Source organism: Mesoplodon bidens, assembly GCF_964165515.1.
Source record: "Mesoplodon bidens genome assembly, chromosome: 3".
In the NCBI taxonomy this organism is placed as follows: domain Eukaryota; kingdom Metazoa; phylum Chordata; class Mammalia; order Artiodactyla; family Ziphiidae; genus Mesoplodon; species Mesoplodon bidens.
This window is the reverse complement of record NC_138178.1, coordinates 36,215,004-36,359,182: the sequence shown is the minus strand read 5'-3', so window position 1 is coordinate 36,359,182 and position 144,179 is coordinate 36,215,004. Positions and strand designations below refer to the sequence as shown.

At 43.8% G+C, this 144,179-nt stretch overlaps 1 protein-coding gene across 2 annotated transcripts; it reads left to right on the top strand.

Annotated features, from left to right (window-relative positions):
* Positions 1 to 27,944: 27,944 nt before the first annotated feature.
* PDE8A (phosphodiesterase 8A) lies at positions 27,945 to 130,609 on the top strand. Of its 2 annotated transcripts, none has more exons than XM_081228466.1 (22): positions 27,945 to 28,243; positions 54,925 to 54,981; positions 56,794 to 56,984; positions 65,771 to 65,827; positions 66,526 to 66,580; positions 74,750 to 74,838; positions 79,052 to 79,130; positions 80,776 to 80,913; positions 86,387 to 86,475; positions 88,110 to 88,161; positions 88,262 to 88,304; positions 93,405 to 93,482; positions 97,960 to 98,030; positions 98,308 to 98,472; positions 99,871 to 99,919; positions 100,163 to 100,298; positions 101,882 to 102,080; positions 104,927 to 105,144; positions 106,647 to 106,779; positions 109,356 to 109,523; positions 128,170 to 128,299; positions 129,358 to 130,609. In XM_081228466.1, exons 1-22 carry the CDS (start codon positions 28,031 to 28,033, stop codon positions 129,462 to 129,464), a joined length of 2,517 nt encoding a protein of 838 aa, XP_081084592.1. In that variant the 5' UTR covers positions 27,945 to 28,030; the 3' UTR covers positions 129,465 to 130,609. The 2 variants fall into 2 exon arrangements, with proteins under 2 accessions (XP_081084592.1, XP_081084591.1); XM_081228465.1 differs by having other exon boundaries at positions 97,960 to 98,045.
* Positions 130,610 to 144,179: the final 13,570 nt, after the last annotated feature.

The following is a 144,179-nucleotide window of genomic DNA, read 5'->3' as shown; positions in this document are numbered from 1 at the left end:
TGGCCTGGGCTAAGAAGACTGGGAGGTCTTCCAGAAGACTGGAAGACTGGGAGAATGTACCATTCTAATCATTTTTAAGTGTTCGGTTCAGTGGCATTAAGCACATTCACTTCATTCTGCAACCGCCACCACCATCCATCTCCAGAACCTTTTCATCTTCCAAAGCTAAAACTTCACACCCATTAAACTCCTTAATCCCTCTTCCCCCAGCCCCTGGCAACCACCATTCCCTTTTGACTACTCTAGGTACTTCATATAAGTGGAATCATGTAGTACTTGTACTTTTGTCATTGCCTGATTTCACTTAATGTAATGTCTTCAACTTTCATCCATGTTGTAACATATATCAGAGTTTCATTCCTTTTTAAGGCTGAATAATATTCCATTGTATGCGTATACTACATTTTGTTTATCCATTCATCCATTGATGGACACTTTGATGGCTTCTGCCTCTTGGTTATTGTGAACAATACTGCATATGAACATAGGTGTGCATATCTTTGAATTCCTGCTTTCAATTCTTTTGGGGATATATACACCCAGGAGTGGACTTGATGGATCATATGGTAATTCTATTTTTAATTTTTTGAGGAACCAACATAAATACATACTGTTTTGCAATGGACTTTTTACAGCCAATAATCTGCACATTTCCATTTCCGATAATTTTTTTCATTTTCTTTTTTTTGCGGTAAGCGGGCCTCTCACTGTTGTGACCTCTCCCGTTGCGGAGCACAGGCTCCAGACGTGCAGGCTTAGCGGCCATGGCTCACGGGCCCAGCCGCTCCGCGGCATGTGGGATCTTCCCAGACCTGGGCACGAACCCGCGTCCCCTGCATCGGCAGGCGGACTCTCAACCACTGCGCCACCAGGGAAGCCCAGATAATTTTTATTTTTTCTTCCTTTATTTTAAGCTTAAGTCCTTATCCATCCAGGTATATAATACAGTATTCATTCATTTGTTTTTGAATTTTTCATTTTGATTATTTAATTCCAACATTTAGTTTTTAAAATTTGACATTTATTTTGGTTATATAATGTGAGATAACTCTCCAAAATAGCTAGTTATTATTCCAGCATCTTTTATGTGAATAATTATTTTTATTCCCAATTGATTTATACTTTCACCTTTATCATATCTTTGCACTGTCTTTTTTTATTTGGCTGTGCTACATGGCATGCGGGATATTTAGTTGCCCAACCAGGGATTGAACCCATGCCCTCTGCAGTGGAGGCACAGAGTCTTAACCACCAGACCGCCAGGGAAGTCCCTGCATTGTCTGTTTTTGGTTATCTATTCTTGCTTGTACTGTTACTGCACTGATTTCATTTTTTATAGCTTTATATGTTTTAATAGTGTCTGATAAGGTTAATCCTTCTCATTATGCTCCATTAAAAAAATTTCCTTAACCCATTCTTGTCTATTCTTCCATGTTAATTTTGTTCTACCCTCAAATTTTGGGGAGATTTTCCTTGTATTGGAGTTAAATCCACTGTAATTTGGGGAGAATTGATAGCTTTATAGGATTCTTCTGTCTGTACGGATGAATTTATTGTTTATCTTATTTTATGTATTTTCATATGGGTCTCATTTCTTTTTAGGATAATTCTGTTGTAGCCAGAATCTTTTCTGCATTAAATCTTTTAACCAATTATTTCAATTAGATAAAATATATTGATGTTGCTGAATTTAATAAGTATCATTATAGTTTCTCAGTTGATTGTCTTTTTTTATTATTGTGAAATAGATAAATTTTAAGTGTAGAGTGTCTTGGATTTGAGATAAATGTTTCCATTATTAGCTGACTGATGGTTTTGGGGTTTTCTTTCCAAAAGTATCAGTAATACTTCTTAATCTTTGTTTTCTTATTGGATTGCTTTGGAGTTTCAAAACATTGTTAAATAATAATGGTGTTAGTGTGCATCTTTGTTTCATCCTGATTTTAATGGTAATGTGTCCAGTTCTTCACTGTTGATTGTCTTTTTTTATTATTGTGAAATAGATAAATTTTAAGTGTAGAGTGTCTTGGATTTGAGATAAATGTTTCCATTATTAGCTGACTGATGGTTTTGGGGTTTTCTTTCCAAAAGTATCAGTAATACTTCTTAATCTTTGTTTTCTTATTGGATTGCTTTGGAGTTTCAAAACATTGTTAAATAATAATGGTGTTAGTGTGCATCTTTGTTTCATCCTGATTTTAATGGTAATGTGTCCAGTTCTTCACCCTTAGGTGTGATATTGGCCTTTGGTTTTAAGACAATATGCATGCATAAGAAATTTTAAATTAAAAAAATTGTTTTTGCCATAATGTATTTTTTAAAATTGAAGTATAGTTGGTTTATAATGTTTCAGGTGTACAGCAGAGTGATTCAGTTATATATATATTCTTTTCCAGATTCTTTTTTTTTTTTTTTTTTGCGGTACGCAGGCCTCTCACTGTTGTGCCCTCTCCCATTGCGGAGCACAGGCTCTGGACGCACAGGCTCAGCGACCATGGCTCATGGGCCCAGCCGCTCCGCGGCATGTGGGATCTTCCCGGACCGGGGCATGAACCCGTGTCCCCTCCATCGGCGGGCGGACTCTCAACCACTGCGCCACCAGAGAAGCCCCAGATTCTTTTTCATTATAGGTTATTACAAGATATTGAATATAGTTCCCTGTGCTATACAATGGGTCCTTATTGTTTATAATTTTATATATAGTAGTGTGTATCTGTTAAATCAAAATTTTTTTTTTTTTTTTTTTCTGTTTTTTTTTTTTTTTTCTTTCCCGGTACGCGGGCCTCTCACTGTTGTGGCCTCTCCCATTGCAGAGCACAGGCTCCGGACGCACAGGCTCAGTGGCCATGGCTCACAGGCCCAGCAGCTCCGCGGCATGTGGGATCTTCCCAGACCGGGGCACGAACCCGTGACCCCTGCATCGGCAGGCGGACTCTCAACCACTGCGCCACCAGGGAAGCCCTGTTAAATCAAAATTTTAAATGGATACTTTGTATAGTATTATATCCTGACTTTTAAATTTAATAATAAATTGCAGCTATAGTCGATCCTTGGTATCTGCAGGAGATTGGTTCCAGGACCCCCAGTGGATGCCAAAATCTGTGGATGCTCCAGTCCCTTATATAAAATGGTATAGTACAGTGGGCCCTCTGTATCTGAGGGTTCTGCATCTGCAGATACAGAGCGCCAACTGTATTTTCCCATGTCATTAAAATTTCTTCAAAACAATTTATATGGCAGTACTAATGTTGCCATGTACATCTTCTTACTTAAGTCTTTATGCATATCTGTGATCATTTTCTTAGGATTTATTTTTAGAAGGAGAATCTATTATTTTTAAGTCTTGATTGAAAAACAGTTCTGTTACAGCAAGTTTTAAAGCATTTTGGGCAGTCTATAATGAAAAAGCAGTATGTTTTATTTAAAATTTTATTTATGAACTTGGCCAGATAAGTTACATATTGAAATCTTCCATTTTGTTAGAATTTTATTACTTAATGAGACTTTTAACTTTACCATACCCAAGTTCCTCATTTTATGGAGGAGGAAAGGGCAAAGTATTCTCCTGTCTAGCGGTTTTATTGTATCAGAAGCAATAAAGGAACTGAACACTTGAAATTTCTGGTATCATTTGGGTATCAGAATTTGGATATCATTAGTGAAGTTGCTTGATTATTGCAAAATGGTTCCTTTTTCATTTTAAAGTCATATACAGATACCTATTTTCTTCTAGGTTTGTAACCCATACATTTGGAGTTGGAGTTATGCAGTATTTATGTAGTCATTCACTACATATTTGACTGGCTTCCTTTAATGCCCTAACGTTTTTATTTTTTATTTTTAAAAAATAAATAAATAAATGAATATTTATTTATTTATTTATTTATTTATTTATTTATTTATTTATTGCTGGTGTTGGGTCTTCGTTGCTGCCCGCGGGCTTTCTCTAGTTGCGACGAGCGGGGACTACTCTTCTTTGCGGTGTGCGAGCTCCTCACTGCGGTGGCTTCTCTCGTAGCGGAGCACGGGCTGTAGGCACTTGGGCTTCCGTAGTTGTGGCACACAGGCTCAGTAGTTGTGGGGCACGGGCTTAGTTGCTCCGTGGCATGTGGGATCTTCTCGGACCAGGGCTCGAGTCCGTGTCCCCTGCATTGGCAGGCGGATTCTTAACCACTGCGCCACCAGGGAAGCCCCCCTAACATTTTTAGATAAAAGCAGGAAGTCTTGTTCCTTTTGCCTCCCAAAGCATTTATGCCATATTTTTTTTGTTATTCTAGTGTTAAGGGTCCTAACACTAGGGTCCTGAGAAGCCAAAGATTCCAAGTGAGGTGAGGCTTTATTGCAATAAAGCCTTGCCTGGGATGAAGGCAGGCATGAGGTCGGCCTGGCACTGCAGTCCAGCAGTATTATCAAAAGCTCAGAACACCATTATGGGGGTAACTGATAGTCAACGGTATGAGCCAACATATACTTGTTTTTAATACTGACAAAAATCAGTCAGTACTTCTATTAGACACTCATCCCTACAGTGAGATTAGTTTTCAGAGACTGAGTTAGAAAGTGTTTTAGAGGCCTTCTAGTCTCACTTCTCCCCCATTATAGGAATTCACGCATCAACTTTGCACCTACACAGAGAACTCTGGTTTGGTAAGTTTGCGTGATAGTCACCGATTCTTTATTAGACAACAAAGTATTGGATCACAACAAAATCTTCCTTCATTCATTCAAGCCACATTTATTTAGAGCTTACTGTGCACTAGGAACTGCACTAGGCATTTGCAGGTAATGTGAGATGAGTGATGTAGCCTCCCATTTTAGATGATACACTTGTTAGGGAATAGGCTTGCCTCTATTTGTATGTGTCTCCCTGACCCCTGATTCTCCAGTGCTTGTTCAGAAATCTGAATATACCATTGCTGTGATCCAAAGAGGGCAGGAGATGGGCTTACCTGGTGGTGCAGTGGTTGAGAGTCCGCCTGCTGATGCAGGGGACACAGGTTCGTGCCCCGGTCCGGGTAGATCCCACATGCCGCGGAGCGGCTGGGCCTGTGAGCCATGGCTGCTGGGCCTGCGCGTCCGGAGCCTGTGCTCCGCAACAGGAGAGGCCACAACAGTGAGACGCCCGCGTACCGCAAAAAAAAAAAAAAAAAAAAGGAGGGCAGGAGAATTAGCATCAGACTTGGATTTGAATTCTGGCTTTGGTACTTACTCACCTGTGAGCTGGGGCAAGTCATGGAACTCGTCTGTGAGCCACAGTTCCTTGTATATAAAATGAGCATATGGGGACTTCCCTGGTGGTGCAGTGGTTAAGAATCTGCCTGCCAATGCAGGGGACATGGGTTCGAGCCCTAGACCGGGAAGATCCCACATGCCGCGGAGCAACTAAGCCTGCAAGCCACAACTACTGAAGCCTGCATGCCTAGAGCCTGTACTCCACAACAAGAGAAGCCACCACAGTGAGAAGCCCGCACACCACAACAAAGAGCAGACCCCACTTGCTGCAACTGGAGAAAGACTGCGCACAGCAACAAAGACCCAACGCAGCCAAAAAAAAAAATAAGCGTGTGAGAGAAGGTGTGAGAAGATACCTGTCATGCACCATAAACATGACAGATTTTTCTGGTTTCTCTTTGCTTATTGATCAGAATTGTGTTTTCTCACTAGTAGGTCAGGAGAGAAGGAAGCTCTGTTAAATCCTTTCAGTGCTGCTGAATATACTGATAATGGAAAAATAAACAGGGGTGCAGTGGTTTTCTGGCCTGTAAACCAAAAAACAGTTTTCAGTGCCAAAAGCTATGTTTGTCTTGAGGCCAAGAATATTTCTGCAACGTAGGACAGCTTCAGATCCCACATGAATCTCTCTGGTAATCGCACAATTTTGGTTTGGGTTCGCTTGTTTACAAGGCTAGCTTTGCTACAATGTAAAGTTTGCTTACTGTGCTCAGTTTTCTGCTGGAGTAAAATAACGTAGGCTGGCTGGAGAAGGTCTCTGGTTAGGGCTAGTAGGAATTGAACTTGTTCTTCCAGTGGGCAGTCTCTGGCCAATCGGAGCAGCGTGCCTGTCCCATTGCCAGGCTCTAGAAAGCCCTGTGAGCATGACACTTTCTCTGGGCCCTGGCTCTTCCTCACCAGGTTGCTTTGGAGTCAGTGGTTTCTAATCGGTGGCATGAGGGCTTTGCCCCGCTCCCAGTATTCTCAGCCTTCTCTACTACTCTGGAGCCAGGTTGCTAAAATGATCTACCTTCTTCTTCTCTGTCATGAGGAAAATTTCTGGAATTTCTACCCTACCTAAGCTATTCTTCTGAAAAACATGTCTTCAGACCTTATTTCTCTGGTTCCCAGATAAGCTGATCCCACATGCAGACGTCTGGGACATCTGCTACCCTGCAAGCAGAGGTTCAGAGAAGGTGCAGGGTGATCAGGTGCAGACCTGATTATGCCATTCCCTGCTTCAAACCCTCTGTGGCTTCCCACTGCCACATTCAGACTCCTTTCCATGACCTCAAAGCCCAGCCTGATGTACCTTCTGCCCCCTTCTCTAGCTTTATCCCATGCCTTTACAGACTGAATGCTTCAAATGCTTACTTATTCTTCTAGGCACTTAAAGACCTCTGGGCTTTTGACTGTGCAGTTTCCACGAAAGTGCTCTGCTGAGACTTTCTCCCCAACTTAATCAGCAGAAATAGCAGAAGAACTTTGGCGAAGGTAGAGCTCTGTGAAGGAAGTAGGTGATTGCTGTAGGAAGTATCTTGTGTCTGGAAAAAATGCCCTCAAATTTTTGTGTTTGTGAAATTCCATTACTTAAAAAAAAAAAGAAAAAAGACAAGCCTAAGATGGGATGAAGGGTTCAAACTGTCAAGGTCATGCATGCTCAGAAGATGGAGAGGTCCCTATAGGCTGCGCTGGGACAGCATTTACCCTCCTGCCTGTTTCACTGTGGCCCTGAGGGCCCAGGGAGTTGAAGGAGGTCGGAGAGAATGGATGTCCTAGGAGCGTGCTGGCGGCTGATACAGCGTATCCTTGCTCACCTCCTGGAGGGGTCTGAGACTGCTGAACTGGCCTTTCCTTGGTGGGCCCCTGAAGAAGTTGTCCCTTCATTACAAATGAAAGAGCATCTGGATTGGATGGTGCACTGCTGAGGGTCAGGTTGTGTGGGACAAACATGCTTTTTTCTCTGGTCAGCACCTATTTTCACCTGGCTGGTTCCACCTTGGCTTACTGAAAATACGGGACACTAACCTGAAAATCAACTAAGATTGATCAAATGTAACAATAAAACCATCATGTATTGAATGTTTACTACATACCAGGTACTGTTCTAAGTACTTTATGTGTATTAACTAATTTAATCTTTAAGAAAACCCAGTGGGCTTGGTGTCACCCTAAAGGTTCACCTTTAAGAGTAAGAAAACTGAAGCAAGTGGGAGGTTTAACAATTTCCCCAAGGTTTCCTGGCTAGAAACTGGCAACACTTGGATTCAATCCCAGTACACTGATTTCTGAGTCCATACTCGACATTGATACTCCTGTACTTTTCATTTTACTTTTGGAGATCTGTGAGATATTATGAACTTTTTTGTTTATCTGTTTTTTGAGGCAATTTTCCTGATTCTATTGGTCAGGATTCTTTTGATTGCAAGTTACATCAACCTGATCTAAACAAGCTGAGGCCCAAAATGAAATTTGTGGGCCACCATAGCCTGGCTTACATAACCAAACCATGGGAAGGACAGGGGTGTGCCAGCCTCTGGGCCCCATGAAACCAGGACTCTTCTCCATCTTTCCCTTTCATGTGGTCTCATCTTCATTTTCTTGGACTGCTTCTTTCTGCTCAGCAAGAAACGGTGCCCACCAATAGCTCCTGGCCTCATGTTTCACAGCTTCATTAATGGGGAGGGACTGAGCCTCTTCCTTTGATTCCAATTTGAGAGTCTCCGGGAAGAACTAGGACAGCCTGGCTTGGAACACCTGCCTGTGCAGCGGCCACTGGTGGCTTCTGTGATGGGCAACAGCTTTCACAGAAGTAGGTAGTTGGATGGGGAGCAGCTCTCAGAGGAAGGGAGGGTGCTGGTCAGACAGATGGTAGCTGCCCCTGCACTGGGGTTCAGCTCAAGCCCACAAATGCTTTTCAGCTTGAGAATGAATACTGCTTTTTATGTGTAATGACAGTTTATTATTCCTAATTCTGACTCTGAGGTAGTTTGCATTCTCAGTTATCAGAGAAACTTTCCAGTAATTCTGTTTGCTAAGAGGAGAATGGCTAACTTGTAGGAGATAACTTGTGGGAAAATTTCCCCAAGTTTTGACATAGAAAGGGCTTTCCAGTTGACCCACTTCCTTACTTGTGCATTCTGCCTAAAAGATACTTAGTGATGCTGTATTGCTCATTACTTCTCTTTTTATCCTGTGGTTTCATAACTATTACTTACTTTCTATTCTGTTTTTGCATTCCAGTGGCAAGATCACTGCATTCTGTGTTTTTGTGTTTGTTTCGTCCGTTAACTGCATCTTGGGCAAGTCATCCAACCTTGTGGACCTTAATTCCTTCACCTGTTAGGGTAGGCTGATTGTTGTAACAAACCCCCAAATATACAAAAGTCTCAACTTGAAAGAAGTTGCTCAGTCACGTCAAGTTTAAAATAGGTGTTCCTGATCAGTGGAGGACTCTTCTCTACGTGGCGATTCAGGGACCAAGGCTTCTTCTATCTTGTGGCTCTGCCATCTTCAACACGTGGCTCCCCAAGATCATTGTGCACATCTGCACGGACAGCTTGCAGAAGGGGAAAGAGCATGAAGGACTGTGGGTGAGAGGTTTTTAGGGACCAGATCTGGAAATAGTCCATGTCTGTTCCATTGGCCACTTGGCCACACCTGACTGCCCTGGAGGCTGGGAACTGTGATCCATCTATATCTGTTTGTGCCCAGGAAGGAGAGGAGCTGGCTTTGAACAGCCAGCCAGTCTCTACCACACCTCACTTTTGTAATTCTTCTCCTTTTCCCCTCTCCCATGCTTAGCAGTTGTGCAGTTTGGGTGGGATGGAGCCCACCCCCAGTGCCAGAGCGGTCCCTAATGTCCTTACTGCCACAGTTACTTGTTCAGTAGTAGATGCATAACCCAGGCCTAAGTCAGACAGGACATGAAGTCCTCTGGTCCCAGTCACTAGTTCAGAGGCAGGCATGTGATATAAACTGTCTCAATTGGACTGGAGTGGTTGAGGGATAGATGTCCCCACCCCACCCCACCCCCCAGTGAGGACAACGCCAGCTCCTGGGCAAGAACAAGCTCGGAGAACTGCAGAGTCCCAGAGCCAGAGTCCCTACCGCACCTCTCCTGAGGCTCGAAGGATCTCACTCTGCACTTCGTGTTTGCATGAGTCGATAAATCCACTTTATCACACAATAATTTGAGGTTAATTTTCCTTACTTGCAGCCAGAAGTATCCTGACTGATAGAACTTAAGAAAGGGAAGGGGAGCAGGGAGAGAGAAAGGATAGAGTCTGGATGTCTAAGTTCTGCTTTGGCTCGTTGCTACCATGTCTGTGATGTTTCTCCAAATACTTGAACACCCAAGCAGGGTCCGAATGGATGTTATCCTAATTTGACTTCTGAGTTCCCTGGAATTACAGCTGAGATAACTATTTTTTAACATTCTTCTTTTTTCTACCTTTAAACAATAATTTCTCTCTGGATTGAATGACAGTTTCATTGAAGGATAAATTTGGACATTTTATTTGTCTTCTACCAAAGTGAACAGGGCATAGTTCATATGCTTTCTTTTCCCATGTTTTATTTCAGCAACTTCTCTAAAGTTTGCCTTTTCATCAAGAAAATATATAGAATAAATGTACACATTGCAGAAGACATTTGGTTTATATAGCTGGGTATTATCTCTGTATTATATAGGCCTTCTTTATTTCTTGAGTTGAAATGTTCCAAGCCCTTTTGAAATTTGAACAGTTTATCAAATTTGTTGATTTTATAGCACATCCATCTTGAAAAAGAATGCCACATGATGTTCCTGAAAGAACATTTTGAGAAAATTATATAATATTCAATAAGGCAGTTGAAAATAACCTGTTAAGTATTTAGGAATTGTTGTTCAAGAAACTAATTTGCACAGCCAGAAGCCGTTAGCTCAGTGCACAGACACCTCATACTGCTGTGGTGACAAATGTGAACCTGAAGGTCCAACCTGACTCATTCAGAGTATGGAGAACAGCAGAGGGCTGACGACCTCCTCATTAGAACTGCCCTCCTTTGCTTATTCAGAAAAGATTGAGGTAAAGAATACTTACTGTAGGATTAAAAAGCAAACAGATAAAGAGAATTGGGGCCAAGGGAACACAGGGGTAGACTACTCAGTTGAGTCAGGTATCAGGTCGTATGTGGCAATGCATGCCACAGAGACTTGCATGGTTGCCAGGGGGTTGGGTCACACATTTGGCTCTGAGCTTCTACAGCCTCAACAGATAGGAAAGCAGTCCCAGAGTTCCTGAGATTTAACAGAAGCTAGTGACTCAGGAGAAGTGTAGTTTCTGAGCCTAGGCCTGAAGAAATCACTGTCCCTTTTTAAGGGTCAAGGCTCTCAACAATGTTCCCATACTAAATATGGTGGTGAGTGTCCCTCAGTGCAAGCTGAGGGCGTGATACTTGTGGACTCCAGATCAGGCCAGAGCAATTGGACCCAGGCACCCTGCTAATTGGATTCAGGAATTAAAATTTAGTCTGTCTGGGAGAATGTGACATTATCAATTTTTAATCTTGGCCAATTTTATTTACATTTATTTGATTAGAAGTGAAGATCAGTCTTTTTCCAAATGTTTATCAACGATTTGTAATTTCTCTTTTGTGTATTGTCTGTTACTTTGGCGATTTCCTATTGGAGAACTAGAGGTTTTTTTTTTCAATCTGTATGTAATTTTTTTAAAAGTTAAGACTGTTATTAGTCCATTTGCCACTTACGGTTAATAACTTTTTTTTTTTTCCTAGTTTGCCTTTTAAATTTGCTTATGGCAAATGTTTCTAGGATTGCTTACTGAAATGGGATAAGCAGTTGTGCTGGGAGTGGGAGGATAGGGTTAGGGAAGCTGGCCTGAGAAGGGGGAACATTTGGAATAGCCTCTCTAAGGAGGGGAGAAGGTGTGGTCGGGGGCGTGGAGAAAGCACCCTGGGCAGCACGTGGCACCCAGCTGCCTTTGGACGTCACGCATTTACATTCCATTCTGCAAGGTTGTGTTACTATTCAGCAGGGCTCTGCCACTCTTGTGTATGTGGGCATGAGCTGGCCGGTGGGGCTGATCTGGAATGGGAGTTTTGCATTTCTCAGAATGTCCACTAGCTATTGACAGGGCACACAAGAGAGCAAGAGTAAGGGCTGTGAGTTTGGGTTTGACAGAAGTAGCTGACCCAAGAAAAGGTCTGGGAGTTTAGGATAACAGGTGAGCTAAGGCCTGATAGTCTCAGTGAAAGGCACACAAGCCTCGTGCTCAGCACAGCGCCTGATGTATAGAACTGCCCAGTACCACTAAGTCTCCCAGCAGCGTGCGCTGGAGGTGAGCAGTGAGGACAACAGAAGAGGCCAGCCACAGAGGCCCAAAGACGGGTAAACAAATCCTGCTGTTGGAGGGCACAGGGTGGCACTGGAAGGGGGGCCCGAGGAGCTTCCAGTATGCTGGTAGTGTTGCTTCTCCATCTGGGTGCTGGTTATACAGGGGTGTTCAGTTTGTGAAAATTCATCTGTTTGTACACTTATGATATATGTACTTTTCTCTGTGTTCAATAAAATGTAAAGAAATGAAAGAGCGAGTGCACACTTCGGTGCCAGACCACCCGTTTTCAAATCCCAGCTCTTTATAGCCACTTTATAGCTGTGGGACCTTGGGAAAATTACTGAATCTCTCTGTGCCTCAGATTTCAAATCATGTAAAATGAGGATAATAATAGCACTTATACCCTAGGCGTGCTGTGAGGATTCAATGACTCAATACATGTCAAGCGCTCTGAATAGTGCCTAGCAAATAGTAAACACTCCCTATTATTAGTTATTTTGGTTAATAATGGGTATTGCTATGATAAAGCGAAGAGGTATGAGAGAGAACTGATAAACTGGGAAGTTGTGGTCAGAGAAAACTAGTGGGCATTCTGTCAGATGATGTCCTGAGTGTGGCCATGCAGTGGTGCCTGAGTGGGGTTGGGTGGACCAGACCGGGGGTCGGTCAGAATTAAACGGAAGGAACTGTCGTGTGGTGGCGTCGCCACGTGAACCTTGACCTTGCCTAGGACTTGAGGTGGAGAAGACTGATGTCGAGTCCCAAGGCCCTTAGTGAGTGTGAGTAGCCTGTGGCCTCGCGGGGTGATGTGAGTCTCAGAGGGTCAGAGCTGGGGTGGCTGTCTGGGAGTGACAGTGGGGGCATCAGGAGCAGCCTCCCTCTGACAGTGGTCTGGAGGAGGGCAGCTGTGGGCTTTGCGGGGTTTTATTCCAGGGCTTTCCCAGCAGTCTCTCTGTTGCGTAGTTAGTGGCACAGAGAGGTGTCAGAAGCCAGGTGACATTTGCTGTGTTGTGACAGTGAAATATAGGTTAATTACATCTGCTCCAGTGTATTTTCCGAATTCCGTTCTCAGTCGGCTGATACCTGTGATGGTCTGCCTGGCTCCCTGTCACTGCCTTTCTCCTTGGACCTTGGCTAGATTTGTTTTGCCCCACCAGACAGACCGCTCCTCCTCACCGTGTAACTCCCCCCCACCCCCAAATTTAGTTGCAGGAAATTAAAGTCATCCTAGTTCCACTCTCTGGGAGAGTCTCATTTCTAGTAACTGGCCCTTGTTGCTGCGGACACACTGCCATCTTTAATTCCACTGCCGGGTATGGGTCTTTCTCTTATATTCTATCTGAGTTCCCTGCCAGTGCCCTGGCTTACCCACAGCTGAGGCCTCCTTTGCATTTGGCCATCCCCCTTTTTTGACTGTAGGCCCCAAGGATGAGGTCCTACCACCTGACCGTGACTCCCTGCCCTCACTTGACTGTCTGCCCGAATCCATGATCAGGGAACTAGATGCTGCATGCATGCCGCAGCTAAAAAAAAAAGATCCCGCATGTTTCAATTAAGACCTGGAGCAGCCTAAATAAATAAATAACATAAAATATTACATAAAAAAATAAAATAAAAATGTTTTCAGTTAGCATTTTTGACTCAGTGGGTGACACAAAGTAGAGTCAATAATAATCAAGCTACCTTAATCTTTATCCTCTGACAGATTAGGTATACTTCTACATTCAAATGGATGTTTGTTTTCTTAATTCAAGTTGCAAAGTTACATTTACATATGTTTTGTGATTGCAGTCCATTAGGAGTCATTTAATTTCATAACAGAGTTGATTTTTATTACATCGAAAATGAAAAAAACTGCATTATTTCATTGAAAGGTTGGAAGCATAGTGTGCTAAACATTATATGGTTGTAAACCACTAAGATTCTGAGTTTGCCTGTTACTGCAGCATAACGTAATGAAAGCTGACTAATACAGCAGCAGCCTAAGGGGGTCCGAGTACCCCAGGATGAAGTTGGGTGAGGGAAGCTCCAACCAGGCAAAGTCACCATGTAAGACTGGCAGATGACAGAGCCAGGAAGTGTGTGAGATTGACAACAGCAGTACCTGTGACAATAAGGGACATGCCCTTCCACACGCAGAAGAGGCCAGATGATTTGTTGAGATATTAACTTTGTATTCCTCCCTCCCCTGGCTCTTTCAAGCAGGGAGCCAATCCCTTGGTATTTCCTTGCTTTGGGTATTTTTGGTGGTCAGAGCACAGAAGCTTCCAGAAGTCGATGGCTCTCTTTTGTAATAACCCTGGGTCTATGGAGATTCTGTGACACATCCTAGAAGAGGAAGAAAGGGTGGGCTTTTAAGAGCTAAAAGGAGGGAGAGAGAGAGATTTCTAGCCAAGTCGGGAAAGGGGGAGTGTGATTAGGGCAGGGAAGGGTAGGGAGAGTTCCCACGCCCTGATTCTAGGCAGTGTGCAGGAGGTGACAAGGCCTTGGAGGGAAAGTCTGCCAGGTACACTCAGGGAGGGTACGTTAGACGCAGAGTGCACACCTCTTCCCTGCAATTCCCACACCCCGAGGGGCACCCCAGATCAGCTGAGTCCCCACGCCTGAGGGGGTAAAAGGTCTGGGATAGGGGATAGTCCTGCAGCCACTGGTATGACCAGAGGGGTCGCCCCAAGGCTTTGGTACTGTCTAAGACCCCGGCACCTTGACAAAACATTGGAGTTGGGGGAGGGAAGCTCAATGATATGCCTGAGATTGAATTTCTTACCAGCTCAGTGGGATAGTGACTTAGAGTCAGCTTTAAACTGAATTAGAAAAAATAAAGAAGCATGCCAGACCACTGCAGCTTTGCAATCCCTCAGACAGTCCCTAAGCCCACCGCTCGCTCCCATGCCCGCCAGCAAGCAAGTGGCTACCAGATGGGAAGCTCCTTGCAACCCTCCCCCCAGGAGTGGAGGCCGACCAATTGCATGTCCCTGGGCGGGGGGTCCCCAAATCCTCCATCTTGAGGTCCTGCTAGAAATGGGCTGTCAGAACATTTCCTGAGCAGAGGGAGGTGGGAAAGCAGGGCCCAGGTCTGGGAGCAGGGGAGAGGCTAAACCACCCAATGGTGGGCATGGGGCACAGGGTGGGACATCTGTCACCCCACAGCGTGGCAGTGGGCAGGGCTGGCTTATCTTCAGCTGTGTCCTGACCAGGCAGGATACCTTCCTAGGGGTCCAGCTACACTCTTGTCTTCTTCTATCAGCCACTGCCCACCAGGCAAGTTCATGATGGGATTGACCCAGGACAAGCCCTGGATGACAGCTGAGAGTACAAGGGCAACTGGGTGGTTAAGAGGCAGATGGCCCAGGTGATCCTTTCAGGCAAAGTGCCAACTTCTCATCATGGCTCATGAGGATGGTTGTGATCCAGCCCCTGACGACCGCCCTCATTCCATCTCTAGCCACTTCCCAGCACAGCCCCTCCCTTCTCCTAGTTCCAACCTCCCTGAGCTGCTTCCAGTGCCTTGAAGGGACCACATTCTCTCCTGCCTTATGGCTTTTCTACAGGCTGCTTCATGTACTGGAACACTCCCTCCTCCCACTTAGCTCATTCTACTCATCCCTCAGGACCCAACTCCTACTCATCCTTTAGGACCCAACTGCTACTCATCCCTCAGGACCCAACTCCTACTCATCCCTCAGGACCCAACTCCTACTCATCCCTCAGGACTCAGCCCCTACTTATCCCTCAGGACCAAATTTGGTCTTCTTTTCTAGGAAACCCTCTGAACCCCCAAATCTGGATTGGGGATCTGTTCTAGGCATCCCACAGCACTGGATTTCTATCTTGGTCCTTGTCATACCTGTTATACCAGATTGTTTCACTGTCTGTTCCATAGGCTCTTGTGTAATCTCTTGGATGCAGGAACTGTGTCTGTTTCACTTATCATGGTACCTTTAGTACCTGATGTCTGATAAGGAGGATGGAAAGGGAAAGGGAAGGAAGAGAAAGAGAAGGGAGGGGAGGGGAGGAAAGGGAAGGCTGTTTGTGCCCTTCTTGCCTTGCCCACGAACCTTGAGACTTCCTTGCCTTTGAAGCTCTTCAATAAGGAAGCCTAGCATCCGGCCTGGATGGCAGGTTAGTTGAGGTGGTTCAGGAGGCTGTGACTCCAGCAGTCCAGTCTCCGGCCTGGATTTAGCACAGCCTGGGGTGACGATACCCAGGGCAGCTGGAAGCCACATTGCTGGGGGGAAATTTTAACTGCAGCCAAGCAGAAAAGTAAAAGTCAGAGCCAAGGGGAAAGCCTGCATCTGTGTGAGGTGCAGCAGCAAGACGTGCTCAGAGGGCGGGTTGGGATGAAGGAGAGAAACCAGCAGGGACTGCTTGGTGATCCCAATATCTGTTTCCCCCCCTTTTCTTATATTAAGTATTTAACTGAATATATGGCCCCCCAGAATAAAATCACCATTTCCTGGCCTCCCTTGCAGCCAAACGGGGCCACATGATTAAGTTTTGGCCAAGGAGATAGAAGAAACATGTTGTATGACTTCCACAAAGTGTCCTGAAGGGAGGGTCCATGCCCTTCGTCTAGGGTGACCCACTTGTCCTGGTTTGCCTGAGACTCTCCTGGTTTTAGCCAGAAAGTGCCACTTCCTGGGCCATCCCTCTGTCCTGGGCAAACCAGAGGAGTCAGTTACCTCCTTCTGGCCAGCATGTGAATGTGAGAGAAACTGGCCTGGAACCATGAGGTGCAGCCACGTGCTGGGGATCGAGAAGGCTGGGCTGCTAGACCGGTGTCTGCACAGTGAGTTCAGGCCACTCAGATGGTCCTGAGTCTGGATCACCTGAGCCTGCATCTCTGATTACTCCCTTTGGGCTTTGTTTACCAGTGAGAAAAATAAACGTCTATGCTGTATAAGCGTCTGTTATTTAGGCTTTTCTGGCACATGAAGCTGCACCTAATCCTAATGGTAGGGAAACAGGACTAAAGCCTTGCCAGATGCTGGTTTGTTACGCTGCCAGTTGTGCAGGGGATGGGGGCTTGGGGGGCAGTCCTGAAAGTGCTTACTGTTCTCGGCAGAGCTGCCTCAGGGACTGCCCGGGGAGTGAGGGACTGATGAGAGGTCAAGTTTCTACTCCCATCTCGCCAAAGGCTTTAGTGCTTCCTGCTCTTATTTCCTTTGACAAAATTGTTCCCTTCCTAAGAAGCAATTTGAAAGCCACTGGTTCTCAAATGAATGGTGACAGCCTGACCCACTGTCCTGCTCTGACCCTACCGCTCCCGGCTGTTTAGCTACTTCTCACCCACTTACATAGGACTTGCACAAAACTCATTCAGACACAGGCATAATAACAAACATAGAGACCAAAAAAAAAAAAAAAGGAAATTAAATCCTAGAAAGAGTTACATAAGCCTAAACCCCCAGGAGAGACCTGGCACCAGACGGTGTCGCTGGCAGCAGCCCTGTATGGGCTTGCTGTTGCAGGGACCTCCCCAAGGGCCACTTTGGGGTGAAATCTACTCTTGGGGGTGCTGCATCCTGCCTCAGGTGGGCTTGTTTCTAACAAAGTATCGCTGTTCCTGGACGTACTGCCTTCAGGAGCACCTGTGCAACCCAGGAACTGTCTGGGTTTGTGGATAAGGCTGAGGGTGAGTTGTCAGCTGTGGGATGCCCAAGGCAGGGGTAAGTGCAGACATGGATTTAGCGAACCTGGGAGTAAAGATTTCCCACTGGCCCCACCAGAAAGCTAGGCAGTTTGGGAGGTACTAGTAGAGCCCTATACTGGAGGAATAAGTGGGGTCCAAGACACCCAGGGCAAGTGGCCTAGAACAGGGGGTCCCTGAAGTGCTACAGTTAAGCAGGAGATGGGGCAGCTCTCCCAGCCTGACCCCTAAAGGGAGGGCTTTGTCTTATCCTATCTCAGCTGCCTCCTGGTTGTGCCGTTTCCTGCTCTGCAGCATGAGGAAAATAATAATGCCAACTGCATGCACGTGGTGAGGGTGATGTGCAAAATCTCAGTCCAAGGCCTAGCTTGGTGTGGCTAAGCCGGTGGCTCTGGCCTGGTTCTCTCACGGCTCAGCTCCTCCTTTCATAGGTGGGGACTGGAGGGGGAGGGGGACTTTCTCAAGTCAAGTCACACTGGAGCCGGTGGCAGTCAGGGGTGAATGCAGTTCTGACTCTTGGGCAGGCTATTTCATCACAACCTGTTGGTTCTGGCCTAGGTGATCTCGAGTCTGGAACTAAAAATCTGATTCTCTGTGAAAACTTTTGTCTCTAGAGTCACCTTAAGTCCATGGCCAGCCTGGGACATAATTCTCCAGAGTTAACTCAAGCCCTTGAAGTTGGCTCAGTAGGAGGCAGACAGGCTTCCCTGCCTTAATGAGAAGTTGCTGTGGCACGGTAGTTAAGAGATCTGAAGGCAGGCAGAGCAAGATCAGACCCCATCCTGACATCCCTGCCTTATGTGCTATTTGTTGAGCCCAGAGGACTACCCCGGCAGCAGCTGGCAGTAACACCTTCTGCCAGTGAGACTGTTGGTAACAGTCACCCCATCAATGATTACATCGATCCATGGCCAGCCAGTAAAATACAAACCACTCGAGATATCTCAGGCAAAGCAGTGTTGATGAGAGGAATTGGCTAAAAGGTGTTGGAAGAGCTGGAGACACAGAAGCATGACAAGGGTGTTTCCAAAGGGATCAGGAAGCTGCCAGGCCCCAGGAGGACACACACCTTGCTGCTGAGCTGCCGCCCCTATGCTCACCGCCAGCTACTGTTGCCACCAACCCAGCTGCAGCCACTGCCATGATGCTGCCAGAGGCAGACTGGCTTTTCCCTTCCTCCTGCATTCTAACCTCTTCTGTGCCTCCATGGTTTGAACCCAACGAGAAACCAGCTGGTCAGAGGAGTGGGATGGAAAAGAAGGGACGGAGGTCCTGTTAGATCATACGTGGGACAGAAACACGTAAGGTGAAGGTCAACAGCATAGATCTCAGAGTCAGAGAGGCCTGGGTTGGTGTCCTTATTCTGTGACCTGGAGCAGGTCACCTCCCCTGTGTGAGTTTTAGTTTCCTCATCTATAAAATAGGAATGCTAATATTCATCTCAGAGTTCTTGTGAAGGCTCAAAAGGAAGTGATCATAAGGAGCTTCAGACCAGTGGCCAACAGCTTAGAAGGGGCTAGTTCCTGAACCGACCCTGCGCCTGCCTCTCACTTCAGGGCCTTTGTACTCCGTGCTTTCTCTTACCTCTGCCTGGAATGTTCCTTCCTATATATTTTTTAATATTATGACTTTGTAGCCCAGATAGGACATTTTTAGTTGCAAGAGACCAAAATTTAGAACCGAAGAGGCTTAATCAAAAGCAGAAGTTGTTAAGGCCAAAAAGTCCCAGCATAGTTCTGACTTCAGGTATGGCTTGATCAGGGGTTCAAGCAATAACATCAACACACATTAACTCTGGATTGGATCATGTGCCTATCTCGAAATCAATTTCTGTGGCTGGGGCTGTGGTACATACTAAACATTCCACCCAAATAATTTGAGTTGATACTAGGGGTGCCTGTGGTTTCCCAGAGGAAAATTAGGTAGCTATAAGGATGAATGGGTGCTGGACAGGAAAAACAGCTATCCATTCATATTTCAGCTCAGGGAAAACATCCTGGTGCTCACTGTCCTCTGTTCAAGGTTAAGTCATTTCCCACTGTGATACACAATCAGAGCTCCTTGTACGTCACAGCATTCATCAGCTTATAATTATACTCTGATGGAGTTGAATGAAGGAGCCTGCCTTCCGCCCCAGATTATGATCTCCATTGATAGGCAGGGGCTATTTGGCCATCACTGTAACCTCAGTATCCAACCCAGTGCCTACACATGCTAGACGCTCAACAGAGTCTGTACATGAAGGGATGAATCTGGGACCCCGGTTATTATGAGGCCCAGCCTGTTACTGTGACTTTTTCCAGCTGCACTGCTTCTTAGGCTGGAGTCTTTCCCCTCCAAAGTCTTCTCTCCCCTGCAGGCAGGCTTGGGCACACTTATACAGGACACCCCTCCCGAGAGAAGAGAATGACCATTTTCCCATGGGACGTGGGAGGCCTGAGACCCAGAACTCAGGGCGGCTGATTCAGGCCATCAGAAGCAACTTGATGAATCAGGAGAGAGGCCAGAGGAAAAAGGAGGGTTACTTTGGATTAAGAGCTTTAAGAGGAGTGATTCATGATCGTTGTGGCTGACATTTAAAAAGCTCCAAATATTTTTGGTAAACAGTGTGCTGCTTTGCATTTTGCCTCCCATTTCTCCTGGGAATGAAGCAGCCCTCAGTTGCCCTGGGGTGTATCATATTTCACTTTCTGCTTCTCAAGCATCCGTGATGTTTGGCTCCTCAGTTTCCCGTATGTAACTTACTATCGCCAAAACTTATTTTCATGGAAGTGCTTGCCCAGTAGAGACAGGTTGGGCTTTGGCGTCAGTTAGGGCACAGCGTGCAGCCTGGCTCTGCCATCGGCTCTCTGTGTGACCTAGGACAAGTTACTTAACCTCCCGGAGCCTCCATGTTCTCTCCAATAGCGTAAAGATGACAACATCAACCTCACAGGGCTTTGGGGATATTTAGATGGGGAGGAGATGCTTCTTTGTAGTGCAAATTCCAGGTTTAACCAAAGCTGTGGCAGGTGGATGGAAGGGGTGGGAAGGAGCATGTGCGTCAGGCGAGGGAGGAGAATGGGGAAGCTGCAGGGCTCTGGGGTCTCCCTGGTGTACCCAGGGGTGGGCGTGAGTCTGAGTCCCCAGTAGAGAATCTGTGAACTGATGCTGGAAGGGCTCTTTGCCCAGATATAAACTCTGCAAGACACAGGGCACAAACAGCATGCCTTCAGGGCCTAGGAGACACTGTGTGTGTGTGCAAGTGTGTGTGCGCACACGCGTGTGTATGAAGGTGTAGGGTCACCAATTGGCCTGGTTTGCCTGGGACTGAGGGTTTCCCAGGGTGCAGGACTTTCAGTGTTAAAACCTGGAGAGGAGAGTCTTGGGCAAACTGAGACACGGTTGGTGACCCTGTAAGTGTGTCTTTCCCCCGACTTGTGCTTGGAGCTCAGAGGAGCTTCAGCACCCTGAGGACTCCAGGGCCTCAGCTTTCACAGCATCAGGAGCCAATGTTAGGGCCCAGCTGTTAACATGGTGTGGGGTGCCAGCAAAAGAGAGAATGGGGGGTGATCTCACTACCCCACCTCAGAGCCCCCCTCAGACACTCCCAGAAGTAACTGGCTGAAACGTTGCAGGAGGCTGGAGGCCTGCCTTAGTAGAGGGGGAAAGAGCCAGCAAAACATGGGTTATTACCACCATGGTGACCAAGGTGAGGTCTGGGGAAACATGGGTTCCATATAAGGGCCAAGCCAGAACCTGGCACTTAGTGTGATTTTTGTCATTATTTTCTAATGGGCCATTGATAGTGTAGAGTACTACTTTTTTACTTTTAATCCGGTCACTGTAGAGAAACCTTTCATGTTAATAACTCTTGAATTGATTTCTGAGTATCCTGGATATAAAGCTACATTACTTGCCATTAATGATCAATTTTATCTCCAGTTCCAATATCTGTGCTCTAATTTCTAAGCCTCGTCTCGTTGCACTTTTCAGACCATCTAGATAACATTGGCTAATAGCAGCGATGGTTGTTGCCTTTCGTTTTATTTCTGAATCCATTATTTATGCTCTAGCCAAGTGCTTCTTGGTCTTGGGGCACTCTTTAGAGTAGACCCGCTGAGTCCCAGCCCTGGGGAGTGTTCTAGTGCTTCACTATTAAATATCTTGAAAGCTCTTAGCTGGAAATAAATATGCTTAATTGTATTAAACAAGCATCTTCTGTTTTTAAGAGCCTTTATAAAGGGTGGTGGGTATTGGGTTATTAAAGACCTGCATCAGCCGTCGTTCTAAAAAACCTGTGTCTTCATCTGTAAAATGGGGGCAGGGGTAGGGGAGTGAGAGGAGCAATAGTAACCACTTCCTGGGGCCGTTTTGAGGAATACATGAGCTCACACACGTGAAGTGCTTGTCACAGAGCCTAGCACAGTCAGGCTGGCTGGTGTCATCGCTGTCACAGGTCCCATCTCAGGGCTGTCTGGACACACTGCTGTCCTCCAGGCCAGGAGACCCTGTGTTGCTCCCCTGCTCCTGCCCTGAAGGAGGGGCAGTCAACAGCGATCCTGGCCCCCAGAAACCAAGTTCTCCTTTTAGGTGGAATTTGGCTGAGAGCCACAGGCTGGGCGGTTGGGAGGCTGGGTGGCTTGGGATGAGGACCCAGGGAAAGAACAAGAGCTAGAGGACTTCATGGGTCCAGGCTGCGCCCCATCCAGCTGTGTGACCTTGGCGTGTCACTTGACCCCCTGTGACCTGCTTCTTGAGAAGGCCATTCCTGAGGAAACCTGAGGCCGGTCCCACCTACCCGGGACCTACCCGGGAGGTGGAGTGAGGCCAGGGACGGAGCCAGGGCTGGGGCACTGGGTCCAGGGTAGAGGGAGGCATGGACTGTTGTTATTAAATAGCAACATGACTTGCAGGGCAGACCCTGTGAATTTCCCCCAAGATACCAGATTCCTCCCCCGCACTGCCCCATGCTTCTCTCCCCTGCACACACCTGGACAGTGCACTTTTCAGAGGAGGTAGGCAGAACTGGCCATAGAATTTGTGGGATCCAGTGCGACATGAAAATATGGGGCTCCTTGTTCGGCACTTATTAAGAATTTTAAGATGGTCACAGCTGAGCATTAAACCGAGATTGGGACCCTTGTAAGCATGGGGCCTTGTGATGGGGGCCTGGGATTAGGGACATTCCAAATTAGGAACTTGGACAAGGAACTTCCTGTGGTGTGGAAAGCAACGGTGTTGCTGTGGGGCTGTGGAGGTAGATACTGGGGCTCCCAAAGGCCATGGTTTCAGCATCACAGCAAACTGTATCTGGAGAGCTGAGGTGTCAGGACTGTGAGACGGTCCTAGTGGCATCTGGGTCCCTGTATTCTTCCCTTTCTGTATTCTTGGGAAATGAAGCAGTAAGTACCTACTCTGGCTGAACTAGTGGAGTTGGGCTCTGACCTTTACAACCAAATACAGCAATGTTAGGAATTTGGGACTTTCTCCAGTAGGTGGGAGAGGATATGACCCTGTGGTCTGGTGGGAAAGTGTGGATGGAGCCAGGGAGCTGGCACTGGGGGCAGAGCTCCTTGTTGGGAGTGTAGGAGTCTGAGACGGCAGGAGCTAATAAGGTCATTTTGAGGAAGGGGGTCCACATTAGGTTGTCAATCCTGAGCTCCAGGAGAACCACGCGTACCAAGGTCTGGAGCCAAATAGAGGAGAGAAATGCAGGTGTACGTCTGACTTCTGGAGTGAGAGGACAGCATCTGGGGGCTTCTCTCTGCTGTTCTCACCTATAGGAAGGGCTGCTCCCTCCTTACAGTCCTGGCCTAGGGGCGGATCATCCAGTCCCTCCCTTATCTGAGCAAGGCTGGAACATTCAAACACTGTACTACAGGCTTGGGAGTACAGACAGAAATAAAGATAAGGAGGCCAGGGGCCTGGAGAGGATGATCAACAGAGGCCTTGCACCTGGGGGTGGCTGGATCCCCCTTATCCAGGAGCAGAGGGTATGTCCAAAGAGCTCCCCCTTCTCAATCCCTCAGCTCAGACAGGCTCCATGGTTTCATTTCCCCTCATCCCTTCTGGAGCTGGGGTGGGCTGAGGGGTACATAACTTTTTCACCAAGCAATTCTACTTTTAGGAGTCAACCTTACGGAAAAAGATACATTAAAGGATGTTCACGGCAGCCCTGTTTGTGATATCCTAATAGCTGTGTGTGTGTGTGTGTGTGTGTGTGTGAGTGATATTTAACATAGAAACAGGTCTGGAAGCATATGGTCCAAACTGTTAACAGTAGTTACCTCTACGGAAGGAAGGGAGTGGGGAAGGAAGAGAGCCTCTCCTTTGCCTCTGCACACTTTATATACTTCTGCTGTTCGATTTTTTCTTTTTTACTATTTTTTCTAGCATGTATTAATGTGTAAATTATAAAATGTGTAATTTTAAAACAATTTTAAAATTACATTGTACAAACCTAGGGGCAGGACAGGAATAAAGACACGGACGTAGAGAATGGACTTGAGGACATGGGAAAGGGGATGGGTAAGCTGGGGCGAAGTGAGAGAGTGGCATGGACATATATACACTACCAAATGTAAAACCGATAGCTAGTGGGAAGCAGCTGCATCGCATGGGGAGATGAGCTCCGTGCTTTGTGATCACTTAGAGGGGTGCGATAGGGAGGGTGGGAGGGAGACGCAAGAGGGAGGGGATATGGGGATATATGTATATGTACAGCTGATTCACTTTGTTATACAGCAGAAACTAACCAACATTGTAAAGCAATTATACTCCAAAAAAGACATTAAAAAATTACATTGTACAAAATTCTGAAAGCTAGAGAAGTGAACCTGGTGACGTCTGATGCCACAAATTTGTAGGGGTATTGAACCTCGGGGTCATTTCATTTCCTCCAGCAGTTTCTGGCAGTCTCGGGGGAGGCCTGGAGGAAGGTGGTGTTGAAAGAACCCAGGAGAAGGTGGTGAGCTAAGACGCAGGCGCTCAATAATTATTCTAGGTATCTGATGTCAGTTAGCCCATTTAATCCCTGAGAGGTAGATATCCTTAATCCTAGATTTACAGTAGAGGAAAGCAGCTTGGAGAGAGGATGTATGGCAGGGTTGGGGTTCACACCTCAGGGTGCAGGATCTCTCCCACTTGTGGCTGCTTCAAGTCCAGTTCAATGGGGAAGGCAAGGAGAGGAGTAGAAAACTGAGTGCCAATAGCAGTCTTTGAACGCTGACTCCTAGGTGGAGGAGGAAATAAAGCCAGGAGGGAGCACAGGTGGTAAAAAGGATCAGCTTAGGTGTAAGAGGTGTGGAATCGGAGTCGGTTTGGGTTTTAGATAGAATAAAGTTGTGTGGGACCCTGCATCTTCATGTCTCTCATGAACTGGTGAAGCGGCCATGAGGACTAAGGAGTCTCCTGGGAATGGCCTGTGCTAGTGTGTGAGTGGGGGTCCAGGCTGGCCTCTGTCCCTTGGGTGACTTCTTTCCCGGCCCCACTGACCTCATGCCTGAGACCTCAGAGTAAGAACTGGTCAAGGGAACTTCCCTGGCGATCCAGTGGTTGAGACTTCGCCTTCCAGTGCAGGGCTATGGGGGTGGGGTGGGGTGCCTGTTGGATCCCTGGTTGGGGAGCTGGTATCCCACTTGCCTCCGGCCAAGGAGCCAAAACACAAAACAGAAGCAATATTGTAGCAAATTCAATAAAGACTTTAAAAATGGTCCACATTAAAAAAAAAAATCTTAAAAAAAAAACCAAACTGAAGTTGACCTTCGACTACAATTCTGAGCCTGGTGGGCGTCAAGCAACTCTGCTTGGGGGAATGGATTGGGGGTGGTGGAGGAGTATGTTCTCCTGCGTGCCATGGAACTTCTGGGTACCCACATGGCTTGGGGTGCCTCCTGCAGCAGGAGTGGGATTGTTCGTGAGCCCCCTACATACCCCACAGGCTGGGTTTCTTTATAGGGGCTCAGGAGTCCTGGGTGAGCCAGTGGGTGGCACATGCCAGTGAGGTTTGGGTTAGTTCTGTCATTGTGACCCCCTTTTGTGTCCCCTGTTACTGAGGTGTGGGGAAACTGGGTAGAGAAGTGTTCAGGGACCTCAAGGTGCAGATTATGGCCAGGGAAGGAGGGGTGGGGTGGAACTGATGTCAGGTAGTTGAAGCTGAGATGGGGGTGGCCGGAGAGACTGTGACTTCCTGGAGTGTCCCAGGCCGAGTTACAGAGTATGGATGAAAGTGAGTGGGCGGTTGTCCCTTGTGACCCCAGCAGTGGGCAGAGGACTCATACCGTTCCTGTCTGATCCTGCTTTGTTCTCAGCCTTAGCTTTCTAAGTCTAGGGTCTCCAAATTGCAGAGCTGGAAATCAGTTAACGCTGCTATCCAACAGGTCTCTGGCAGCAGAGAGGGCAAGAGTCCAGCTCGGGACAGCAAAGGGCAGCGCAGGAGGCCAGCGAGGCGGGGCTGGGGATAAGGGTCCCCACCCCGAATTAGAGCAGGGCTCAAGGATTTCCAAGATGAGCCCAGGACACCGAGGTCCTGCCTGCGAAGGGGAGCCAAGAGGGCAGCCTGAAGCCCCCGGAGGAGGCAAGGTCAGTGCTGGGAGTCATCAAGGCCGGGCTTCTCAGTGAGGCGGGGAGGGGAGGACAGAGGGCGTGAGATAGACTTTCAAGCACTCTGACGGTTCAAAGCGTTTTCTTCACCAATTACTCTTTATTTAGAGGAGTGCAGATTCTGCCTGGAAAAATTACGTTCGAAAACCAGCAAAACAGAGGCAGAAAACACTACAGTTGATGGTAAAAACCTTTTTCTGTGTCTTTCAAGACATCTTCTTTGAGCCGCTGGTACTTTTATAAGGCAGGGAGGCACACATAAGATTATTGCTAAATGTGCTTAAAGTTGATAGTGTAAGTCACGTGCCAGTGGTTTGAGCCCACTCGGCTAGTATAGAGGGCCAACAGCACAAAACTGCCCTCGGGTTACCCGGCCTTTCAGCTCTGCTGCCCTGAGGAAACTAAGCGGTGCGCACCTCCGGCCCGGAATATCCGGGCTCGAGGGGCGCCAGGGCTGTGTATCTTAGGCTCTTCTTGAAGCCCGACCCGCCGCAGGGAACCCACCGCCTGAGCCCGTCTGGCAGTCTCAGCGCTGCAGCAGGGACTCCAGCCCGGAGCACGCGTCCGGGTCTTTACAGTAGCTGGGCTGGAGGCGGGAGCCGCGGCACCTCAGGGTCGTTCCAGGGCCGCGCTAGGAAAGGTGTGGACGGCGGGAGAGGAAAGGGACCCGTCGCGCCGGGGTGTCGGCTGACCGGGAGCCGCAGCGAGGGCGGGAGAAAGGGCGGGTCCGAGGTGGGCTGCTCGGGGTACTTGATGGACGCCCAGGAGTGCCACCCTCTAGTTGATCGTGGGAGGGGACCCAGGCACAGAGAGGCTACGTGATTCGCTCAAGGTCACACAGCAAGCCGCTGACGATATGTGTGGGGTGTAGTTCTGCCAACGCGTCTCGCGTCATCACAGTCCTCGCCCGGCACGGCGGACGCCTGGTTCTGCTCCCGCAAGCAAGGAGGCTTTGGGGCCTTGGGCGCCCCATCCTTTGGTTAAGAGGAGAGTAGGACGGCGTCCCCAGCTTGCCCCTAAATGTAGCTTCTTAGCATCCCAGCATCACAGCCTCCCAGTCGCCTGTGTAGGCGGGCGTGGTGCTCCAGGTCTTGGCGCGAGAGGGAACGCACAAGGACTGCGGCCCCCGACAATGACGCCCGGACCCCACCTACCTGCGACCACCCGAACCATAGGTCCTTCCACCGGCCTCATTAATGGCTCAGAGATAGTGACCGTTATCTCTAATTATCTATTAGTCATGCAGTTTCTAAGTTAAGGAGCCGGCATTCGAACCCATTGGTTTGGGCTTTGGTGGCCGCAGGCCGGAGGTCAGAGCCCGAAGGCCCGGGGTGGCAGTGTGTGGCCTTGGGCAAGTGTTTCTCCCCGCAGCCGGGCAGCGCGCCCCTCCCGTCGTGGCCGCGCATGCTCAGTGGCGGGAGGGGCGGGGAGGAGGCGGCGGGCACCCCAGCTGCTTTGCATTGACGCCGGCACCCGCTGGAGGTCACAGCTGGGGGCTGGGCGCGGCGAGCTGCCTGGTAGACCCGGCCGGGAAACGGAGCCGGAGCCACTCCGCCCGCAGCTCCCCGGTGAGCGCCGCTGCTTCAGCGCTTCTCGACGGCACGGCTTCAGATCCGACTGGAGCCGAGGAGGTCTCTCCTTCCCTACCCGGGCGGACGCGGCCTCGCCGCCCCGACCGGCTTCCTCCGGCCCCTACCCCTCAACGGCGAGAGATCTAGGCTAGCTTTCTCCGCCACCAGCCCTCGGACCAGGAGCATTTATTCGCGTGGCGGCAGGCGGAGCGGCGTGGGTGCCCGAGCCTCGAGAGTTGGCGGCTGCAGCGCCGCGGAACGGGAACGGGGCCGTGCGCGGGCGCAGCAGGGAGCTCACCTCCCTCGGGGGACTCGCCTGCTCTCGGGTCGGGAGAGCTCAAATCTCCTCCCCCGAAATTCCCCGGAAGCGCGGTGCGGCCGAGGCGAGCGCGGCGATGTGAGGGAGGCGGCCAGCGGCTCCCACTTCAGGAAGGGCATGTTCGGAGGGGCGGCCGCGGTGCGGTGCCCGCCCCACCGCCCCCTCCCCACCGCAGCAGCTGCTGCGCCCGCACCGCGATAAAAGCGGCGGCCGCACTTCCTGGCGCGAGACCCGTGCTGGCCGCTGCCCGCCCGCGCGGCGATGATACGGCGCTCGCGGCAGCTGCGAGGCGCCGGGCTGGCCCTTTACTGATTGTTTCGTGGCTACCCGCCAGCGTGTCGGCGGCGCCGCCGCCAGCATGGGCTGTGCCCAGAGCATCCACGCTTCCGAGAGCCGGGCGGTGTACCACAGCGGCAACGAGGCCGAGGACGCGCCGGGCCCCGCGCCGCCGCTGTTGCAGCCCGGCGGTCCGCGCCTCCCACCCGGTCAGACGACGGCCGCCTCCGCCCGGTCCTGCGGCTCCAGCCTCGTGGAGTCCGAGCCAAGCGGCGGCAGCGGCAACGGCAACACGGTAAAGGGTGCCGGCGGGTGGGGGCTCCGAGGCTGCGGTCCGCGGTGAAACTCGGGCCCTGCGTTGCGGCAGCTTTCCCGCAGGGACGGGTGGGCTCCCTCCCGGCCGCGGTGCCCTGTCGCCCGGCTTTGGATGACTTTGTCGGATGCCAGCGGACCGTCTTCCCAGGGCAGCGACCGGAGGCGTACCAACCCTGGTCCTGGGGACCGTGCTTAGTAGAGTTGTGCTTAGGACGCTTTCCGAGCCGCGACGTCCGTTCATGGGGCACATCCGACCCGACGTGTCGAGCAGGAGGGACCGCTGTGAACTTGACCCAGGCGCTTGAATCCATTACCTCCCAAACAGTGGGTACAGAGGAACACCCCCCCCCCACAGGATATTCTGGCGCGACCCTGAACGTTAAATCAGTGTGAACTTTGTTCTCTTGGTTCTCGTGGTGGAAAGGGAAGGTCGGCTTGCACTGTGAAGCCGGGGTACTGGACCCTACCACCGTGTTGCGTTTTCCCTCTGTCAGCTTTGCACAGGCATGCAGTTGCAGTTTTCCATTTTGTTTGGGACTATTAAAATGTAATCTGGAACATCAGCTTTGCTTCATTGCACATGTGTTTGAGGTCCACGTTTATTAGCATGCATGTTGTACTTGAAGCATATGTAATTAGAAAATAGTATCAGAAACGCGATTTTTGAAGCATTCAGCAGAACAAAGTTAATTTTTTATTAAGCATTCTTACTGTTACAGTTTGTGAAGTAAGCCTTTCTCCATCCTCCCCTGGAAAATTACCCCAAGCAACTAGGAGGGGGAAGATAAACGCAGAAATGAAAACTCTGTCTTTGAAGAAATTAGGAGATGTCTGAAACCCCAAACCAGAAAATAAGTGGAAAGGGTTTTTGAAAGATTGGACCAGGAGTATGAGAGGAAGTAGACAGAAGACACTTGCAGCTGCAGACCTTAGGAAAAGAAAACTCAAGTAGCAAATAGTACTTTCCAAGGTGAGGGATGCACCCTGGGGTTCAAAACCAAAATGTTTGGTTTGAAATGGTGGAAATGAGTGCACAGGCTGGTGGCAGATGCTTCACTGGATCCAGTTTGATACCAAGATGCAGAGGAGCATGGACTGAAGGAGGACTTAATCGCAAGTAACATTTGTGGGGAGCAGGCTGAGCTGTGGTGACAGGAAGGAGAGGACTCTGCGCTGTGAACAGCCCTCACAGCTGCCTGTCTCTTTGGCTGGAGAGAGAGAGAAGCTCAGGAATACCTTCCCCCACTCTGTGTGTCCACGTATACCATCCTGCTAGAAAAGGAAAGAACACTCCTGTTCCCCTGAACATGGCTCTGGCTCTTCTCCCAAGTGAGTCTTCTTCAAATAACTGGTCTAGAATAAACCGCCTTCAAAAATGAGTAATCAAAAATGGACCAGTTCAGGATCTAGTCAAACATAATTACTTAAAAGAGGATGAAGAAACATGAAAAAAACAGAAAGATGATGATGACCAGCCCTCACTAGAAAAACACTGGCACAGAACAAGTGAAAATTATGACAAAATATTTCACAAATTAAAGAAAAAAGTCAATTTACTGCTGCAAAGAGCTGGAGCACAAATCAGAAATACAGGAGCTCAGGGAAGAAATGGCAAGTCAGTAGGCAAAAAAAACTAAGTTCAAGAAAGAAAGTGAAGGGAAAAATAAAGCCCATCAAAGAAATGAAAGCAAGTTAAAAGTTAACCAAGACAGTGTATAGAAAACAGAAAAGGAGTGAGCGAAGTGAAAACAGAAATAGTTTAGACATATGAATGAAAAGTACAAAAATTCCCTGAAGAAGGAAACAAATAATAGACAAAATAAAAATTTAAAGGTTTCCAGAAAGGAGAATTTGAATCTACAGTTTGAAAGGACGCACTGTATACCCAGGAAAAATTAACATAGAACCGTCAGCATTTCAGTGTATCCCAGTAAAGTTATTGGACTTAAAATGTAAAGAATTATTTGGATGGCCAGACCAAAAGTTCAACTAACTTATAAAAGGGGAAAATTTGGCTGTTCCTTATCATCAATCAACATGGGAGAAGACTGACAAAGTCCTTAAGAAGAGTAAGATTGACCCAAGGATTTTATATTAATTGAAATTGTATTTTTTAAAAAAACTAGTTTTTAAATATAAGAACTTGAGAAAGAATATCTCCATGAACTCTTCTTGAGGAATCTAGTGAAAGACAAACTTTAGTCCACCAAGCGGTAACTGGAAAAACTCCAGCAAAAGAACTGTTACAAGCATTGATCAAGTCTGTTTACCTGTAGGTTAACACAAATTTGGAGATTAGTGCAATAGAACAGAATGTGACGGTTATATGACCTGACAATATGAAATTATCTAACCGAATTTGAGAGGAGAAGAGGAAAGAAAATGGTGGTAAATTTAGAATATTCCTTCCTCATCTTTAATAAGTAGGGTTCAAAGGGTATCATTTAAAGCTAACAGACAAACTACTGGAGGTTTAGGTATATTTAAGAGTACAAAGTTAAACAGGATGTAGTATGATGGACTAAAATAGGACAGTGGAGGGATGGTGCAAGAGAAGAAAATATCTTAATTTTATCTTTTCTCATGGGGGATTAAATAGATACTGTCTAAAGAAATAAAGGCTTTCAGATATTAATAAAAGTAACCAATAGATTAAAAAATAAACCATCTTAAATATCAAAATATACACACAAAGGAAAATGAACAGTCTCTACAAAGGATAACAAAAATAATTGATAGAACTAAGGCCACTATCTGTCATATCAGTAAATATAAATGGAAATTGGAGGTCATCAGCTTGGTCATCAGGAAGTCGAATCACGTACTCTACTAATATGGTTCCCTAACAGAAGAGGCACTGCAGTGGGAGGGACACAGCAGGATACTCCAGAGAAACCACAAAAATGCTCCCTCCATAAGAGAAAAAGCTTTAAAAATCCATCAGGCTCCTAGAGTGAGAAATCATCTAATAGAACCAGTCACATGAGACCTTCTCTCTGGTCCTTTCTTATGCTCCCTGCCTCAGAAACAGCAGCTGGCAGGTAGGGGAGGAAGTGAGGGGGAGAGAAGCAGCACCTGCTTCCCCAAACACGTGCTGCCCCGCAACTGGCCCTGCTGGTGGAGAGAGAATCTTCTTCAGATGAAAACTGAAGTGCTGTTAAGCTACTGGACTGATCGTTTTCCTTTTAAAGTACCTAAACTCTTTTTGAAAGTTAATGCAGTTAATGCATAACTCATCAGTGTACAACTCGATGAATTCTTTTTTTTTTTTTTTTTTGCGGTACGCGGGCCTCTCACTGTTGTGGCCTCTCCCATTGCAGAGCACAGTCTCCGGACATGCAGGCTCAGCGGCCATGGCTCACGGGCCCAGCCGCTCCGCAGCATGTAGAATCTTCCCGGACCAGGGCACGAACCCGTGTCCCCCTGCATCGGCAGGCGGACTCTCAACCACTGCGCCACCAGGGAAGCCCCCTCGATGAATTCTTGTACATGTAACCAGCATCCAGATCAAGAAGTAGAATATTCCAGGAACCTATAAGGCTTCCTGATATTCTCTTTCAGTCACCTACTAGGCTACCCCCACCCCCGCCAAAATATACTGTAGATAGTTTTGCCTGATTTGAACTTTATGTAAATGAAGTAGACTGATCACTTTTAATTACTAAATTGAGGCTGTATTTGTGACTTAATGAGTGTACTGGGTTGAATAGTGTCCTCTCAAAATTAATGTCCACTGGAACCTCAGAATGTGACTTATTTAGAAATAGTCTTTGCAGATGTAATTAGTTAAGACAAGGTCATACTGGATTAGGCTGGGCCCTAAGTCCAGTGACTGTTGTCCTTATAAGAAGTTCATGCCATGGCAGAGGCAGAGATGGGAGTGATGCAGCTACAAGCCAAGGAAAGCCAAACATTCCTGGCAACCACCAGAAGCTGGGAGACAGGCGTGAAATAGCTTCTCCCTCAGATCCTACAGAAGGAAGCAACCCTGCCTACACCTTGATTTTGGACTTCTGGCCTCCTGAACTGTGAGAGAATAACTTTCTATTGTTTTAAACTACCTAGTTTGTGGTAATTTGTTACAGCAGCCTTAGGAAACTCATAAAATGCAACTCTAGGACTTAGTATTAAGAAAGAGAGGGCAGAAAATTTATGAGACTTGTCCTCATTTTAGGAGTGGAGGAAGCACTACTTCCATTAAACAGGTTTAAAGCCGGAAAATGACTTAAAGACACTTTTGTTTACCCTGCAAGAGCCTTGCATATTCAATGTACCAATTATAGAAGCAAACTATTGGCTCACTGGAATATCAGACTCTCAAATGTCACCTTCCAGGAAGGGCAGTGGAGATAAGACTTTCCTCAGATTTATTTCATGCATTGCATTCACTACCAAGCTCTTTATTCTGAGTCCCATGTTCCCAAGCACATTCACCTCTGGAAGTGGGTTCTGTGAGAAGTTCTTCAGGGATTCCTGATGGGGCCCTGTCCTCAGACCCACCACAGGTCACAAGCCCCCAAGTTCACATGCCCTCTCTGCCATGCAGTACATAAAGCTAATCCAAGTTAAAAAAAGGCCGTAAAAACAAAACCACGTATTCAAACTTTTCGTTCTCTCCTGTTAAAAGTCTTCCTTCAGACCACCTATGGTATGGTGGGTTAAGCCAGCTCTCTCCATGGATCTGCCCCACAGTGTCATTCTCTTGAAAAGTATTCAGTGTGCTAGGAATCTGTATGTTTCCTCAAGTCCTCAGCTACCTGTTTACTGAAAACTATTTAGGAAAAATTAACATATAATTGGTGAAACTAGCTACTTATAGAAGTCGTCTGCCCTAATTTCATTTCTGAGGGTAATTCATGAATATAGCTTCATGTTTTAGATTTATTCCTTATCACTGCCATGTATGTTTGATACCTTATCTAATACTTTTTCTAATAACTCTTTTAAAAATAATTAATTAATTAATTAATTAATTAATTTTTTGGCTGCTTTGGGTCTTCGCTGCTGCATACGGGCTTTCTCTAGTTGCAGCGAGCGGGGGCTCCTCTTCCTTTGCGGTGCGCAGGCTTCTCATTGTGGTGGCCTCTCGTTGCAGAGCATAGGCTCTAGGTGTGTGGGCTTCAGTAGTTGTGGCATGTGGGCTCAGTAGTTGTGGCTCACGGGCTCTAGAACGCAGGCTCAGTAGTTGTGGCGCATGGGCTTAGTTGCTCCGCAGCATGTGGGTTCTTCCCGGACCAGGGCTCAAACTCGTGACCCCTGCATTGGCAGGCAGATTCTTAACCACTGTGCCACCAGGGAAGCCCTCTAATAACTCTTTTTACTGGGAAAATTTTAAATCAGCATGGTAAAATTCAAGTTTCATTTAGCTTGATACATAAAGATATTTTGAGTATATATAGATATACATTCAAAATTTATTATTAATCTCCAAAATAGTTTTGCTGTTATTTGTTATTGGTCTTACAAATTTTTCTACAAAATCGCGTCACATCCTAACCTTTTTTTTTTTTTTTTGCGGTACGCGGGCCTCTCACTGTTGTGGCCTCTTCTGTTGCGGAGCACAGGCTCCGGATGCACAGGCTCAGCGGCCATGGCTCACGGGCCTAGCCGCTCCACGGCATGTGGTATCCTTCCGGACTGGGGCACGAACCCATGTCCCCTGCATCGGCAGGCAGACTCTCAACCACTGCACCACCAGGGAAGCCCACATCCTAACATTTTTATATGAGAATTGTGCCTTTGAATGAACTAGAGAAGGCTTACTTCCAGTTTTTTGTATATCATGCTTTCTTTTGAGATTCAATTACGTGTGCTCAAAACCAGTGCTGTTTTTCACTTATTATATGTTATAATTTAATGGCAAACAATTTTTCAAAAGGAGGTCAGGCACTTTCTATGATATCTAAACAAAATGTTGACAGTAGCAGTTGACCTGGAGAGCCAAAATACCCAGAGTAGCAACAAGACAAGAATCTAATCAAGCAGAACTTCTCTTGAGTATTTGGCTAATTGAGAAGACACTCAACTGTAACAAAATTAAAGATTGGATCATTTCTTTGGAGACCTTTGAGAGAGAGGTAGAATAGCCATTCAGCTATTCAGCTATCTTCAGGAAAGCTATTCAGCTATCTTCAGGAAAGATCTCACAGTGAAACTGGAAAGAGAACAGAATGATATAATATAAGCCTATCAGGAAACCTAGTCAATCTTGATTTTACTCCAACAACTGGGATTTATTCTTTTCTTTTTTTCCTTAGGTATTTCCTTTAGGAACATTTATTATGAAAACATGGGGAAATGTTGGGGATTATAGTTATTTAGTAATTGAATTCAGAATTCAGTAATTCATTCAGCAGTTACTGAGCACTGTACTTTCTTAGGTTCCAGTTTTATGAAAGTGAATAGAACTCAGAAGCCAGTCTGGTAGGGGAGACAAGTGCATATGATCCCACTGTGATGAAGATAAACCCAGGATGCCTTGGAAACACATAGGTGTGGCAGCTCATCCAGATAAGGGTTGGGGCCAGAGGCATAGGTAGAGTTTCTCCGTGATTGGGTTTAGAAAGATGAGGAGGAATTAGAGGAGAAGAGGAAGAAAGCAGGAGTGTGCCACACTGAATGAGTGACATGGCCACGGCAAGCGAAATGGGCTTTCAATGAGTTCTAAGTGGTTGGGGCAGCTGAAGCTTAGGCTTCAAGCACTACAGGAGCCTTGAATGCCATATCAGAGTCCAGGCTTTATGTAGGGCAATGTGGAGCCCCTGAAGGATTTTACATGTAACTATATTTATGGGTCATATATTTCACTCCTTTTGAAACGTAGCATTCTGATGTTTTTCTGCTTTGGATTAACATGCATTCCTCACCCCCTCCCAACACCAACAGTATACAGTTTATCTGTTAAATTCAGGTAGTGATGACAGAAGGAAGATAGAACTGACTTTTTTGTCTTGCTGTTCACACCGTTAGTACAAGAGACTGTTTAAGTGTAATAGATGTGAAATGAGCAGAAAGATATTTTGAAATGTTTTGTGTTAGTTCTTTATGTATTTTTGTACATCCTGTAAAAATATGTCATTCCCTATATGTTTTCAGGCACTTGTGAAACTTTAGGGGTATGAATTCCTTTTTAGGACTTGTGTGGATGTATTCTCATTATTAATTATTACTGAAGTGAAGAGGAAATGATATCAGCAGATGTGTGGAGCTTTTATTTGCACTGAATACACTATTCATTTAGACAAAAGGATCATTTCTCAATTCAAATCAGAATATTCTAATTTAAGGCCTAAATCAGTTGTGTCATAATCGCTATGGAAACAAAGCTTTCTACTGTGTAGTAATTGCATAAATAACTCATTTCCCCTGGTAGATACACAAATTGTAGATGCATATGCTTTTTCCATTCTGTCAAGAACTCTCTTAAAATAGAAGAGACTTTAGCCAATGATTTAGCTTTAGCTATGACTTTAGCCAATGTTTATATGTTTTACATAACTTTAAACTTTATATAAAGTTTAAAATAACTGTTCAAATTTCCTGCTTACATGCATTTTTGTAAAATTGTTAAGACTTCAAAATTGTTGATGAGCTCACTTTCTTTTCCTGATTGAAATTCTGACGCAGAGGATTGAATTGTCCTTCTTAGTCCTTAGCATATTAACATCACCTGCCTGTGCAAGGCTCTCTCCAGTTGGGTTGTCTAGTTTTGTCTCCCTGATCTTCAGGCATTCATTATATATTATGGGTATGAGTCCTTTGTCAGTTATATGTTTTGCAAATACGTTCTCCCATTCTGTGACTTACCTTTTTAGTCCCTAGGGTCTTTTGATGAACAAAATTCTTAATTTAAAAATCTAGTTTATCAATCTTTTCCTTTATGGTTATTGCTTTTGGTGTTTAAAAATCCTTGCCTACTTCCCAAGGTTCCTCTCTTTTTTTGTTGTTTGGTTTATTTCTATCTGGTTCTCCACTCCCTCCGTGCCCACCATTCTCATGTGTTTAATGTATGTCATTTTGTTTTTATGTGTTCTTATAAAGTATGTACAGTTAATGTGCTTATGTATTTTAATTTATGTAAGTGGTATTGTATTACAGATCCCATTCTGTTTTCTTACTTTTTTCACTTAACATATGCTTTTAAGATCTACCATATTGGAATTCCCTGGTGGTCCAGTGGTTAGGACTCTGAGCTTCCACTGTAGGGGGCAGGGGTTCAATCCCTGGCCGGGGAGTTAAGATCCTGCATGCCACACAGCGTGGCCAAAAAAAAAAAAAGAAAGAAAGAAAAGAAAGGATCTACTATATTACTGTCCCCCAGGTAGACATACCCATATTGCTTGCAATTCCCTGCCACTACGCATAACCCTGGATAGGCATCTTTGCACATGTCCCCTTAAAGATCTATGTGAATAGACCCAAAATTCTCACTTCTGGGACATAGGGTATGCATAGGCAGTTTTGGCTTAACCTTAGTAATTGGTTCCTGAACATCACATACTCTAAGTGAAAATTTCAACTAGGAGTCATTTCTAACTGTTTTGAGTGGGAAAAATTACAGTTCATTATAAGTCAACTCAAAACCCTGAACTTATTTCCTAAAGCATAACTGTAACTTACTAAACCACTGTACATGAATAACAGTCTTGCATATTAGAATGTAAAATGCTTAAAATAACACTTTCTAATCACCAATAGTTATTAACAAGTGGTTGCTTTGAAGGCACTAATAAGGTCAATTTGCCTGCCCCCCTTCCCTCCCCTCCCCCATAACCTGTCAAAGGAAGCAGAGAGCGGTCTCAGGGAGGATGGTGCTGGGATGCCCTCTCTGCACCAGTTTCAGAGATGACATTCCCTTTGACACTCCCTGCTTTCCAGCACGCTTATGCATTTATGACTATGATCTAACAAGTATATTCGGGTTGTAAATTGAGACTTCCTGCACAGAATTTTGTTCAAACTGTATTAGACGTCTGGTTTCCAGTTCTGTACATAAGGAGCTTGGAAGTCAACACTCTGTCCTAACAACAATTAAAGTTCAACAGACTGAAAAATTAACTATTCTTAAATCCATAATAGAGGGGAAGACACAGGGTAAACTATTGCCCCCGAGATTGGATAACTAGGCAAATACAGGGAGTCACTGCTTACCAGAGACTCATGTGGAGAAACCTCCACACCAAACAGTGCCAGGTAGGAAAACCTGAACTGTGACTGGTGAATTACTGGCAGCTCAGTGCAGGTAACTCAGAGTTAAAATCTCCAGGGGAACCGTGGCATGGCGGCCCCCACAACATTGTGAGATTTACCTGCAGGAGCTTGACCAGATTTCCACAGTAAATAGCAGAAAAAAATGTTAGCTGCAAGAAATCCACTTTAAATATAAAAGTGCATATACATTAAAAGTAAAGTGGTTAGAGAAAGATGTACCATGCTAACACTAATCAAAAGCAAGCAGACTAGCTACATTAATTTCGGACAGGGCAGACATCAAAGTAAGGAAAGTTATCAGGGATAAAGAAGGGTACTGCATATGACAAAGAGGTCAACTCTCGAAGAAGACATAACGATTCTTGATGTATATGCACCCAACAACAGAGCATCAAACTGCATCAGGCAAAAACCAATAGAACTGCAAGGAGAGATAGTGGATTCTTCTATCACAGTAGGAAACTTCAGCACCCCCTTTCAGAAATGGACAAATCCAGCAGGCAAAAAACTATGGAACGACATAGTTGAACTCGACAGTACCATCAGTTAACTGGATAAAATTGACATCTATTGACTACTTTATCCAGCAACAGCAGAATGTACATTTTTCTTAAGCTCGTATGGAACCCTCACTAAGATAGACCACATTCTGGGCCACAACACCTTAACAAATTTAAAAGAATAGAAATCATACAGTGCCTGTCCTCAGACCACAATGGAATTAAACTAGAAATCAATAATATAAAGGTAACTGGAAAATCCCAAAATATGTGGAGATTAAACCGTACACTTCTAAATAACACATGGGTCAAACAAGAAATCTCAAGAGAAATTTTAAAATATTTTGAACTAAATGAAAATGATAACACAATTTATCAAGATTTGTGGGATGCGGCAAAAGCAGTGCTTAGAGAAAAATTTGTGGCATTGAATACATATATTGGAAAAGAGGAAAGGTCTAAAATCAGTAATGTAAGCTTTCACTTTAGAAAACTTAGGGAAAAGGAAGAGCAAATTAAATCCAAAGTAAGCAGAAGAAAAGAAATAATAAGAATTAGAGCAGAAATCAATGAAATTGAAAACGGGAAATCAGTAGAGAAAATCCTTGAAACCAAAAGCTGGTTCTTTGAAAAGATCAATAAAATCTATAAGCCTCTATAGAATGCTGGCTAAAAAAGAGAGAAGACACAGATGACTAATATCAGAAATGACGGAGTAGACTTGACTGCAGAGCCCACGGAAACTGAAAGGTTAGTAAAAGAATACCGTGAACCAGCTCTGTGCCCACACATTTGATTACATAGATGAAATGGACAAATTCCTTCAAAGACACTATCTGCCAAAACTCACGTGAGAAGAAATAGATCTGAATAGACCTATATCTATTGAAGAAGTTGAGTCAGTAGTTAATAACCTTCCACAGCAGAAAGCACCAGTCCCGTATTGTTTCACTGGTGAATTCTACCAAACATTTTTTTTAATTAGTATTTTCTATTGGAGTATAGTTGATTAACAATGTTGTGTTAGTTTCAGGTGTACAGCAAAGTGATTCAGTTATACATATACATGTATCTATTCTTTTTCAAATTCTTTTCCAATTTAGGTTATTACAGTATATTGAGCACAGTTCCCTGTGCTATACCATAGGTCCTTGTTGGTTATCTATTTTAAATATAGCAGTGTGTACATGTCAATCCCAAACTCCCAGTCTATCCCTCCTCTACACCCTTCCCTCCTGGTAACCATAAGTTCATTCTCTAAGTCTGTGAGTCTGTCTGTGTTTTGTAAATAAGCTTATTTGTATTGTTTTTTTAATAGATTCTGCACATATGCAATATCATATGACATTTGTCTTTGTCTGACTTACTTCACTTAGTATGATAATTTCCAGGTCCATCCATGTTGCTGCAAATGGCATTATTTCATTCTTTTATTTATTTATTTGGTTGCACTGGGTCTTAGTTGCGGCTGGTGGGCTACTTAGTTGCGGCTCGTGGGCTCTTTAGTCACAGCTCACCAGCTACTTAGTTGCAGCACGTGGGCTTCTCAGTTGTGGCAGGTGGGCTCCTTAGTTGCAGCTCGCCACCTCCTTAGTTGCAGTATGCGGGCTCCTTAGTTGTGACATGCGAACTCTTAGATGTGTCATGCACGTGGGATCTAGTTCCCTCACCAGGGAGGATCAAACCTGGGCCCCCTGCATTGGGAGCATGGAGTCTTATACACTGCGCCACCAGGGGAGTCCCATTATTTCATTGTTTCCAATGGCCGAGTAATATTCCATTGTATATATGTACCATATCTTCTTCTTCTTCTTTAAAATTAATTAATATATTTTTGGCTGCATTGGGTCTTTGTTGCTGCGTGCGGGCTTTCTCTGGTTGCGGCAAGAGGGGGCTACTCTTCGTTGTAGTGTGTGGGCTTCTCATTGCAGTGGCTTCTCTTGTTTTGGAGCACGGGCTCTAGGTGCTCGGGCTTCAGTAGTTGTGGCACACGGTCTCAGTAGTTGTGGCTCACGGGCTCTAGAGCACAGGCTCCGTAGTTGTGGTGCACGGGCTTAGTTGCTCCACGGCATGTGCGATCTTCCTGGACCAGGGCTCAAACCTGTGTCCCCTGCATTGGCAGGCAGATTCTTAACCACTGCGCCACCAGGGAAGTCCATGTACCACATCTTCTTATCCATTCATCTGTCAATGGACATTTAGGTTGCTTCCATGTTTTGGCTATTGTAGACAGCGCTGCAGTGAACATTGGGGTGCATGTATCCTTTCAAACTGTGGTTTCCTCCAGATATATGCCTAGGAGTAGGATTGCGGGATCACATGGTAGCTCTATTTTTAGTTTTTTAAGGTACCTCCATACTGTTCTCCATAGTGGGTATACCAGTTTACATTCCCACCAACAGTGTAGGAGAGTTCCCTTTTCTCCACACCCTCGCCAGCATTTCTTGTTTGTAGATTTTTTGATGATGGCCATTCTGACTGGTGTGAGGTGCTCTCTCATTGTAGTTTTGATTTGCATTCCTCTAATAATTAGCAATGTTGAGCATCTTTTCTTGTGCCTCTTGGCCATCTGTATGTCTTATTTAGAGAAATGTCTATTCAGGTCTTCTGCCCATTTTTTGATTGGGTTGTTTGTTTTTTTGATATTAAACGGCATGAGCTGTTTGTATATTTTGGAGACTAAGCCCTTCTTGGTTACACTGTTTGCAAATATTTTCTCCCATTCTGTGGGTTGTCTTTTCATTTTGTTTATGGTTTCCTTAGCTGTGCAAAAACCTTTGAGTTTAATTAGGTCCCATTTGTTTATTTTGTTTTTATTTCCATTACTCTAGGAGATGGATTGAAAGAGATATTGCTGCGATTTTTGTCAAAGAGTGTTCTGCCTATGTTTTCCTCTAAGAGTTTTATAGTATCCGGTCTTAAATTTAGGTCTTTAATCCATTTTGAGTTTACTTTTGTGTATGGTGTTAAAGAATGTTCTAATTTCATTTATTTTTAAGTGTAGCTGTCCAGTTGTCCCAGCACCATTTATTGAAGAGACTGTCTTTTCTCCATTGTATAGCCTTGCCTCCTTTGTTGTAGATTAATTGACCATAGGTGTGTGTGGGTTTATTTCTGGGCTTTCTGTCCTGTTCCACTGATCTGTATTTCTGTTTGTGTTCCAGTACCATACCGTTTTGATGACTGTAGCTTTGTAGTATAGTCTGAAGGCCGGGCGCCTGATTCCTCTAACTCTGTTTTTCTTTCTGAAGATTGCTTTGGCTATTCGGGATCTTTTGTGTCTCCATACAAATTTTAAGATTTTTTTGTTCTAGTTCTATGAAAAATGCCATTGGTAATTTGATAGTGATTGCACTGAATCTGTAGATTGCCTTGGGTGGTTTAGTCATTTTGACAATATTGATTCTTCCAAAGAAGGACACTACATAATGATCAAGGGATCAATTCAAGAAGAAGATACAACAATTATAAATATATATGCACCCAATATAGGAGCACCTCACTATATAAGGCAAATATTAACAGTCATAAAAGGAGAAATCAACAGTAACACAATAATAGTGGGGGACTTTAACACCCTACTTTCATCAATGGACAGATCATCCAGACAGAAAATCAATAAGTAAACACAGGCCTTAAATTACATATTAGACCAGATGGACTTAATTGATATTTATAGAGCATTGCATCCAAAAACAGCAGAATGCACATTTTTCTCCAGTGCACATGGAACATTCTGCAGGATTGATCGTGTGTTGGGCCACAAAATGAGCCTCAGGAAACTTAAGAAAATTGAAATCATATCAACCATCTTTTCTGACCACAGCACTTTGAGATTAGAAATCAACTACAAGAAAAAGGCTGTAAAAACCACAAACTCATGGAGGCTAAGCAGTATGCTACTAAACAACCAATGGATCACTGAAGAAATCAAAGAGGAAATCAAAAAATACCTAGAGACAAATGAAAACATAAGCACGATGATCCAAAAACCTATGGGACGCAGCAAAAGCAGTACTAACAGGGAAGTTTATAGCAATACTGTACAATCTTATCTCAGGAAACAAGAAAAATCACAAATAAACAAACTAACCTTATACCTAAAGCAACTAGAGAGAGAAGAAGAAACAAAACCCAAAGTTAGTAGAAGGAAAGATATCCTAAAGATCAGAGCAGAAATAAATAGAAACGAAGAAAACAATAGAAAAGATTAATGAAACTAAAAGCTGGTTCTTTGAAAAGATAAACAATATTGATAAACCTTTAGCCAGACTCATCAAGAAAAAAAGGGAGAGGGCTCAAAGCAATAAAATAAGAAATGAAAAAGGAGAAGTTACAATGGACACCACAGAAATACAAAGGATCGTTAGAGACTACTACAAGCAACTATATGCCAATAAAATGGACTACCTGGAAGAAATGGACAAATTCTTAGAAAGGTACAACCTTCCAAGACTGAACCGGGAAGAAATAGAAAATATGAACTGACCAATCACAAGTACTGACATTGAAACTGTGATTTAAAAACTCCCAACAGGGGGCTTCCCTGGTGGCGCAGTGGTTGAAAGTCTGCCTGCCGATGCAGGGGACACGGGTTCGTGCCCCGGTCCAGGAGGATCCCACATGCCGCGGAGCAGCTGGGCCCGTGAGCCATGGCTGCTTAGCCTGTGCGTCCAGAGCCTGTGCTCCGCAATGGGAGAGGCCACAACAGTGAGAGGCCCACATACCGCCGAAACCAAAAAAAAAAAAAACCTCCCAACAAGGGAATTTCCTGGCAGTCCAGTGGTTAAGACTGTGCTTTCACTGCCGAGGGCCCGGATTCAGTCCCTGGTCGGGGAACTAAGATCCCGCAAGCTGTGCAGCAGCACAGCCAAAGAAAAACAAAAACCAAAACCTAAACCTCCCAACAAACAAAAGTCCAGGACCAAATGGCTTCACAGGCGAATTCTATCAGCATTTAGAGAAGAGTTAACACCTCTCCTTCTGAAACTATTCCAAAAAATTGCAGAGGAAGGAATACTCCCAAACTCATCTGTGAGGCCACCATCACCCTGATACCAAAAACAGACAAAGATACCACAAAAAAGAAAATTATAGGCCAATATCACTGATGAACATAGACGCAGAAATCCTCAACAAAATACTAGCAGTCTGAATCCAACAATACTATAAAAGGATCATACACCATGATCAAGTGGGATTTATCCCAGGGATGCAAAGATTCTTCAGTATTCGCAAATCAATCAGTGTGATACACCACATCAACAGACTGAGGAATAAAAACCATATGATCACTTCTACCAAACATTTAAGGAAGAAATTATACCAGTTCTCTCCAATCTCTTTCAGAAGATAGAAGGAGAGGGAATACTTTCTAACTCATTCTCTGAAGTCAGCATTTCCCTCATGCCAAAACCAGACAAAGACATTACAAGAAAAGAAAACTGTAGACCAACATCTCTCCTGAACATAGATGCAAAATTTTTCAACAGAATATTAGCAAATCAAATAAAAAAGATATAGGGCCTCCCTGGTGGTGCAGTGGTTGAGAGTCCGCCTGCCGATGCAGGGGATACGGGTTCGTGCCCCGGTCTGGGAGGATCCCATATGCCGCGAAGCGGCTGGGCCCGTGAGCCATGGCCGTTAAGCCTGTGCATCCGGAGCCTGTGCTCCGCAACGGGAGAGGCCACAACAGTGAGAGGCCCGCATACCGCAAAAAAAATAAAAAATAAAAAAAATAAAAAATAAAAAAAATAAAAAAGATATAAACAGACCCAGGTAAACAAGACTGGTCCTACATCAGAAAATTAATCCACAACATCAACTGACTAAAAAAGAAAAATCACATGATCATATCAGTAGATAGAGAAAGCATTTGACAGAATCCAAAACCCATTCATGATAAAAGTTGCTCAGCGAACTAGGAGTAGAGGGGAACTCCCTCAACTTGATAAAGAATATCTGCAAAAAACCTACAGCTCATATCATACTTAAATGGCGAGAAACTTGAAGCTTTCCTGTTAAGACCAGGTACAGGGTAATGATGTCCCCTCTCACCACTTCTTTTTAACATCATACTGAAAGTCCTTGCTAATGCAAAAAGTCAAGAAAAGGATATAAAAGGTATACAGCTTGGGAAAGAAGACATAAAACTGTCATTGTTCACAGATGACATGATTGTCTGTATAGAAAATCCAAAACAGACAGAAGAACTCCGGAAACTAGTAAGTGATTATAGCAAGGTTGCAGGATACACAGCTAATATACAGAAGTCAATTGCTTTCCTATATACTAACAATGAGCAAGCAGAATTTGCAAATAAAAGCACAATACCATTTACATTAGCACCCAAAAAACAAATAAAAACTTAGGTATAAATCTAACAAAATATGTGCAAGATCTATATGAGGAAAACTAAAAAATTCTGAACAAAATCAAAGATGAGCCAAGTAAATGGAGAGATATTCCATGTTTGTGGGTAGGGAGGCTCAATACTGCCAAGATGTCAGTTCTTCCCAACTTGATCTATAGATTCAATGCAATCCCAGTCAAAATCTCAGCAAGTTACTTTATGGATATTGACAAACTGATTAAAGCATTTACATGGAGAGACAAAAGACCCAGAATAGCTATACAATATTAAAGAACAAAGTTGGAAGCCCAGAAATAGACACACATAAATATAGCCAACTGATCTTTGACAAAGGAGTAAAGGCAATACAATGGAACAAAGATAGTCACTTCAACAAATGGTGCTGGAACAACTGGACAGCCATATCCAAAATAATGAATTTAGATACAGATGTCACACCCTTCGCAAAAATTAACTCAAGGTGGATCATAGGCCTAAAAGTAAAATGTAAAATTAGAAAACTCCTAGAAGATAACATAGAAGAAGACCTAGATGACCTTGGTTATAGTGATGCTTTTTTAGATAAAACACCAAAGATGTAATCCATGAAAGAAATAATTGATATGCTGGACTTCATTAAAATAAAAACTTCTGCTCTGTGAAAGACAATATCAGAAGAATTAGAACACAAGCCACAGACTGGGAAAAATATTTGCAAAAGATGTGTCTGATAAGGGACTGGTGTCCAAAATATATATATAAAGAACTCTCAAAAATGCAACAATTAGAAAATGAACAATCTGATTAAAAAATGGGCCAAAGACCTTAACAGCTACCTCTGAAGAAGATATACAGATGGCAAATAAGCATATGAAAAGATGCCCAACATCGTGTGTCGTCAGGGAAGTGCAGATTAAAACAACAGTAAGATACTACTCTGCACCTATTTAAATGGCCAAAATCTGGAACACTGACAACACCAAATGCTGACAAGGATGTGGAGCAACGGGGTTGGAGGGTGCAAACAGTGCTAGGGGGAATGCAAAATGGCATAGCCACTTTGGAAGACAGATAGGCAGTTTCTTAGAATACTAAACATACTCTTATCATACGATCTAGCAATTGCTCTCCTTGGTATTTACCCAAAGGAATTGAAAACATATCTATACAAACACCTGCACAAGGATGTTTATAGCAGCTTTATTCATAAGTGTCAAAACTTAGAAGCAACCAAGATGTCCTCCAGTAGGTGAATGGATAAATTTTGGTACATCCAGACAGTGGAATATTATTCAATACTAAAAGGAAATGAGCTATCAAGCCACAAAAAAGACATGGAGGAACCTTAAATCCGTATTACTAAGTGCAAGAAGCCAATATGAAAAGGCTACATACTTGTATGATTCCAACTATATGGTAGTCTAGAAAAGCAAAAAACTATGGAGACAATAAGAAGATAAATGGTTGCCAGTGGTAGGGGGTGGGGAGAGATGAACAGGTAGAGTACAGAGGATTTTTAGGGCAGTGAAAATACTCTATAGGATATTATAATGGATACACATCACTGTATATTTGTCCAAACCCATAGAATGTACAACACCAAGAGTGAACCCTAAGGTAGAGTATGGATTTGGGGTGATTATGATATGTCAGTGTAGGTTCATCCTTGGTTAAAAAATATATTGTCTGGTGAGTGATGTTAATGATGGCAGAGGCTGTGCCTGTGTGGGGGCAGGGGGTATAATGGAAATCTTTGTACCTCCCTCTTAATTTTGTTGTAAACCTAAAACTACTCTGAAAAAAGTCTTAAAAATATATTTAGTTTGGAGGATGTAGATATACATTTTAAAAATATAAATACTAGACAACTTCTGGTCAAGATTTTACCTTAGGACTTCCTTGGTGGTGCAGTGGTTAAGAATCCGCCTGCCAATGCAGGGGACACGGGTTCGAGCCCTGGTCTGGGAAGATCCCACATGCCGCAGAGCAACTAAGCCCGTGTGCCACGGCTACTGAGCCTGCGAGCCACAACTGCTGAGCCCACGTGCTGCAACTACTGAAGTCTGCACACTCTGAGGCCTGCGTGCCACAACTTTCAGTTTGGAAACCCACTTTCTGTCAAAACCTACGTTTTTAGCTTCCATACCTAGTAAGGATTTCTTCATTGCTCTAGAACCAAACCAGGGGCATCGTGAATGCTCATGCATCCCCTTTCACTAGTGATAATGGCTACTAGCTATGGAGCACTTAACTGTATGCCAGGCACCATGCAGAGAGCTGCATATCTGTTACTCATTTCATCTTCACAGTCACTAATTTCCAGGTGAGATTTAGCAAAGTGAAGAAACTTGCCTAAAGTTACAGTTTTTTAGGGGAGAGGGGTCAGAGTTCAAACCACTATGTGTCCCACCTCAGGAATACTGGTGAAGGGAAGTTTGGATGATTCTGGATAATTCACTGTGTTGCGTGGGTTGTCATTCTCAGTGTAATCCCCTTCAGACAGCATTGAGGTCCATTAAGCAAACCCAGTAAAATCTAGGCTGGGGCTTGCAGTTGTGTTGGTGGGAGTGGTCAGGTAGGCGGGCAAGCAGCTGTGGAGCCTTCTGAATAAGGCTCACTGCTGTCTGAGTGTGCAGGGTGTGAGATAAACATGACTGATAAATGTAAATACGCCTGAAATAGACTTGTCCCAGAGAGAGGCAGGATGCTCATTTATTAGTTGGAATATTCCTTCTGATATCTAGATGATCCATGCCTGCTGGATTCAGTGTTTCTCTGGGAGGGAGCTGAATCGATAACACTGAGTTCCCAGCCTCTGGCTTCCCTCTGCTGGGCTGCCTGTACGCCCTACCCTCCTCATTCTGACGGGAAGATCCAAGTGGTCAGTCTTCTCTTTCTGGAGGGGCTGGGGAAGAAGTAGACTCGGTCTTGCCTCCATGATGTTATAGCTAGATTTCTGCAGTTGTATTTGAGGATTCTTAAATTTCACTGACACAGTGAAAGAGAGGCTCATGGGTTGGGTTAATCCTTCAGTTGGCTACCCTCAATTTTTCTGGGTTGATCTGTTTTCACCTTCAGAGGCAGTCTTCTTGCAGGGTTTCTAGAAAACCTTTATTTCTCCCCTGTATCAACTACATTTAATATAATATTTAAGAAGTGGGTCCTATTTTGTACAGTATTTCAAGGTACTGTGATGTTAATGGTTCTTATTAGAGATTACCCTAAGTGCTCTGAAAGAAACAGCTCTTTGGAAAAATACAGTTGTTTTTTGTTTGTTTCTTTTTTTGTGGTACACGGGCCTCTCACTGTTGTGGTCTCTCCCGTTGCGGAGCACAGGCTCCCGACGCGCAGGCTCAGCGGCCATGGCTCACGGGCCCAGCCACTCCACGGCATATGGGATCTTCCCGGACCGGGGCACGAACCCGTGTCCCCTGCATTAGCAGGCGGACTCTCAACCACTGCGCCACCAGGGAAGCCCGGAAAAATATAGTTTTAAAAATGCCTCTCTGTGTGTAAAATTATAGTTTCATAGCAAAAACTTCTTGGAAAAACTTTTCTGTAGATATTTAGAATTTATTGGGCATTTGCTCACTGTCAGGAATTGTGATAAGCTCTTTAAGTAGTTCATTTAATCCAGACACCATTTTTTGCCCTGCACTGTGGGTTTGGGAAAAAAGGACCTGAACAGTTTCACCCTAGCATGTGACTTGATTTTGGCATCCAATTGAGGTAACATATAAAAGGCTTCTTGTAAATATGTGCTGTTTAAATTGACTGAAGGGCATATTAAGACCAGGTAAGGGGAGAAAAAAGAGACTGGGACATTGAGGATGGATAATGGAGTATTTTGCTTGCTCTGGGAGAAGGACCAGGGGAAGCGGCTAGGAAGGAGCTTTGCCTCAGGGTAGATCTTGGTGCCATCTTGTGGGTGGATCTGGAAAGGACCAAGCAGATCCACACCAGCTTCTACTAGGATGCCCTGCAGAACCCCAAATTTCCACATAACACTGACATAAAACTTCAAGTCAGATATCAGAATTCTGGTCTGGGAATCGATGGATTTGATTGTGTTCTGTCCATCAGCAAGTCCTGATCACTCCACCTGCAAAACACACCCCAGATTCATCTACTCATCTCCGTGGCAACTGCTAGGCCAGGCTACCATCCTCTCTCACTTGGACTACTACAGAAGCTTCCTTACTGCCTCTTTGCCTCTACTCTCACTCTCTCACTGACTGTTCTCCACAGGTAGCCAAAGGGATCATTCATTCATTTATTTTATTATTATTATTATTATTGGCTGCACTGCACGGTATGCAGGATCTTAGTTCCCCGGCCAGGGGTCAAACCCGGGCCCCCTGCATTGGGAGCGTGGAGTCTTAACCACTGCACTGCCAGGGAAGTCCCCAAAGGGATCTTAAAAAAATAAAAATCAGATCATATCATTCCCTTGTATAAAACTTTCTAGTGGCTCTTCATGAAATTTAGAATAAAACCCAGTTTCCTTGTTCTGGCTTAGAAAGCTCCGCATCTTACAGCTCCTGCCTAGCCGTGAGCTCATCTCGGCACTCTTCCCCCTCCTTTCCTCAAATGTCCACCCTGTTCCCACCTTAGGTCCTGCGCTCTGCCTGGTGCTCCCTCCTCCACTCCTGGCGTGGCTGACTCCTCGTCATTCAGATCTCGCCTTCCACAGTGCCCCCTCAGAGAGGCCTTCCTTGACTCTGATTCAAAACAGCAACCCAGTTACTCTCTGTCAAACCCCTCCCTGCTGTGTAGCAATATTATCTGTCTTGTTCTCTGTTGAATGCCTAGTGCCTAGGAAACCATCTGACACACAGTGAGTGTTCAACAAAGATTTGTCAAATGGATGGATGCTGCTTTCCAGGTTCTTGGTCTTATTTCAGCTAGATGCAGGTTAGGGTCAGGTAACTTTAGGCCTTTCCCATTGAAGGATGAAAAGACCACAGGGGGCTTCCCTGGTGGCACAGTGGTTAAGAATCCACCTGCCAATGCAGGGGACACAGGTTCACGCCCTGGTCCAGGAAGATCCCCCATGCCGCGGAGCAACTAAGTCCGTGTGCCACAACTACTGAGCCTGCGCTCTGGAGCCCGCGAGCCACAACTACTGAAGCGCACGCGCCTAGAGCCCGTGCTCTACAACAAGAGAAGCCACCGCAATGAGAAGCCCGCGCACTGCAACGAAGAGTAGCCCCCGCTCGCCGCAACTAAAGAAAGCCTGCGCACAGCAATGAAGACCCAACGCAGCCAAAAATAAATAAATAAATTTATTATTTAAAAAAAAAAAGACCACAGGAATTAAGTTCCTGTAAATTGGGCCCAGTTCCCACCATTGCCACTTACCAGCGCTTTAATAATACGGCTCTGAGCTTCAGTTTGGTCATCAATAAAATGGAGTTAATGAGCTTCCCTTACTCATAGGGTAAGGACTAAATTGGATTTAAATATGATTGGAAGCAAAGTCTTTAGCACATACTAGACACCTTCTTTCTATATTAAATCTGCACCATGTTGTCATAATTTTTAGCACATACTAGACACCTTCTTTCTATATTAAATCTGCACCATGTTGTCATAATTTACGTTTTCCCCTCCTTCTACTCAGGACAGTGTAGGCATTTGGTCTTTGCACTCCCAGTACCTACCTCTGTGCTTGGCTTATAACATAGTAAGTGGTCCACAAATTTCTGGGTTAATTTTGACTCTCCTCACCTAAGAACTGGTGTCTCCTGACTCTTGTCCAGGCTGTGCCCCTTTGATCAATTTACCACTCTTTGCCCAGAGAGAGACAAGATGGCCACTGGCTGTACAGGGAAAGCCTGGAGGGATAGTATGGCTCAAGACAAAATCTGATTTATGTCTTTGCTATAGTTCCTAGGCTTGTAAACAATTAATATAAATCGATCCCAGCATAGCTTTCTGTTTCTAATAAAGGGATGTAGGAAAAAGATAGATCACATGATTCTTTTGTGGTTCCTAGTGCTTAGGCTTTTCCTAAGATTGCTTCCTTCCTTTGTGTTCCTTTACAATATAAAATATATATGAAAATAGTTTGAAAACTGGAAATGCTGTATTATATACATGTGTATATGTATAAGCTGGTATGAGTATGATTTTTAGATAAATGATTGGTTCAAAAAGATTAGCTCATTGTAAAGCAATTATACTCCAATAAAGATGTTAAAAAATAAATATATTACATTTTCAAAAGACTTAATAAAATAAAAATTTTAATACAGAGATAACAAAAAGATTAGCTGTTGAGTAAACGTTCACTCAGAAGTATTTTTTGAATGTCTGCCATGTGCTAGGCACTGTTTTGGGTATTGGAAATATAGCAATAAATAAAGCAGATAATCCCTGTCTTTGTAGAACTTGAATTCTCATGGGAGAGACACTCCTTTAATAAGAAGATAATAAAATATGTAGTGGGGCAAATGGTAACTAAAGCTGCAGGAAAAAAAAAAAAAAGCAGGCAAGGGATAAGGGAGGGTCAGGGGAGTAGAATATTTAGACAGGTTGGAATTATATATCTCTTTCCTCTCCTACCCCCACTGGTGATCAAGATTCGTAACTTAGTAACTTTGCCCTGCAGTTAGGTCAGTTAGGCAAACAAAAGAAAACTGATAGGTGGTTCATCAAGGTGTCTAATAATAATGTATTTCATATTTCCATCAGCTATATTAACAAAAAATTACTTTAAAATAATAAAATACAAACAGACATCATCCTTATCTGATATCCCAATTTAACAGTCTTTTTTAAACAATAAATCTTAACAAATATATAAATATTTAAAAACCCAAAAGACTAAATTCAACAACTTGTATAATTACTGATATCAGTTCATGAATATATTATTGTTCCTGTATTACCTAAAAATATCAGTTGCTTTTGAAGCTGAAAGCTATTATTAAAACTGATTTGAAAATGACTGTTCCCTTCTAAATATTAATGTGAAAAATAAATAATTATTAAGAGGGCTATGGCCTGAAGCATTAGGTCAGTTTGATTCTGATTTTCATACACAAAGAAAGGATGAATGCACGAATTCTAGTAGTTCCGATCCCCTTATCCAGAGCAGTTGGGAAGTTGTTTACTCTTTGAGGGCCCACTGCTGACGTCTGCTCACTGAGTAATGTCATCAGATTTCCTGGTGGTGGTTATTTTGGGGGGGGGCAGTGGTAAGCAGTTGTCCGGCTCTGCTGGGACACTGCTTGACAGAGGTCCTGAGAGCCGGATATACCCCGTAGACAGGATGTAAGGTTAAAATGCAATCTAGTTAAGTAAATAAAGAAAGTATTCAATGGTAAAATAGAATTGCTGAAACATTAATGTTTTAAAATGATGCTGCTAAAATTATACTGAGGTAGAATCCATGCTCTTTAAAAAATTAATCTATAACTTATTTTATTTCTTAGAATTAATGCGGTGGTGAGTTATTTTTACAAGTTGAGATCATAAAGTTACGCTGTCCTTTGTTTGTAAAAGTTATTTCACCCACTTTGGGTGTAGACCATGTACTCAGAATTGTTTTCCCAGGAAGAATGAGACTTTTGCCCTTAGCTGTCCATTCTTTTTATTATTTATTTATTTATTTATTTAACATCTTCATCGGAGTATAATTGCTTTACGTTGTTGTGTTAGTTGCTGCTGTATAACAAGGTAAATCTGCTATACGTATACACATATCCCCATATCCCCTACCTCTGTGTCTCCCTCCCACTCTCTCTATCCCACCCCTCTAGGCGGTCACAAAGCACCAAGCTGATCTCCCTGTGCTATGCAGCTGCTTCCCACTAGCTATCTGTTTTACATTTGGTAGGGTATATATGTCCATGCCACTCTCTCACTTCGTCCTAGCTTACCTTTCCTGTGTCCTCAAGTCCATTCTCTACATCTATGACTTTATTCCTGTCCTGCCCCTAGGTTCTTCAGAACCACTTTTTTTGTTTTTAGATTACATATATATGTGTTAGCATATAGCCGTCCATTCTTGTATCTTGTCCCTCAGCTTGTGACCGACACTATATAGTATGTATTTTTTAAAATCAAGCTAGTCGTTAACATTTTAAAGTTTTATTAATTATTATAGCCTTTAGCTTATTTTTCTCCTCCTGGTTTCCTTAAGTTTGTACTGTTGACTTTCTCAAATTTAGTGATTTGAAAGCTTAGTATATTTACTTAATTCTTGTTTCAGGACAGAAAGATCTAAGACTGTGAATTTTGCCTCTGAGTAAAATTTACTAGTATCTGTAGGTTTTATTACATGATATTCTCATTTTTATTATTTTCCAAGCAATCCGTAGGCATAGTTTGCATTTTCCTCTCTGATCTGGCAGTTGTATGAGTTTAAAAATTTCCAAGGAGGGGGCATTTCTTAACTTATGTTTTAATTTTGGTTTGATTGCCTTATGGTTGGAAATAAAAGCTGTACAAGGAATATATTTTAAAGTTTTCTTTGTGACCTAGTATATGTTTTTACGATATTCATAAATATTTTCTTTCTCTCCGTTCAGACTTTATCTTTTGTCTCCTTGATCCTTCATAGCAAATTTCATGAGTATCCTCTGTGAGAGGCTGCAGCCGCCGTTTCACACAGAGGACCCAAGTGCTGTCCAACAACCGCTTCATCCTGGGCAGTGGCACAGCCCTCCTGTTGATGGGTTTTCTGGTTTCTTTTGTGCAACTCCACCCTCCCCCAACACTGTAGAAAATCAGCAAAATGATTTCCCTTCTTTTTCTTTTTCCTGTCATTTTCTTCCTTCTCCTTCTTTTTCCTGAGTAGTTTCACTGTCTTCTCCAAGCAGTAGGCCTGTATCATTTCTTGTTCTTTCCTTCATTCATTTCTTTAAACTTTGTTCATAAAAACCAACAAAGTCATTGTTCAGATTGATCTCTCTCGGTGCCTCTTGCCTTCCTTCTCACTGCACTGTGGGAGTATGATTATGTAGATAGAGCACATCTCTCTCTTTTAAGACTCTCTTGGACCTCCTGGATCATATTCCATCAGAAATTCTGGCTTTGGCATCCAGCTGTGCCTCTGGATGAGGCCGGCCTGTGACTGCCCAGCTCTGGAGGATAGACGGTGCTGTGGGATGTCTGGGCTCACCCTTTCACCCTACTGCAAAGCCCTCCTCAGTCTCGGGTCTAGAATAGTAGCGACCCTCATTCTTACACCTTCTGAGAGATGAAGTTACTACAAAGCAAATCAGAAACTGAGCCGGTGTCCCATAATTAGTAGACATCAGCTTCTAGCAGTTAAAAATATACGTGGACTTCCTCCATCACTAAGCAGGTTTTGTTGCCTGTGTTTACTGTAGGAGAGATCACTGCTTGAGGGGAGAGATGGGAGGTAGCAGGCAGTTAGGAAGTATCTTGTGGGAAGGTTTATAGATCTAGTTCTGCTGCTGCTGTGTTTTAGGTATGAAATCACACCGTCACCCAGAGGCCTGGAGTAGGGTAGGGATCCCCTCAACACATATATACAGTGTTTCTGGAAAAATTGCAAAATGTGTCTCTTCCTCCAGGTAGCAACCCAAGGCCCAGGGTTCATGGCTTGGGGCTGGATTTTAGCTCTCCATTCTCCCTCTCTTTTGCTCCTTTGCTCAGTGCACAGACTTCCCAAACCTTCCAGTGGCCCTGGGTTTGCAGCACAGTTTATAGAACTAAACAGACTGGTCAGTGGAATCCCAGCTGCCACTTGCTGCTGTGTGGCCTTAAACAAAGTACTTGGAACCTCAGCTTTCCAATGTAAACTCTCAGCATGTTGCAAAGGTTCAGCGAGATAACGTATGTTCAGCCCTTAGCACAGTGCCCAGTATATGCTGAGCCCTCCATTGGCGCTATGATTCTATTACTTGTTGGGGTTTGGTTATGACACTGTATTTATCTTTATGTGTTGGTGTTAAGTTCTCAAATAGATAAGCTTTTTTTTTTGGCTGCGCCACAAGGCTTGTGGGATCTTAGTTCCCCGAACAGGGATCAAACCCGGGCCCCCTGCAGTGAGAGTACAGAGTCCTAACCACTGGACCACCAGGGAATTTCCCAATAAGCATTTATTGATAAGCACTGTGCTTGTCTGTAAAATGAAAGTGTTAACCGTTTCTCAACAAGGAGTCTTTGAGGTCCCATGGTTCTGATAGCTGGATTTCATTTTTTTTGTGTGCCATTTTAGATGTAAGATTTCATTGTCCATCAGGGGAAAGATGGGAGTAGACATGGAAGAAACCAGTGTTTGTTCGGTGTCTAATCTTTGGGGGCTCTTTATATTGTAATCTCACCTGATCTCTGTAACACATGAGGAATTGAGGCCGAAGGTTGGGTAATTCACTTAGAGTCACACACAGCTAGGAAAAGAAAAGCCGGGATCAGACCCATTTTATGTGTCCTTCTCTGCTCTCCACCTTTCCTGGGGTTTATAAGGAGATAACTGAGATCCCTGTGTCTAATAAGTATTTACGTAATTTTTCTCTAGAGTAGAAATTTCATTTTCATCTGTGGCACTGATGAGAGAAAAATTTAAGCAAGCTTATCTTTTTTTTTTTTCTTTTCATTTTTAAGCAGATCTTTTTCTTGCAGGTAGCAGTAGCTGATATACAATTTGGCCCCATGAGATTTCATCCAGATCAGCTCCAGGTAAAAATATACCATGCTGTACTTTTCACCTTGATTTTCGTTAAAGACGGGGAGGGAGAGGGTCTAAAGTTATACATTGAAAATAATCTTCTGTTTTAGATAAAATACTGGATCAATGTTGAATTCCCTGAACTTGATAGCAGTACTACAGTTATATTAGGGAATGTACTTTTCTTAGAAATACACATTGAGGTATTTAGAGATGAAATGTCTGCAACCTACTTTAAAAGTTTCAGCAATAAAATAATATGTATAATTGTGTGTGCGTGTACTTGTGTAGTATGTATGTGGAGAGAGAGAGAAAGCAAAGGTGGCAAAATGTTAACAATTGATGAAACTAGAAGAATGGTGTTCTAGCATTTATTGTCATTCATGACTTTTTGTAGGTTTGAAATTTTCCAATATAGAGAGTAAAAGCATGGTCTACTCTATGTTACTGAATCAGCTGTAGCAGAGAGAAAATATAAATTTTCTAATCCAAAATATTAAACAAAATAACCAATTGAAATTTAGCTCCAGCGTTACTTGATGCTTCCTGTACACAAACGCATGCTCACTGTTACATTTTTTAAAATGTGAAAAGGACTGGCAGAAATGTGCTCTTGGGACTTCCCTGGTGGTCCAGTGGTTAAGACTCCACGCTCCCAACGCAGGGGGCCTGGGTTTGGTCCCGGGTCAGGGAAGTAAGATCCCACATGCTGCGCAGCACAGAAGAAATGTGCTCTCTTAACTCTTTGCACTTGTGATATTTGTGCACCTGGGTAAGTTTAGAGGGACTGAGTCTTGGGGAATGGGGTTTCTGTCAGCTTTGCAGTCTCTTTCCCTTAGGCTGTCCCACCTTGACTGTACCACGTACCACAGTTGCCCCCTGTTAGTCAGTCTGAGTGTGAAGGGATGGAGCAGTGCGCTCCTGCCCCAGGTTTGGCGCAGGGGAAAGGCATCAGACGCAGGCATCGCCCATCCAGGCCAGGCGCGAGGACAGCCAGCTGTGTCTTGCACCTGGTGCTATTCTTGTGTCACTAAGCAGGCAGTTTTTGAATTGTAACGTTGTGGTCTACTTTAAGTCTCCTCTCTTATAATCAAAGTAATTTTTTTTTAACTTAGAGGAATTACATAAAGTCTTGAGTCAGAATATTTAAATGTATTATTTAAAGTATTAAGTATTCTGGGAGTTTGACTGCAATATTGGTGTTTGCCATCTAAGGACTTACCTAGTTAACTTACTGTTAACTAAAATAAATATTTGTGGGTTTTTTTGTTGTTGTTGTTGTTTGTTTGTTTTTTGCTATACGTGGGCCTCTCACTGTTGTGGCCTCTCCCGTTTTGGAGCACAGGCTCCGGACGCGCAGGCTCAACGGCCATGGCTCACGGGCCCAGCCCCTCCGTGGCATGTGGGATCTTCCTGGACCGGGGCACGAACCCCTGTCCCTTGCATCGGCAGGAGGACTCTCAACCACTGCGCCACCAGGGAAGCCCAATATTTGTGTTTTTTAATTGATTCAGTTTTAAGATAAAGTACTTAATCAAGTCTTTGTTGAGTTCTTCCAGTGGGCTTATTAGCAAAAGAAATAAGCATATGATCCATGCACTGACTTCCAGACTAAGAACAGATAGAATAACACTCATTTCAGGGAGCTGAGTGATAACGTCCCAGAGTTACATGTAGGAAAAGGATTTACTCAACAGATCGTTATGCTCACATCTGAGTACTTGCCTTGAAAACACTTGGGAGTTTTCTGTGGCTTGTTAAGAAATGACAATTCTAACGACACCTTTTTTTTTTATAAAAGTGTTCATGCTTTTTTGATTCAGGTACTTTTAGTGTTTCCCAAAGAAGATAAGCAGTGTAATGGATTCTGTAGGGCATGTGAAAAAGCAGGGTTTAAGTGTACAGTTATCAAGGAGGCTCAGACGGCCCTTGCCTGTTTCCTGGACAGACATCATGACATCATCATCATTGACCACAGAAATCCCCAACAGCTGGACGGGGAGGTGCTGTGCAGGTAAGCCTGAGACTCAGGCCTCAAGAGTCCCGCTGGCATTTGTGACAGTAAACGCAGCCCCAAATACATGAGGTTAAATTCAGTGTCTTTTAAGTTGCCTTCCATGCAAGTAAAATAAGCAAGACATTAGAATATTATTATTTCTAGGAGGGATCTCTATCTCTTTTGTTTTGTTTTGCTTTGCTTAAAACAGTAAGAAAATCTGAATGTGAACCGTTAAGGGTTAAGATGAAATCCTGTATGTAATTAACCACAACTGTCACCTGCATAGTACTGCAACAAGAGTTATTATAGTTTTCTAGATGTTTTTACAGTTATAAAAAATTTGAAAATTGTCTTCTAATGTTAGGTGTATGTGCCTTGTTTCTCATAATTGCAGAATATCAATATCATGAGAGAATTTGGGTAGCAGACATAAATCTAAGAAAAGTACTTTCTAAAGAAAGTCATTTGCTGCTGATGGAAGCAAGGCAAAAGTGAAATATCAATTTTATTTAAAAGAAAACTTTTATTTTGGGGAAGAAAAATCATAATTTTAATATAATATAAAATTTTATAATGTATTAATTTTAAGGACATTTAAATGTTGACTTTTAGGAGATAGAAAAGATTGAAAACCAAATATAACAGGGGTTAAAAACTGAGCTGACAGGAAAATGACATCCTATCAGAAGGTTGTTTACAAGTACATGGTGATTTCATGTACTTGAGAGTTCACCTTTCATGTAGTCAGATGAGGTGGCTTTTACCCAGGTGTGATCCGCCTCCAGTAAAGCTTCCCTCTGGCCTTGCTCTGTGTTGCCTGCCATGCTGCCTGTGTTCCTTTCCTATTTCTGTCTGGTTGATGGCAGTTAGCCATTGTCAGTGTAGCCCAGATTTGTTTGACGTGTTATCTGACTGCACACCCGTGAGGGATGTGGAGATGTGGAGAGAGCTCTGACCCTGGGTCCTATGCTCGGCTCTTCCCTTGCCCAGCTGCCTTTGGGTAACTCTCTGTCTTCTCTGAGGATGTGTTTTCTCAGCTGTAAATTTGGAACACTTGGTTTCCAAGATCCTTTCTCTCTCTAGCATTTGATGGATAGCACTCAGAGGAAGGGAAGAAAATACCTTAGTTATGTGGTGCTTTTAGTCTTGGTAGACTGCTGCTAGGCAGGAGAAATATCTAAGGAGAGCCAAAGAGCCCAGACAGAAAAGGTGAAGGGGGGTGAGGTGCTGAGGACACCTTGGCTTCCTTCACAGTCTTGTCCAGGTCCAAACCTGGTCACAGGTATGTGCTGGACGATGACATTCATACTCATAAAGATGGCTCTGCTAGACCATCCTGTGTTATAAAAGAAAAACTAAGTTGCGGTAGTTATGGCCTGCTTTTTTTCATTGTGGTAAAATACACATAACATACAATTATGCTCCACTTTTTGAAGGAGGAGAAAGTACTGTTGTTACACATTTTGGGAATATTCTAAACAAATAGGGTAACTCATTCAACAAATTTATAAATTTACAACTTGTACAGTTTTAAAACAGAGAAAGTGACCTAGGTTGCTTAACGTGTGGTTTTAGAGAAGCTTAGACTGTCATGAGTACATGTCTTCTACCAAGTCCCCACCACCCTCCATCCAGCCTCTGATGGGGGTTAGGGTTTCCCAAGGGAGAGTTCTGAGTTTCATAAGTTCTCCTCCATGTTGAGTCCAGCTCTGTCCATATTTGGCCCCAGATTTCCAACATTTGAGGACAGGAGTGGTCTTTTCTGGTTGGAGCACATCCTCACTGCTGTCAGCGGCTCCTCACAGAGTGTGGTTTCATATTCCAGCCCCATCAAGGAGGCCTCCTCTGAGTACCTTCTTCCAGTCAAGATCTCTCGTAGGCGTGGCTCCCGAACTGAAAAGCTCACGGGTTTGGGTAGATGAGCATAGAGTAAGCAGAGCCGTCACCCCCCTGTGTTAGCCAGAGAACAGACCTCTACAAAGGCACCCCCGGTCACGCTCCTTTCCTGACAGCTGTGTCACAGCCCTGGCCAAGAATCTGAAGTCTTTCTCACTAGCTGTGTTCGACCACATCACTTTTGTCTTGTTGGCTGAGGATTTGGAGGACAAGGGGTGGGGGGAGTCCTTGTGGCATTTGGAGTGAGTTTTCTAGAGGCAAGAGTGAGCCCTGATTTACTTTCCTAGTCAGTTTCATCTCAGTTCTGGCCCTTACCTGGTTTATCTCCCTTAAGATCATCCCTTTTAAGGGTGCCTGCCCACTGTGGACTGTTCCTTCAAGGAATCTTTCCAGGCTGTCCCTCGTGAGCCTGCTCGCCCTCTCTCTCCACTTACACTGCTCGCTAAGAGACCTTAGCCCTGGCAGAGCCCTGTCTGTCCCTTCTGCTTCCTTTGGGGATACCTGATCAACACCCCCTGTGAAGGGTTTTTCATCAGTTGCTGATTTGTCTGAATGATTAGCATTCAGCTGTATCTCTCTACTGGGGACACATGGAACTCCTTACACTCCTTACCAGGTGCCTTCCTAGGGGTTAGATAGTCTGTGTCTGCGATATTTTCAAACTCACCAGTTGAGGGAACCCTACTTGGCAGGTCTTCTTGGTTCAGGACACTGTGCTTGTTACCAGAGCTACATAGGTGAATAAGACATGGTTCTTGCCTCTGAGGAACAAATGCTTTTGTTGGCGGGGGCAAGCGAGCGATTTCAGCACAGCTCATAGATGCCCACAGAGGAGGTATGCTGCGGGTGCCTGTGTCTAGGAGGGCTTCACAAGGGGGTGTTTGAGTTGAGTCCCAAAGGATAAGCGGGAGTTCTGAAAGGAAGGACGGTGGAGAAAACATTCTGGGTGGAGGAAGCAGCATGTATAGGACTGGGCAGGGTTTCCAGGGCTCCTCTGCCTGGTGTCAGGTGGCTGCTGGATCCAGCAGGTACGGGCCCTGGCTCAGGGTGAGGCTGGAGCAGCAGACGAGCCTGCTCTGGAGGGCCTTGTGTGCTGAGCCAAAGGCTTTGGAGTCTGCCCTGTAGGCAGTTGAGACCCTGGCGTAGTCTATGTATTCTACGCAGGAGAGTGTCCAGAATTCACTGCCAGAGAGAGCACTGTGGCTGCCGCCTGGAGAGCGGAGAAGGAGATGGAAGGAGCGGAGGCCTGTCAGCCAGCTGTGAGGCTGAGGTCAGGGCCTCCTCCCAACTTCCTGTAGAGACAAAGACTGACCACAGCAATGAACGAACCAAAGATAAGATGACAGATATGTCGGAAGTTGGGAGACAGAAAAGGACAGAGATTCTCACTGTATCTCTTGTGCTATGGGGACCAATAAAGAAGCCTGTTCCTGGCATGTCCTCTGCATACTTCAGCCTCTGAAGCTGAAATTCCAGTGGCCCTGCAGGAAGGAAGTGGGAAGAGGCTTTGCTTTACTCCCACTGTGTCCTGCTGAGCCTGGGATGCTGGAGTTGCACTGACCAGAGCCGGACACCATCACTTCTGTGATTTACTTTCTACATCCACTAGGAAACCCAAGACAGGGAGCAGAGGGAGATGGACAAAGACGTGGTTTTTCCTACCATGTAAGAAGGGGCAGAGGCGTAAGGAGCCTGGGAACATTCCTTCACACATTGCAGTTTCAGAACAGCAAACTGCATCAGTTGTCAGGTTTAGCCAGAGAATGGCAGACAGCAAGCCAGGAGTCCCCTCTGTGCAGCAGAGCCATGCCTGCCTGCCTGCAGCGCTCTCTGAGCACGAACTTGCACCTGTTGACCTGATCTGCAGGTCCAGACCTCAGAGGAGGACGGCTGCTAACCCCAAGGGTCCAGCAGAGGAGTGCAAGGGAGACTCCTTTGACCATCTCTGCTGCAGACACTCTGCCTGGGTTGATGTTGCTCCCGTTCAAGGATAAAGAAAGGGACCAAAAAGCTGCCAAATTATGGAAGGGGAAAGAACAGCCTGAAGACAAAGAAAATTGTTTTCTATAAGAAACTGAAGAACCTTTTAGAAGACATATGCTTAGTGTACTCAGAAGAAATGAAGAGCTAGTCCTCTGTGCAACAGGAGCAGGGCTCTGTAATGATGTTTTTTGGGTTTTGTTTTGTTTTTTTTTTTTTTTGCGGTACGCGGGCCTCTCACTGTTGTGGCCTCTCCCGTTGCAGAGCACAGGCTCCGGACGCAGAGGCTCCGGACGCGCAGGCTCAGCGGCCATGGCTCACGGGCACAGCCGCTCCGCAGCACGTGGGATCTTCCCGGACCGGGGCACGAACCCGTATTCCCTGCATTGGCAGGCGGACTCTCAGCCACTGCACCACCAGGGAAGCCCAGGGCTCTGTAATGAAAGGGAAGATTTTTATAAAGGGAGGTGGAGGAAGTAAAGCACTGCATAGAAACCCAACATACGTTAACAGAATTAAGTCTGTGTTGACGTGAAAGGATGCTCAACATCACTAATCATTAGAGGAATGCAAATCAAAACTACAATGAGGTATCACCTCACACCAGTCAGAATGGCCATCGTCAAAAAATCTACGAACAATAAATGCTGGAGAGGGTGTGGAGAAAAGGGAACCCTCTTGCACTGTTGGTGGGAATGTAGATTGATACAGCCACTATGGAGAACAGTATGGAGGTTCCTTAAAAAACTAAAAATAGAACTACCACGTGACCCAGCAATCCCACTACTGGGCACATACCCTGAGAAAACCATAATTCAAAAAGAGTCATGTACCACAGTGTTCACTGCAGCACTGTTTACCATCACCAGGACATGGAAGCAACCTAAGTGTCCATTGACAGATATGAATGGATAAAGAAGATGTGGCATGTATATACAATGGAATATTACTCAGCCATAAAAAGAAATGAAATTGAATTATTTGTAGTGAGGTGGATGGACCTAGAGTCTGTCATACAGAGGGAAGTAAGTCAGAAAGAGAAAAACAAATACCTATATGCACAAACAAAACAAATATGCTAACACATATTTATGGAATCTAAAAAAAAAAATGGTTCCGATGAACCTAGGGGCAGGACAGGAATAAAGACGCAGGTGTAGAGAATGGACTTGAGGACACGGGGAGGGGGAAGGGTAAGCTGGGACGAAGTGAGAGAGTGGCATGGACATATATACACTACCAAATGTAAAATAGATAGCTAGTGGGAAGCAGCCACATAGCACAGGGAGAGCACCTCAGTGCTTTGTGACCACCTAGAGGGGTGGGATAGGGAGGGTGGGAGGGAGATGCAAGAGGGAGGGGATAGGGGGATATATGTATATGTAGAGCTGATTCACTTTTTTATAAAGCAGAAACACAACATTGTAAAGCAATTATACTCCAATAAAGATGTTTAAAAAAAAAAAGTCTGTGTTGAATGCAGAAGCAAGATTGAACTCAGAGTGCTGGGTGCTTTCATAACAATCTCTGGATTTACCTTGGTCTGAACATCCTTTTTACTATCATAGATTCCATTCTTTTCAATGTGAAACTCATTCCACGTGGCAAGAGGGAACAGTGGCATAGTACAAGTAATGGAGTTGTGGTTTTGTAAAATTTAAGTCATTGAAGAGCTTTGCTATGTTCATACAGTAAGCCTCCAGCATGTGGCCTTTTTTCCAGTTTTGTATCAAGACCATCATCAGCATTACTTGTAGTTTCCTAGTGTATCTGGAGACTCGTAGTTGCCCCCCAATATCCATTTCTACTCTTTTCTTAATAGCAGAATATCTAGTGTTTAGGCGGGAATACGACCACCTAGAAAATATACCGCATTCCCTAGCTTTTCTTGCAGCTGACCAATGGAAGTGTCATGTGCATCTTCTGAAAAGTGTCCTTGAAGGGAATATGCATGCCGTTCTTCCTGCTGTCTGGAATGTGGATGTTATGGCTAGAGCTCAGCATCTGTCTTGGACCATGAGGAAGAAACCACATACAGACAATAATAGAGAAACATAAGACAGAAGGAGCCCAGTTCCTGATGCTGCAGAGTGCCATTGCAGCTTGGACTGCTCACCTCTGCACACCTTGCATGTGGGAGACAAGTCTTGTTTAAGCCACTTTCTCTGGAGTTTTCTGTTGTGCATAACCAAATCAAATGCAAATGTTTCACCAGGTAGCATGGTTCTGAGAGCTTCCCAGTATGCTTGTGCAGCCTTTCAGAATCTCATGCTGTAGACTCACGCCCCATCTTTCTTTTTTTTTCTTTTTTAAAGATTTTTTTTTGATGTGGACCAGTTTTTTTTTTAAGTCTTTATTGAATTTGTTACAATATTGCTTCTGTTTTATGTTTTGATTTTTTGCCCAGGAGGCATGTGGGATCTTAGCTCCCTGGCCAGGGATTGAACCCACACCCCCTGCATTGGAAGGCAAAGTCTTAGCCACTGGACTGCCAGGGAAGTCCCTCACGCCCCATCTTTTCTTCTGACTTCTTGAAATCTTCCTTCCAAATGTCCGGGTGTATATTTTGATGACGCCATGTCATTTCTTTCTTAGTTTTCATGAATTCTAAAGTAAAGGGTGTTATTTTGCAACCCGGTTCCTGACATTTCTATTTCCTAGCCAGTTCTTCCTTCTTATGGACCAGAGAAAGTTAAGAATACACCTCTGCCTTTTCATACCGTGTTAGACCTCCTTTGCAGGGACCTGCTTGTCTCCAGGAAACATGGTCTTTCCTTCTACTTTGTCCTTAGCCCAGTGCCCCTCATCTCTGTATCCAAATCTACTTAACTGAGATCATCTACCTGGTTGCGTACTTGCTATTATACCACTCAGATCTCTGTTTTTCTTGTAAAAAGATGAGAGCTGGTTTGAAATGGCTGGCTGCATACTTAATCGCCTTTTCTCCCTCTAAATCTTCGTGATATGATAGAAGTATAAATGTAAGAACAACTACAGTGTCCTAAGAAGTCATGGAAATACCATTTGTGAGTCCATGTCTTTCATTCCCTGTTTAAGATTAGTGCTAGGGTGAGTATTAGCCAACAGGTTAGAAAAGTGACCTGGCCTTGTCTGTTGTGTGAGGCTCTGCCATGCCAGTCACCCTCCCGAGCTGAAACAGCCCTTCCCATGGCTCCTTCTCCAGGAGGGTGAGCTTGGCTATTTTCTAGGCAGGGAGACCATGTTTGGACCAGGGCCTGGCACCTGGTCAGTAAGCCCTTCAGCAACCTGTTGAGAGGGCTCTTCCGGTAGAGCCAGGTAGCCAGTGCCCTTTAGGTTGGCTCCCTCTGGAGATGGTAGGCAAATAGAAGCTGGAGGAGTACAGTGGACCCTAGGAGAAGCAGAAGTGTTAACACAGAGAGAGAGAGAGAGTGAGAGAGAGTGTTACGAGCTACGTGGTCCATGAGAGAGACTGGCTGGTCCCTAGGGCTGCTTTTCCATCCCTGAGCAACTTCCCAACCCCAGAGCTAGTCTGCATCTGTCGTTGGACTTCAGCCTTTCTCAACCTGAGCTCCATGAGAAAATTAAGCTTCAGTGCCCTGAGGCAGGGATAGGCAAAGGGGAACACAGTCAGGCCCATTCATTTATGTATTGTCTATGGCTGCTCTCGTGCTACAATGGCAGAATTGAGTAGTTGTGACAGAGTCTGTATGGCCCAAAAAGCCTAAAATATTTACTATCTGGCCCTTTGCAGAGAAATTTTGCCAAAACTGAGGCATCCATTGTATATGATGAATTGGCTTTTCTCTTATGTATCTGGAATGGTTATGTTATGAACCATCCTTGGGAGAATTGAGAAATAGTCACTCAGATCAGTTTTCGTGTTCAGTGATTCAGAAGTGACACAAGTGATTCTTGAATCAGCAGAACTGAATGAAGTAAGGCAGTAAGTCCGGGCTACTCTCTGTCCCATCTAGGACACATTGTCCAGGGGCCAGCGTGCTTCTGACTTGGCTGGGGCAGTCTGGATCCAGTCCTCTCCATCTCCTCCGTGTGAAGTCACCCTCCGGTGTGAGTCCTCTTCCTTCCAGGCCAGGGGCCGAGTTCCTCCCTCTTCCTGTGGCCTGGCTCTTCTTCTCTGGATAGGCCTGCTTTCTTCCCCAGGGTAGGATGGGTCAAAACCATTGCATATCTCCAGTGGAGCAACTTCTTTTCCTCCTACTCCTCTCTGTCACATTTATCTCTGCCCTCTCTCATCTTTTGGCTGGATTTTCATTCCCTGTGACTTTCTGGGAAGCTGCTTCTCCGGAAGGTTGAGTTCAATCCCTGTGGGCAGACTCATACTCCTTGGGTAATTTAAGTCTTCTACTTTCTCAACCAGTCTTCCATTCTTAATTTTTCCTGCCAGGTGTTGATTCTCCTCTTTCTGACTGATAAGAATATCTTGCATTTCCAAGTTTTGAATATTTATTGTTACTGTTTTTGCCTGGATTCTACTTGGGAGCCCTTCTTTGCACTGCTTAGAATACAGTGGAGAGCTGACCCTTGGGCTGCTTCACCCCAGCTAGTGGTAACATACATAAACTTGCATTTTCCTTTGGTAGGAAGAGACGAGTAACCCCTTTCATGTAAGCCCCAGGTAGGGAAAATTTTCCGCCTGAAACAGCTTAGGTTAAGAAAGAGCAGAACAAGTAGAAGGCACATCATTTGCACTAGCTGTTATCTTCACACTCCATAACTGTTAGGGTTACCATAGGCCACTAGTTAGGAGTTTGTCCTCCAAAGAGAGAAAGATCAAGTAGCTAAGAAGGTGACTCCAGCGTATGAAGGGATCTTTTGCTCTCCCTTCTCCTTCTCCCCCCGCTTTAACTGTTCTACCAAAATCGTTTAGGTATGTTTAGTTTTTAAATAATTGCTTTAAATTTATTTTAAAACTCTTTTTAAAGGTCTATCAGATCATCAGACCTCTCAGAAAACACAGTTATCGTGGGTGTAGTACGCAGGTAAGATATTTCCTTCTTCCCTTCTTTTTTGATGTTGAAATTCAGGTGTCAGTGTAATGTTTGCTTTTAACAGAGGCCCAAATAACAGCTTGTGGGCCGTGACAGGCCTCACCCTTTTTAGTTGGGCCTTTTTTTCTTTACTCTTTCTTATTTTCTTTCACTTTGGCAGTTAAATTCATGGCTGGAGTTTGTACTCTCATACTAGGTTTTGTGATTTTGGACTGCCTTTCACTTTAGAAATAGGCAAACACGAGAGAATTCCATTCCTAAAGTATGAATGTTTTCCAGGCGTATTTCCTAGGGACTTCAAACTCCAAATATCTATGAAGATTTGAATTATATATAATTGGGGGAAATCTTATATTTCATTTTAAAATTGGAGGTAAGGAAAGAACAGAAATAATTTAGTTTAAATTAAAATTTTTATGTATCAAATAGATATACAGTCACTCCTGTATCCTGGCTGTTAGTGTAATCTCTGTATTTCAAGCATTAATATACACTGCCAAAAAGCCAAGTGTGAAACTAAAACAGAAAACTGTTTTCAACTTTATACGTTTGATTTGTATGTTAATCTAATTCATCTAAAAGTGCTCATTATATGACAATTATAATATTATGTAAATTAATGAGTAGTTAAAGATGTGAGATGTAATTGATAAAAACTGTCTCTAACCATTTACTATATTCTTTTGAAGGGCGGTTAGAGAAGAGTCATCTGTAATGTCCCTCATTGAGGCTGGCTTTACAAGGGTATGTACCCACTTTTTTGTTATACAAGTATAATTCAGCATGAGAAGTTATTTTATCTGAGTTTAGAGCCCAGCAATAGTTTTGAATTAATTTGAAGAAAAAAAATTGTCCTTATGCTGTGTTACAGTTTGGTTTAACTTTATAATCTGGTAATCTAATAATCCACAACACTTTGCTTTCTTAGTCTCTCAAAACTATGCCTGCTAAAGTCATCTAAACATATTAAAATCTCCTTTAATGGCTTACTCATTAAAAATTATACCATAGGATGTGTTGTTATAATGCTTACATGTTTACATGCAACTTTAAAGCCAGTTCAAGGATTCTGGAAGTAAGACCTCCCCAACATGGCTCCCTTTCTTTCCACCACTGGCTCCAGTCTGTTGGTTTCTCTTAAGCCAAAAAGCTTCTGAAGGTTTTGGTCAGCTGGCTGCCAATGAGCCTTGGGAATCATGATGGAGAGAGCTTATGTAAGGCTGATTGTTGGGCAGATTTGTAGCCCAAATTAATATTATCAATGAGGTAGTCCAGAAACCTCAAGCCTTGAACTTAGTTTAAAGTGATTCTGGGGCTTCCCTGGTGGCACAGTGGTTAAGAATTCGCCTGCCAATGCAGGGGACATGGGTTCGAGCCCTGGTCCAGGAAGATCCCACACACCGCAGAGCAGCTAAGCCCGTGCACCACAACTATGAGCCTGCACTCTAGAGCCTGTGAGCCACAACTGCTGAGCCCGCGCTCCACAACTACTGAAGCCTGCACACCTAGAGCCCATGCTCCGCAGCAAGAGAAGCCACCGCAGTGAGAAGCCTGTGCACCGCAATGAAGAGTAGCCCCGCTCGCTGCAACTAGAGAAAAACCCGCACGCAGCAATGAAGACCCAACGCAGCCATAAATAAAATAAAATAAATAAATGTATTAAAAAAATAATAAATAAGGTGATTCTGGATGGTAGCACTCCCAGGTATTTGGAAGAAGCCAATTACAAATCCTCCCAGAGAAAGACACCTTCTTCTTTGGCCTCAGAGAATCTCTGCAAATAATCAGTCAGGGGCAGCAGGCAGCACTCAGCATTAACCAATCCACCAGGAGACAAGGCATTGCAAGTGAGAACTAGCAGGGGGAGAAAGACAGCAGGAACAGACCCTCACAGTCCTCAGAAATTAGAATGATCAGATATGAATTGTAAAACAAGTATGCCTATTATATGTAAAGAAATAAAGACAAGACAAGCTTGGAAATATCTGCAAGGAATAAGAAAGTATAAACAGTGACAGCACATTTTAGGTAGAACGTAATCGAATTTTGAGAAGTGTGCGTATAGTAACTGAAAATTTGAAAACTTAGTAGGTCAGAAGAAATTATCCAGCATGTAGCACAAAGATAAAAAAATAGAAAATAAGTTAGAGAGGTTTAGAAATGTGGAGGGTAGAACGTACAGTTTAGCATATAGATAACTGGAGTTCCAGAAGGACAGAAGAGAGAATGGGGCAGTATATTTGAAGAGAATTCTCCAGAAATGGTGGAAGACTTTAGTCCACAGATTCCAAAATTCCAAAGTAGAGTAAATAAAAAGAGGACATATCATAGTGAAAAAACAAACAAACAAAAACAAGATCTTAAAATCAGCCAGAGGAAAAAGATTAACCTTCAAAAGAATAGCAGACTAACAGCTAGCTTCTCAGCAGCAATAAACGGAAGATAGAAAACAGTGGAATAATATTTTCAGTGTGATAAAAGAAAATAACTGCCAACCTAGATGGTTACACCTAACCTCAATACTTTCAAAAATGAAGGTGTAATAAAGGCTTTCAGAAATATGAAAATTGAGGCAGTTTGTAAGTAGCAGATTCTCACAAAGAAATTCGTAAGGAGGTACTTCAAACAGAAGCAAGATAAGTCCCAAGTGGGAGGCCTGAAAGGCAGGAAGGAATGAGGAACAAGAAAATGTGAATGTGGGGTAATTATAAACACATGTTTACTGTATAAAACAGTAATAATGTCTCATCTGATTAGAGATTACGGTGAGAAAAGGACTGTAACCTGAGAGTCACACACCCAGCTAAGTTACTGTTCGTGCCCTTTAGGGCAAAAGAGATATTCCTTTTGGGGGATATACGTAAAATTCAGAGATGTGTTTCCCCAGTAGCCCTGTCTGAGGAAAATGATTGAGTAAGGACTTCAACCATAGAACAAGTGAACTGGAACAGAAATTCTAAGATGAGGGAGAGAGCGGTAGAGAGAAGTGATAGGAGGTGAGCCTGCCCTGCGCACGTGCTCCCCTGCTCCTCCCTCCTTCTCGAGCCCTCCTTCTTTCTGTGTCTGCGTGTGTACATACACGGGTATGGGTATGTGTGTGCAATGTAGAATATATATGTTTATATATAATTATCATTACATAACATCCAATAATAGCTCAGTATTTAAATTCTAGACTATCTGAACAAACCCTAGGTGTCTTCAAGGTTTGGGGGGAGGAAGTAGAGGTAAAAGGGTTCTCGTGACCTCACCTAGCAGACAGGGAATGGGGGTGGGCAGTGAAAGTATTCTGAAGTTTTCTTCTTTATGGGAAATGTGCTGGTGGGAGATACTTTGTTCTGGAGGTAACTGGTACCTTGTTTTCAAATAATAGTAAAGAAATCTATGTCTGCTTTTGAGATCGGTGAAAAGGAAAGTAACCATTAATACAGAAGTTTAAGTAGACTTCCAAATTAACAAAATATGGAATTTGCGGGAATCCCCTGGTGATCCAGTGGTTAGGACTCCACGCTTTCACTGCCAAGGGCCCGAGTTCAATCCCTGGTCAGGGAACCAAGATCCCACAAGCTGCTCAGCACGGCCAAGAAACAAACAAAAAAACCATACGGAATTTATAGCAACTTGATCAAACTGGCAGATCCAAGGAAGGGGAAACAACAGTGTGAAAGCAATCATAAACACCAAGTAAGATAAGAGTAAAATCAAGTGCATGGGAATGGGCTGAATTCTCCCATTAAAGGATAAGCCATTAGATTGGGTTATAAAAGTACAATTATATGATGTTTATAAGACAGTGATAAAAGGAGCTTAATAATAAAGAAACAAAGAGGTAGCAAATAAATGCAGACAAAAGGAACACAGGAATTCCAATATTAACATCAGATAAGGTGGAACTTAAGACCTTGTTTTATACACACATAATTTTATATAAAAATTTTAGATTATTATTATTACATAGTTTTTTGGTTCTCCCTTTTTGACACTCCCACAACATTCACACATATCAGTGCCTGTCCCCATTCCCTGACCTCCAGTAATCCATGTGAGCTAGTATGAGAAAAACCACATCAGCCAGCGTGAAGGTGAGCATTCCTTTAAGAATCCCAGGTTGGAAGTTGTAGATCACCTATTCCCAGGAATCATTAGGTCATCCCTCCTTAAACTGCTTAGGGAAGCATTCACAAGGGGCAAAACACTTTCCCAGATAACTTTGAAGATCTTTATATTATTACTCTTAAGCTGCAGAACTGGCTGTCCTTTTTGTGTGTGTGTGTGGTACACGGGCCTCTCACTGTTGTGGCCTCTCCCATTGCAGAGCACAGGCTCTGGACGCGCAGGCTCAGCGGCCATGGCTCACGGGCCCAGCCGCTGCATGGCATGTGGGATCTTCCCGGACCGGGGCACGAACCCACGTCCCCTGCATTGGCAGGCAGACCCTCAACCACTGCACCACCAGGGAAGCCCAGAACTGGTTTTTTTTTTTTTTTTTTTTTTGTGGTACACGGGCCTCTCACTGCTGTGGCCTCTCCCGTTGCGGAGCACAGGCTCCAGACGCGCAGGCTCAGCGGCCATGGCTCACGGACCCAGCCTCTCCGTGGCATATGGGATCTTCCTGGACCGGGGCACGAACCTGTGTCCCCTGCATCGGCAGGCGGACTCTCAACCACTGCGCCAGAACTGGTTATTCTTAACAAGTACCTTCGATGCTTCCACTTTGCAGTGAAACTAGTGAAACTTGGGGGATAGAATATTCATCTTGCCTTGGGTTGTTTGCTTACCTACAGCCACCAGCAGTCATTAAGCTTTTTATTTGTACGAGGTCATAGATGCAGTGTTGGAAATTGTGTGTTTGAAATTCTGCGCAAGGAAGTCCATCAGCACAGCTTCGTGGACTGGGAAGCGTGTCCTGGTAGAAAGTCTAGTTAACCATGGACTTTGTATTTTCCTAGTATAATTGAGTTATCATGAAACTAATTTGAAAATTCAAAAGTAACCGACATACACACTTTGCCTGCCCTCTCACCCGTACAACTTAATCAAGGTGTCCCCCCGAAGCATTTGCTGGGAACCACGGTTAAGTGCATGTCTCTGCGAAGACACTCCCATGCAAAAAACACAAAGGGTTTAAAGTAATCATTTTAGAGGTCTGTGACTTAGGAGGTATGGAGATAGCAGCAACCTCACCACTTTATAAGTGACGAATCCAAGTCGGTGAGCAGTCCTCAGAGACCACACGCGCTAACTCTTCTCATGCAGAGTCCTGTACCCTCAGGTAACAAAAGGATAGTGAGGTGACAGAGGGCACGGAGACAGAGCAGAGCATCCAGACCTGGAGGGAAGGTGATTCTCCAGAGTCTCATGCTGGGAGGCAGTGGGGCCCATGCTTGAACCCAGCCCTGGACCTGAAAGCCATCACCACAGTGAGAACTCTGGGATTCAGGGGGCAGTCAGCTATTCTGTGGATTGGCCATAGTTCAGGAGTTCAGGATGGATGGATGGAGACCTACTTGCCTCCTCAGTTGGACCTGGCGGCTGAGCTTTTGCTGACTAAAATCTCGAAGGTTAGGGTTTGGTATCTCTCAACACTGGTTGTGGGTTAGAACCCCCTGAAAGGCTTCCCTGGAGACCCTGTTTCAGTTGGTGTGGGGAGGAGCCTGCACGTTGGTATTATTTTTTAAGATTGCAAGGAATTCTAATATGCAGCCAAGGGTTGAGAACCACTGGGTGGGGTCCAGCAAGGTGGGTGTGGTATGCTCTGGGGAAAGCAAGGCTGAGTTGTCTCAGGAGTCTGCAGGACTGTGGCCCCGGCCCCTCTTGTGGGATGGGTTGGGGAGGGGAGACCAGCTGCTGTTCAGGCAGAGGGAATAGCGGCCTGATGCCTGAAGATCCCTGGACCTGCTGCCCTTCTCCACCCTCCATGCCCTGTGGAATCCTTGGGACATGAATGAAAGTTGGAGAAGGGCAGGAAAGACAGGATATTTAGATACACAGAACAAAGCAGAGGTAGTGAGGGGGAGGGGCAGATAGCAGGAGCAAATGCTGTACTTCTAGTCACATGTGCTTGTTTTTTAGCCATGATGTCTAACTTTGGGGTAAAAAAGTTTGGATATGTACATTCACACCCAGTGAAAACTCTGGTTGCATGCATGGGAGGCCATGACACATAATACACATGGCTCCGTGTCCCAAGATGTCACCTGCAGAGCAGGTGAAGCCAGGCAAGCGCGTGGACAGCTGGAGACATCTGTCCATCTCAAGTCCCCCACCCCTTGTCTACTGGAGTGGCACAAGCACTATACCCGGAAATCTCTCCTCCCTATTCCTGCCTGGTCCACAGTGGGCGCCTCTGCAGATGGGCAGTGTTCCTGGATGTGCCTGAGGGCTCATGGCTGACTGAGGAGTGAGCGGCAGGGCCAGCACTCTCCTCCCCTCTCAGCAGCAGGGAGCTGGTAGGCATGTCACCTCTCTCAGACTTCTGTGGGTAAGAAGGGCTGTGTTTGGCCTGCAGGCCCGGGAATCATCATGCCCATGGCCAGCAGGCCTTGCCTTCCCTCCCAGGGGACGGCAGTCACTGTGCTTTATGTTTGTGCAACAGTTTACAGTTAGAGTGCTTTCTCATGGTCGTCTGGTGGAGCAGGGTGTCTTGTTTTGCAGGTGAGGAAGCAGGCTCAGGAAGGTTAAGGGCCTCATTGAGAATCATACAGCTTTTAAGGCATGAACTTGGGGCTGGATTTTTAGGTTTCTTGACACAATGACAAGACCCTGAGCACTGTTCAAACAGGGATATCTGCCTTCACTGGCAGTAGAAGGAGCTCCACAAGGGGCCCTGTCCCCTAGATTGGTCTGGCTTTGGTTGTCGATAGTGGCCTGCAGATGTCCTGCCTCTTAGCCTCAGCTTCCTCCTCAGTCAGATATTATCCGTGTATTGAGCAGGTGAAAGCAAGAGCTGTTCACAGAAATAGGGGTGAGTAAATGTTCACAAATATTTTTTTACATCTGAATGTAACTACGTGACAGAATGTAGCGACTTGTAAGATGTCTTCATGAAATACGTAATTTGGTGGTGCTCAGGTTTCCCATTCCCATGTAAATTTGCTTCGTTGAGATGTTTCCATTATGTAAAGGTTATTATACAAAACAGTTACTGTCCACAGCAATAAGAGAGACCTGGGCAAAGCCATGGCTCTGCCAGTACCTCTGCTGTGGAGGGTAATCCTTTGTCAGCTTAGTTGAGCTGCTGTTTGAAGTGACTGGTAGGAGAATGTTGCCTGAGTGCGAGTTACCTCTGTGAAACTCAGCTGCAAAGAGGTGTGCAAGCATATTTTTGCTTACCGTGAGCTTGTTCAGCTCGAAAGAGGACAACATATTGCTCTTGAATAAGTGAATAGACTCTGAAAGTTAATATAGACAGGACTTTAGTTAATAAATTTCCTCCTTCTGTATATTCTAGGCTCTGCTAGTGAGTGACATGTAGACATCAAAAATCCTCTTACTTCAAGGCAGTGAAAGAAAAGCCTTCTTAAGCGCTCTTTTTTTTCTTGAACTTTTTTTTGAGTGGAATTAAATATTGTGTTAGTTTCAGGTGTACAGCAAAGTGATTCAGTCATATATATATACAAATATACATATGTATATATATATATACATATTTATACTTTTTCAGATTCTTTTCCATTAAAGGTTATTACAAGATATTGAATACAGTTTCCTGTGATATACAGTAGGACCTTGTTGTTTACCTATTTTACATACAGTAGTGTATATCTGTTAGTCCCAAACTCCTAATTTATCCCTCTCCCCATCCTTTCCCCTTTGGTAACCATAAGTGTGTTTTCTATGTCTGTCAGTCTATTTCTGTTTTGTAAATAAGTTCATTTGTATTTTTTTTTAGATTCCCACATATAGGTGATATCATATGATATTTGCCTTTCTCTGTCTGACTTACTTCACTTGGTATGATAATCTCTAGGTCCATTCATGTTGCTGCAAATGGCATTATTTCATTCTTTTTTATGGCTGAGTAATATTCCATTGTACATACTACACACACACACACACACACACACTCACACACACACACACACCCCACATCTTCTTTATGCATTCCTCTCTCGATGGACTATTAGGAGGTTGCTTCCGTGTCTTGGCTATTGTAAATAGTACTGCTGTGAACGTTGGGATGCATGTATCTTTTTGAATTATAGTTTTCTCTGGATATGTGCCCAGGAATGAAGGCCTATTTTTTTCTAATTCCATTTATTTATTACTTTATTGAGATACTATTCATATACCATGTAATTCAGCTATTTATTTATTTTAAACTTGACATAATATTTTTATAAAAATGTAAAATAATTATAATGCAATTTTCCATTTCCTTATTTTACTTGACAGTGTGTCTCGTACATCATTCCATATAAGTGTGTGTATAATAGCTGCATGCTGTTCCATTAAATGGTTATACTATAGTATACTATAGTTTTTTAAATTAATTTATTTAAAAAATTATTTTATTTTTTTCTCTTTCCAGCAAAAACCTTGCCCTTTCTGCCTTTCTTTCCCTTCCTTCCTTCCTCCCTCCCTCCCCCCTTCCTTCCTTCCTTCCTTCCTTCTTTCTTTCTGCCTTTTCTTCTCTTTATTGAGGTATAGTTGATCGATTCAGCCACTTAAAGTGCACAACTCAGTGGTTTCTTAATATATTCTCAGATATGTGCAAGTACTATTTTTTAAAAGCTAATTTGGTACCCATAAGTTTTCATCTCTCATTTCCTGTTCATCATGAAAGATAAATTATTTTTTAGATTTCAGGTACCAAGTTGAGAATCCTGTTGGAAATAATTATTTTTTATATATGTATTTAATCATTTAAAGGTGCACATTTGTTTATCCACAAAATCCCCTTTCTGTTTGTAGAGGTATGTAGAAAACCCCAGCGCCATGGCCTGTTACAATGAACTGCTCCAGATGGAGTTTGGATTGGTGCGCCCACAGCTGAAACTCAGGTAATTCTGCTGCTTCTGGTAAGCCGAGCATATCACACAGAGCATTGTTGCAAGTGAGGACTTCGGTTGTGGGCGGCTACATTTTGGTTGTAACTGACCTCCTGCTGAAATGGGATGGGGTGGTGGGAAGGCATCTCTCCTCACAAAATGCTTTCAGAGTCTGCCTGGATGTCTAATAGGCGGTCATGTTAGTGATTGGAGACTCAGCATTTAAAGATGGGGCTCCAGTGGTGACTTCCCTGGCGGTCCAGTGGTTAAAACTTGACGCTGTCACTGCCGGGGCCCTGGGTTTGATCCCTGGTCGGGGAGGATAACACAAACCACATGGCGTGGCCAAAAAAAGAAAAAAAAAGATGGGGCACCAAAATAATAGCAAATGAAAAAGCAGGATGCAAAAGTATATATACTGAATTATCTGTTTTGTTTTTTAATTAAAAAATTACTTTTAATATACACATACACCCAACCCATTAACATTATTATCTCTGGTAGGTGACATGTTTTCTTCTCTACAATAAGCATTTTGTAATTTGCTCTTGCCAAACAGTTTTTTTTTTTAACTGATGAGTGGAAACCTTGTTCTTTGTAGAGTGAGAAAAGCAGAAAAATTAGTAAAATTATATGAGGTTGACAGAAGTGAAAAAAATGTCAGTAGCTCTTTATCATCCTAGGTCTCTTCCTTGGGTGGTCTACTATTCTTTAACATTTCCTTTACCAGGATCAAAGAGAGAATGAAATCGTTCTGTTTGTATGTGCCCAAGGCAGAGAAAAGGGGATTAGAATTTGGGGTATTAACGTTGGTAGGGACCAGCACAGGGTATCACATGGAGGGAAGAAAATACTTCATAGACAAAATGAAATGAAGTGTGAGGTAGCAAAGAAGTGCTGCTGAGCAGAGATGTTTCAGGGCTAGTGAGGTCTACAAAAGAGCTCCTTTTTATTGCCAAAGTTTTCAGGGAAACTTGAGATGGATGGTTGGCCTTGGGCCTGCCTCCTTCTCATTCCTGGGTCTTCCGCAGCCTGGCTGCAGCACTCCCACAGTGAGCTGGGCTGCTGCCCTCTCTGAGAGGAGAACGGAACTGTGGAGCAGGGGGTGATGTTAGAGCTTATTTCATCAAATCACCAATCACGATGCAAAAACCGAGACCCAGGGAGGTTAACTGACTTACATCCAAGATCTCGCACGCAGCACATGGCAAAGGTGGTCCTTTAGGTTGTAACCCCCATTTTCAAAACTGCACTCATTGTCTCTCCTCATGCTCTACTTTGTTCTCTGTGTACCAGCTGACAGCCAAAGGGAGATGTCCACTATAAAGGGAGATATGAAAATGTTGATATTGAAGGGAAGGGGGAAATGTGGGGCTAGAGAATTGGGAGCAATAGAGAAAGACTTGTTCTGAGAGATATTAAAATGCACTAAAAAGCTATAACAAGCATCTTTGTGTTACTGCTAGATCAGTAAACTAGAATGTAAAGTCTAGAAATAGACGTGCGTGTATTTAAGAATTAAGAACATAAGTATATGTGTTCAACATGGCAATTTAAATCCACACAGGAAAGGGTGGACTTTTCAATGAATAGAATTGTGACAGCTTATTAACTGGAAAGAAAATTAAGTTATATCCCGATCTCACACCCAGTCCCAAAATAAATTCCAGTGTGCATAATGTTAAAAAGTGTGGCCACATAAGTACTAAAAATGTAAGTGAACATATGTATTTAGATAATGAAGTCTTTTTAAACTCAGCATGGTGTGAAAGCCAGATTTTATAAACGAAGAGAATCAGATTAGACAACATAAAAATGTTAAGCTTGTCTCAGTAAGTATACCTTAAATAATGTTAAAAATTTAGACAAATAACAAACTGGGAAAAATACATTCTTAACATACAGGACAGGTAGGTTAATATCCTGAATACGTAAAGAGCTTTGATGAATAAGTTTAAAAATGGAAACACCCAGTAGAAAAAATTTAAAAGGACATGTTGTGAACAAGCAGTTTGTAGGAGATATTAATGGCCAATAAACATGAAAAAAAATATTCAGCTTCACTAGTAACCAAAGAAATGAAAATGATATACCATTTTGTATTTACCAGATCTGCAAAAATTAAAAAAGAGTGATAAAACCCAGTAGGGCTTCTCACAGATCCATCTCCTCCAAGCTTGTTATATCAGAGGTGGGAACTTACTTCTCGTTGTTTTTTTGGTTCTTGTTTTTTTAAATAACAGCTTTATTGAGGTAATTCTCTTGATTTTTATATGCCAAGAAAGAAGAGCTAATTTTTATTGGCTAAAGCTGCTTTGTCTTATTTAGCTAGACAGTGTAGTAATACCAGGAATAAAGTAAAGGCATTGTAATTATTGGTTTTATAAATGTCATCTCTGCACTTTATGAACAAGTAGACAGTTGCTTTCTCTTTTTCATCTTCTGAGGCATATACAAGAAAAAAACTGAATGCATTCCCCAGTCATGGGGAATTTGTTTGACTAAATTATGGTATAATTTTACAATAGAATATTATATAGTTATTAAAAGTGATGATAAGGAACTAATTATTGATATGGAAAGATATTAATGTATATGGTTCAGTGGTACAAGCAGATGATAAAACTGTAGAGTATGATCCTATTTTTATAAGTATATGTATTACATGTATATTTACACAAGAAATTGCCTAGAACACCAGTTGATATGCGTAGGTGTTGGGATTTCAGATTATTTAATCTCATTTATTTATTTATTTATTTTATTTATTTTTTTTTTTGCGGTACGTGGGCCTCTCACTGCTGTGGCCTCTCCCGTTGCGGAGCACAGGCTCCGGACGCGCAGGCTCAGTGGCCATGGCTCACGGGCCCACCGCTCCGTGGCATGTGGGATCTTCCCGGACCGGGGCACGAACCTGTGTCCCCTGCATCGGCAGGCGGACTCTCAACCACTGCGCCACCAGGGAAGCCCCTAATCTCATTTATTTTTAAACAGATTTATTGAGATAAAATTGACATTCTATACAATTCACCTATTTAAAGTACACAGTTCAGTGGCTTTTAATGTATTCACAGAATTGTGCAACCATTGCCACAATTTTAGAACATTTTCATTACCCGCAGCCCTAGATAACCACTAATCTAATTTCTCTATATACATAGATTTGCCTCTTCTGGACATTTCATATAAATAGAATCATACAATATGTGGTCCTTTTAACTTAGCGTGATGTTTTTCAAGGTTCATCCATATTTTGGCATGCATCAGGGCTTTATTTCTTTTTATATCTGCATAGTATTCCATTGTATGGATATACCACATTTTATTCATCCATTCACCAGTTGATGGACTTTAGGGTTGTTTCCGCCTGTGGGCTATAAGTTTTTGTGTGGATGTATGTTTTCATTTCTGTAGGGTATCTACCTAGGAGTAAAATTGCTAGGCCATATGGTAACTCTATGTTTAACAGCCTGAGGAACTGCCAGACTGTTTTCCAAAGCAGCTAGCTGCACCATTTTACACTCCCACCAGCAGTGTATGAGGGTTCCTCACCAACACTTGTTTTTATCTCTATTTTTGATTGTAGATATCCTAGTGGGTATGATGTAGTATCTCATTTATTATTGTTTTCTAATTTTTAAAAAATAAACCTTTGTTACCCGTGCAATTTAAAAATGTTTTCAAACACTGAGGACAAGGGAGAATGCTCACAGTATAAGGCTAAGTGGAAGCAGGGAACAAAGCTCATGATCCCGATGATCCCAGTTTTGTGCAAAGAATTTGTTGAAAGTGATAGCTACAGATGATGGGCTGCCTCCTTTCTGCCAGGCTTCGTGTGGGGTTCTTGACTCCATTTTCTCATTGAGTCCTCACGAGGACCCTTCAGATGGTGAGAAGGCAGAGACCCAGGGAGGTTCAGTCATGTTCCACAGCCAGCGAAGGGCTGTGATCTGACCCTGGGGTGTGTTCCACCTGGTCCACTTGTCCTTAGAATGAAGGAAAGGCACCAAATTGTATATAGTCATGATCCCAAGTACCGAGGTTGCAGGAGGCGCTTATTTCTTCCTTAGGCTTTTTACTATTTCCCCCTACTTTTTCTTGAGTTAACATTAGTTACCTTTATAGTCAAAGAACACATTTAAATAAGTTAATGTAATATTCCAAGATTGTATTACATTTTATAATATTTACATTAAGCAGTCCTTTTTCTTTTCTACTCATAAAGGGCTTGTAACTCAATGTTCACTGCATTAGAAAAAAGTCAAGAAGCAATTGAAATTACAAGTGAAGACCACATTGTACAGGTTTGTTGTTTTGGAAGTTTGTCCTTCTGAATTTCTGGTTTGTTTGCATTTTTAAGATTGAACCCCTTCAGTATGTTTTTTTTTTTTTCCTCTCTTTGAAGTTCAAGGGACCAGTTTTTCCTTAGAGGATTATCAGAACAAAATCTGTAAAATATATAATTTAAAATAAGTTCCCTATAGGTAAGAAAAGGTTCCAATAATTGCTTAACGTGCTAGAAAATATTCTGTAGAAATATGGCATTAGCATTTATTATTTCTCACTTTTTTGCATATTTATTTACTTAGCAAGGAGGGACTTTTATCCAGAGGATTGTTTCTGTGGTGGAGTTGGGTAGAGAGAGACTGTTGCAGCAAGGAGAGGCTCTGTCCATAAGGGCTGCACGCTCTCACCTTTCCTACTGCTTTTGAAGATAGTTTACACCTATAGAAATTTACTAGAAACTACTCAAATTTTCAAAAATAAACTAGCAATTACTTCACAAATTATCCATTATTAGAAAAGTGGCTTCATATAAGTGACTGAAGATAACATGGCTTTCAGATAACGGCAAACCGGTAACATGTATTTTCATATAACAGCAAAAGAGAGAGTTGTGCCAGAGGAATGTTCCTTTTGTCTGAGAATGAGCCCCACTTTGATTTTAGTTCTGAGCACTCCAGTTCTTCACTTTAATCTAACTAGTGACTTTCTTGGTAAAGAGTTGATGATGTTAGTATACAGGATGGTGCCCAGACAGGCGACACTGGCCGGTGGTCGAGGGCACAGGCTTGGTATCAGTCAGGCCTGGCTTCCAATCAGCCTCGGCCCCTTCCTAGCTGGGCATCTTCGGGCAGGTGACTTAATCTGTCTGAATTTGCTGTCTCATCTGTACAAATGGGAATAATATTAACGCTAACAACGACTTACCTTTTGTAAGGATGTTCTGAGGATTAAATGTGTTACTGTGTGTGAAGTGCTTTTACTACAGTGCCTAGCAAGGAAAACAAACCTTAAACAGTATGATTATTGTTTTATCATCGTCATTATTTGTTATTCCTATTAGCACATGCACAGCTTTCCCATACATTTTCTTCTAGTCTTACAGTCCTATTTGAAACTTAACCATAAAGCCTTGCATTTGTAAACACTTCCTAGTTCATAGCCTGCTTTCCAAACTCATTATTCTTTTGCATCATATGAGAGAGGTGAAATAAGTGTTTCATTCCCATTAAACAGATGTGCAGACTGAGACTTGGAGGGGTTAAGTGACTTGTGGGAGTAGACCCTGGGTTTTCAGACTCCCAGTCTGGTGCTTTCTTCCACTGTATTGTAATCTCAACAGCCCTTTTGTGGCAGCCCTGGGTCTGTCTCCGTGCAGCTTCTTCCCTCTGCTGGTGTTTACGTAGAGTGGGCCTGCTGCCCTCCCTGCAGCCCCAGGAGAACAAGGCAGCAAGCCCAGCCCGGTGTCATCGGAGCAGAGGCTTCTCCAGACTCCACGGTTTTTCTGGGGTTGTGCTCTTGTGGCTTTAGAACCGTCGTAGTGAGCGCCAGGCTCCTGGGCTTTCTGGGGGAAAATTATGATGGTTTAGGTTGAACATCTTTGATTGTCCTCTTTTCAAAATTTCTTTTAATTCACATGATGTTTTTTCCTTTGTCTCCCCCCAGTATGCAAATCCAGCATTCGAAACAACAATGGGCTATGAGTCAGGTGAATTAATAGGGAAGGATTTAGCAGAAGTGCCTGTAAATGAAAAAAAGGCTGATTTGCTCGATACTATAAATTCATGCATCAGGATAGGCAAGGTAAGTAAGAGGTCACTACCCTTGTTACTCTCACATAACAAAGAGGGAAGGAAGGAGACCTAGCGCTCACTGAGCACTGCTAGAGCCAGGTGATCTCAGTCTCACTCTTCCCAGAAGCCTGGGGAAGTGTAGGTTGTGTTATCTCTGTTATGCCCATTTTGCAGATGAGGAAATTGAGGCCAAGAAAGTATATAAAACCTGACCAGCCAATAAGAGTAACTTTGACACTTAACATCATTGTTTTCATTTTTGTAAGAAGTGAGTAAGTTGATCTTTCTAATAATTGATCTTCTAAGTGGTAGCTGTTGGCAAATGGTCTGGGTAAAGGATTGCCAGTGAGTTAACACATTCTCAGAACACATTGGAGCCCATCAGTTCTCTGAGCCTCGTTCATTCATTCAGCATTTTTTGAATGCCAGGTGTGCTAGGTTCTGGTATAGAAAGAAGAGCAAAACAAAAATCCCTTAGAGAACTCATTCCAGGGTGCAAAACAGACAGATAAAAGTAGTCATTGCGTTGTGATGTGAGAAGTTACAGCACCCTGGTGCTGAAGGGTTAGACAAAGCAAGGTAGGCTCAGTCTGAAAGGTTATTTCTGCCTCTGAACTGTGGCTTCTGACAGCACCTCACTGTTATTAGGTTTTAAAATACGATGGGAAGGAAAAGGCTACTGCTGTCCATAGTCATTCTTAGGCTTTTCTGCTGGGCTCTTTTTAACTTTTAGAAGTTGGGACTATGAATCTGATCATTCAGAACATTTGAAAAATCGGTGACCTGCTCTCTTGCTGGCTATCTGGAGGCCCTGTGGAAGTGATGATGCCCTTTCCCTGTGGCATTTGGCCCGTGCCTGTCCCTTAGCACACAAGGGCAGTCTGCCAGAGGGGGCAGAAGGGTTATACAAAGCTTATACCCCCGCTTGGCTTGGGCCCCTCGGAATACACTGTGAGTGGGTTGGTGTCCTTTGCTTTCCCGCGGCTCTGAGCACACGAGATGGCTTTGCAGTGAGAACAGGGAAAGAACAGGCCAGTGGCGGGGCCCAGTAATGCACTCTCAGGGGAATCACAAAAATGGGCACTGCTTGAATCCTATTTTGCCTTCAGCTTTTCTGTCGAGGATGATGATTTTCTTACTAGAGAGAGTGGCAGGCCCTCTGGATAGAGAAACAAAGGCTGAGATGAATGAAGAGGCAGACCCTTAGGTGTTCAGACCCACCAGTGTTCCCTCCCTGGGCCGAGAGGGGTGTCCTTGGAAGGCAGCTCCAGAACAGCAGCCATTCCCGACCCCCGCAACCTTTGAGGGGCTTTACCATGGCCTCCCCAGTCCTGGCGGTTTGGTCCAGCCAGCAGTTCTGTTGTGAGGTTCACCAGGGTATGAAGCAGATGGTGGCTCTCAGGCTCCTTGATCTGGCAGTGGCCCTTGCAGTGAGGAGAGCAAGTTGAGATGGGGGTGGGGGCACCCAGTGGATTAGCTGTAGGCCCTGGGATTCACCCAGATCCCTGTGAGCAGCGTCTTGCCTCCTGAGGTGTGCCGTTGGGCACCAGGTGCAAAGGGCCTCAACAGCAGGACACCTGTTCTCTAAAATCTGTATTTGCTATGAGCAGAGAATACGAAAGGTTATTGCATTGTCAACCTCTATACTGCTTTATTTCAAAAAGAAACCAGGTGGGGATATATGTATATGTATAGCTGATTCGCTTTGTTATACAGCAGAAACTAACACATCATTGTAAAGCAGCTATGCTCCAATAAAGATGTTTTTTAAAAAAAGAAAAGGAACCAGGGCATTTGTTTTGCATGATTGCAAGTTCTTGAGAGTGCAAAAGCTGCTGTTTGTCCTTTGTTGGTACCCTGCTGGTTCACGGGCAACACTGCAGCAGGACAGACCACTTAGCTGGGCAGTTTTTTGAGGAGAAAGATATGTGACCTTTCTAATCAAGTCTCCCTCAGGAGAAGAAGGGCTTGTTGAGAATCAGCCAGCCCTTGACAAACAATGGTACCATGGTCAGTGGAGAGAGTTCAGACATGTGCTGGGAGCCAGGATGGAGCCTTTGGAAGTGGTCAGATGACCGGGAGGGGCTTTGGAATGTCAGATTCTAGGTGTCCAACCAGTTGGATATCCTTGGGGGCAGAGGAGAAATTCTGATGATGTTCAAACAGAAAATACTGCGCACACCACTCTCTATAAACCTCCTCTGCCTGCTGTTCTCAGCCACTGGCTCCCCTTTCAGGTAAAACTGATACTATTAGGCACCTTGATTTTCAGCCCCACACTCCTGCTTGCTTCCTCCCTTTATGTTTCCTTCTTGGCTCTCCTCCTATCTGTCAGGGCCCTAGAACCCCTGGCCTCCTGTCTTCTCAGATACCTGAGCCTTATACTGGCTCTTCTCTTTTAGAAATTTTGCATTTTTTCCCCTCAGTAACTGTCTTGCAGGTGCTGAAGGAATGTCGGCTGCCCGGCTGGCTGCCTCTGATAATGATGTGCAGTTGCAGAGCCCTTTAGCTCTTCACACCTTTTACCTTCCCCAGGAGCTTTCCTCCCTCGCCGCCTCCCCTCTTCTCCCACTTTTCCCCCATCTCTTTCCTCCCAGGTTTACCAGGGCTCTTTGTCCCCTGCTGGTTCCTCAGAAAGCTCCCTTTGTTGTTGAGCACCTTTTCTGCTCTACGTAGATGTCTTCCACCTTCCCAGTTTTAGCCCCAGTGTCTTCCAAGTTCTGTTTCAACATCCTGCTGTCATTTTGGTATCACCTTGTATAACGGTGATTTTCTCTCATCCCCCATTAACAAAAAGCCCAATCCCCCTCCACCTCTGCTGTCTACTGCTCGTTGACCGTCCACACAGTTGCCTGGACTTTGATTCCTGGAATGGTTTTGGTTTCTCCCTGCCCTTTAGTCCCCTCCATCAAATCCATCACCAAGGCTTGATGTCTGTTAAACCCCTGCCTTTGAGGGTCCATTGCCTGGGCCTGACTGTGTTCAGGGCCCTCTTCCCACACCCTGAGACTGCGGTGGCTGAATGCAGTTAGGCCTCCCTGTCCCAGGACCCTCCACTTCTGGCCAGTGCACCCTACGCTACTGGAGATTTGTCTTACCAGATCACCACTTTGATCATGTCACTCCCTGTGTGTAGAGCTCAAGTCCCTTATCCTGGGTGCTAGGATTCTGTGATCTGACTTTGGCCTCACTTTTCCATTCAGTAAACAAAAGCCCCAAGTGTTCTTTGACTGTTTACCACCTGCCAGCACAGTGCTAGCCCCTGGGATAGGACAGCTGGATGATGATGATTTAATTCTTAAGGCAGTGGGCACCCACCAAGAAGGAACTGTCTCGGTAGTCAGCGAAGTCCAGCTCGGTGCTGAGCTTGCCCCAGAGTAGAAGGGAGGTGCACGCCTTAGTGTAGTTCTGAGAGGAGCTCAGCCTGAGAGAGACAGACAGACACCTGTGCGAAACCAAACAGGCCATTTACAGGACATTTGCCGTGTGTCAGGACTTGGCTAAGAGTTTATGTGTGTTACCAGATTTAATCTTCATAACAGCATTCTAGGTAGGACTTTACTATTTTTAGGAACTGAAACTTCGATTTTTGATGTATTTTTGATAAGAAATATGATCTGTGTTAAGTGAATACTTTTTGTTTCCATTGTTGACTGGAAAACTTACAGGCAACTCTGTTATCTAAGCAGCGTCATAGCAGAGTCATTGGCTAAGTTGTCCTCCATTAGCTGGACTGTCCAGCTCTGGCTGACATGGCTTCTTACACCTCGACTTGGTAGCTGGCAGCCGCCCACTCTGTTCAGAAAGGATTGGAGGAGAAAATCCTGAATATGTGTTTTGAAGTGCTGATTGACTGACTGAATTGGTCTCCCATATTTTCCCTCTCTTTTTATATAACAGCTCTGCCGAGAGATAATTCACATGCCATACACTCCATCCATTTAAAGTATACAGTTCAGTGGTGGTTGGTATGTTCACAGAGTTTTGTAAATATCACCTCAGTCAGCTTCCCGTATTTCTCTTGATAGTGAGCTTCAGAAGTAACTCTTAGACCTGTCTGCTGAAGCCTTCTCTGGTGGCTGCATGGGGCTGTGGGTGTGGAGGACAGGCTCCAGATTCCTGCCCAGGGATCCCTGTCTAGTCCTTGCCCAATTCGGGCACAGGCCGCTTTCCCCTCAGAACTGTAGTGAGGAAGGCCCACACCTCCCTTCTGCTCCAGGGCAAGTAAGCACCTAGCTGGGCTCTTGGGCTGTTTTTTAATTTAGTCCTTTCTTGGTGCCCATTGTTTTCAGAAGGACGTCAGGAAGCCTCGGTAACCATCCTTTGCTTCTGTCAGTGTCCCGGTTTCTCTTGGATCCACTTTCCCAGAGGAGTCTGAAGATGAGATTTTACCATTAGCATTTGCATGCAGGTCACCACGCCCCAAGCATAGATTTCAGAATTGACTTTGTGTAAGAATATGGACAGGAGACTTGAGCCAGGCTGCCATGGTGTTCCCCTTCCCACCTGGGTCAGCTTTAGCTCCTGTGGGACTCTGGAAGGTCTAGAAGGGTACGAAACACCCTAGGAGTTCAAGGTCCTACAGTGGGTTTTAGGGATTTTTCTAGCTTAAGGACCTTGGTGACTCTTGGAGAAATTCAGAACGTTTTAGGTGGTCACAAAACCCAGCTCCGGGGCTTCCCTGGTGGCGCAGTGGTTGAGAGTCCGCCAGCCGATGCAGGGGACACAGGTTCGTGCCCCGGTACGGGAAGATCCCACATGCCGCAGAGCGGCTGGGCCCGTGAGCCATGGCCGCTGAGCCTGCGCGTCTGGAGCCTGTGCTCCGCAACGGGAGAGGAAGAAAACCCAGCTCCGTCCCACGCTTCTCTCCACCACCCTCAGAGTAGGGGAGCCACCTGTAGCCCCTGTTTGCTCACTGTGGTCATAGCCTGGGCATACCTGCTCTCCCATTGCAGTTCCATTCTGAAATGGCAGCTCTGGCTTTTAAGGTCTCACTTGGTTTTTCTGCCTGAGCCCAGTCCTGGCTGTTACCTCATTATCCCCACCCTACCTGCAGAGGGTACACAACACAGAGGGTGGGCCCTTCTCTGCCCCAGTCTGAGACTCTCCCCCTCCCAAATGCAGGGGCAGAGGCCACACTTCCCCCACCGCCGCGGCAGGTAGGAGCTGTGAGAGGAGGAACCTGGACGAGAAAGAGTGCTCCTCGTTCATGGGCCCAGGGCCTCTCTTGCCAGCAGAAAGCCACTGAAAACATATGACCATTTAGACTGTGGTGACCTGGCTTTTGTTGTCAGTCTAGGAGGAGATGGACTTGGGAGGTTGAGAAAGAATTGTCAACCCAAAATTGCCTTTGGGGTTGGGATGATTTTATTATCCTAATAGCTTTAGTGGCCATGGTAAAGGAGTGGAAACCTGAGGTGGAAAATGCTTTTGGGTTTTTGTTTTGAACACAATGTATAATGATGCCTACATTCCACTTATAGGAATGGCAAGGAATTTGCTCTGCCAAAGAGAAAAACGGAGATAATGTACAACAAAATGTGAAGATACTACCTGTCATTGGACAGGGAGGGTAAGTGGGAAAAAAAAGTACTTCAGTCAACATACCATGTTCGGCTTATTGCAAAATTTGCTTTGAATACTTAAGTAAGTTGAGAACTGCATGCAGAAATTTATAAGAAAGACTTGTAACAAGGTCAGGTACCATCAAAGAATGGCCTTCCAGGGTGGCTTCCTCACGGTCACAGCCTGACCCTCCAGCTGGTGACCCAGAGCCGCCAGACTCCGACAGTCTTAAGCTGTGTGAGCACATAAAAGACTCAAGTATTTAAATCTGAATGCCACTTTACTGAGCTGTGTGCTAAGAACACTCACTCGTGGACTCCCTATGTTTAAAAGATTTTTATCTAATTTGATAGCCTATGTGTTAATTTCTGCACAGAACTATCAAATTAGATAAAAGTATTTTAAATACTCTCATTTATGGAAACGCATATGAAACAGATGTGACCACAGATTGGAAGGCATTGTATATCAGGAGCCTGAAAATGTCATATGGTTTGTCTCAGAATCTATCTTAAATAATACGAACAGTGGAAAATTATGAATGTGAACTGTAGAATACCCAACGATAAAATACACAACCATTAGAAATGATGATCATAGAAAATTAAATTATAGGGGAAAATGTTTTTGATAAATGCAAAAGTCAAAATGTAAAATCATACCTAGTGTATGCTTTCAGTCATAAAAATGAAAGAAGGACAAAAAGACCAGGAGGATGTGTAGCGATGATGGTTGTAACAACTGCCGCTGTTCGTGAGCCCTTCCCTCCCTGGGCAGGCTCTCAGTGCCTGGTAGATGTCACTTCATTTCATCCTGGCCACAGCCCCATGATGTCGGCACTGTGACCGTCTCTGTTTGACAGATGAGGAACCTGAGGCTTAGAGAGGTGAGGCTTGGCCCAGAGTCCGGCCACCAGCCGCCAGCCGCCAGCAGCCAGTGCTCAGCAGAGCCGGGCTGCAGGCCTCTGCGTTGACCGCGTGGCCCACGTGCTTGGTCCCCAGGCTCTGCTGCCAGCTGGCGATTGCCTCAGGGAGACGGCTCTGTGTGGGCTCTCTGTTCTGATTCTCTACCTTTTTATGGCCTTTCCAAATTTGGGGGGGATAACTGTAGGGATTGGACTACCAAAGGGAAAATCTGAAAAACCGAAAATAAAGGAGGAGAGTCAGCATCTTCTGAGATAAGCCCCGGTTCCTTTGTTCTAGACTCGCACATTCGGCCCCAGTGTGGCCTGTGGCTGTTTCCATGAATGACTGTGAGCAGATTGTTTGCTGAAACTTGAAGAAGAGCATCAGTAGAAAGGGCTGTGAAACTGAAAACATGTTAAGGAATTAGAGGCTTTGGGTTGGTTAACATGTAGTACATTTTTAAAACCTAGGTATTTTTTATTGTGTGTTGTGATGACTCAGAAGGATTTTGTTGTTTTTACTGAAGAGTCAACTTCTCTTCTACAGAGACACCAGAGGATGCTTGTAGACTCTTGTTTGTTTATTGGTGGCCTTGGCCACACACAATAGAACTGCTCCCCTCCAGGCATTGTATGTATTGTGAAAGAGAGATGCTCCTTTCATAATGAAAAATTAGCTAGATATCCACCAGAATAGAGAGCCAGGAGAGAAATAATACATTGTTTTCTACTTGCAGAAAAATTAGACACTATGTGTCCATTGTCAGAGCGTGCAATGGCAACAATAAGGTATGTAAGGAGAGCCCTTGGGACCCCAGGGACCCAGCAAGATTTCCCTTACTGTATAACTAGGCACTCAGAACTAATGGCTTCTAAAATTCATTTTTAGGCTACGAAAATAGCTGAATGTGTTCAGTCTGACACTCATACAGGTATGGTGCCCCATATTCATTCTTAGGGTTCACTGAGCTTTTGAAAAAATAAAAACAGGTCCTGCCTCTGACGAGCTTGTCTGTTGCGTAGGTGGGACTGTATTTTCCTAGCACCGTGGCAGCATTTCTCTCCCTGACTCCCAGGCTGGTTTATGAGTCAGAGGACCCGAGCACAGGTGGGCGATCTGACAGGTGTCCTGGGGTGGGTCTCAGCCTGTGGGGAGAGAACTGGTCACCTCCAATTCATGAACTTATGTGAAGATGTGTTGAGTGGAGTGTGGTTTGTTGGCATGATCTGTGCTCGAAGAGGCAACTGTGTTGGTATCAGACTACAGTGCTTTAACAGGGATGCTTTCACCACCAGCCTACGGGGAGGTAGGTGGACCCCATCAGACCCGCCTCACGTCATATCCGTCTCGTGAGGACTTGATGTGCTTTGGACACCATCTGCTCACCCCATGTCTACGTGACTGCAGATGTTTTTCCCTGGCCCGGAATCACCTGTTTCCTTCCGGCGTATATCATGGCTTCAGCAAGCCACTTTCCTACTCTGGCCCTTACCTGTGATGTTGCAGGTCCTCTCCGGCTCCATGCCAGAGGCTCTCCATCCAGCCTGTGTGGACGCTTTACAGCACCCTGCCATGCCCAGACAGTGCTCTGGTTGCCCAGCTAGTCTGTAAGAGCCTCCAGGGAGAAGACTTTGTCTTCCATACCTTCAGCTGTTGATGATGTGCTTTCAGCAGTACCGGCACAGTTCACTCATTCATTCTAGGAGTGTTTCCCACATGTTTTTCTGAGTGTTTACTGTGTACAAGGCACTGTGCTGAGTGCTTAACTCACGGTGTATTTAGTTGAAGCCTTGCAATAACCCAGAGGGGTAGACACTTAATAGATGAAGTTCCCTTTTTACAGATAAAGAAACTAACTGAAAGGCTACATAATTTGCCCAGGGATATCCATCTAGGAAGTGGTAGAGTTGGCACTCAAATCCAGATGGCCAACTCCAGAAGCTCTGAAGCACATGCTGGAACAGTTCTTGTGGGCGCCCCAAGAGTAATCAGGCTTTAATCTGAAAAGAGGAGAGACTTATTGACACGAAGGGACACATAGCAAGTGATAAGAAGTGATCATTAGTGGGTGAGAAAGGCAGAGGAAGAGGGGGAAGTTCCAGACTGGGAGAGGTGGATTTGAGTAAGAAGATGGGTGTGAGAGGAAAAGCATTCCAGAAATAAATACAGTTATTGAACAGGGAAAGTACAGAGTGTGTTCTAGAAAGAGCAAGAGCAGGGTTAAAATTCTGACTGGTATAAAAAAGGTCAGTGTGGAATGGAGTTGGGATGGTGAAGGATCCTTAGATGCTAGGTGGGAAATTAGGATTTTCATCGGTAGGCAGTGGGAGTTTGAGGATTTTTGAGCAAGGGAATAGTATAATGACACCTGAGCTCTAAGAAGCTTTTAGAGCCTGTATGTAACAGATTACATGGAAGGAGGGACCAGAGACGAGAATACCAGCATTGATTGCCATCGTGTAGAGGAGAGAAAACAGGCCAGGGCATAATTCATCCAAAACAGTGCACGGGCACCACGTGCCAGGCCAAGTGACTGTCTCTGCATGGCGAAGCCTGCTTTCTGTGCTTCTTAGTAGGGGGATGGGTAGCACAGGGGAGGAGGAGGGGGTCCGGAAGGGCCTTGCCAGCAACGTGCCAGGTTCCGGGTCAGGTGGTGCGGAGCAGGGCTTCAGCGTATTTTACAGGTGTTCTCGTGCGCTGCCAGGGCGGGGGCTGGGCAGACCTGAAAGGAGTGTTACTCTGGACCTGGAGAAAGTGAGCTTCCTCGGGCGCAGGAGGAGGGAGCTCCCCGTGTGCGAGGCCGCAGGGAGCCCGCGGTTGGGCAGCGGCTGGAGGCTTGGCAGTGTGGGGTCGGTGAGACCCCGAGGCAGGGGAAGGGGGTGTCCCGGTGCAGAGCAGGCCCTCCTCAAAGGCTTGGACGGTTGAGAGTGTCTGAGAAAGTTCTCTGAAAGTCTGTTCCCAGCAGAGTGACTTTGGGGCAAGTCATACAAGCAACCTGATTCTCAGCTTCCTCGTACCCGAAACGGAGCTCCTCCCGGGGGACCACGGCGTTGGCGTTGGTGTTGGGATGGAGGCTGCCCGTTCGCGGGGCTGCAGGATGGTTCCTGCTCCTCACGGCTTCTCCAGGGTCTCCTGGATTTGCCCAGCAGGCCAAGGAAACCCTGCTAACCTTCCTCTCCTAAAAAGATGGGCAGTGCGGAAGGACTGCAATATTCTGGAACAGGAAGCTGAGCGCAGACACGTGAAGTCGTGGGCGGCGCTGAGACTGAGCCCAGCTGGGCGGCCGAGGCCTGTTGAGCGTTCCCTCCTGTGGCGCGCGGCTGCCTCAGGTCTCGGGTCAGTCCTCGGATCAGTCGTGGGTGTGGAGCCTTCTCGAGGCTGGAGGGCCTGTGCGCAGGCTCCTTCAGGCTGCGGGCTGGATGAGAGGTCAAGGTCACCCTGGCGAGGTTCCCTCGGCCCTCCCTGCAGGAGCAGCAGCCCGGCAGGTGGAGGCGCTTTAAAAACCAGCAGCAGAACTCTGCAGGGACTCAGAGGAAGAGCAGCGGGCTGAACACGGCAGTCGCAGGAAGGTCTGGTCTTGCCTTAGGGGAGTCACTTAAACGCTGAGTAGAGGTTCAAGCCTGCTTCGCCTCCCTCCACTCCTGCCACATCCCTGGCCTTGGGACATGTTGCTCCTTGCTTCCCTCTAGCCAGCTCCGCCCGGTCTGCGCAGGCAGCGCCCTCCTCCAAGAAGTGCCTTCCTCCTCTGCCGGCCTCCAGCTGCAAAACATGGCTCATCTCCTCTCTGCCCCCCTCCCAGAGGAGACCTGCCCCTTCCTCCTGGGGCTCCTTTTGCTCTCCAGCATCATGACTGACTCTTAGTTCACCCGCGTTTGTTCCCCTCCGGACTACCCCCTTTGAGGGCATGGGCCCTACCATATTCATCCTCACACCCCTAGTGCCTGGCTTAGAGCCTGACACGTGGTAGGTGCCCAGTAAATGTCTGTTGAGTGCCCTCGTGTCATTCACAGCTGGTGAGGAAGTCAGTCAAGTCAGTAAAGCAGGCGGTTACCAGCAGTGTTGGGGGTGAGGCATTAGGGCAGGATTTCCCAGAGGTGATGATACCCGAGCCGCATCTTACCTGCATCTTCAAAGAGGATCGAGAGTTAACCAGGTGAAGGAGGCGTCAGGGGAGGGGTGCGTTTCTAGGTGGGGGTAAGCAGTTTGCACCAAGGCAGAGAGGTTTGGGAGGTGAAGTAGCACATCATAAATAGTTCGTGATGGCTGGAGAGAGAGGAGGTCCAGATATCACAGGACTCTGGGTGCCACACTGGGGAATTTAAATCTGATCCTAAAAACAGTGATGAACCATTAAAATGTTTTAATTGGGAGAGTGATCTGATCAGATTTTTGTTTCAGAAGGATCACTTGGCTGCCTGTGGAGAATGGGTCGAAGGGGGCAAGGTTGGGGCCGGTAGGACCAATAAGGGAGGCTGTCATTACAATCCAGAGGAGGATGACAGGTGTCTGAGCCAGGACAGGGACAGAGAGGGGTGGATTAAAGAGGTGTTTAGGAGGTCGAATTCGTAGACTTACCTGACCACTTGAGGGCAAGAAACAAGGAGGAGTCATGGATGACTTGTCTCCAACTTAAGCAAAAAGGTAGATGCCGTTCAGCAACCTGGGATGAGCAGTGATTGAGGAGAAGATACTGAGTTCACTTGGGTAGTGAGCCTGTGTGAAGTCCCTGAAGGTGTCCAGGTGGAGGTGACGAGTGGCCAGTTAAGATGTAAGTCTGGAGCTCAGGAGAAAGGCCTGGGATTAAGACAGCAACACAGGAATTAGGAAAAGCTATAGAAAAGGATGAGGTCTCCTGAGGAGATTGCGTTGTCTGAGAGGGAGAGCTAAGAGGACTGAACCTTTGGGAACACCAGGGGTGCTGAGGAAGAGAGAATGAATCATGATGGAAACTAGGAAGGAACAATAAGAGATGCAAGGAAAGCCAGCGTTGGACTTGTGCAAACCAGGAGTCTCCAGGAAGCATGATCAGTTGTGTCTAGTACCACAAGTCAGGTAAGAACTGAATCGTGTCCTTCAGATATAGCAACAGGGAGGTCATCAGTGACCTTGACAAGGTCACTGCCAGTGCCCACATGAAAGAGAAGGTAGCAGATAGCAAGTGGAGAAGGTTCCAGATGGTGGGGAGGAGTACCAAGGGCCTGCCTTTGGATCCTGTTTGTGAGCAGGAATCCAGATGAGGAAGCCGGGAGAAGGCAGAGAAGACAGAAGAAGCTGCAGGTGCGGAGAGCTGAGCTCGAGCACCAGCTGTGTGCTCACTCGTCTGCACAGCGGCTCCCAGTTTCCTCGTCTGTGAAATGGGGACAGGTTGGAGAGGCTTGCCACCACGTGTGACACCCGGCAGGTGCACAGAGGAGGGCACGAGAAGGAAGGTCAGCTTTGCCTTGTCATTGATTGGCGTGGAGTGAGGGAGAGAGGAGTCGAAGACAAGCCCTGTTTGGGCCTCGAAATGCAGTGGTGCCATCCACGGGAAGAGGGGGCAGAGAAGTACACCCCAGACTAGTGCTCCTGTACTACCCTCCCAAAGAGAGGCACATTCTTCCCGGGGACATTTTAGAGCTTGTATTGTAGAAAAAAATAAAAAAATGTTTTTTTTTTCCTTTGGGGCAAGGGTGGATGGAGATCAAAATTTTCCCACCACTTTATTCAATTACATAGAAATACAATAGGTGAAATTCTCTTGAGTTCATTTCTGCTAGTTTTTGCATCATGGGACTCTGTGATTACATAATCTGGAAACTGAAAAGCACTACTTTATGACTGTACCAGGTGGGACATTTTGAGAAAGTCAGCCTCCCTTAAAACGTAATCCTTCATAGTCTTCACCTCTGTGCACTCCGTTGATTTTTGTGGCATCCTAAATGGTATTCTAATGCTTCAATTTTGTTTTTTTAGACTTTTATATTGGTAAGTTTCCTAATATGTTGTTAAAATCCCTTTGCAGAGGTAATTTGTCATTTAATTGTTTCCACAGCTAATCAGTCAGGCAAACATAACGACCGGAGAGAAAGCTCACGAGATGTCAGAACCGCTGCCTCTCGAACAAGCAAAGGTAGGTGAGAAAGACAAGAGGAGAAAGCGCGGTCCTGTGAGTGTTGAGCCCATGGAGACGTGCGACACTCCCTCCCCAGTCTTATCTCTGGGTCACTGCCCCCCTCCAGCTCAGGAGAGGGAAGGGGACTCTCTAGCAGTCTGTGTCCATTTCTCCCTCACCCCCAACTCCTTTGCCAGTGGGTTCCATTCTGACCCTTTTGATGGAGTCAGGGAATAAAGAAAAAAAAAAGATACATTTTACCATCTGTTCTCTAGTTGATTTTCTTTAAAAAAAATACATTCATTCATTCATTCACTCATTTATTCATTTAGTTATTCATTCATTCATTCACTTATGTATGTATGTATGTATGTATGGCTGAGTTGGGTCTTCGTTGCTCTGCATGGGCTTTTCTCTGGTTGCAGCGACTGGGGGCTACTCTTCGTTGCGGTGTGCGGGCTTCTCATTGCAGTGGCTTCTCTCGTTGTGGAGCACGGGCTCTAGGCACACCGGGCCTTCAGTAGTTGTGGCGCGTGGACTGTAGAGCGCAGGCTCAGTAGTTGTGGCGCACGGGCTTAGTTGCTCTGCGGCATGTGGGATCTTCCCAGACCAGGGATCGAACCCGTGTCCCCTGCATTGGCAGGCGGATCCTTAACCACTGCGCCACCAGGGAAGTCCTCTAGTTGATTTTCTATAAACTGTAACAGCAGATGTCCGTTTATCTGTTGCAATTGTATGAGTGATGCATTTGGAAGTTAACAACGATATATTCCATTGTGGGTTGCAATTTGCCGTGGAAGCTTACCTTTTGGTGGGGAAGTAAGTGAGCTGCCTTTGGGGATGTGACAGACTTTTCATAAGCAAATGTTATTTAAGTTCTAAGTGGAATATGGTTGGCTTTTTAATGGTTTTGTAGATGTGTGGCCTGAATGATCTAGGAGTTTTAAAACTGCAATGACAATTATCTGTAGGTAGTGTGGAGGCACATATTACTGCTAGCTATGTACTTGCTTTGACTCAGATGAATTGGGAAGCATAGGGAGCTGATGGTTACTAGATAAACAGCGAAAACTTTGCAGATGTTACAGTGGAGATCCAGTGCCTCACTTCTCTCATGGGTTTCTCGTGAGGACTGGAAGATACGCCGTGTGTCCCTTGCACTGGAAATACGAAACGGATCCCACCCCTGCTGCAAGGACAGGGAGCAAAGTCGTGTTACAGGGAAGAGTGTGGACTTCGGCCTCAGCATTGCTTTGATTCAGGTCCCAGCTTCATCTACTTTCTGTGCAACCTTGGGGGTAGACCTTTGTGCTTCCATTTCCTCATCATCATATGGGGATCATTATGCTGTCCACAGAGGGCCACGTAAGGATGAAATGAGTGAGCGTGGTGCCTGGCCAGGGTCATGGCAGCAGCTGTCACCGTCCTCACTGTGGCCCTCATGGTCACGGCCCTCGGGCACAGCAGAGCAGAGGCGAGGTCACTCGTGCCCCGAACTGTCTTTACTGCCACACTCTGACTTCTGTTCATCCTTTGGATTACTTTGTCCATTTCTGTATTTTTGAGAGTTAAACACTTTTAATGTTTGTGGGTTTTAACCACTGTTCTTTTTAATTGACTTATAATTTACATATAATACAATGCATATTAAGTGTTGAGTTCAATAGGTTTTGACAGTTCTGTACATTGAACTGTATAGACTGTAACCACCCAGCCCAAAATAGATACAGAAAATACACACATGCAGGCCTGCACTTGCGCACATGTTTCACCACACAGAGGCATCCACCGATTTCTTGCACCATAAGTTAATTTGGCCTCTTCTTGTGCTTCATAGAAATGGAGTCGTATAGTATGCACTCTCTGTGTGTCTGGCATCTTTCACTCATTTTAGTGTTCTTGAGATTCATCCTTGTTGCTAGGTGCTACCGTTCTTTTTTATAGCTTGGTAGTACTCCATTGTATGGCTGTGCCACAATTTGCTTATCCATTCTCTTATTAATGGCCCTTTGTGTTCATCTTTCCACTTTGGGGCTGTTCAGAGTAAGGCTGCTGTGACTATTTTTATGCAAGTATTTTTTGTGTGTGTGGACATGTGTGTTCATCTCCTACCTAGGAGTGGAATTGCTGGGCCTTTGTGCAGCTGCAAACAGTTCTCCAGTGTGGGTTGTACCATGTACCATCACTGATCTATGAGAGTTCCAGTTGCTCTGCATCCTCCCACACTTGGTTATACCAGTGTTCTAAACTCTAGCTGTTCTACTGGATGTGGTTTTAACTTTAATTTTCCTGATGACTAATGAGGTTGAGCACCCCTTTCATATGCTTACTGCCCACTGGATATCTTCTTTTGTGACGTGATGTTCAAATATTTTGCCCATTTTTATCATTGGGTTTATCTTTTTCTTGTTGGTTTGTAGGAATTCTTTTTATATTCTAGATATGGATATAAGTATTCTAAATGTACTGTTCTTAGTCTGTGGATTGCTTTTTCACTCTCTTAATGGTCTTTTAATGAACAGAGGTTCTTAATGAATCTTAAAGTTCATTTTATCAGTGTTTTCTGTTATAGCTAGTGCTTTTTTGTGTCCTGTTTAAGAAATCTTTCTCTATCCCAAGGTCATGAAGAATATTCCCCCATGTTTTCTTCTAGAAGCTTTATTGTTTTATCTTTCACTTTGGGTCTGTGATCCATTTCAAATTAATTTTTACATCTAGTGAAGGTAGAGATCAAAGATTAATATTCCCTCCTACTGGGAAACCCAGCTGGTGGCCCATCACCATATTGAAAAACCATCTTTTGCAGTAGTATCATTATTGTAAACCAGTTGACTATAAATATATGGCCTGTTTCTGGACTCTATTTCATTGTTCTGTTAGTCCTTGCTTGCACCGATACCACGATTGATGACTACAGTCATATGGTAAGTATTGATATCTGGTAGTATAAAGTTCTTCAAGATTATCTTGGCTATTCTAGGTCCTTTGCGTTTCCATATAACATTTAGCATCAGCTTGTTAGTTTACACACACACAGCTTCTTGGGAGTTTATTTGGGAGTGTCTTACATCTATAGAACAATTTGGGGCAAGTTGAAATCTCGGTAACACTGAGTCTTTCAAAACGTACGCATGCTCTTTGTCTTTCTTTCGGTTGTCTTTTATTTTTTCTCAGCACTGTCTTGCATTCTCAGTGTAGAAATCTTACACGTCTTTCCATTCGATTTATTCCTAAATATTGATTTTCATGATGCTGTCGTAAGGGTGTTTTTTATTTCAGTTTCCAATTGTTTGTTGCTAGTATATAGAAATATAATTGACTTTTTGTGTATTGACCTTGTACCCAGTAACCTTGGTAAACTAGCTTGTTGATTATAAGAGTAGCATTTGTAGATTCTTTCAGACTTTCTGCATACACAGTCATCACAATCTTTGTACCTTTTATTTCTTTTTCTTACTTTATTGCATTCACACTATTGTTTGGTCTTTATAAGCATATGTCACTTTCATTATATTTTTAAATGAGAACAGGTCTTTTTATGATATAGTGATAGAATAGTGGTTTTTATTTTTGGTTTAATGACGTTGTTGGGTAAAATGGAAAGATGGCAATCATGTGCTGATCACCAAAATTAGATTTAAGGAGTTTTGTTGGTCTCTGAAATTTAGAGCATTTGAGAGCCCCTGAGTTGGTTAATCTTGGTTGTTTCTCCTTGGGCCCCAGTTTGGTAAAATAAGGCTGACGCATCAGGCTGTGGAACAGTCTGTGGTCCTTTAAGACCTTTGGTAAACAGCATTTGGCCTGACAGTGGGGCTTTCAGGGAGAGACACAGAACACTATGTGAATATTTTTTCCTGCCAGTTCTCTGCCCAGGCTTCTCCCTACCCCAAAGGAACTGGATCTTGACAGGAGCAACAAAAAATTAACATACTTTAGAGTCTAAGATTCGCTGCCTGCCTCACTTATGATATTTACCTAATCCATCTAGATTAAGCATAACAGTGGAAAGCACCAAAGGATGCCTTGAAAAATTGAACCAGAAATTCGTGTATTTCAGTTAATTGAGTTGTATTTTTTGCTCCCGCCATATATGAAACAAGGAGCCTCTGTGGCATTGTCTTTCAGAACATGTTCACTCCTGGAGAGCAGCAAGCTGAATAATTATAAAGCCTTATTGTTAGAAACCCAAAAAGAGGCTAACTGTTTGGCCTTGACTTGCTAGATTGTCTCCTCTGTTTTCTCTCTGGCCTGTGACCTCAGAATTTCAGTCTGTGGCTGCACGTGCATCCTAGTGCCTAGGACTGAAGGAGGCAGAGCTGGTGATGCCAGAATCCCAGGCTTGTGAGGATGGGAAGGAAGCTCAGCGACCAGGTAGTTCTGGTCCTACCCCTTCATTGTGCAGCTGAGCACGCTGGGTGGGGCCTGGGGCAGGAAGGGAGACAGATACCCAAGGCTGTGCACACCCTGATTTCTGTGTCACGTGATCTCTCCACAGTTTCCAGCCAGAGACGGCGCTCCTCCATGGCCCGGATACACTCCATGAAGATCGAGGCGCCCATCACCAAGGTGAAACCGTTTGTGGTCGGTCTCCATTGAGCATGGAAGTCCCTTGTTCTCCTGGTTAATTGTTTTCAGCAAGAAGAACCACGAAGGGACCCACAACAATAACGATGCTCTCCTAGTTGTGTGGAGCTGCCTCGTCTGAAGAGAGAGGATGTGTGACATGAGCACTTTAACTAGCCTTAAGTCAGCGTTGAGCCCCACTGCCAGCCTGACTCTCTGGATTGCTTTCCCATTGTCTTTAAGATTATGAAACTCAGGTCTTTTTCTTTCCATATTATAGGCAATCAATATCATCAGTGCTGCCCAGGAAAGCAGTCCCATGCCTGTGACAGAAGCCTTAGATCGTGTGCTGGAAATTCTAAGAACCACTGAATTATATTCACCACAATTCGATGCTAAGGACGATGATCCTCATGCCATTGACCTTGTTGGGGGCTTAATGTCTGTAAGTATATTTGACCAGGCTGCTGGCTAGATCCTGCTGTTCTCATTTGTTTTCTCAGAGGTTATTTGTTTATGTGCTGGCCTACACAGCGTTCTTTGTGTGTGGGGCTCAGTCAAGGCCTAAACCCTCCATTGCTGCCCTCTGGCCGAGCCATCACCCGCCTGCTGCCTACCGCCCAGGGGGACCTCAGCTTGAAGCAGAGAAGGGAGGAGCACATTCTAGACAGCTAGCTAGTTTTAAGGTTTTGAAAACGGGCAGAAAAGAAAAATTTATGAAATATTCCATACCATATTACAAAACAGAATGACTGTATATGTCTAAAGAGGCACCAAGGGGACTTACGTGGTGGTCCAGTGGTTAGCACTCCGTGCTTCCATTGCAGAGGGCACGGGTTCGATCCCTGGTCCAGGAACTAAGATTCCCACAAGCCACACAGTGTGCCCCCCCCCCAAAAAAAAGGCACCAGTGAATGGGGCGTGGTTTCCCTCTAGAGCATCCTATACAGATTTGGTGATTTCATGGGAAAGAAGGCTTTGGAACCATTTCATTAGGAGGCTTTATACCATGGGCTCTTGAGGGGTCTAGGTGCCTCCTCCACCCCATCTAGTGTAGAGGCCTTACAGGGGAAGAACAACTTTGTGGAAGACAGATCATTCCATTGCCATCTGTCACCTTTTTTGTCTTGGTGACAAAATTCAGAAGTAAAAATTCATCCCCCCTCCTAATTCCTGCTTTCTAAAGTCACTTGATTTCATAAAAATAAGGTTTTAAGCAATAATCAGATGGGTAGAGGGTTCCCAGCGATGATGATGTCTAGTTGTGGTCTTGTCTGTTTGAGACAGAGACTCCTTCAGCCTGTAGGTGAGGGGGTGGGGAGAAAGGATGAGGGGCGGGCTGGGATAGTGCCCGGGGGTGAGGGGTGAAGAGAGGCAGGGTGGGGAGAAAGCACCGCAGGGCTGAGGAGAGGGGCCACTCAGGGGCTTGGGGTGGAGCAAGGGTGCTTAGAGAGCAGAGAAGAATCTAGTTTTCCTGAGGAAGGCTGGTGTCCACGAGCGTTGAGGAGGGTGGCAGGAAATGGGGGGAAAGGGTTGAGGGCAGAGGGGCGTCATCTGGTCCTGAGTGCCAGCAGGACCCTGGGCTCTGGGGCGTCTCCCGAGCTCGCCGTCCTGGTGATGCCCCTACCCCGGAGCTGAGCAGGTCCTTCCAGCGTCAGGCTGTGTGCTCCTGGGTGAGTGACGGAGCTCGGGGTTGGCCGCAGAGGTGATCACAGGGAAGCCTCGGCGTGCATTGATGGAGAGGGCTGCCCGCAGTGTCCTCTGGGACCCGCTGTCCTGGGGTTTTCAAGGAGTGAAGAATAGTTGTGACTTTCCTTTCTCTTGTTTCCTTGATTTTTATCAGGATGTTTTTCGAAGACCATCCAGGAATGAGTATGTTCTTTCAACGAAAAGTAAGTTTCTCCTTTTTAGTTTTTTGGACCACTATTACTATTATAGCCATGCTTAAGTGATGAAAATAAATTTTTCAGATATAAGTTTTAAGATAATTTTTTTTATCAGTAAGAAGTTTTTTGGTATATCATCAAAAATGAGAAACAAAGCAACCGTTCCCTGAAGCAGAACTGTTCTCCCTAAGGAACAGTTAATGCTGTAAAGCCTATTAATTTTGTTCTCCGAATCACATCACTTTGCAGACCTTCAACAGGTTTCCAGCAGTGTAATCACCCCCACCTCCCTTCACGACGTCCCATCACAGATAACTCAGGCCATGGAAAATGAGGAATCCTGGGACTTTGATATTTTTGAACTGGAGGCTGCCACTCATAAAAGGTGAGTCCACATGGAGCTTGGCAGACAGAGAGCTTGATTCCAAGGGCTGGTGTGGAGAAAGTCACCCAAGGAGTATGGTTTCTGCACAGAGCCAGTCCCTGGTCAGGGAGGAGGCTCAGGAAAGTGCAGCAGGGCAGCAGGTGCCCTGAGTCACCAGGGCCTAGGCCTCAACGAGGGGATCAGTGAGAAGCCAAGGGGAGTCTGCCTGGTTGTGACTTCTGCAGAGAGAGCAAGCATGAAATTGAGCAAGTGATTTAACCTCTCCAAATAGCAGAGGTTTTTTTTCTGTAAAATATGGTTATTAATTTCTCCTGTAGGTAGTGATATGTTGAGATAGCAGCAAAGAGCCCCACTCAGAGCCTAGAACTAAAAATTAGAAATACACAGACATACACGTTGATAAGAGCTGTCCCCAGATCTTGGTTGCTGTGTTGGTGACAGGCATGGGGACACCCCGAACTCCAGTCATCCTGATCTGAATGTGGTCACCGAGAATAGGGTGGGATTGGGATTTTACCTTCAATTTTGTACTTTGCTGGAGAAGAACGGTCAACCAAAGGCATGTGGTCGGCTTGGCACACAGGAAAGGGTGTCCAGACCTGATGCCAGCCAGCATTAACCTTCAGGAGGGTGAGGTCCGGACTCTGGCAGACAGAAGGCCACTGCAGGAGAGGTGTGCTCTGCTGGCCGCGGGATAACTCGTCAGGTCTCCTCCCGGTCTGGGTGACGGTCCCCAAGCCAGCCCTACCCTTGACTCATGCTCACAGTGAGTCGACCTTCTACAACATTCTGCGTCCAGGTACCCCACACAGCCGAGGACTGCAGAAAAGAATATTCCCGTGGTAAACAGAGCTTTGGGTACCTGGTTTACATACTGGTACGTTGTATTCGTGTGAACTGGGACAAGGCAGGTCTGTTCAAGTCCTGTGAGCCCGACCACCTCTGGATACTGCCTCAGCAGAGCCAAGTTTCTTGATCTTCCAAGCAAAGGCCAGATGCTGGATGAAGGTGACTTCTCAAGGAAGGGCCTGATTTGGTGGCCAGTTCGTCACCTTCTCTGGGGAAACCTCCTCATACTGTAACACCCACCTCCAGATTGTCGAGACCATCACATGACATGTGACAGCATCTGGCTCATAGGCTGTCATCAGGAACTGTTGTTTTCTCCCACACAGGACATCTGGCCAATGACTTAGGTCCATCAGGTCCAAAGGAGAGGATAGGGTTTAAGGTGGAACAGGTTTAGCCTGGCAGCATGTTGATTTGAAGACTCTACTAGTGTCAGTAGGAGTCTGCATCAGGAGGGGCAGGGTGAACAAACCTCACCCCAGCCAGTGGGGAGCACCAGGTGAATGCTCCCAGAATTGGAGCTGGGCTCCACCCAAGGTTGGCACTGGCTACCAGGAGAGAGGGCAACAGAGCACCACCCGCGTGCCACCCGTGTGCCACCTGCACAGGCTCCACTTTGCTGCCCTGCACACTCTCTGAAGTCTGGCTCGGGTTTGCTTGTTGGATCTGAATAGATCCAACACTTTGCCTGTTTCTTTGCTTTGTTTTAACACTGTGGATGTTTTTCTCTATAGGCCTTTGATTTATCTTGGTCTCAAAATATTTGCTCGCTTTGGAGTCTGTGAAGTCTTAAAATGCTCTGAGACAACGCTGAGATCGTGGTTGCAAATTATCGAAGCCAATTATCATGCTTCTAACCCCTACCACAATTCTACACATTCTGCCGATGTGCTTCACGCCACTGCCTATTTTATCTGCAAAGAGAGGATAAAGGTGAGCTGGTTTGTGCTCCACGCTTAACAGGCAGGAGCAGTGGGGCGGCTGCTGTGCAGTGTGACTGCTCAGGAGGGCCCCACACGGGTGCAGCCTGGCCCAGGAAGGGGGCGGCCACAGGAGAGGAGGGTCAGGCAGGAGGCCACGCTGTGGCTCTGGGGAGTTGATAATGAATTCATGACATGACCCCAGCCATTCCTGGAAGAATAAGGAGCAGGGTTCGGTCCCCGGGGAGGAGGCCAGCAAGAACAGGAGAAGGCTGTTTTTCTGAGGGGTCTTACTCTGACCCTGTAGGCAAGGTTGGATATGGCTCCTTTAGGGCCCCCACATCCCTCAGAGTCAGTGGGGTTTGAGACCAAGTTCATCATCTTTGCCCAGCACTGCTCCCACCCAGGGTCACCTGCCTGGCCCAGAGTCCCATCATCCAAGCAGATACCCATGTCAGAAGCCTGGGGTCATCTTCAGTTCTCTCCTCTCCTCCAGCCCCCAGCACCTGGTAGGTCATCTGACCTTGCTGACTACAACCCCTAAGTGTTCTCAGAATCGTCTTCTCCTCGCAACGCCCCTGCCGCTGTCCTGGTGAGGGCCCCGTCATTTGTCGTCTAGATGGTGCCAAACAAGAACTCCTGGCTACCCGGCCTCCTAGGGAACTCACTCTGACCATGTGGGTCCCAGCAGCAGCCTCCCATCTCCCACAGGATTTAAGCTTTAAACCCCACAGATGGTGTGCACCGCTCGCAACACACAGGCCATGTTTGGGCTGTGCTGAACCACTTTAGTTTCTAACGCTCCTGCCCTTGACATGCTGTTCCCTTTGCTGGTGCCGGCTTCCCTCACATCTCCGCCTGCCCTTCAGGAATCAGTACCAGCCTTCATTCCTCTAGGAAGCCCTCCCTGGGGCACCCTCCTCCACACCCAGCTCGGACTGGGGCACCCTCCTCTGTGTCCCCACACCCTCCTGGGCACCCTCCTGATTGTACCTCCTTCAGCATCCATCATAAAATGACACAGAGGGTCCAGGGAGCTCTAGTGTGTGGCCATTTCACTTTCAGAAGTATTGTATACTTGAGAGCAGATGAATCAAACTGTTGGTTTTGTACCTAAGAAAACAGGGCCTCGTGAGGAATGAAGATAGCGAGGCATCACTGCCTGATGTCCTGGCATCTGAGGAAGGCCACATGGTGGCCAGGACCAGCCCTGGCAGTCAGCAGAGTGAGGGCCAGTACATCCCGGTCCCACTTCCTCATCTGTACCTGCGACTAGTTAGTTGTAGGGAGGAGAGCAGCGTGCGGGGGTGATTCCAGCACATGGACATGTTGAGTCACTCCTCACCCTGAAATCTTATCTTCTCAGAGCTGGGTCTCTCACTTGCGCTTTCTCTTTCCCTCTAGTTTGGTTTTTTGGGTTTTGTTGTTGTTTTAATAAAGGTCATGACTAAGACTGTAGGCAGAATAAGAGTCCTGAGAGAGGGCTGTTTTTATAAAGCATGAAGACAAATGGCAGAGGAGAGATGTCTTTGTCATGATGGTTCAGCATATAAAGACGACCTAACTTTTGCTGTAATTTATTGATTCTGAACTCCTCTATAGATAACATACAAATATATATTCAGAAAGCTAACTTATTTTTAATAGCATTTATGGGTATAATTCACATCATAAAATTCACCCATTTAAAGATAAAACTGTTGAATTTCAATTTAAATAAATTTTACAAGACTGATTTATTAGATATACACCTTCTTTTCAAGTGTTTATAGAATATTTCCAAAAATGATCTTATACTAGGACACAATTACTGTCTTGATAAACTTCAAAATTTCATAGTCTGTATTTTCTAACCACAACAAAAACTAGAATTTAATAACTAAAAGTTAAATAAAAAATGTCAGTCACTACAAATGAGAAAATATTTCAAACAATTTAGGGATAAACAAGGAAATAAAGCCAAAAATAACAGTTTAGAAAACAACAAAATGAGAAACCTATGTATCAAAACCTGTAAAGTGGGAAGAGCAAAGTGATAATCCAGAATGATTCTTTGAAACAACCAAGAGAATTAAGTTCTAGCCAAACTAATCAAAAACACAGTAAACACAGAAATACACGCATTTGAAATGGAGATTAATAGAAGAAAGTACCATACACTTCTGTCCTTAAAGTTTTAAATCAAATTAATGCTGGAAGTAGAAAACCAAAAGAGAGGTCAGTACCATGGGAGTTGTTTTTAAACTATCAACTAATTTCTTCAAAACCTGGCTCCTGATCCAGATGGACAGGTGAGTTCTTTAGCCCTTTAAGGAATTTTTCCATGTTATATAAACCATTTCAAAGTCTTGAAAAAGATGGAAAATGTCCAGATCATTTTAGAAAGTCACAAAACCCTGAAATCAACCTGACAAAGATAGCAGCAGAAGGGGGGAGAAAACTATAGACCAATCCCCAGTTAATGTAAGTGATGCTAACTTAAAAAATTATTTCTCTCTTCTATTCAGTAATACTAGTTTATGTTGGTCTAAGTCAATATCTCAGACTAAAGGCCTTTTTTTGTGATGGGTCTAGAGACAGACTTTCTGAGGAGGTGACTCCTGTCTGTTGAGGACACCCTGTCTTGGTAAGTCCTTAACTTGTGTGAGACTGAGAATCAGATAATGTTTCCTAATAAACATGCAAAGATGAAACTGTGTCTGAGTGGACATAGGAAAACTGAGTTTGCTCAACATTATGCTTTTCTCAGAAATCCAAAATATCCTTACCTTAAAGTAATAGGGCAGAAAGAAAACTACCCAGAAGGCTACCTTGCTTTCAATGCTGTGCCCCAATTTTTAAATGATCTCTTGTTTTCAGCAAACTTTAGATCCACTTGATGAGGTCACTGCCCTCATTGCAGCCGCTGTCCATGACCTGGACCACCCCGGGAGAACCAACTCCTTCCTGTGCAATGCTGGGAGTGAGCTGGCCATTCTGTATAACGACACTGCTGTGCTCGAGAGACACCACGCGGCCTTGGCCTTCCAGCTGACCACTGGTGATGATAAATGCAACATCTTTAAAAACATGGAGAGGTAAGAACAACGAGTTGGAAAGTATGTTTCCTCTCTCTTTTTTTTAAAAACAATTTTATTAAGATATAATTCATATACTCTACAGTTCACCCATTTAAAGTGTACAGTGGTTTTTCTTATATTCAGAGTTGTGTGACCATCACTACAGTCGAAATTTAGAACATTTCCATCACCCCGCAAAAGAACCTCGAGCTCATTAGCAGTCTCTCCCCATTCCCCCCTCAACTCCCACAGCTCTAGGTCTACTTTCCCTCTCCATAGATTTGCCAGTTCTGCACATTTCATATAAATGGAAGCATCCCCAATATGTGTCTTTAGTGTCTGGCTTCTTTCACTTAGCACGATGTTTTCAAGGTTCAGTTCCATTGTGTCTTGACATTCCAAGACGACAAAGGCTGACACCTCGAGAGACCCAGAGAAGCTGTCACCTTACATCTCTGCCTGGAGGACTCCACTCTGCCCAGCAGATGTCTCGTCATTGTCTCTGTTCACACGTCCCTTCTTTGCAGAAGCCTTCCCTCACCCCTCACATTAATTATTCAGGCTCAGGTTGCTTCGTTTGCCTGATTCTGGTTTGACTCTTAAGCGCTGTTAAGATCACAGTGTCATATGTCTTCTCTTCCTCACTGTGCCCTCAGTGTCTAGTGTGGGGCCTGATAACTGTTAGGCGGACAAAGTGATCTGTCATGAGGAACACTTACCAATTTGGATTTTTAAGGAAGGCTTTTAAACTTTTAAGGGATTTAAAAAAAAACTCCCTTTTGCCATGTTTTAGAATTTCATATGTGGACTTAAAGTTGGTTTTATTCATAGTTGCCTGTATATACATCAGTTACCTCTGGAAAAATTCACAAGACCCTGATAACTTTGGTTGTCTCCAGGGAAAAGAGCAGGGTAGCTGGGGCTGAATGGAGATTGCAGTTTATACTCTTTGTACCTTTTGAATTTTTAATTATATCATTTCCATCCTCAAAAAATAAAAATTTTCAAGTAATTAAATAAAAACAAGGGCTGGAGGAAGAGGTATCAAGTATGCCCTGAGATTCTCTCAGCTTTCAGAAGGTCTGCCCTCTACGTTTCTGGGCACTAAAATTATTGGGTCTCAAGGTTCCTCTGTGTAGGGTACATTCTTCATAACCCAGACCTCCGTCTTCATTCAGAGAGCTGGCTTTGGTCACCCCTCCTGCATTCCATCTTTTTTTATCTTAAGAACTATGTGCTTTTTACTTCAGAACGACAACACCTTGAACATTCTGTCTATAGTCTTACCCATAAGCTTCTGATTTTAACTTCTGTTCAGGTTCCCCTTGCTAACAGCAATCTAGGCAGTAAAACCTTTAACTTCCACATTCTTTTAAAGTATGCCCTGCCACTGACTTCCAGTGCATTAGAATTTTAGCCACAGTGGACATGTGTCCTAGATAATAGTTTGTTTTCAGGAGCATCTGTCTGGTCTGGATCAGTAATCGGCAGCAGCCTCTCTCGTTTGTTGTCTGAAACAGGAATGACTACCGGATGCTGCGCCAGAGTATTATCGACATGGTCTTAGCCACAGAAATGACAAAGCACTTTGAGCACGTCAACAAATTTGTCAACAGCATCAACAAGCCCTTGGCAGCATTAGAGGAAGATGGGGTAAGCGAGCTGATTGCAAAGGGAGCCTGTGCTTGGGGCCCTTATTCCTATGTGTTGTGGGGAAGCATGGGCCTAGGATATCACGAGTGTTATCATTACCCGCATTGGGCTCACTGAATTTAATTTCCATTGGTTAAAAAGTTAAAGTACAAAAACTTGGCAGGAAAAAAAAATAGGATATACAAAAATAGATAAGAAAACTCTGAAGGGAGGGTCAGGTTTTAGATAAACTACCTTTAGATGGGTGGGCCATTCCTGCGCCCTTTCTCAACAACTGCCCCCTTCCCCTCTTCTTGTGCATTTTGGGGTCAGTTGGAGCCCATGAGGTCTCTCACCAGCCACGCCCTGCTGTGCATATTCTGTGGTAGCAGCAGCTGTCCTCTGTTGGTCTGTGTCAGAGGAGGGTGGGGTTGGGAAGGATTCTGTATTTGGACCACAAGGTGACATTATCGTTGCTCCTCATTTTTGGATTTGAGGCATGGAGCCCAGAACAACTTCCTGGCAAGGAGAACATTAAACCTTTCCCCAGGCAGGAGACCACAGGTGAGGAAGCAGACCAAGCTAAGTTCTCATCCTAGTTCTCCTTCACCATTTCCTTGTCTGTAGAATGGGCATAATAGATCTAGGGCATAGGACTGATGGGCATGGCACAGGGTAGGCACTTAATAAATGGCATCTGTTATACTAGATTCCTGGTGAGAGCAGCACCTAGAGAACATGCTCTTCTCATGAACCCTCTTCCTTTGAGGCCCACATGCCTGCCCTACCACCTACCCCATGTGCACTGAACATCTTGGCATCAGCTCACAGCCTTTTCCACATTCCTCCTCCCCAGCGCCTGTCACCACGCACAGGGATGACTTATCCTCAGGCTAGGATGACAGCTCCTTGAATTCTAACTCTACTCTGCAACTCAGGTGTTAGGCCATGGCTTTTGACTGTCCCTGGCTTTCTAGCTTATTACCCTTCACCCTTCCCTGTTCTCCAGTTTGTCAGTCTGCCTTTGACTTCACTCCCTTTCCAAGGACTTGGCAGAGCAGAGGCACCCACACCAGCCTCTTTTATTGACTCATGCCCTGCCATCCTGGAGAGGGCTGGTTATTGCCTGGGCTACTGCTCCTGGCTGACCCCATTCCCACAGAAAGAAACCACATACCTCGTAGACTTGGTTTCCTCCATCTATTCTGGGAAGTTCCCAGACTTAGCTGAGTCTTCCATTCCGCTTGACAGTCACGTTTCTCATCTCTGTTGTCGGTACTTGGAGTTACTGCTGAGAGACTGGAAATCAGTGTCTAGTGGGTCACAGCAGGGACAAAGTATCATGAAAGAAAATAGTTTCCAGCTGGCAGTACTGTAGTCACACACCTGAAAAGAGAAGGGTCAGCACAAACCTGGTTGGCAGTGGGAAACAAGGAGAACTACTGTGGATGCTCCCACCGTCCACTCTGGCACTCTCCAGGAGGCTAGGCAGCCTAGGCTTAGGATGCCTCCTGCCCATCTTGGTGGTAGATCTGTCCCCACTGAGATAGGATCATCAGGCCTTCTTAGACTACTGTGACTACTCACAGAAATCACATGACTGACTCCTTTGGAAAGTTGCCTGATGGGCACAGAATCAGAATGAGGAGATACTTGCTCATGTCTTTTGCCATGTTCTTTGCCCCAGTACTCCCTCTTCCAATCTGAATTTGCTTCAGGGGGCCAATAAGCAGAGAGTGCCTCACACCATGGATTGAGATTCCATATCCAGAGGGGCTCCTTGTGAACCAGACAGCATGTGGTACTGTGAATAGGCAGAATCCAGGACTAAAGGTAGAACTTAGGTTCTTATCCTGGCTCAGCTGGGTAGCTTTGGATAAGTTTCTTCACCTCTCAGAGTCCCAGGGTTCTCATCTGTAAAATGTAATAGTAAATAATACTGATTTTCATGCCTACCACAGGACCTTTTTGTGAGTGCAGACCAAAAGAGAATGACTAAGTCCTCTGTACACCATAAAATGTTAGGGCAGCGCTTAGGAAGTATCACTATATCTGACACAACCTTGGTACACGGACAGCTAGTTCCCAAGATCATACCTCTCAGAGAGCTAGGTGATTGGAGATTGGCGTGTGAGAAGCAGAGCCCCTGGTGGACTACAAGATGCTTTGTTACGAGGGCAGAGAAACCTTTTATTTTTCAGTTCACTCTGTTTTTTAGTGAATATAATAAAAGATAAAGCCAGTCTTTGAGTGCTTACCAAGGGAGCATGATAGACATAATAGAACAGAAAGAAAAGGTAACTGTGAGAAATAGAGTGAGAGGCAGAGCCAAAGAGAAGAGGAGAGGCAGATATGCCAACCTCCAGCACTACCCTCTGCTTCTGGGTCCTGCTGGAATCTCACTCGGCCTTGGTTTTCCCGTTTGCATAGTAAGGGGCCAAGCTCAATCTGCAGAGTATCCTCAGCACTGTTTTGTGAGATCCTAACTTGTAGATCCTGGGCAGTGCCTTATTGTGGTTACTGTGGGACCACAGGAGTAAAACAGCTTGGTACCTGGGGACCCATTTTGATTGCTTTGAATTCCACTCATGTTTTAGGAAACTGATAAAAATCAAGAAGCCATCATCACTATGATCAGAACTCCAGACAACCGCAGTTTGATCAAACGAATGCTGATTAAGTGTGCTGATGTGTCCAATCCCTGCCGACCCCTGGAGCAGTGCATTGAGTGGGCCGCACGTATCTCAGAAGAATATTTTTCTCAGGTAAGATGCAGCTTCTTAATTCCTTAAGTAAAAGAGAGAGAAACACCATGAGGACCATAAGAAGTAATGGACTTAAAAACTAGGAAGTAGAGTTCTAAATGAAATTCTGTCCTTGAACTTCAACACTGCCTGTATTACAGGCTTACTGGTTATAATTCTATTCGTTTTCCCTTGTCTGAAAATGTATTTTATTTTGCCTTCATTCTTGCCAGATATTTTCACTGGATATTTGACATTTTCTCCTAATAGTACTTTAAAGATGTTAATTACACTGTTGTCTGCCCTTCATAGTCTCTCTGGGTAGGAAAAATTTCTTGTGAGGCAGAAAAACAATTAGAAAATATAGTGGCTAAAATTTTTCCAAATTTAGTGAAAGGTACATACATACAGATTTAAGAAACCCAACAAATCCTAACCCATGCCCAGGCACGTCATAGTCAAGCAGCTACAAGCCAAAGATACAGAAAAAATTTTGAAACCACCCAGGGAAAAATGGTAGATTACTTATAAAGAGAACAGTGATTCTCATCTTTTATAAATTCATGTCAGAAACTATGAAGGCCAGAAGACACTGTGGAACAACATCTTTAAAATGCTGTTAGGAGAAAACTGTCACCCTAGAATTCTGTATCCAATGAAAATACCCTTCAAGAATGAAGGCAAGGGCCTCCCTGGTGGCGCAGTGGTTGAGAGTCCGCCTGCCGATGCAGGGGATACGGGTTTGTGCCCCGGTCTGGGAGGATCCCATATGCCGCGGAGCGGCTGGGCCCGTGAGCCATGGCCGCTGGGCCTGCGCATCCAGAGCCTGTGCTCCGCAACGGGAGAGGCCACAAGAGTGAGAGGCCCGCATACCGCAAAAAGAAAAAAAAAAGAAAAAAAAAAAAAAAAAAAGAATGAAGGCAAAAGAAACACATTGTCAGACAAGGAAAAGCTAACAGAATTCATCACCAGTAAACCTGCAATATAAGAAGTGCTAAAGGAAGTTCTTAAGGCTGAAAGGAAATGACACTAGATATAAAATTGGATCTTTAGGAAGGAATGAAAAGCACCAAAAACGGTAACTAGCAAAACCACAATGAAATATCACCTCATATCTGTCAGAATGGCTATTATCAAAAAGATAAGAAATAACAAGTGTTATCAAGGATAAGGAGAAAAGAGAGCCCTTGTGCATTGTTGGTACACAATGTACCAATGTAAATTGGTGCAGCCAGTATGGAGGTTCCTCAAAAAATTAAAAATAGGACTACCATATAATCCAGCGATTCTACTTCTGGGTGTTTATCCAAAGAAAACAAACCCCAAAAGCTGTACGCACCCCCATGTTCACTGCAGCATTATTTATAATAGCCAACTTGGAAACAACCTAAACATCTACTGATGGGTCAGTGGGTAAGAAGATGTGTGTGTGTGTGTGTATATATAGATAGATATATATATATACACACACACACACGCAATATTATTTAGCCATTAAAAGAGAATGAACTCTTGCCATTTTTGACAACATGGATGGACCTTAAGGGGTTTATGCTAAGCAAAAAAGACAAATACCATATGATCTTACTTATATGTGGAATCTTACAGAGAACAGATTGGTGGTTGCCAGATGAGTGAGTTGGGGTGCAAAACTGGTGAAGGGAGTCAAAAGGTACAAACTCCTAGTTATAAAGTAAATAAGTCATGGGGTTATAATGTACAACATGGCAACTGTAGTTAATACAGTACTACATATTTGAAGGTTGCTAAGAGAGTAGATGTTAAAAGTTGTTATTACCAGAAAAAATTTCTGTAACTATATATGGTGACAGATGTTAACTAGGTTTATTATGGTGATCATTTTGCAATATATGCAAATATTGAATCATTATGTTGTACACCTGAAACTAATATAGTGTTATTATGTCAATTATAACCAAATAAAAATACAAAAACACTTTAAAAAATGGTAAACAGCTGGGTAACTAAAAGATTCTTTCCTCCTTTTAATTTCTCTAAATACATAGAAATATCTTAAGCACAAATTATAACATTGCATTGTAGAGGAAAAATAATTGAAATCTTACAGAATATGTTCTCCAGCCACAGTGGAATGAAATCAGTTACAGTAAGGTATCTAGGTAAACACCAAATATTCAGAAATTGACAACACATTCCTAAATAATCCATAGGTCAGATAAAGGAAATTAGAAAATATATAGAATTAAATGTTAATGAAAGTATATTAAAATTGTGGGATGCAACTAAAAGTGATTAGAGGGACATTTATAATTAGAGAAAAAGCCCTAAAGTTAATGACTTAGATTTCTCTTTAAGAAACTAGAAAAAGAAGACAAAGTAAACCCAAAGTAAGTAAGAAAGAAATAATAAATATAAGAGCAAAAAATGAGGAAATAGAAAACAGACAGTAGAAAAAATTATAGGAGACAAGATGGTGGAGTAGAAGGACTTGAGTGCATCTTCTCTTATGAAAACACAAAAATCACAACTGACTGCTTAACAACCATCAACAAAAAAAGACTGGAACCTACCAAAAAAGATATCCTACATCCAAAGACAAAGAAAAAGCCACAACGAGATGGTAGGAGGGGCACTTTCACAATATAATCAAATCCCATACCCACCAGGTGGGCGACCCACAAACTGGAAAATACATATCGTAGAGGCCCTCCAACAGGAGTGAGAGTTCTAAACCCCACGTCAGGCCTCCCCAGCCTGGGGGTCTGGCATCAGGAGGAGGAGCCCCCAGAACATTTGACTTGGAAGGCCAGTGAGGCTTGAGTGCAGGAGCTCCACAGGACTGGGGGAAACAGACTCCACTCTCGGAGGGCACACACAAGGTTTCACATCCACTGGAACCCAGGGCAAAGCAGTGACTCCGTATGAGCTTGGGCCAGACCTACCTGTGGGTCTTGGAGGGTCTCCTGAGGAGATGGGGGTCATCTATGGCCCACTGCCGGGGCAAGGACACTGGTGGCAGAGGCCCCTACGGGATATTCCTTGGTGTGAGCTCTCCTGGAGGTTGCCATTTTGGCACTGAGACCTGGCCCCACCCAACAGCCTGCAGGATCCAGTGCTGGGATGCCTCAGGCCAAAATACCAACAGGGTGGGAACACAGCCCCAGCCATCAACAGACAGGCTGCCTGAAGTCGTCCTGAGCTCACAGCCACCTCTAGACACACCCCTTGACATGGCCCTGCCCATCAGAGGGACAAGATCCAGCTCCACCCACAAGTGGGCAGATACCAGTCCCTCCCATGAAGAAACCTGCACAAGCCCCTGGACCAACCTCACCCACCAGGGGGCAGACACCAGAAGCAAGAAGAACTACAGTCCTGCTGCCCAAGGAACAGAGCCCACAAACACAGAAAGTTAGACAAAATGAGATGGCAGAGAAATATGTTCCAGACAACGGAATAAGATAAAACCCTGGAAGAACAACTAAGTGAAGTGGAGATAGGCAGTCTGCCTGAAAAAGAATTCAGAATAACAATAGTAAAGATGATCCAAGATCATGGAAAAAGAATGGAGGCAAGACTGAGAAGATACAAGAAATGTTTAATGAAAAGCTAGAAGATTGAAAGAACAGACAGAGATGAACAATACAATAACTGAAATGAAAAATACAGTCGAAGGAATCAACAGCAGAATAAATGAAGTAGTAGAACAAATAAGAGAGCTGGAAAACAGGTTGGTGGAAATCACTGCTGCGGAACAGAAAAGAGAAGAAACAATGAAAAGAAATGAAGACAGTCTCAGAGACCTCTGGGACAACATTAAATGCACCAAAATTCACATTATAGGGGTCCCAGAAGGAGAAGAGAGAGAGAAAGGGCCTAAGAAAATATTTGAAGAGATAATAACCGAAAACTTCCCTAACACAGGAAAGGAAACACTCACTCAAGTCCAGGAAGCGCAGAGAGTCCCATACAGGTTAAACCCAAGGATGAACGCACTGAGACACATATTAATAAAATTGACAAAAATTAAAGACAGAGAAAAGCAACAAATAGTATACAAGGGAATCCCCAATTTTTCAGCAGAAATTCTGCAGGCCAGAAGAGAGGGGCAAGATATATTTAAAGTGATGAAAGGGAAAAACCTACAACCAAGAATACTCTACCCAGCAATGCTCTCATTCAGATTTGATGGGAGAAATCAAAAGCTTTACAGACAAGCAAAAACTAAGAGAATTCAGTACCACCAAACCAGCTTTATAACAAATGCTAAAGGAACTTCTCTATGTGGAAAAGAAAAAGTCACAACTACAAACAAGAAAATTACAAATGGGAGAGCTCACCAGGAAAGGCAAACATACAGTAAAGGTAGGGAATCATCCACACACAAATATGATATCAAGACCAGCAAAGAGGTTTTGAGGAGAGTACAAACACAGGATATTGGAAATCCATTTGAAACTAAGAGACCAGCAACTTAAAACAATCTTGTATATATATAGACGGCTGTACCAAAACATCATGGTAACTGCAAACCAAAAAACTACAATAGATAAACAAAAAAGAAAAAGCAATCCAAACACAATACTAAAGATGGCCATCAAATCACAAGAGAACAAAAGAGGTATGGAAGAAAAAAGACCTACGAAAACAAATCTAAAACAGTTAACATACATATTGATAATTACCTTAAATGTAAATGGATTAAATGCTCCAACCAAAAGACATAGACTGGCTGAATGGTTACAAAAACAAGACCCCTATATATGCTGTCTACAGGAGACCCACTTCAGATCTAGGGACACATACAGACTGAAAGTGAGGAGATGGAAAAAGGTATTCTATGCAAATGGAAATCAAAAGAAAGCTGGAGTAGCAATACTCATATCAGACAAAATAGACTTTAAAGACTGTTATAAGAGACAAAGAAGGACACTACAAAATGATCAAGGGATCAATCCAAGAAGAAGATATAATACTTGTAAATACGTATGCACCCAACATAGTAGCACTTCAATATATAAGGCAAATTGCTAACAGCATAAAAGGAGAAATCGACAGTAACACAATAATAGTGAGGGACTTTAACACCCCACTTACATCACTGGACAGATTATCCAGACAGAAAATCAGTAAGGAAACACAGGCCTTAAATGACACATTAGAGCAGATGGACTTAATTGATATTTATAGACCATTCCATCCGACAGCAGCAGAATACCCCTTCTTCTCAAGTGCACATGGAAATTCTGCAGGATCACATGCTGGGCTGTAGAGCAAGCCTCAGTAAATTTAAGAAAACAAATCATATCAAGCATCTTTTCCAACCACAAGGCTATAGATTAGAAATCAACTACAAGAAATAAAAACTAAAAAACACAAACATGTGGAGGCCAAACAATATGTTACTAAACAACCAGTGGATCACTGATGAGATCAAAGAGGAAATCAAAAAATACCTAGAGACAAATGAAAATGAAAGCATGACAATCCAGAGCCTATGGGACATAGCTAAAGAAGTTCTAAGAGGGAATTTTATAGCTATACAATCTTACCTCAGGAAACAAGAAAAAAAAATCTCAAGTAAACAACCTAACCTTACACCTAAAGCAACTAGAGAAAGAAGAACAAACAAAACCCAAAGTTAGTAAGGGAAAGAAATCACAAAGATCAGAGCAGAAATAAATGAAATAGAAATGAAGAAAACAGAAAAAAATCAATGACACTAAAAGCTGGTTCTGTGAAAAGATAAACAAAATTGATAAACCTTTTTCTTGATAACACTCATCAAGAAAAAAGGGAGAGGGCTCAAATTGATAAAATTAGAAATGAAAAAGAAGTTACAACTGACAACACAGAAATACAAAGGATCATAAGAGACTACTACAGGCAATCATATGCCAATAAACTGGACAACCTAGAAGAAATGGACAAATTCTTAGAAAGGTACAACCTTCCAAGACTGAACCAGGAAGAAATAGAAAATATGAACAGAGCAATCACAAGTACTGAAGTTGAAACTGTGATTAAAAAACTCCCAACAAACAAAAGTTCAGGACCAGATGGCTTCACAGGTGAATTCTATCAAACATTTAGATGAGAGTTAACACCTCTCCTTCTGAAACTATTCCAAAACATTGCAGAGGAAGGAACACTCCCAAACTCATTCTATGAGGCCACCTTTACCCTGATACCGACACCAGACAAAGATACCACAAAAAAAGGAAATTACAGACCAATATCACTGATGAACATACATGCAAAAATCCTCAACAAAATACTAGCAAATCGAATCCAACAATACATTAAAAGGATGATACATTATGATCAAGTGGGTTTTATCCTGGGCATGCAAGGATTCTTCAGTATCTGCAAATCAATCAGTGTGATATGCCACATTAACAAGTTGAGGAATAAAAACCATGTGATCATCTCAATAGATGGCAGTAAAAGCTGCTGAGAAAATTCGACACCCACTTATGATAAATAAGTCTCCAGAAAGTGGGCATAGAGGGAACCTACTGCAACATAATAAAGGCCATGTATGACAAACCCACAGCTAACACCATACTGAATGGTGAAAAGCTGAAAGCATTTCCTCTCAGATCAGGAACAAGACAACGATGTGCACTCTCGCCACTTTTATTCAAGGTAGTTTTGGAAGTCCTAGCCACAGCAGAGAGGAAAAAGAAATGAAAAGAATCCAAATTGGAAAAGAAGAAGTAAAACTGTCACTGTTTGCAAATGACATGTTACTATACACAGAAAATCTTGAAGATGCTACCATAAACTACTAGGGCTCATCAATGAATTCGGTAAAATTGCAGGATACAAAATTAACACACAGAAATCTCTTGCATTCCTATACACTAACAACAGAATATCAGAAAGAGAAATTAAGGAAACAATCCCATTCACCATTGCAACAGAAAGAATAAAATACCTAGGAATAAACCTACCTAAGGGGGAAGGGGTAAAATACCTGTACTCCGAAAACTATAAGACACTGATGAAAGAAATCAAAGATGACACAAACAGATGGACAGATATACCATGTTCCTGGATTGGAAGAATCAATATTGTCAAAATGACTATACTGCCCAAGGCAATCTATAGATTCACTGTAATCTGTATCAAATTACCAGTGGCATTTTTCACAGAATTAGAACAAAAAATTTTGAAATCTGTATGGAAACACAAAAGACCCTGAATAGACAAAGCAATCCTGAGAAGGAAAAACAGAGCTGGAGGGATCAGGCTCCCTGACATCAGACTATACTACAAACCTACAGTCATCAAAGCAGTATGGTACAGGCACAGAAACAGAAATATAGATCAATGGAACAGGATAGAAAACCCAGAAATAAACCCACCCACCTGTGGTCCTTAATCTACAACAAAGGAGGCAAGAATATACAATGAAGAAGACAGTCTCTTCAATAAGTGGTGCTGTGAAAACTGGACAGCTACATGTAGAAGAATGAAATTAAAACATTCTCTAACCCCGTACACAAAAATAAACTCAAAATGGATTAAAGACCTAAATGTAAGACCAGATACTATAAAACTCTTAGAGAGGAAAACATAGGCAGAACACTCTTTGACATAAATTGCAGCAATATCTTTTTTTTTTCTTTTTTTTTTTTTTGCGGTATGCGGGCCTCTCACTGTTGGGGCCTCTCCCGTTGCGGAGCACAGGCTCCGGACGCACAGGCTCAGCGGCCATGACTCACGGGCCCAGCCGCTCCGTGGCATGTGGGATCTTCCCGGACCGGGGCACGAACCCGTGTCCCCTGCATCGGCAGGCGGATGTTCAACCACTGCGCCATCAGGGAAGCCCGCAGCAATATCTTTTTCGATCCACCTCCTAGAGTAATGAAAATAAAAACAAAAATAAGCAAATGGGATCTAATTAAACTTAAAAGCTTTTGCACAGCAAAGGAATCCGTAAACAAAATGAAAATACAACCCACAGAATCAGAAAATATTTGCAAACGAAGCAACTGACAAGGGATTAATCTCCAAAATATACAAACAGCTCATGCAGCTCTATATCAAAAAAACAAACAACCCAATCAAAGAATAGGCAGAAGATATAAATAGACATTTCTCCAAAGAAGACATACAGATGGCCAAAGAGGACATGAAAAGATGCTCATCATCACTAGTTGTTAGAGAAATGCAAATCAGAACTACCATGCGGTACTACCTCGCACCAGTCAGAATGGCCATCATCAAAAAAGTCTACAAACACGGGCTTCCCTGTGGCGCAGTGGTTAGGAATCCGCCTGCCAATGCAGGGGACACGGGTTTCAGCCCTGGTCCAGGAAGATCCCACATACCGCAGAGCAACTTAGCCCATGCACCACAGCTACTGAGCCTGCGCTCTAGAGCCCGTGAGCCACAACTACTGAAGCCCGTGCACCTAGAGCCCATGCTCTGCAACAAGAGAAGCCACTGCAATAAGAAGCCCACACGCAGCAATGAAGACCCAACTCAGCCAAAAATAAATAAATAAAATAAATTTATATATTTTTAAAAAGTCTACAAACTAAATGCTGGAGAGGGTGTGGAGAAAAGGGAACCCTCCTGCACTGTTGGTGGGAATGTAAATTGTTACAGCCACCATGGAGAACAGTATGGAGGTTCCTCAAAAAGCTAAAGCTAGAACTACCATATGATCCCGAAATCCCACTCCTGGGCATATATCTGAAGAAAACCATAATCCGAAAGGATACGTGCACCCCAGTGTTCCTTGCAGCACTATTTACAATAGCCAAGACATGGAAGCAACCTAAATGTCCATTGACAGAGGATGGATAAAGAAATGGATAAAGAAAATGTGGCACATATATACAATGGAATATTACTCAGCGATAAAAAACAATGAAATAATGCCATTTGCAGCAACATGGATGGACCTAGAGGTTATCATACTAAGTGAAGTAACTCAGACAGAGAAAGACAAATGCCATATGATATCACTTCTATGTGGAATCTTAAAAAATGATAAAAATGAACTTATTTACAAAACAGAAACAGGCTCACAGACTTCAGAAACAAACCTATGATTACCAAAGGGGAAACATGGTGGGGAGGGATAAATTAGGAGTTTGGGATTAACAGATACACACTACTATATATAAAATAGATAGTCAACAAGGACCTGTATATAACACAGGGAACTCTACTCAATATTCTGTAATAACCTATATGGGAAAAGAATCTGAAAAAGAATGGATATATGTATATGTATAACTGAATCACTTTGCTATATACCTGAAACTAACATAACATTGTAAATCAACTATATTCCAATATAAAATAAAAATTAAATTAATAGTTTAAAAAATTACAAAGCCAAAAGTTCATTCTTTGACAGAATTAACAAAATTGGTGAATACCTAGCTGGAATAATCAAGAGGAAAGAGGGAATGCAAATTACCAGTATCAGGAATGAAAGTATCATCATTTGACAGTGACAAGAAATAACAGATTCTTGTCAAATTGACAAGAATAAATTTGACAAATGAAATGGATGAATTCCTTGAAAATTATAATTTACCAAAACACAAAGGATTAAGCAATAACCTTAGAAGGCCCACAGTAAAGAAATTCTTTATCAAAATGTTTTACTTAAAGATTTTTTTCACAAAGAAAACTCTAAATGGTTTCATTGAAGAAGTCTATCAAACATTTAAGGAAGAAATAATGCTAGTCTTACAAATTATATGAGAAAATAGAGGTGAGAACACTTTTCAACTCATTTTATGAAGCCATTATTATCCTGATATGTAAACTGACAAAGACAGTACCAGGAGAAAATTACAGTTCATAATCCTCATGAACACAGATGCAGAGGTACTTAATTGAACAGTATATAAAGAGGGTTAATATATCACTAAATAGAGTTATCCCCCAAAATGTGAGGTTGGTTTAATATCAGAAAAATCAATTATTATAATTCACCATACTAATTAAAGGAGAAAAACCATATGATTATTTCAGTAGATGGAGAAAAAGCATTTGACAAAATTCAGCATCCATTCATCGTAAAAATTTTTAGCAAACAAGGAATAGAACTTATTTTTAAAAGGGTATCTTCAAAAACTTATAGCTATCATTATATTTAATGGTGAAATATTAAATACATTTTTATTAAGATTGGAAACAAGGGAAGGGTACCCATTCTATTCTGTTCCATCAGTGTATTTGTTATCTTTATGCCAATACCACACTGACTTGATTATTGTTAACTTCTGAAGGCAAATAGTATAAACTTCAACTTTTTCAAATTTGCTTTGTTTATACAAGGTCCTTCACCATTCCATATAAACTTTAGAAGGAAATATTAAATACATTTTCTTTAAGATTGGAAACAAGGCAAGGGTACCCATTCGGACTCCTTTTATCCAACATTTTATTGGCAGTCCTAGCCATTGCAACAAGGCAAAGGAAATAAAGATGTACAAAGAACAGAAAGTAAGACATAAATTTGTTTCTATTTGCAGATGACATGATTCTTTTTAATGTTGAAAACTCTAAGGAGTGTACAAAACAATTACTAGCATTAATAAGTGGAAATTATTTAGCAAGGTTATAGGATACAAGCTCATTATACAAAGTCAGTTGTATTATTTGGTGTACTAGATGCAAACAATGGGAAAATGAAACTAAAAACCCAATCCCATTTACAATAGCAATAAAAAACAAAAATTACTTAGGATAAATTTAACAAAAGAAGGCCAGTTCTTTACACTGAAAACCACAAAACATTGCTCAGAAAGAACACTCCAATAAAGGGAGAGGTGTACCATGTCCACAGATTGGAAGGCTCAATGCTGTTAAGATACAGTTCTATCCAAATCAATGTATAGATTCAATGTAGTCCCAATCAGAATCCCAGCAGTTTTTTTTGGTAAAAATTGACAAACTGATTCTAAAATTTATATGGAAAGCTGAAGGACCTTGAATAAAGAACACAAACTTGAAGAAGTTGGACGATTTATACTATTTGACTTCAGAACTTACAATAACCAAGCTGGTGTGATACTGGCATAAAGATAACAAATACATTGATGGGACACAATAGAAATCCCAGAAATAGGCCACAATTATACAATCAGTGGGGAAAGGAAAATTTTTTTCAGCAAGTGATGTTGGAATATTTGGATATCTCTATCCAACAAAAAATGAACCACAACTCCTACCTCATTCTGTGGAGAAATATCAGTTCACAATGGATCATAGACCTAAATACAAAAGTTTTAGAGAAAACATAGAATATGCTCAATTAATTGGAATGGGATAGATGTTTCTTAGGTACAGAAAACAGCAACCATAGAAAGAAAATTTGGTGAGAACCAAAATTCAGAAATTATTCTCATCTAAACACAGCTAAGAAAATGAACAGGGAAGGCACACTGGAAGAAAATATACACAAATCATATCTGACAAGGGGTTGTATTCAGGATATATAAAGAACTCAATAATAAGCCAAACCACCTAATTAAAAATACCAATTTTTTAAAATCATTGTCACTTTGGGAAGCAGTTTATCAGAGGTTTTGTTTGTTTTACTGTGGTAAAACAAAATTACCATTTTAGATGATCTTGGTTTTTCTTTCATTCTTTTAATGTAGTATATTACATCAATTGATTACAGATGCTGAATCATCCTTATATTTCAGGACTAAAGTCCCACTTAGTCATGGTGTATGATCCTTTAATATGCTACTGTTGAGGGGTTTTGCATCAGTATTCATAAGGGATATCAGTCTGTAGTTTTCTTGTGTCTTTGTCAGGCTTTGGTATCTGAGCAATGCTGGCCTCATTGATTGAGTTAGGAAGTGTTCTCTTCAAATTTTTGGAAGTGTTTGAGAAGGATTGGTGTTAATTGTATTGAAGAGCTTGGTAGAATTCACAGGTGAAGCCATCTGGTCCTGAGCTTTTCTTTGCTGGGAGGTTTTTTATTACCAACTGAATATCCTGACTAGTTTTAGGTCTATTGAGATTCTGTTTCTTCATAATTCAGCCTTAGTAGGTTGTGTGGGTAGGAATTTGTACATTTCATCTAAGTTATCCAGTTTGTTGGCATACAGTTGCTCATGGCGCTTCCTTATAATCCTTTTATTTTTGTAAAATCAATAGTAATGTGTCCCTACTTCCATTTCTGATTTCAGTAATTGGAGGCTTTCTTTTTTTTTAGTCAATCTAGCTAAAGTTTTTTCAATTTTGTTGATCTTTTCAAGGAACCAACTTTTGGTTTTGTTGATTTTCTCCATTTGTTTTTCTATTCTCCATTTTTCTTATCTCTGCTCTAGTCTATTAGTTCCTTCCTTTTGCTAGCTTTGGGTTTAATTTGTTCTTTTTCTAGTTCCTTAAGGTCTAAAGTTAGGTTGTTGATTTAAGAGCTTTCTTCCTTTTTAACATAGGCATTTACAGCTATAAATTTCCCTCTTAGCACTGCTTTTACTGCATTCCATACCTTTCCATACATAGTGTTTTCATTTTTGTCTCTGGGTATCTTAAAATTTACCTTGTGATTTCTTCTTTGACCCTTTGGTTGAGAGTGTATTGTTTAATTTCCACTTTCAGTTTACTTTCTGTTGTTGATTTCCAGTTTCATTCCACTGTTATTGGAAAAGGTACTTTGTATGATTTTGATCTTTTAAAATCCATTGACTTGTTTTTTGGCCTAACATACATATATTCTATCCTGGAGAATGTTCCATTTGCACTTGAGAAAAATATGTATTCTGTTTTTGGGTGAATGTTCTCTATGTCTATTGGGTCCAATTGGTTAACAGTGTTGTTCAAGTCCTTAATTCCTTATTGATCTGGCTGTTCTATCCATTATTCAAAGTGTGTTATTGAAGTCTCCAACTATTATTGTAGAAGTGTCTGTTTCTCCCTTCAATTCTGACAGTGTTTTCTTCATATATTTTGGAACTCCAATTGTTTGGTCCATATGTGCTTATAATTGTTAAATCTTCTTGGTGAATTGACCCATTTATTAATAATGTCCTTTGTCTCTTGGAACCATTTTTGACTTTAAAGTCTTTTTTGTCTGATATTACCAAAGCCACCTCAGCTTTCTTTTGGTTATCTGCATGGAATATCTTTTTCCATCCTTTCACTTTCAACCTATATCCTGGTATCTAATGTAAGTGAGTTTTTGTAGACAAAATATAGTTGGATCATGTGTTTTTATCCATTCTGCCAGCTGTGCCTTTAGATTGGGGAGTTTAATCCATTTACATTTAAAATAATTACTGACAGAGAAGGACATACTTTTCCCACTTTGTCTTATGCATGCCTTATAGCTTTTTTGTCCCTCATTTTTTCCATTACCGCCTTTGTGTTTGATTTTTTTTGTGGCACCATGTTTGATCCACTTCTCATTTCCTTTGCAGATATTCTATGGGTAACTTTCTTTATGGTTACCACAGGAATTACATTATAACATCCTAAAGTTCTAGCAGTTTAAGTTGTTGATACCAACCTATATCTCAGTTGTATACACAAACTCCTATACAGCTCTGTTTCTCCACCCCACTTTCTTTTTTTTTTTTAATAAATGTCTTTATTTTTTGGGTGCATTGGGTTTTCGTCAGTGGGCACAGGCTTTCTCTAGTTGCGGTGAGCGGGGGCTACTCTTCATTGCAAAGCGTGGTCTTCTCATTGCAGTGGCTTCTCGTTGCAGAGCATGGGCTCTAGGTGCGTGGGCTTCAGTAGTTGTGGCACATGGGTTCAGTAGTTGTGGCTCAAGGGCTCTAGAGTGCAGGCTCAGTAGTTGTGGCGCACAGGCTTAGCTGCTCCATGGCATGTGGGATCTTCCCAGACCAGGGCTCGAACCCATGCCCCCTGCGTTGGCAGGCGGATTCTTAACTACTGCGGCACCAAGGAAGTCCCCCACTTTGTTCTTGATGTCACAAATATGTTCTTGATGTCACAAATAATGTATTTATATATTGTGTGCCTATTAACACAGATTTGTAATTTTTATGCACTTGTCTTTTAAATCCTGTAGAAAATAAAAAGTGGAATTTCAAGCCAAAATTGCAATAATACTCTTTTTCATATGTGCTTATGTATTTACCTTTACTGGAGATCTTTATATCTTTATGACTTTAAGCTGCCATCTAGCTTCCTTTCACTTCAACCTGATAAGACTCCCTTTATCATTTCTTGTAGGCTAGATCTAGTGGTAATGACTTTTGCTTTTGTTTATCTGGGAATGTCTTCATTTCTTCCTCGTTTTTGAAGGACAGTCTGCCAGATATAGAATTATGGGTTGACAGGTTTTTTTCTTTTAGCCCCTTATGTAATTATCCCAGTGTCTACTGGCCTCCAAGGTTTCTGCTGAGAAATCAGCTGATCATCTTATTGAGTCTGTCTTCTCGTGTGTATGTGATGAGTCACTTTCCTCTTGCTGCTTTCAAGATTCTCACTTTGTCTTGGCTTTTGACAGTTTGGTTATAATGTGTTTCAATATGGTTGTTTGGGGGTTTATCCTACTTGGAGTTGTTTACCTTCTTGGGTTTGTAAATTTATGTTTTTCTTCAAGTTATGGCAGTTATGGGCTATTATTTCTTCCTCTTTTTTTGAATTTATTTTTTTTATAAAGCAGGTTCTTATTAGTTATCTGTTTTATACATATTGGTGTATATATTGTCAATACCAATCTCCCAGTTCATCCCACCACCACCATCCACGCCCCTGCTTTCCCCCCTTGGTATCCATACGTTTGTTCTCTACATCTGTGTCTATTTCTGCCTTGCAAACTGGTTCATCTACACCATTTTTCTAGATTCCACATATATGCGTTAATATATGATATTTGTTTTTCTCTTTCTGACTTACTTCACTCTGTATGGTAGTTTCTAGGCCCATCCACGTCTCTGCAAATGACCCAATTTCATTCCTTTTTATGGCTGAGTAATATTCCATTGTATATATGTACCACATCTTCTTTATTCATTCGTCTGTCAATGGGTGTGACCTGGCTATTGTAAATAGTGCTTCAGTGAACATTGGGGTGCATGTGTCTTTTTTTGAATTATGGTTTTCTCTGGGTATATGCCCAGTGGGCTATTATTTCTTCAAATAATCTCTGCTCCTTTTTTTTTTTCCTCTTTCCTACACTCTGATAATGCATGTATTTGTCTGTTTGAGGTTGTCCTGTAAATTACTTAGGGTCTTGTCACTTTTCTTTTTCTTTCTCCTCTTCAGACTTGATAATTTCAAATGTCCTATCTTCAAATTTTTATTGATTCTTTCTTCTACCTGCTCAGATCTGCTGTTGAACCCCTCTAGTGAATTTTTCAATTCACTTTTTGTGTTTTTCAGCTCCAGAATTGTTATTCAGCTCTTCTTTATAATTTCTGTCTCTTTATGGATACTCTCATTTTGTTCATATATCATTTTCCTGATTTCCTTTAGCATTTAATCCATGTTTTCTTTTAGCACTAGTGCATATTTAAGATAGTTGTTTTAAAGTCAATCACTGCGGGTACCTCTTTAGGGATGGTTTCTGCCAATTTATTTTCTTCTTTTGAATGGGTTATGTTTTTGTTTCTTTGGGCTTGTGATTTTTTGTTGTTGTTGAAAATTGGACATTTGAAAAAACAGCCACCTCTCCCCGTCTTTGCACTTTGGCTCTGTGCCAGGAAAGTCTTGCGCTAATTATCTGGGCATGCTCTGAGTCTTGGGATTAGCCAACATGAAAGCTTACGGTCTCTTCAGGTCTTTTCTGAGCATGTCTTGCCCAAGACAGTTCCCCTCTATATACAGCTGCTTTTGAATATCTTAATTTCCCCAAGAGGCTTTTCCTTGGGGCCTTAAATGGTGCATTTGTTTGTCTCCACCTGTACTCTCTTACCGCAGGCATCTGTGTGTCTGTCATCTCCATGCAGCTTTCCCAGGCAGTAACCATTGCTCTTCCACCCGAGAGCTGGATTAGGTGAAATAGAGGCTAGTCCTTTAGACAAACTCCAGACAGGGTGGAATGTTGCAGATAAGGTCGGCCCTACACGCCTTCCAGTTCGATTTAAACAGTTGAGAGCTGGGCTGCTGTCTCACCTGGACCAAGACTATGCTAGGGAGGAGTGGGGCAACGGTGAGTACAAATACCATGACACTTCCTACCACTGTGAGTATGACCTTTTCTTGATTGGAGATTCACGTGATTACTGTAGAATCTTTGACTGTCTCCCAGGCGTGGAGATCTCATTGGTGGCCTAGAAGTGGGGCATGGGCACAGAGGACCTCATTGGCAAACAGTGGTCTTCAAAAGAGAATAAGGGCCTGAGAAGCTCCATGTACCTGTCACATTGGGCCAAAGAGAAGAAATACAAGCATGAGCGTTTTCATTGCCCTTCAACAAGTCAGCTGCTTCCATGTAGAGGGGAGGGCAGGCCTAGAGTGCAGCACCGACAGAAAAGCCTCTGGAGCCATGAACTGCTGAGCTCAGTGAGCCTCTGCTATGGCTTTCCCAAGAGAGCTGGTTCATTATCCAGCACGACCAGGGGGGAGTGCCAGGAGAGCACCCACCCTCTGGTACTGCTCTCTGAGCCAGACAGGCCAGTGGGCTGTGAACCTGAGGCTATTCCTGCACCCTCCGCCCCTTCCCATACACACCAGGGCAGAGACTCGCGTAGAGCTAACCCTGCAATTTTCTGCGACAGCACTGGGGGACGGGGCTGCCAGCCTGTGGCCTAACAGCAGAGGCTTCACCAGCCAGCAGAGGCCAAGACTTGTCAATATTCCCTAGTCTCTTCCCAGAGCACCCTCACCCTACCTTCCACACCTCCTGGAGTTGCTCCTGGCCAGACAACTGGTGTAGATAGTCTCTGCCCTGCCTCTCAGGGCTCGCTGGGCTGTACAATCCTAGTCAAGTGTGTGCGACTTGGCTCCCTGGCCTGGAGCAGCAGGGGCTCTTACTGCTGCCTTCTGCCCTGACCCATAGTCTAGCACCATCCACCTGAACACAGGGAGCACAGGCCTCTTTCTTAGCCCTGTCCCCAGCACCCTCAACACCCACCTAGCATAAGTACATCTCTGCAGCATGGTGCTAGGTACAGTCCCTCCTAGGAAAACCCCCAAAGGTTACCTGCTGCCCTCAAGTGGAGATTCCATGTTGAGAGCTGTAGTGAGTCATTGTCACTTCCAGGGAAAGTCACCTGCTGTTAGCTGTGGGGCCTAGTTCTTCCAGTGGCTCGGGCCTCGGATCCACCTTTGTGCATGGCAAGGTGACTTCTAACCAGTCCCTGTGGCCCTGCTGGTGATTGCCAGGACTCGGCCAAGACAGCAGAATAGAAGTGGAACGGAACACGGGAGGCAGCTCCTGGCCAGTTGTCGAGAACAACAAGGGGACTGGCCCAGTTTGCCCTATGGGAACAGTTCCAGGGGTAAGAGTTGGAGGGACAGGCTCCGAACCTCAAGAGTAGGTTTTCTTTTGGTTCCACTGAACACCTGAATTCTTGTCCCAGTGTTGGCCACTCAAGAAATGTCCTCCACTCTCCCACAGCCCCCGATGGCCCACAGAGCTCAGCCACCAGAGTCAGGCTTCTGGCAGATGGCCGAGCACACCACATACCTCCTGTCCTCAGCCCTTGCTCTCACTGACCGGCCCTCCAGAGGCCATGACTGGTCAACAATTTATCTCGTCCCAGGATCGCCACCCCTTCTGTCATCTTCTCACTATGCCTGGCCCAACAGGGCAGCCTGCCTGGACCATCAGGAACAATGATCAGGTGCCCCTGAGGACAGCTGTACCTTCCAGAGCCAGAGAATAGCTCCAGCCCTTCTAGCCAGGCCCACCCTGGCCTTACTTGGTCCTACACTCAGTCCCCCTCATCCTGCCCCTCGCGTGACCGTCTGCTTAACTCTCAGCCCTGGTTGCCTGCTCCAGCACGGACCTCTCGGTGATTCTAATCGCACCCATAAACCCTCTGAGTTCCCACCTCGTTCCAGGAAGAGCCCCTGCTTCATCATCACCCTCCAGGCATCCCCTCATCCTTTTCTCCGGGACCCTTGGAAGAAAGCAACCTTATGAATAAAAAGAACAAGAAACTCCTTTGTATCTTTCAAGATAGACTTGCCTTTCCCCCCAGGATCTTAATTATATTTTCAGCTTTTTACATATCTTTCTGGAATCCTGAAGATGTTCTGGAAGCGTCTATCAAAGTACATAAAAAACTCATCCCAGAGCTCTTTTTTACCTCAAGCGTGTTCAGAACTTATTCAAATAAAATAATTTGGCCCAAGATGAGAAGCAGCCACTTGTCCCTTCTCTGTGAAGGGGGCTGTTTCTCACTCACCATTGCCGCCCTGGATCAGGCCCTTGAAACGCCTGCCAGGTGGGAGGATGGCTGAGCTGACTAGTGTGCTCATGCACTGCAGGTACCGTTTGCAATCGTACCTCAGGAGCTTCAGCAAGAGGTTTCCAGGTGTTGAAAATGTGGGTTGGGTTGGGGTGTCCTTGGTGCCCCTGGCATAGAGCAGTCCCCATTGGGGACAACATGGTATGTAGTGGCAGATCCAGGTTGTTGGCTGGTGCTGTAATCGGCTTCTCCCCACGAGCGCTCTGGGCTGCCAAGAGAGGCTTTTGGCAGAGGGGTTGCTCCTGATGGGGAGTGGAGCCAGATACTGGAGTCTCGTAATTCTGGCATTTTCTGCTTTGCAGACTGATGAAGAGAAGCGACAGGACTTGCCTGTAGTGATGCCAGTTTTTGACAGAAATACCTGCAGCATCCCCAAATCCCAAATCTCTTTCATTGACTACTTCATCACAGACATGTTTGCTGCTTGGGACGGTAAGAACGCTTTGAGCATCTTTCCCTCAGTAACGGGGAACTGCCTATTAAGTAGTGCATAGTGTAGTTTTTGACTGTAGAATATGTTTGGGGGCTCAGACTTTGAAGAAGGGCTGAGGAGAAGCAGTGAGCTGACACTGAGGGCCGTGGGGGCGGGGTGCTCTCTGTACTCTTCCTCCTCAACTGCCCCTGGCCCCAGGGGCTAGACATTGTTGTGCCGGTTTCATAGATGAGAGGATTGAACTTGGGGCTGCACAGCCAGTGGTGGAGAGCCCAGGATTCAGAAACACTTACGCTGATTCCAAACCCCACATCATTCTGTGGGAGCCCTTTTGCCATCTGCTCCCCCAGCTTCTCCCGCCTCACGTGGTAGCCGACCCGAGAGCAGGCTGGTCTCTGACGGGTACACGTCCCTCTTCTTCAACCTCAAGTGCATGCAGGAGCCTGTCACGTAAAGGACTCTCAGGGAAGGAGCTCCACTAATACTCCCTGTCCAGATCCATGGGCAGGAGACGAACCCCCATCTCAGGGTGCTGGGAGGTGGGGGAAGGACTCAGACGGTGGAAAGAGCTGCAGCCTTGGGGCCAGACTGCAGGCTCCGCAGCTCCTTGAGTCCAGATTCATGGCCTCTCCTGGCCCCATTTTCTTCTTATGTAAAATGACTTGCTCCCCACTCATGCCCTAGGGGATGTGCTGCAGGTGGAAGATGGTGGTATAAAGGGTTGGGGGGCGGGCAGGGAGACACCCAGGAGAGCCAGTCAGGGCGTAGGGCCTGGCTCCTGGCACCCTGGGCCCAAAGGTGCTGATCAAATGGTGAGTATGCAGATGAGTCCCCCTTCTGCTTCATCTACCAGTTGTCAGCGCGCCAGGTGGTTACAGGGGAGCTGCTGGCACTGAGCACAGGACTTGGCTTTAGTTCATTCCAGCCGCTGGGTTTGCTGTGTCTGCTGAGCACTGTGCAGTTGTCTACTCCTCTCCGCCCCTCTTCCATAAAATGCTCTCTCCTTAGAAAGCCTCAAAGTCTAAATTTACTGAGGCTGTGAATCTTTTTTCTCCAGCCTTTGTAGACCTGCCTGAGTTAATGCAGCATCTTGACAACAATTTTAAATACTGGAAGGGACTGGACGAAATGAAGCTGCGGAGCCTCCGCCCACCTCCTGAATAGTGGGCGACACTGCCTGGGGCCCTGACGCTGTGTCCCTCCAGTCACTTGGGATTCCTGAGGGCAGTCAGAGTTCCTTGGTCCTTTCGTCCCCTGGTCTGCAGAGCCTGTAAGAGCACACAGGGACGTCAGCAACCTTCTGTAGCCACCATCTGATGCCATTGCCATAAAGTGAGACTTAGTCCACTCAAGGTACCTGGGCCTGCTGCAGGGGCTCTTCAGAAAGTCACGTGAGAACCATGGTTTGCATTCGCGTCCGTTAAAACATGAGCTCGGGACTGCCCCCGCGAAGGACGGTGATGGATTTCCTGCCAGTGACAGAGTGTCTTGTTGCAGTTTCTCTCAGTTATGTTCAGCACTTAAGAACAGCTAATGGCAATCGGATCTTTTTTCACATCATAGAAGGTGCAATGACTTCTCTTTTAAAATTGAACAGAAAATGCAAAGAAATTTTGAAGTTGATTATTAATATCAATTATTAAAATTTTTTATTTATTTTATTAGTTCAATATTTTCTATGAATTTAAAAATACTTCAAAGCCAAAGCCAACTTTAAATGCCATAACCAAATTTACATGATTCATATTCATTAAATATGTATTACTTTGTGTACAGACTTATTTTCATAATGCAAATTTAAAATATAAAATGACATTTTTACTGCACTATAGAAATATTTGTGTATGTTAAACTTTCCTGATTGATACTAATTGGGAAAAGCTGTTTTGTGGGTGGGTCTGATCCTAGAAGCACTCAACGAGAAGGGCTCCTGTACAGCAACCAGAGCTCAGAAACTGCTCTAGTTGTCTGACGGGCTCTGCAGGTGACTCCCCAAAGTGAAAGAAACTAGGACTCCACACTTTTTTCCTAAAGTTTTATAATTGAATTTCCAAACGTCTACCTTATTTTATAGTGTTTCTATGAAATATTCTCCATAAAAACAGAAAAAATGCAGTATTTAGTGAATTGACGTTTTATAACCAATCTGTTTTCATCTGCATTTTGCTTCCTGAAATTTATAAAGGTTCTGTATCTTCAGATTTTGAAAAGTAGCACCATAAAAAATGACACATGATGACATGTCAAAGCACTTGCTGTTTCCTTTTAAACTTGTATGTCTTTGTTCCAGATAAAAATGAAATTAAACTATTTGTTTTTAAGACAACATGTGCCACCTTTTCTTTGAAGTTTTATACTACTTAAAATACTTTTTTTTCTCCCTGTAAATAAAGAAGATACCTTTATTTTACAGAAAAGATGAATGGTTAAATGACTTTTTCAGGGTCACAAAGGGCCAGGTGACTATGTTGACAGATTCTCAGAAATACCTTAATTCACCAGTTGGCACCCATTCAGAGAGATCATGCACCCTGGAGGGGCTCTCAGGGATGGGTCCTGGGTACCTGATGCCCATTCAGAGATGTCAGGGCACTCTGGAGATCTGACAAGGCCAGCCCCTCAGGGGTCTCTTTGTCTAAAGAAACAAAGGCCCCTTTTTCCTGTGTGGAGACATGTGACCTAAGTTGATAACTGTGGACTGATGTGGGAAGAAAGCCCTCTCTGCTCCTCTAGGCGCCAGGAAAGAAAAGGAAATGATCCCACAAGGAACTCAACCATCATGAGGTAGAGACAGAAAAATCAGAAGGAGACTTTAAGATAAGTATCTTAACATGTTTGAAGAGGTACAAGAAGCAACAGAAACCATAAGGTAAACCAAAGGAGCATTGAAAAAAAAAAAAAAGATTTGAAAAAGAACCAAAGAGACATTCTAGGTATGAAGGATACAGTCATCAAAACAAATGGAGGGACTTCCCTGGTGGTCCAGTGGCTAAGACTCCACTCTCCCAATGCAGGGGGCCTGGGTTCCATCCCTACTCAGGGAGCTAGATCCCCCATGCATATCGCAACTAAGATCCACATGCCACAACTAAAGATCCCACATGCCAGAACTAAAAGATCCCTCATGCCGCACCTAAGACTGGCACAGCCAAATAAATAAATAAATAAATGTGTTTTTTTTTAAAAAAAGGAAAACTTCTGTACAGGTTTAACAGAAAACCAGACATAACTAAAGAGAGAATTAGTAAATTGGAAGACTTAAGAAAATGACTCTGCAGCACAGAGATTAAAAATGGAAAATGTGAAAGCAAAGTTAAAATATGGATAGAATGAAATGCTTCAAAATGTGTCGAAATTAGGTGATCCAGAGGGGAGAAGAAATGGGGAGAAGCACTATCCAGAGAAAGCCTGAGAGTCCCTCAGGACTTGACAGATGCAAGTCCGTATATTTACAGGGCACATCAAATCCCAAGTAGGAGGAATAAACAACACAGTGAAACTGCAGAGCATTGAGCTCCAAGAGTAAAAGCTGTGAGAGAAGACAGATGGCTTACAAAGGAACTAGTGTTAGACCGCCATCAGACTTCTTCTCATGTGCAACAACCAAAAGACAAAGGAGTGATACACTGTGGAAAAAACTGCTGGAAGATATACTTCTTTAACATGAGTTCAGAAAGAAGAGGTAGGGTATAGAAAGCAGTGGTAAACAGACATTGGTAAACATCCAGACAAAACTAAGCAGGTATAGAAAGCAGTGGTAAACAGACATTGGTAAACATCCAGACAAAACTAAGCAGGTATATACTGAGTGGGAGAAAAAAATAACAGCAAGAACTGGGTCACATTCTGAGGTTCCAGGGTATCTGAATTTTGGGGGACACTATCCAGCCCATTACAGATGGTGATATCCATCTTGTGCACACACTCCTGTTCTTAGCTGCTTGCTCTGATGAAGCAAGCTGCTGTGTTGCACCTAATACATGGCAAGGAAGCAAGGGCAGCCTCCAGCCCACAGCCACCATGGAACTGAGTCATGTGCCAGCAACCACAGGAGTGTGTTAGAAGCAGATTCTGCCACAGTGAGGTCTTCAGATGAGGCCACAGCTCCAGCAGACACATTGATCACAACCTATGAGAGACCCTGAGCCACAGGACCCAACTCCGCCACACCTGGGTTCCTACCCACAGAAACCGTGAGAGGGTAAACAGCTGTTTTATGCCAGTAAACTTTACGGTAATTTGTTGCAGGGTAACAACTAATACACATACGATACACAGCAGTTAAAAAGAATGAAGCAGAGCTACAGATGTCAACTGGGAAAGGCTTAATAATAATATTGAATGAAAAGGCTAAGTTGCATTCTGACAGCATCTGCGTCCATTTTTTCAATACCCAAAACAATACACTATTGTTCATGGAAAAATTAATAGTAGGAACATTAAAATGTTCAGGAAGTTTACAAATACTGTGAACTGGCTTGTGCGACACTAAGCTCCTGGTGTACACACAAACTAGAAAACCAAGAGATTTCCCTCCACACTCCCTTGCACCAGGTTTCTGTATCTAATTTAGGTTCCCCTGTCAGATGCAAGGCTCTGATTTAGAAATGCATCAACAACGGAGAGCACACGTAGAGGCATCGGGTTTTGAACTTTTTCCACCAGCAGCTCTGACTGCAGTAGAAGCAGTGAGCCTCGCGCTGCAGCAGCTGCCTGGGCTTCCCAGCCCTCAAGTGTGGTTTAGGGAGACTTTCCAGGAAACTCAGTCACGAGTCTGTTTCTTTAGCCCTTCCACTGATAAATCCCTTCCACTTCAACTAGCCAGAGGGGGTTCTCCAGTCTCAAAATAAAGGCCCTTGACCATGACCAGGAGGACACACACTCCAACTTCACAAAGGCAGTTACCTCAGGGGCAGGGGAGGCACTGGTATTGGGGAGACGTTCAAAGGAAACTATCTGTACCTTCTGATTTCAAAGGCAAAAAATCTAAGGCAGACACAGCAAAATATTAACAGTAATTCTGGCGATGCATATATCAGTTTTTAAAAAATATATCACTATACTTTTCTAAATGCTGAAATATTTCAGTCTTTTTTTTAATGTGAAGATCATGCCTGGTGATAAGATGGCTAGGAGAATATTTTAGCTTTGACAAAGTCTAAGTAGTATACAAAACAGGGAAACCATATGAAAAAACAATAATGAAGTCAATTATAAAATAAAAATATTCTAGATACCAACCACAATAAAAGAAACGGAAATGTTTGTAATTCATTTTACAAAAAGCTTACGTCCACAATACTGATTTTTGGAAACTTTTAACATAAATAGTAGGAAGAAGTAGGAAAATGATATGAACAGAAAGTTCATAGAAAAAAGTATAAAAGATTCTTAACATTTATGCTAAATCTAATAGTAATTGAAATGCAAATTAGAACCAATTTGAGGTATTTCTCACTTTTAAGATTAGTAAGGAATAAAGAGCTTGATAACTGTGTTGAGAAAGATGTGTGGACACAGGCACGCTCATACATGGCAGGTGAGTGTAAATTAGTACAACCTCCATGGAGGGCAATGTTGCCAAATCCAGCCAAATCACAAATATATGTGCGTTGTGGCCTAGCAACTCTACTTCCAGCAATCAATTTCCAGAAATATCTTCCAAAGATATACTCACACATGGGAAATGATACATATACAGAATTACGACAGCCGTGCTTGTAATAGTAAAAGATTGGAAACAGCTTAAATGTCTATCATTTAAGAAGAGTAATTACGTAAATAAATGATGGTGTGTCCCTACAATAGAATCTTATGCTTTCTTAGGTATGAAAAAGAATGAGAAGGGGACTTCCCTGGTTGTCCAGTGGTTAAGAATCTGCCTTCCAATGCAGGGGAGGCGGGTTCGATCCCTGGTCAGGGAACTAAGTTCCCATGTGCCATGGGGCAACCAAGCCTACACGACACAGCTACTGAGCTCGCGCGCTTCAACTAGAGAGCCCGCATGCCACAAACTACAGAGCCCACATGCCCTGAAGCCTGGGTGCCACAATTAGAGAAAACCCACAAGCACAACTAGAGAGAAGCAGTTGTGCCACAACAAAAGATCCTGCATGCCTCAACGAAGATCCTGTGTGCCGCAACTAAGACCCGATGCAGCCAAAAATAAATAAAATAAACAAATAAATAATCTTAAAAAAAAAGAATGAGAAGGTTCTTCGTGTGCTGATATGAAGAGATTGCCAACATATATTAATACGTAGAAAAAAAGCATAACACAGGATATACATATATGCTAGCATTTGTTTAAATGCTAAATAAGCTTAAAATCTCTGGATGTGCACACAAGAAACAAGTGACATGGATTGCCTGTGGTGACTAGCAGTCATAGCCTAGGGGAAGACTCTTCATTCTATGTCCATATGTGAATTCTGAACAGTGCTCCTGAGGAATACAAAAGGTTTGAATAAATGAAAAAGCGCAAACCTTATTTTCACGATGAGTTAATTTTGTAAAAATGTCAGTTTCTCCCTAAATTATTCTATGAATTCAGAATGATTCCCAATTGAAAAAAAATCTTTTTAATCTAGCTGTCATTCTAATGTTTATCTATTGTATGAAGGAAAGGAAAACTCTGAAAATGAAGAGTAAAGAGAGAGGACTAGCCCAAGACATGCAAACATATCATAAAGCTGCCATGATTAAACCACTGAGACATTGACCCCTGCAAATGAGTAAATGGAACTGAATAGAGCCAGAAATATAACCAAACACACCCAGGAGTTTAGTAGAATATTAAAGGTGCTGCTTCACATCACTGGAGGAAAGATGGATTCATTCAATAAATGGTGTTGGGATGACTACGTAGCTATCTGAGAAATTGATTCTTAATGCACCAATGCTTTAGAAGTGAAAATTAAACACAGAAGTATTAGAAAAAGACATGAAGAAAATATCTTTATCATCTCACAGTGGAAAAGGCATGATATAAAATCCGGAGTTTAATTCACTTCGTTATACAGCAGAAACTAACACAACATTGTAAAGCAATTATACTCCAATAAAGACGTTAAGAAAAATCCAGAGTTTATTTCAAAACAAAACAACAAAACCCTGCTAATTTCACCCGAGTTTAAGAGAAAAGTCAGTCTGCCCCTGGGCCAGGGCCGGCAGTGGGCAGAGAGGGATGGTGAAGTTGGCACACGGCACTAACTCAAGCGACCATGGGGACCACGCAGAAATCTCATGGGTGTGCATTACAGCTGTTTATAAGTTTGGAAACAACCAAAATGCCCAGCAATAGGTGACTATTAAGAGGAAAAGTTTGGTATGATTCCAAACTGGAGTTCTTTGCAGCCGGTAAAAAATCATGATTTAGAAAATTATTCAGTGAAATGGGGCAAGCTCAAGGCAGTGTTATTAAGTGAAAACTCGTTGAAGAATATGGAATGACCCATTTTGGAGGAAGAGGGGAAGATAAACGGGATTAGGAAAAAAAAAAAAAAGACTAGAAGGAAATGCACTGGCATGTTTGCAAGGGTTGTTACCTCTGGAGACTGGGGTTACTGGGGCTTCATTGCCTGCCTTGTGCTTTTCCGGGTTTCCCCAAACTTAATACATGTGATTATTTCTACAGTTAGAAGGCCCTAAGGTTTGAAATCTGAATGACTGAGAAGGTGGTGTGAGTCACGTAACTAGGACTCGAGAGGGGAGACGGCCAGTCCAGACTTGGACGTAACTGCTCTGATGGCCTGTGGACACCCAAGGAGGGAGCCAGCTGGAGGTGAGGCCTGGACTCTGTAGTGAAGCCTGTGTCGTGTTTAGCTCTGTGGACATGACACAAGCCTTGAAGTAGTCAAGCGCAAGGTGGGGAGGGGACAGCTGAAGGGCACAGCTGTAAACCCTGCGGTCAGCGTCCACAGGGCAGCCACAGATGAGGCCTGAACCCCCCGGGCCTCCCAAGGCTGGACAGGAGCAAAGCAATGACAGTGTTCCAGATTTTTCACCTCCTGTCTGAGCGACCTCACAGAGGACTCTGACCTCCAGCTGGAAAGGACAGTGGCGAGTGGGCGCTGCTAGCATGTCCCTGGGGGCAGAGAGAGGCCAAGCAGTGAAGCAAAAGTTACCAACCTGGGAGGAAAAGGTTTGTGGGCCCACCTTGTTTGAGCTGAACCTTTCTATAAAGGAGAGAAAAAGGCCAAAGAAAAGTAAGAAGTAGTTTTGCTCCCCCATGTTCTTCAAAGAAATAATTTGATGTGGAAGAACTGGCTTCTGAGTCACAAGGAAACCTTTTCCCCAAGGATTGGGATCAGAAACAATGGGGAAAGGAATTATTAAAACCATCAGTTCACAACAAGCTCAGGAAGAAGCTGAATAAACTTTGAACAATTTGTCTCATCCTGCTATAAAAAGAGGAAATTTCGGAAAGTTAAGAACCATCACGTGTGTACAGTTACACACCCTTTCACTCCACTGACACGGTCTCAAATCACGAGAGAAAGAAGTATGTCTTCACTCTTTCCCAAAGGCCTATGCGCAAGAAAACAAAGCCCTCAGCCCCTCAGTTCTCACAGTGGGGGCAGTGCACCAGCAGTGTGGGCGCCACCAGGAGCTGGCTGGACACGCAGCCCTCTGGGCCCACAGACCTGCTGCCCAGAACCTGCATTTCAGCAGTCTGCCTCCCTCAGGCCCGAGCACACTGATTTTGAAAAGCATGGTTTAACAGATGCTCTCTGTGCAAAACGAAAAACACCCTGCAACAAGGTGTTTTCACAAGCCACCCTTCCCACTTCCTCTCACCCCCACTTCACCAGCGCCTCAAACCCCAGCTGAAAGGCCCCATTCTTGTCCCATGGAATAGATCCTATTTAATCTAGAAAAGGAGGAAACACACTCGGCCATCAGGAAGCAATAGCATTAACTTAGGGGCCAAAAACAACACTGCAGACAGAGAACAATGCAAGAGGTGGTGTGGGGAGGATCAAGGCAGCATAGCTGGGCGGTTTTGGTTACTAAGACAGAAAGGAGGCCCGAGTGCAAATTACACGTGGAGGGTGGACTGGGCAGTGTTTCTATAAAAATAGAAATAATGGTTTAAAATTTATCTGAGGATTTTCAGATATTAAAAATAAGTTTCCTTCCAGACAGAGAGACTGGCCTCACACGAGGCATTGGTTTCTCACTCTATTGTTCAGCTCAAATTATCCCAAAGTACCTAGCAATTTGGCCACAAACCTGGTTTAAGGCCATGGCCTGCAGGCGGGGTGGAACTCTCAAAAAGAAAATGATTTCCGAAGGAAAAAAGTGATTTACATTCTAAATGATTTTATAAAAAGACTCAAGTTTCCCTTAAGATTAACTTTTAAAAATTGAAAATTAAAAATATTTTTTAGTATGCTCCATTCCAAAAATGTATAGTTTCCAGAATTTCACACAAGATTAAAAATGAAGATTAAAACAAGCTAATGGGAGGATAAAACATGCTACAATGTTTCATAATTGCTACAAGTAGCAGCAAATTTAGCTTGGAGTTTCCTAGCAGCCAAAGTAACAACAGAACAAGATCAGTTCAAAATTGATAACAACACAATAAGCAGGAAACTCTGGAAGTCTTTTCTTAGAAATTTGAGAAAATTTCTCCTATGGGATACTCTGTAAGGTAGTTCTGGTACTTTTGACTAAATGCTGTACTTGTACTATGACATCAAGACCTTAGAACAGGGGACTTCCCTGGTGGTCCAGTGGGTAAGACTCCCTGCTCCCACTGCAAGGGGCCCAGGTTCGATCTCTGGTCGGGGAACTAGATCCTGCATGCATGCCTCAACTAAGAGTTCACATGCCGCAACTAAGAAGACTGAATGCCACAACAAAGATCCTGCATGCCACAACTAAGACCTGGCACAGCCAATCAATCAATCAATCAATCAATAAAACACACACACACACACACTTTTTAAAGACCTTAGAACAAAGTTCCAAGTTCAGGTTTAATGTTGACACTCACTGCCTGCAGGAAGGCCACCATCTCTGCTTCACCGGCACTGGGTGAAGATGATTACCCTCTATCTACCGTTGACTGCTCCAGCAATGGACAGGTGACCCTATTCTGCCCAATACGCCACAAAGAGAAGTCTACAAGGATGATTCTGAATCAAGTTCTCACTCCCACCAGAGAGCTACAGGAAAAGACTATCTCCTCTCTCTCTGTAGGTCGGTTGGGTCTGGATGTGATACTTGGGACTGCTGCAGCCATACTGCAGTCCAAGGATGAAGCCACCTCCAACAGCGACAGTGCTGAAGGATGGAAGAAACCTGGGTCAGTGTTTATCAACCAGTCCTGGAACCCTCAAAACTCTAGACTACCTGTTCAGTGAGATAATTGCCTGTCCTTATGAATGAATGAATCCTGTTCATTCCTGTTCATGAATCCTGTTTCCACTAAATTCATTCAGGGTTTTCATTTCTATGGAAACAAAATGTAAAAGCCGTTTTTAGAGGGCACATACAAAATTAGAAATGGGAATTTTCTACACACAAGAGAAATCTTGCCTAAATAAGACTATTCATCCCAGCATTATCTGAAGGAGCAGAAGACTGGATATAATCTTAAAATACATCATTAAGTGGGTGGAGACAGATACCCATCATAAATCATTAGTCAAATGCATGCACAGTGGAATCTCAAAGAGCCATAAAAAAGGAATGGGATAATCCCCAAAATATACAAAGCAGCTCATGCAGCTCGATATCAAAAAAACAAACAACCCAATCCAAAACTGGGCCAAAGACCTAAATAGACATTTCTCCAAAGAAGATATACAGATTGCCAACAAACACGTGAGGATGCTCAACATCACTAATCATTATAGAAATGCAAATCAAAACTACCATGAGGTATCATCTCACACCAGTCAGAATGGCCATCATCAAAAACTCTATAAACAATAAATGCTGGAGAGGGTGTGGAGAAAAGGGAGTCCTTTTGCACTGTTCATGGGAATATAAATTGATATAGCCACTATGGAGAACAGTATGGAGGTTCCTTAAAAAACTAAAAATAGAACTACCATACGACCCAGCAATCCCACTACTGGGCATCTACCCTGAGAAAACCATAATTCAAAAAGAGTCATGTACCACAATGTTCACTGCAGCACTATTTACAATAGCCAGGACATGGAAGCAACCCAAGTGTCCCTTGACAGATGAATGGATAAAGAAGATGTGGCACATATATACAATGGGATATTACTCAGTCATAAAAAATGAAATTGAGTTATTTGTAGTGAGGTGGGTGGACCTAGAGTCTGTCATACAGAGGGAAGTAAGTCAGAAAGAGAAAAACAAATACCGTATGATAACACATATATATGGAATCTAAAAAAAAAAACATGTTCTGAAGAACCTAGGGGCAGGACAGGAATAAAGATGCAGACGTAGAGAATGGACTTGAGGACACAAGGAGGGGGAAGGGTAGGCTGGGACGAAGTGAGAGAGTGGCATGGACATACATGCACTACCAAATGTAAAACAGATAGCTAGTGGGAAGCAGCCGCATAGCACAGGGAGATTGGCTTGGTGCTTTGTGACCACCTAGAGGAGTGGGATAGGGTGGGTGGGAGGGAGATGCAAGAGGAAGGGAATATGGGGATATATGTATACATGTAGCTGATTCACTTTGTTATACAGCAGAAACTAACAACAATATAAAGCAATTATACTCCAATAAGGATGTTTAAAAAAAAAAAAAGGAATGGGAAAGAAACCAGTATTCACTAAGTGAAAAAAGTGTAGGGCACTGTGTACAGTGTGCTCTAATATGTATTTAAGGGACTTCCCTGGTGGTCCAGTGGGTAACACTCCACGCTTCCAATGCAGGTGGCCCAGGTTTGATCCCTGGTGAGGGAACTAGATCCTGCACGCATGCCACAACTAAAGATCCCGCAGGCTGCAACTAAGACTTGGTGCAGCAAAAATAAATTATTAATTTAAAAATAAATAAATATTTTTTAAAAATAAAAAGAAATATGGGGACTTCCCTGGTGGTGCAGTGGTTAAGAATCCGCCTGCCAATGCAGGGGACATGGGTTTGAGCCCTGGTCCAGGAAGATCCCACATGCCGCAGAGCAACTAAGCCCATGCACCACAACTACTGAGCCTGCATGCCACAACTACTGAAGCCCACATGCCTAGAGCCTGTGCTCCGCAACGAGAAGCCACTGCAATGAGAAGCCCGCACACCATAACAAAGAGTAGCCCCTGCTCACTGCAACTAGAGAAAGGCCGCGTGCAACAACAAAGACCCAAGGCAGCCAAAAATAAATAAATAAATATTTATTTTTTAAAATGTATTTAAAAAGAGAGAAATATATATATATTTTTGCAAATGGTATTAATGATCCATTGCTACATAATAAATTACTCAAACACTTAGCAACTTAAAAGAACAAACATTCATTATCTCAGTTTCTGTGAGTCAGGAATTTGGAAGTGGCTTAATAGGTGTCTCTCATGGGGTTATAGTCAAGATGTTGGCTGGTGAGTGATACCAGTGAAAATGGAGTAAGGATCTTCAAAAATTATAACCTCCATAGAGGCAATAAGAAAACTGACAAAAATTGTCAGAACAAATTTTTCAGAACTCTGGAAGTTAACCAAAAGATTGCAGCAATCAGGAGTTTTAATCAAGAAAAGTATCTAAATCTCAACAACAACAGTGAGCTTTGTGGCAATTTAACTTGTCCTATTTTCATCCCCCTCTCTCCAGCTCCATGACAGCCTTGAAAATCAACAGTCACAAGTGAAAAATAGCAGCCTGGCAGACAACAGGAGAGGTGAATCAGGGTTGGAGCTACTTAAAAGCTACATTCCTGTAGAATTGTCATTATATGACCTGTCTGGTGGCTCCCTGGAAGACTACTTGCAAGGCCGTCTTTATTGATTAGACTTGGAGCTTGTCCAATGTGAAAATCTTTTCCCTGGAGGTGTCGGTAGAAACATTTCAATGCAATTGTTTGATTTTATGACTGCTGTAGGCAGTGGATAACAATTGGGGCAAACAACAGGCTACCCGAAAAGCTTAAAAGTAAACTCTAGGGAAGGAGATGTCCATAAGGGCTGTGCAGATCTGACATACTCCACAGGATCTGTAAGGTTGAGGTATGTGCAGGATTGTGTGCATGCTCAGAGAAGAACTGACAATGCCGTCACCTCTAGCTGATGTTGAGGCTTCTTACAAGGAGAAAGTGAAGTCTAAGGCAGAGTTGTCACGTGTCTGGCCGAGCGTTGAAGGCATGCCACAACAAGCATACAGAACCCCTTGGCAATGACTGGGCGATTTATTGGTTCCAGATATTAAAGGAAATCTCTGACCAATCATGAGCTGGCCACTAATCTAACTGAGCAGAGACTTCAGTGGCCACACACAAAAAAGAATACAGACCTTAAAAAAATAGTTCAGAAAAGTCATTAAACAAACAACCCCAGCAACTACAAAAACCTTTGAGGATGAGGGAAAAACCTGATTTCCAGAGTTCCCACATTATATCAATTTAAATGTCCAGTTTTCAACAAAATGTTACAAGACATGCAAAGAAAGAAAAAAGTGTGATCCATATGGGGCAGGAGAAGCTATCAACAGAAACAGTTCCTGAGGAAAACCAAAGACTTTATTTATTTATTTATTTATTTTTTGGCCACACCACATGGCTTGCGGGGATCTTAGTTCCCCAACCAGGGATTGAACCCGGGCCCTTGGCAGTGAAAGCCTGGAGTCCTAACCACTGGACTTCCAGGGAATTCCCCAGACTAAAGACTTTAAATCAGCTATTTAAAATATGTTCAAAGAACTAAAGGAAATACTATCTGAAAAACTAAAGTATTAAAAAAATATATTACCAAAGAGAATATCAATAGAGATAGAAATTATAAATAAAGAACCATATAGAAATTCTAGAGTTGAAAAGTATAATGACTGAAATGAGAAATTCACTAGAGGTGTTCAACAGCAGATTTCAGCAGGTGGAAGAAGGAATCAGTGATCTTGAAGATGGGTAAATTGGGCTTACCAGTCTTGAGGAATAGAAAGGAGAAAAAAACTAAAGAAAACTGAACAAAGCCTCAGAGACCTCTGGGACAGCATCAACTGTACCAACATATGCATAATGAGAATACGAGAAGGAGAAAAGAAAGACCAGAAAGAAAGGAATAATGGCAGAAAATTTCCCAAATTTGATGAAAAACATTTGCCTACAGACCCAAGAAGCTCAATGAACTCCAAGTAGGATAAACTCAAGGAGAGCCATACCAAGACACATTGTAATCAAACTATTGAAAGCTGGAGACAAGGAGAGAATCTTAAAGGCCACCAGAGAGAAATGGCACATATCACGTGCAAGACAGCCTCAATAAGATTAGCAGCTGATTTCTCATCATAAACTATGGAAGCCAGAAGGCAGTGACATGACATGGCAGTGAGATGTGGATGGGCATCCAATATATAAAGATTAAATGTGGATGATAATAACAACACAAAGGAAGGGAGAAATAGAGCTATATAGGAGCAAAATTCTGTATATTATTGAAATAAAATTAATCTTAACTATTGAATAATTATAAATTAAGATATCCAGAACAACCACTAAGAAAATAACTCAAAAGATATTATATAATGAAAGAAATGACAAGGTATTAAATGGTGCACTAGAGAATATGTACTTAACATAAAGAAGGCAGTCATGGAGAAATAGAGGAATAAAAAAGACATAAGACAGGGGCTTCCCTGGTGGCGCAGTGGTTGATAGTCTGCCTGCCAATGCAGGGGACACGGGTTCGTGCCCCAGTCCGGGAGGATCCCACATGCCGCAGAGCGGCTGGGCCCGTGCACCATGGCCACTGAGCCTGCGCGTCCGGAGCCTGTGCTCTGCAACGGGAGAGGCCACAACAGTGAGAGGCCCGCGTACCACAAAAAAAAAAAAAAAAAGACATAAGACATACAGGAAACAAATAGCCAAAAGGAAGGCATAAATTTCACCTTTACATTGAGTACATTCAATATAAATGGATTAAACACTACAACTAAGGTGGAGATTGTCATAAGGGATTTTTAAAAAACAATCAAACCTTACACTATCTACAAGAGACACACTTTAGATTCAGACACAAATAGGTTGAAACTAAAAGGAGAGAAAACAATATACCATTCAGACAGTAACTGAAAGAGAACGGAAGTGGCTATACTAATATCAGACAAAATACACTTTAAAACAAAAATTGTTACTAGGGACAAAGGACATTTTATCATGATAAAAGGAACAATCTCAGGCTTCCCTGGTGGCGCAGTGGTTGAGAGTCCACCTGCTGATACAGGGGACAGGGATTCGTGGCCCGGTCCGGGAAGATCCCACATGCCGCGGAGCAGCTGGGCCCATGAGTCATGGCTGCTGAGCCTGCGCGTCCGGAGCCTGTGCTCTGCAATGGGAGAGGCCACAACAGTGAGAGGCCCGCGTACCGCAAAAAAAAAAGAAGAAGAAAAAAAGGGACAATCTCTCAAGAAGATGTAACAATTATAAACATATGTACCCGATAACAGAACACCGAAATACATGAAGCAAAAACTGACAGAACTGAAGGGAGAATCAGACAGTTTAACAATAATTGTTGGAGTCTTCAATACTCCACTTTCAATTATGGATAAAATGAGTAGACAGAAGATCAACAAGGAAACAGACGATTTGAACAACACTATAAGGCAACCACTTAGAATGCATCTATAGAACACTGCATCCAACAACAGAAGTATACACATTCCTCTCTATTATACACGGAACGTTCTTCAGGATATGCCATATGATAGGCCATGATGTAAGTCTCAACAAGTTT

Bases quoted from the DNA above. Each gene is read 5' to 3' on its own strand.
- PDE8A (XM_081228465.1), top strand. From the start codon at position 28,031: ATGGGCTGTGCCCAGAGCATCCACGCTTCCGAGAGCCGGGCGGTGTAC. The intron at 79,131-80,775 runs GTTTGTTGTTTT...GTCTCCCCCCAG, and splicing joins GTGAAGACCACATTGTACAG to TATGCAAATCCAGCATTCGA. The intron at 99,920-100,162 runs GTAAGTTTCTCC...ATCACTTTGCAG, and splicing joins GTATGTTCTTTCAACGAAAA to ACCTTCAACAGGTTTCCAGC.